Consider the following 112,748-nt stretch of genomic DNA (forward strand, 5'->3'; position numbering starts at 1 on the left):
AAGTTTCAATTAGAAAAATGTGTGAATGTAATAGTTTAGGAAAATGTCAAGGAAGATTTATTTTGAAAGTACTTACAGTCCATGTCAAAAACCTACATGTAACTTTTATCATTATGTTACTCGAGCTTTCTCCTCGATGAACGAAGGGCATTTTGTTAATGTTTTCTTAAAGTGTGTGACACATTTATGTACCGGTACTATTTTTATGAAGAGAGAGATTTTTGGAGACATAGAAGATATAGAAAAAATAGTCCATTTCATTCACAAGGGCTGTAGTCCATTCAAACTATCATGTTCAGGGATTTTATGTGGTGCGACCCGTTGACTGAATTTTTGCAGTTGCTATTTTTATCATTTGTAGGTGCAAACTACCTTCATCTTCATCTGATTTTCAAGATTGGGTGGGAATCTTTGGATTATGAATGTATAGCTTTAATCTCTATCATTTTTGCAGTTGCTATTTTTATCATTTGTAGGTGCAAACTACCTTCATCTTCATCTGATTTTCAAGATTGGGTGGGAATCTTTGGATTATGAATGTACAGCTTTAATCTCTATCGTTTTTTCAAGAAGGAACTCAAACGGATGACTTCAACATTTTCAACCTGGCGTATAGTCAGGAGTAGGCTCAGGATTTAGAGCCATATTGTACCTGAAGTCCATTTTAGCGTCAGGTCAGGTCTAGCAGTATGGTCACGTAACTTGCTGCTTCCCTAGCTGCGCTGTTGGTTCTCACATCGAGTCCTCTGTCTGCGAAGTGGAAATTAAGTATTGGGTTACTGGTACGCACTGATGGCAAGTTAACCATGGCTGGGGCAGGAAGTTCATCATCAGTTCAGTATCGCTTTAAAGCTTAACTGCCGTAGTTTACAGGAGGGATTAGACCGCTCTGCAAGGTCACTGGACAGGTGGTTATCTCATCAACTCAGCTCTCAGTTAACATAAGAAAGAGAGGATCATGGGGGACCAATGGTCACCGATTAGGCATCGTTTGTTATATAGAGGGAGCAAGTAGCTACCAGTAGTGCAGTGGGCCTTTAAGACTTACTCTTGTGAGAAGCATAAAGACATGTGTCAAGAGCTGAGTTACAAACAGTGTACCATGGAGAGTGAGGTGTCAGTCAATCAGCTCATAGCAGTATTCTTCTCATGAGATGCAGAAGGCCGGAGCCCAGTCAAATAATGGGTTCATGGTTCAACACTCCAGGCAGACAGGTGTACATACTCTGGAGCTGATCAATTACGAGGATAACTTGACTGCTACAACTTTATGCCTATTAGTAACACTTTTTGTTCTCTTTTGGTTCAGCCAATTTCATTTGTCACTTTTGTTTTCAAACATTCCAAAAACAGGTACCGTATTTCAGGATTATTTTACATCAGTTTATTGCTTCCTCAGGAAACCTGTAGTTTGAATGCACAGTTACTTTTTCAATTATATTTCTTTTTCTTTTTCTGTCATATCACTCTACATCATTATGATGAAAGGAAGGCCATATATCAGAAATATTCTTCATTTAAAAAAATGTAAGATCTTATTTTTGTAAATTATTTTTCCAAAGGAATAGTTGAGTAAGTTATGATAAAAATGATTCAACAATTCAAACTATCCTGACGATGGACAGTCAACCTGTTTGAGATGTCGAGCGTCTCCTACTCCCCATCCTCTCCGACCAGCGCTATAGTTCTCATTAGAACTATAAGCTCAAGAAAGATACCAACAGTCCTTTTCAGGACTACACAATCCTCCCCTCTCTTACATTGTGCAACCGTAAGCCTACTGTATATCTACATCACCATGCAAGCCGATACTTATAAGCAGCATTAAACCAGACTTTGACGAAATATGTATAAGCATGCAAGGATGAATTGATTAGGTTTTGGGTGGAAGATAGAGATATTGATTATACTATGGAGTTACTATTCTATTTTTTGAAGGATGAATTCTGTTTGTATGAAACTGACTTGTTATGGTCTTCTTAAATGATGATTTTGCTTATTATGTGATATTACTCTATTTTATTTCCATAATGAAATGAAAATGAGGCGGCATGATATGTGCCCATATGCCTATTTTGATGTTTGTCAAGGCAAAGTAGTGTAGCACTTTCTGTACATCTCTTGCATCAAAAAGATAACTCTCTACCAAAAAAACACTCAACAAATATTTATATCCTGCCATATATAAATTGTACTTCATGTCTGCCAGCCATATTTTACGCTACTGAAAAATATTACATTATTCTCTATTTTCATTGCCTATATGTATTATCAAATTGTTGGAGGAAAAAATGTGTGTGATTTTGTAACTGCTGTGTACTTGTATTTCTGGAAGCTTTGACTACTTATTTTTTGGGGGTGGTAAGCTTTCATGTACAATGTTGCAAGTGGAGTTCTGTATCGTAAAATGGTTATGTGTTAGGTGTTATAATGTAAGTGTTTATTATGTGTGTATTGAAGTACTGGAAGTACCAGTATATAAGTCTTCAAAATGTCATTCTGAATAGCATGCGCTGGCTACCTCATATTAAAGGCCTCAGTGAAGGTGGATAACCTCCCTCTTGTTATCAGGAAGTTATCGCAACGTTTCGTATGTGGATGACGGGGAAGCAAAGATAAAGATTTTTTTCAAGAAAAGGGTGATCATTATTACGTACCATGTTGTATTCTCAGCTTTAATACAGAGATCAGTTTTATTCAGGTCCATTACTTTGTCTCTCTTCTCTCTTCACCTCTACCCCTCTTTTTCTCTCTTTCTCTCTTTCTTTCTACTTTCTCTCCTCTCTTCTTTCTCTCTGTCTTTCACCCTTTCTCTCTCTCTTTCCACCTCTCTGTGTCTCTTTCTCTGCTTCTCTGTCTTTCTTTTCTATCCCTTTCTTACCAGCATGACTCAAACAAAGTATATCAAAATGTGATGACCCTTAATTGCTACAGTTGCATATTGCTAAAGTGCATATATTTTTAGAAGAAAAAAAGTACAGAGTGGTACGTATCACTGCATATTAAATCACCTTTAAAATAGACCTTGTTTTACTGCCATATTATATTCAAATGTTCCATCATGAAAAATCAAACCCGTACTGCAAGCAATTAAGAAATGAAAATCATTTCAGAGACTTTTGTTTCCTTTGCTATTTAACTTCACAAAGTGCTTTTCTGTTGTCTTGAAAGGCCAAGTATGCTAAGTAGTGTAATGTTGTACTAAATTGGAAGTGGGTGAAAATTCGCCTTTATTGTTATTATTGTGTGTTGATTATAAACAGAATTCATCAAACACTGACAGATATAACTTATTTTCACTCAAATCTTGCAGGTTTGTTGTTTGTTTGTTTAAAGGATATTGTGCATGTCTTTTTTTATAACATCAGACTCGCATTTCAACAATATGAAATTGTTTCAAAAATTGTAAAAAATGAATAACAAATAAACAGGATCAAACTGTTCAGTCTGTGTCATGCAGTTAAGGTATGTGTGTGTATTTTTGTATGTGATATGTGTACTATATATAAGTCAAGTATTGAAGGAGTTTCTTATAAATAGACTTGGTGCGGACTCCATTTTTCATACTCTTCAGAGATTTTAATGTGCCTGTCTGTCTTTACATCTGTTCTGTGTCAGGAGGTAACACAATGGATTTGTAAATACTTTTTTTCTTTTCTCTCTCATGAACGTCTTGAGGAGTTTTAATGAACATGCAAATGTATGTCACCATTTATGTATATTCAGACTTTGAAGAAACAAAGTTGAATAATTGTTGATTACACATTGGAAAAAAGTGCTTCTTTATATATTTAATGATGGAAAAGTGATCATGTGTTTGTATAAATGCACCAATAAATTTGGAAATCAGATTTATCTATAAAAAATAACATGTATCTTGCAATTTGTGGCCAATATGAATCTTTGTGAACTAAAGACATAATTGTTCGATGTGGGGATGCAGGCTTGTGTGTGGGTGAGTGGGTGGTTATGTGTGTCTGTTTGGGTCGATGCCAAAGAACAGAATGATTTCCTGGAATTCAATAGATTTTCTTTAATTTGTCCAAAATGCCTCTTACATGCTTTTGTTGTTGTTTTTCTTTCATTAAAAGAATATGAACTTTTAGTTCAAATTTTTTGAGCACGCGTGACGAAAAAAAAATGTTTACACTTGATTCAGAGAAGTGGGTAACACAAATGAGACAATTTTCACCTTTTCTTTAAATTCATTTTGATTTTCCTTAATTTCGATTTTCCTTACCGTTAATTTTTCTTTAGTTTCAAATTCCTTAAAAAACTTTTTCCTATTTTTCTTTTGAAAAAAGAAAAGCGGAAGCCCTGGTTTGGGCGTTCAGCGAAAGTATTTGGATGGATGTGTGGGTGTTTCAGCACTGGTTTCATATTTGTGTGAGAAAAGAAAAATCGTCGGAAATATGGAGGAAATTTGAGGGAACAGAATACTTTTACATCAAGTTCAAGTTTTATTTCCACATTGTATTAAAAACATACCCTTAAAAAAAACCTTAACCCCTTTTATTTCACAAAAAGTATACATTTTGATATTGTTTTTAAAAAAAGAGAGAAGGGGACATCTTAAAGTCGACTATCCCTATAAATATAAACTCTACTACAGAAGACGTGTATACAGCATGTATAATTATCTATCATGAATTTGTAAAAGTTCAGTCTCCTTGTTTTCATCATTCTGTCCTATTCAGGCAGGAAAGTATTTTTGAAATTCTTATGAAGTTTCAAAGATGTTGTTTATGATGACGGCTTTGTTAGTTCTCCTATCCAGCCCTTGTCCGGGACATATATAGGTTTATACGGTTTGCCGTGGGAGCCATAACTGTCATATTCTTCCATCGCTTCCAGCTCCAGAAGTGTAGGACTAGGCTCGGATAGATAATACATCCAACATTCCATTGTCGTCCTCTCTTGGTCTAGTCGAGTGTCGGTCTCCGAGTCGGTTTTTGAATTGGTATTCGAATCGGTGGTCGAATCCGTCTCCACGGTTGTCATGATTATTTCAACCTTGCGACGGCCGTACACGTCGGGGTAGCATTCAAATTGGTCCAAATGCGCTAACAGATCGTCGTCCACGTCGTAAACTTCGCCTTTGATGTTCTTTAAAAGAAAAGGCAAAATGACCAAGCGTTATGCTACGCGTCACAAAGGTTCGTACGAACGATAATTTCGTACGAATCTCCCTGTTTTTTCATTGTCTGAAAATCGTTTGTACGGCGTTCGTACGGCGTTCGTAGCAGTTCGTAATGGCATTTGTGACCGGGGCTTAACGGTACTATGTCCCATTTGCAGGCCAAAAAAATGAAAAAGTCAAATTCCAACTGCATTTGAAAGATGATACTTATTTAGAACTTCCCTAAAAAAGGTGGGGCTTGAAAATGTCTTCAAGTGGGAAAATAACGACTATTAGTTGTTAAATCGACTTGAGGGCTATAGAGCCCAAAAGTAATAGTCTTGATTTTCAGACAATTGTACCGAATGGTCATACGTTTTATGCTGCGCAAAGATTCAATCAGTTTAATCTAGGCCATCACAAGAAGTGGGTTATTGATGTATTAATGCTCATGTACCCTTTGCAACTCTTTTCATGTATGTTATTACCAAAGAAGAAAAAAAACCAGTCAGTCACTCAATAGTGTCTGACAGTGAAGTCTAGCAAGTAAACGGGTTTCCTTGCATAATTTGAATATGAGGACACTGCTAACGTTTAAATTTCACAGATAGGACATACATGACAAATTCATAATTCATGCAAAGTTCTACAGAATTTGAGGTTGGCTGCAATAGGGACATAGTACCTTTAAGGAGCACGATCGCAATTATCTTCGGAAAAATCAACTTTCGGCAATTTCAATTTATACCCTATTGTATATCACATGGAAATCATGTTCAGACTTAGTAATACGTCATTGTTATGTTCACACATTTCAATGGATGACGCTCAAGGCTATTCAACTTGGCTTTATGTGTTCAGGTTATCTTTATCGTGGAAATGACCGACTGAGAGTTCTGGAATATTTGTGAAAATGACATGTTTGCTACTAGGATCGGGAAATTTCCCTCACCAAAAACCTTTTCTTACTCTACTCAGCAATTAAATTACTTATTTTCCCTTGCTCTCAGATGTCCTCGGCTCAATTTTGAAAGTCCAGGTGCCACCCACAATTGAAATAAACACCAGTAATATAATCCTTAACTCACAACACCCCTGCACCACTCCCATCCACCCCTCCCCTATCTGTAGTATTTGGTCCTGTATACGCATATGCGTATAGGCAGTGGCTAAATAGTGGGCGTGGCACTTTATTAGTAGGCGTGGCACATTTTCCAGCATGATCAAGTAGGGAGGGGGGCAGGGGATCTATCTGCACAAAAAATGAACATATAGTATAGAATTACGTTATACATATCTGACGTAACGTACCGAGAGACTATCATGTTCTTTCTGACAAACGTAACACGAATTTAAAAATATAAAAAAATAAAAATAAAAAACATCTAAATTATTCCGGCATACCCCCTCCCTAAAATCTAGATCCGCCCCTGTGCCTGAGGGGCACCTCTCCGACTCCCCCAAACTAATCTTCTGGATCTTCGGAGCCCTTATGAACTGCAATACCATGCAAGCATACACAAATCATCAGATTTTGTCTTGAAACTTACGTATCCGTCGCCCTCCTTGTCCAATAGATATGGGATATTGTGCTCTGAAGAAATGACGAGGGGCCACTTGGTGCTTGTGTAGCCCTTTCCGACATATTTATACCGGTCTTGTCCAACTTCGGAAAGCACGTAATGCAAGGGTTGCCCCTGTTTTAGCGTACCGTACATGAAGACACGATTCATTGTAACTAAACAGACCCAAATGAATATGAGGCTTGCACTGAGTCTTCTTTTGTCGTTTGTATAATATAGGAGGTAAACAGAATGAATTATAAACACGCGAATTTCTGATGTCTGAGTGATTAGACCTTGTACTATGCAATAGTCACACAAACGTGGGATTTGGGGAGTTTAGAAAAGGAAGTGATTGTTATTTTACTGTCATAACAAAAGCGCCAAACAAAAATATACCACGCAAACAGTACTAATACCCCACCCACAACAGCGAGACCATCACCAGATCAACAACAGACCGATCAAATATATTATATTACCCCTAAAGACAAACAAATCAGTCGGTTTGGAGTCGTTGAGGAGTAGATTTGTCAGGGTGAATGAGGTGTAATGTACTGAGCAGCTGTACGTTCCACATCAGTATTTTTTTTCTGCTGCAGCAGCCTGGCAATAACACCTAGTGTCAATCCAAAAGCTAGATAAAGTCTGATCTATTCATTGATGCATATTACGTATATGCTACCGTTTCTTATATGCACGGTTCCGAAAAAGTCCCTCCATTTCATAATAATATAATAATAGTCACATTGTATAGCGCTTAATTATCATACGTTTCTAAGCGCTTTGTAATCATTATTGCCCCATTTGCTGGATTCAATTCAATCACACATGATATTGCATGCACACGCTCCGTACATATTCCAGCTATGGGCGCCATTTAACAAGCGCACACATCCTACTGAGCGGAGAGTGGCAGATGCAGGGCATGCAGATGTAGATTAATGTCTTGCTGAATTGATTAAAGTCTTGCCAAAGGACGGTGGGACCGAACCGCTAACTATGTGATCCACAGTCCGGTGACACACGATAGACCACGACACCTCTACCATAATAAGCCACTTCAGAGCTAGCATATGTAAAAATCGACCCGCGATTTTACACAGATCTTTTACACATTAGAGACATCCTACTTAAGTTGTTGTGTATTTTAAAATAATCAATGCCAAAGGGTTGCTTCACGAATACATTTTGTTTTCCCTCTTGAAAAGATTACATGTACTTCCAACGCACCGGTGTAAAATAGAATGTACCACCAGTGCATAAATGAAAAATGATTTTATCCACCATTGATCTCAGACCAGTTGTTTATTGCTGTTCAATAGCCAAACAACTGCCAACCATTCGCAAATATATCCACGAGCGGTCACAAATTAGTTGATGTTCAAAAAAAATTGTACGACATTCGACAGCCGATCGGATATACTGCCCTACAAAATATTGGTTGTCGATGGTCAGCTTTTTTTGGTTGTCAGAAGACGGCAAACTGTCGTACGCCTCGTGTGACTCAGGCTTCATGAAACCATGGAGTTGATGAAACGCACTCAGAAAACGAAGAAAAATATGAGAAGCGATATCTCCCGAATACCGGTTTGACTACATAATTGTGACAAAAAATATGACGATGTATATAGCTAACGTTGGGCAATATTCCATTCCTTAAAACTGGATTAAATAGTATTGCAAGGTGCTCTCTCTCCTCTTTCCTCTCTAGATCTGACCTCTCTCTCTCTCTCTCTCTGTCTCTCTCCTTCTTTTGTTTCGTTTGTTGGAAGTAATTTTGGAATATGCTTCCAACCAGGATTGTTCCGACTGATCTAAGAATGGAGAGATCAAGAAACTCCTTTCGTAAAAAGATCACAAAATTACTCTTGGGTGAAAACCACGAATTATAACTTTGTAATTATATAGTTGTATATAGCAGCCAGTCTGATTGTTTGGATTGTGATATTATACACAAATCTTATTTATAGGATTTGGAAACCCATCATGTATTCTTATTTTACTTTATTTTAGGATTTAGATAACGAGAGTCACTCAGGCCCGAATAGCACAAGTCATGTGCCACTTCTTACTCTATTTTACCATCGATCACAAACTTGTATAAATCGCGGTAGAACATGTATTTTAATGCATGTCATGTTTATATTAATTGTTATGTTATTGACATTGTCATTGTACATTTATATATCTTTCGTTTCGATGGTTTCAACGGTGGTGAATAAATAAATTCAATTTAATTCTCTCTCTCTCTCTCTCTCTCTCTCTCTCTCTCTCTCTCTCTCTCTCTCTCTTTCTTCTCTGTTATAAATGCCTCTCACTCTATGTACCTATATTGTATTTTGCATCAATATAGTGTTAAGCTGGCTTGACCGTCGATCCAAAGTCCAATGTGGTACCATGGTCTGCGTGGTGACCTCCAATTCCAAGGGATAGTCAATACCACTGCTTTATACCCAGTCAAGTCAACAAAACAAGCTAGTCGGGACTTTTAGATTTGCACGTCGACAGCTTTGACTGCAATGTGTGACGTCATTTTAAGGCACTGCGCATGCGTTACGTCATCTCAGTCGGCGATCGAGAATGCGTCAACCTTGATTTTCCTAAATCTAGTACATACAGTACATACATACATGTTGATATTTAAGTAGCGCCTTTACATGCTCAAGGTACTAGTATGCCGCGTGCGCATAAAATATACAGTTCCTCAGGTAGACAAATTTAAGGAACATCCCTTCCCTGCTATTATGTAAAAATGTGTAGAACAGGTGTCACATGCATATTCACCTGTTAAACACATTTTACATAGCAGTGAAGGGATGTTCTTTTGTTGAAGGTAGAATGAGGAACTGTATATTTTGTCCTCTTTCTTTGTCCGTGATGTTCATAGTGTTACTTCCTGCATGCATGTATATTGTCGATTGCAATCTAAAAATTTTTTAATTGTAGTCAACATGGGCAGTTAAGTACGTTGACACGCATGATCAGTCGGCGTTCGTCGTGTTCTCGTCCACTCAATCTAAAAGTCCCTAATAATGGCGTGTCTAGGGGTTGGACCGCATAATGCGTATACGCCCCTCCCCCTCCCCCCTCCGCTATCAGCCACATTCAAAATCAAACTCTTCTTTTAAACCATTAGCGACAAGTGCCTCTTATTCTAGTAAAGTGCCAAGATTTAAAAAAAATATATATATTCTCAGGGAGCATAGCCACCTGACCCACCCCACCCACAACCAAATTGACGTGCATATACGTAAAAGGCTTCGGCTGATTCATGTTAGAGATTGACATTGACATAGACATTGAGCATTTTTTTGGATTTAGGGGGGTCTCCAATTAAGGCAGGAAAAGCCCGCGAAAAGCCCGCGAAAAGGGGGTTCGGAAATGTTGGCAGTCCTCAGATAGGGGGTGCTTTCAAAAAGAGGGAACAAGCATACGCGTTCCTAACACTGAGTGGGGGGGGGGGGGCGGGAGGCATACAGTTCAAGTGTACAAAACTTATTTGCCCCTCGGTTTCCGCTAGTGGGTTACTCTTGAATTTGGTGTTGTGCAGTTACGGATGAACATGGACAGTTGAATAGTTCATCAGGATTAAACTTGTCCTTCTTCAGTGACCAGTACTTGTCAAGATTTGATTTCAAAGAATTGAGTGATGGACTTTCTGCTACATAATGATCGGAGACCATTCGTTTACTACTCTCTCCTTTCTCTCTTTCTCCTTGTCTCCGATCTCATCACGAAATCGTCACAGAGTTCATCTATGTTTACACTGTCCAGGATTGTCTGATGTGCATTGCAGATTGCTATTTTTGCGCTTTGCGCTTAACATTTAGCTCGTTGCTTTTTGACGCAGCGTCTTTGCATTTGGCGCACTGCATTTCTATGATGCTGTTGATTGAACAAATTGAATAAATTCATCAATTCCTGATGAAGCCGTATGAGCGAGAATTCAATTTATTCTTGTCTCATATACGGTTGTCTTATTTACTTCGTATATATGTATGTATTATGAAAATGAGATAGCAAAATGTGTATATTGATGGTCATCTTGCGAGTAATAACCATTAACTACTCTCATCGGGCTCTCATCCTTAATTTTTCTCTTCATTTTTTTTGTTTTTGTTTTTGATGGTGAATTATTGGGGGGGGGGGGATGATTGTACAGCCCATCCCCCACCTGAAATATCCCCCCATCCCCCCCCCCCCGGGATCGACACCCATGACGACGTCACTTTGAGAATGTTTCTTTTATAAGGGTACGTGCCACACGGGAGAGCAGTAATCTAGTGCTGGTCTCACAATTGACTTATATAACTGTGCGAGTCCCTTGTTGTCCGTAGTTGAACAAATACGGTACGCTTATCAACTAGAAGGAGTCGGTTATCAGTCAATATGGTGTCGAAATCACTGAAATTACGCTCTGCCCGAGGTGCTGACGAACCCCCGACAGATTCCCGGCGTCATGTCGTCTTGCTTGCAACATTTTTCTTCCTAGTTCTCGAAGCAGGTGTACTAAAATCTTATGGAGTTCTTCTCTCACCCATGGTTTTCCAGCTAGACAGTAATTTTGCAACCATTGGCGTCATATTTTCTTTGTCATGGACCCTGGAATACACATGTGGTTAAGTAAAAACTTTGAACGATTAAACAAGCGATAAAGTTGGTGTGATCGACATAATATTCCTCAATTAATAATGCGCATAATTATGGAGATCTATTCTACTATTATTATAAAGATATATTTTACTGCTGTTTCAATGCAATGAACCTACCTTTGTAGTTATAAAGACTATCTTTTCAGATTAACAAAAACCTGTAAAAAAACAAGACTTTAAACATATTGTACTTTGGAAGACTGTAGCATACAATATGTAGAACATGAGATACAAGCAGGGGCGGATCCAGCCGGCGGCAAGAGGGGGGGCCCAAATCTTGAGAAAATATTTAGCGGCGAATTAGCCAGCAGGTGAACGGCAAATGAGCGGGGGGGGGGGGGGGGTAAAAGCACATATTTTTTTAAATTTTTTTTTATTTATTTATTTATTTATTTATTTATTTATTTATTTATTTTTTTTTGGGGGGGGGGTCCAGTTTTGGGGGATTTTTTTGCGCCGACTCAGCAGGCTGGTGAATAAGCGGGGGATGCTGGAAGGGAGGAGGTTTAAGGCATTTAATTACGGTCAGAGAACTGAGCACAAATATTTTGATGCCGCATCTGTGTCACTGGCAGGTCACAATATTTTTGTTGAATGACATAAATCATGGTCTGAAGCATGCTTTTAAAAAAAATGGTAAAATTTACGTTACTATCCTTTTTTGTTTTAACAGGTTCGGGAGGCTAGGGGGGGGGGAGGGGGGGGGGGCTGGGCCGGTAGAATCGGCCCGTGGATCCGCGCCTGGATACAAGTAGCATATACAAATATGTTCATGTTCGGATTCAGCCACAAGTAAATAGAGCTAAGAATACGTGCAATGACATTATCTTTTTTTCTTCCTTTCGTTATAGCGGTAGTTGTGAAGCCACTGGTAAATCGTATTGATCCAAACAAGATATCTATGGCTGGGGGACTCATAGCTGGTGTTGCCCTGACAACGTCTTCTTTCACTCGTACTACCTGGGCTTTAGGAACCCTCTTCATTTTCTTCGGTAGGAAATCCAACATTTCATGGCCTTTGGCCAGTTGCAATGAAAAACTCTAAAAATGAAACGTAAGATCGAAAATACGCGATTCCGGTTTGCTGAGCGTCGAGTTGTGTTTGATTTCGTCCTTTTCGAGAAGTATATTTTCATATAATATATATATATATATATATATATATATATATATATATATATAAATAAATGTATATATTACACACACACTCAATCCATATACTACTTTAAACCTAACATGTATATTTGTCTTCTTTCTTCCAATTCCTCTAGGTATTGGTCAAAGCATGGTATTAGTTCCCGCAATCATCTGTCTACACCGTCACTACAAAGAAAGATTCGCATTCGCCTGCTCCTTTGCCTTTGTAGGTTCTCTTGTCGGGGTGCTCATTTTACCTATCGTAACTGAAGTTTTGATTGAATCTTACGGACCACACAACGCTCTCCTAATCTTAGGTGGACTTTGCCTCAACATGTTCCCGATTGGACTTGTCCTCAAATTGCCGAAGGAAAAGCATAAGCAACCATCTGTGTCGACTTGTAAACATCTCTTAGAGTCTGTTGATGCTGGTTCAACCAGGACAAAGGAATTTCCTTCAGAGAAAAACGTTTCCCAAACTCACCAGGTAGAATGCCATATTCTTCAAAATCCAGGATATAACCTAGCTGAATGTGAGTCACCTAACCCTGATAAGATGACTGGAGCAGATTATATTATGGGAAAAGAAACTATCATAGGAGGGGGATATAATGAAATGAAAATGACAGAAAGCACTGAATCTTTCAACGACTCTGGAAAGAGATACAACGATCCAAATGTTGACTTCAAGGATTCTCGCAAGGGTACTCGAAGGCGAATCATTGAAAGGATTTCAAGTCTGAAGACATACACAGAGGAGGCAAAGTTCTTCCTTGCATTCGTTTTACCGTGTGACTTCATCGGTGCTTTTGTACTCATCAGCTGGACCATATTCATCGTACCTTTCGCAATCTCTCTCGGAATCCCGGAATCCCGGGCTGTCTTTGTTGGAACTATGGGCGGAGTGGGAGGTCTGGTCGCCAGGGTCATGGGTACTGTCGTCTTGCACTTTCATCCAACCTGGGTGTCCGGTCAATACGTCGTGCTCTGCTCTCTGACATCGCTGATGTTGTTTGTCCAACCCTTGAGGGCGTCTTACACCTACCTCCTTGCATGTTCCTTCTTCATGGGCTTCGGTCTCTACGGTAGTGTGTGCCTTGTGGAAGCCCTGGTGTCCAATGTCGTCAGTCCCAAGGTGTTCCCCACATCAGTTTCCATCACGTATCTTTTGAAAGGCGTCAGTGGAATTCTGACTGCTTACACCTCTGGTAAGTACATTCGAAGCTGTACCAGTATACATGCAGTGATATAGCCCCGTGTCTTTCAATGTTTATCTATATAAAGATAGACCGGGGCGCCACTAGGCCACTTCACCATTTGGAATGGAGGGGATCGATGCCCCTGCCCAAATTTACCGAAAGCCTAGACAAGGATTTGTTTGTGACATATAAAGCTAACATCTAAAGTATTCAACAAAGGCCCCGGGTCAACCAATCCATCTTTCATTCTTGAGTTACGAAAATTACAAAACATCAAATTTACAAAGGATATGAATCTGTAGATGCGCGCGGCACTTTCATGAATGTCACAAAAATGTAAACATAATTAGACTGTGTGGATGTATGATTGAATATTAGTTGTCCGGGATAGTGGTATAGATGAGGACATGCATGGGTTAATACTATCACATTGAAGACTTTTTGAACGCAGTCAATGAACCCATGCATCAAACTTTCGTAAAATGTATAAATATTTATTGTTACCTATCGTTATTAAAAGTAAAATGATCTTCCATTTTTGTTTCCATTTACAGGATCACTCTATGACGTGACTGGATCCTATCAGATAGTCTTTTATATTCTCGGGATCATGGAAGCGGCTAATGTGGGCATCTATCTCTTACTCCTAGCCATCAAGAAGCGATCGAGTATGAGACAAAACAAAGACCCGGAATAATTCAAGCTGGGAAATTTATCTCAAAGACTTTCCAAAAATCAATCAGTATTGCATACAGGGGATACCGGGGGCACGTGTTCCCCGCGCCGCCCCCCGCCCCCAACCAAACAAAAAAGGCTAACGACTCTTTCCTGGAACGTACTGGTCTGTACACCTGTCCATCACCCCTTGCAATGACGTATTTAATCCGAAAATGATTTCATAAAGATGCATAATTATAATAATAATTGAAATTGCCCCTGCGTTTGTATCTCGAATGTCTATGCGATCGCGTTCTCAATGGGTTGAGATTTGAGGTGCTAAATAAAACATAACAAAACAAAACAACAAGGGGGAAAAACGAAATATAATGCTAGCTGTACATAATTGGCCGGTACGTTTTATGATACTTATGGCTTGTTTTAATTCGACCTTTCACTGGCCTAACTGTGTGTTGCTCTCTGTTCGATGATAAGGCGCAAGGCTTATGAACAAGTCCAAGATATTTTGAACCATACGTTACCCACACAGTGCCCGAATTTCATCATGTTTTGGGCCTTAGCTGTGTGCCCAAATATCTATATTCGGGAAGCGGGATCCTTTATCATTTAATTTCTGTGATTTTCACTGCAAAATTGATAGAGTTGATATTCAGTCAAAGGGTGTGACCCCCCCCCCCCCCCTCTCCTGGCGTGCCGGTACATCTATGCTAGAACTTGCCCATATCAAGGCCTTGTTTGGTATTTAACAAATTACAAGTGCTACGTACATCAACATTTAGAAGGGCCGAAGAGGACCAATAACATATTGCTTCCGCCAGAAACCATTTACTGAGATGTTTATGGGTTTAGGAAAGATATACTAATGTTTTTTTGTATGTGTTAAGAACAATTACGGGCTGTAATGTTATTTACAACTTCCTTCATATGTGACTTCTATTTCCGTTATCATTGTCTCAAAAAAGAGACAACCAGCCCTCGACCTAATCTATACCGAGTTATATTTGTTATAGTTTAAGATTAGAAGATTGTGGTGATTTGAATACAGCTAAACCCTTTTTAGGGAGCACCTGTATTGTAATACCAACTGCTAATATAAATCATTATACATACTTTATTCCCCTTGAAAGGTGTTTCGCATTCGGAGACCGGTTTTTAACCCCGGCCCCCCCCCCCCCCCCCCCCCCCCCCCCACTCAGAGGTCGGAATGACCGCATGCGTGTTGCCAAAATGTCCGGTAAAGGGGTACTTTTCGTGCGACAAAGTCCGGCCCGAGATTTGTAAAAAAAGGGGTGTATTTGACTTTTCACCCGGAGATTTCTTTAAAAAGGGGGTGTTTTTCTTTTTTTCTCTCATCTCTTTGGACTCCTGAGAAATTATTCCGAATTTAGGGGGGTACATTGAGCATTTTTCCTGATTTAGGGGGGTCTCCAAGGCAGGAAAAGCCCGCAAAAAGCCCGCGAAAGGGGGGTTCGGAAATGTTGGCAGTCCTCAGATAGGGGGTGCTTTCAAAAAGAGGGTACGAGCATATGCGTACCCTAAATAACACTGAGTGGGGGGGGGGGGCGGGTTTTTAACACTACAAATCTGCCTCCATTGCCCAGTCTTTTTTTGGTGTGCTCTTTGATCCCTTATCCAGGGGCGAATCTGGGATCCTCGGGAAAAAGAAAGTGTGAGGGCGACTCAACGGAGTTCGAGGGGAGGAGGGTATTTAGAGCTACCACTTTTTAACAAAATAACACGATCGCCGCAGTCACTTTCGATAAATCAACTTGAGGCAATTTCTCAACACCTATTGAAGTGTGCAAACATTACAAATGCCATCCGACCTGATTTTAACGGGATATAAACAAATAAAAAAAAAATTGAAATTGCCCGCGAGTTGATTTTCCGAAAGCATATGTGATCGTGTTGAATTCACACTTGAAAAAGAAAGCTCACATTGATCTCTTGCCTACCAAACATCCAAATAAAGGGATGCCAATGAAGATAAAATAGATGACTTTGGAACCCTCTTTGTATACAATTTCATTGAACTGTTATTGGTTTCAGTTACTGAAAACTGAACTTTTAATGGTGCATGCGAAAAATCAAGTATGATTGATAACTCTCCTGATTGTGTTATTGTCATTGCATAGGGAATAATAACCCCTTACTGGTAATTCTTTTAAGTATACTCCCTTATATACGTCGCGTTTGTCAAACAGGCAAAGTTTTATATCTGCACTTCACATTAGTGTTTGGCAATTACCCTGTATCAATATTTTGATATCTATTCATTATTAAATTCAATTTGATATAGTATATACAACTGTGTATGTATGAACATGTAGTACATCATTAAAAATCAAGTTTACCATTTTTCCAAGAGACTGATTTAGTTACTTATGCCTTCCCCAGTTTATACTGATGCTAACATGTTTTAAACCTATGCAAGTATTCTTCTGTATTTTGCACAATTTTTAAAACAAAATATGAAATGATGTTATTTGTTTATGGCAAAAATATAAATATTTGTTTAATATCATACATATCCATATTACATCTATTTTTTTCTTTGAAATGAATTGAGGCTCTTTGAGCTTTTGCTATGGGCTCCTTTTATCTTTCAAATAGCTTCTTATCAGGTCCGTGGACTCTATTATAGGGGATTATCGATGCTTTTTGTACATACAAAAAAGATAACGTTACCATCAAGAAAACCATTTATGACAGAAATATAGAAAGTGAGCATATGGATAAACAAATGTGATGGTCTGATAAAACGAATGATGATAAAAAAACACATACACATAGCTCAAATATGTTTTTAATTGACTTTTATTTTGTTATATTTAAAAAAAAAATAATAGCGTACACATGTTAAAAAAAAGAGAAGAATAACGTGCTAAGTTAGCACGCTATTTTCTGCTAAGTCATTAGTGGCATTTAAGAGTGATATTTAACAAAAAATACTATAAACTACAACCAACAATGAATCTGAATGAAAAAAAAAAAACAAGAACATTTTGGAACACTGCCAGGCTGGCATATGTATATTTCACACACTTTTGTCAATTGTCATGTCCTGTACAAATATATACATAATGATGATGTAAGTACATAATAGTCTTTTATAATATCAATACCTTAACGACATTAGAGATATTCCTTCACTGCTAGATAACTTATAGTATGCGTACATGGTGTACACATAACTAGTACATCTTCCCGAGTTAACAACATCAAGTCTAGTACCAGTATATGGCTGAGATTTAGTTTGAAATGAAGATTCGTCTGAAGGTATAATGTTGGTCGAGAAGTAGAAAGGTGTTACATTTGTAAAATAAAATGATTTACCGGTAAAGGTATTCTGGCTTTTAGCAAATGATGAGAATTCCAACTTGGTACCTCAAATGTTCCACGTTTTCTAATATACAATAAAATGCATGATTTTCCATGAAAACATTTAATTAAAAAAACAAAAATTGCCCATCTGTTTCCTTCATCAGATTTCAGCCAAAATGAATTATCAACAAACGGAACAAGTTTCCTTTTGTCTTGGAGGGAGGGGGGTATTCTGTTGGAAAATTAGTAATTTGTTTTTCATATATAACCCAATAATACATGTATATACTTCATTAACATGACAAAACATTAAAATGAACCCTGTTTACCTACACTGTCGCTCATAAAGGTGAAATATTTTTTTTAAATCCCAATTCATGGAATTATTTTAAAAATAATTTAAAAATAATAGATCTAGATAATAGTATACATTCTCAGATTTTATTGAATAATAATTTGCCAATGCGTGTTTTTGCGTGACTGCTAAAGCATGTGTATGCTGCTATGCTTATCAACTAGGGGACCTACGCCCTTAAGTCATAAATTACAGTAATGAGCATAAATGCCCCACAAAAGGGCGCTAATAGGGCACATCGACACGGTTTTGACCCCGGGGCCTCACAGTTACGAGGCCATTGCTTTGTCACTGAACCATGACTGTACGCAGTGGGGGCTAGGGTAGGGGGCAGTTCCCATAAATAAAAAAAACAAACACAGAAAATGCAATACAATTTCAATAATTTATTGCATTTTACCCCAGTTCCCAACATAACAAAATCTTCTGTGTGCCCATGCCTTGAGCCATAATGCATGACCGTCTAGAGGATTTTTAGTGTATAAGAAATATGGATGGGTTATACATGCTTACAACAACAACAAGAGAAAGAAAGAAGAAAACTAGATGGAATTTTGACTGCGTGCAGTCGAAAATGATGCCTCCGCCATAGAGCAATTTAAACAAGTTTGGAGTTTAAATCTCCAGTGGTTCTTGAGATATCATGATAACAATCTCAATGTATGGAATTTCATAAGTTGACCTCTGTGACCCTTGACCTTTGACCTACGTGCTCCAAAATCTACTCAGATCGTCTTCCTATGGTGATACATACTATCCTTAAGTTTGAAGTTTTTACATCTCCAGTGGTTCTTGAGATATCATGATAACAATCTCAATGTATGGAATTTCATAAGTTGACCTCTATGACCCTTGACCTTTGACCTACGTGCTCCAAAATGTAATCAGATTGTTTTCCTATAGTGATACACACTATCACTAAGTTTGAAGTTTAAATCTCCAGTGGTTCTTGAGATATCATGATAACGATCTCAATGTATGGAATTTCATAAGTTGACCTCTGTGACCCTTGACCTTTGACATACGTGCTCCAAAATCTAATCAGATCGTCTTCCTATGGTGATACATACTATCCTTAAGTTTGAAGTTTAAATCTCAAATGGTTCTTGAGATATCGCGCTAACAAACTCAATACAAGGAATTTCATAAGTTGACCTCTGTGACCTGTGACCTTTGACCTACGTACTCCAAAATCTAATCAGATCATCTTCCTATGGTGATAAATACTATTCCCGAGTCTTAAGTTTAAATCTTAAATGGTTCTTGAGATATTGTGATAACGGTCAAACGGGACGGACGTACGGACGTACGGACGGACGTACGGACGGACGTACGGACGTACGGACGGACAACCCGAAAACATGATGCCTCCGGCACCACCTTCGGTGGCGGAGGCATAAAAAAGTACTTGTAAATATCATTGTTCTTTTTGAGCCTATTATGAAGATAAGATGTACCAATATTATACAAATGTAACAAGTAACATCTATTGCCAATAGCATTATCTTTTACATGAAAATGTCAACAAAATGCATTTAAAGATAAAGTTGAGTTCAGGGGGGTGTTTCACAAAGATCCTAAGTAGAACTTAACACTAAGTTTGACTTAAAAATTATGGACAGCCATTGGAGCCTTAAAATGAAATATACTCAAAAGCAGAAATTCAAGTATTTTAGACATTTTATAAATTCCACAACAAGAATATGAAATCTCCTTGATGATAGAAAATATGAATGATTTGAATAAACATTTTATGCCTTTCAAAAATATTTTTACCAAATATTTTCAAAGATGCTAATGGCTGTCCATAATTTTTAAGTCCAACTTAGAGTTAAGTTCTACTTAGAATCTTTGTGAAACACCCCCCTGGAATCATTAAAATGATAACAAAAATTGGCCCAGTCTTGGTAAATTTACAAAGATGTATATGGGACTACACAAACATGTGGCATAAAAATCTGTCCTGATTGTTATGCTGTAACATGCCGTATTTAGCATATGAAGGTATTTGAAGAGCCATGCTTTTCAGGGAACATGATGTTCTTCCACACTTGCATAATAACAATGATAACGCTCACAAATTATTGTTCACCTCTTCCAAGAACTCGACCTTCTCTTTAACCTTACCCTTGTCCACATTATGAAGAGAATACAAATAGCTGGAACAAAAAACATTTACATCGATCTCACATTGAAATATCAGTGATAAATATGAACACGCATGTATCTTGTTTGAAAAGTACTTTGGTATTAATCTGAGGTAATATGTGCCGTGCCGTGTATAAAGTTGTAAGGAAGAACTGAACCTTACGTGTATACCTTGTAATGATGCCTGCTTTCATAGTGGAATACATAATGTACTTTCACATATCGGGTACTTAAGCCACTCAGCATGCGTCTATAAACTGAATGAGGGTTGGGTTACAAGATGGGTAGTTATAGTAACGTATAAATGGTGGACTTGCTTACAAGCTACTAATACTTTATAGATTTGAGTGGTAATACTCTTGCGGTAGTTATTAAGTGCATGCCATTAAGAGACAGCACAACTTGTTCGATACTTAAAGATTCCCATTTAGAAATTGAATCTTGCCATGATTACATCAGAACTTTTTTCCTTGAAATGTTGATTTTCATGGACAGCGATCCCTATATATACAACTACATTTTATTCCTTTAACATGTAGAAATACTACACATAAATATTACTCTACAACCTCATGTTCAGCAAACTGAAACAATTAACTCCAATATTATAAAAGAATATTGCAATATTATTATGAGCACCCGGATATAAAATACAATAGACTTAAACATTAAACATTAAACATTGCGAAGTAGCCTACAGAATTCCCAACAACCAATTTTGTGCTTTCCTGTATCTTCCCATAAAATATCGTCCTTGTTTTCACGAAGTGACGGTAGTGAGGAAAATCGTGACGCAAAGTGAATGCAATTTTTTTTTACTACCGTCACTTCGTGAAAACAGCGACGATATAGTGCCCAATTGTGCAGGTGTGTGCAATTGTGTTAGGCGGTGCATTTTTGCCCTTTTCTACTTATAGTAACCAAATGTCAATTCATTTCATTTCAATCTGGTTAAGCTTAAGAAGCCAAACTTTACATTTAAACAAAGGAAGTTCAACTAGATTGTTCTAGGAAATATCTAAAGACTTCTAATACTGTATGCTTCCTATTTTCAATCTGGTTAAGAAACCAACTCACATTTACACAATGGAAATTTTAACAAAAATGTTCGAGGAAATATCTAAAGACTTCTAATACTGTTTGCTTCCTACCAATAATCTCACTTACCTGTCCACAGAAATATAAAGATGTCATTATTATGACCTATGATATCTCTTGAATAGCACCACACAACATGTTATACTTCTATGCGCTGAAGATTTTTCTTTCCATAATATTGAGAAATTGGAAGACATTTTTTTATTTTCTCTGACAATACATGTATAAGATTGAAAGTAATACAAAGTGTTGGTAAGGACAAGACACCTCTTGGGATAAAATTTTCATGTTCTGTTTAATAACTCAAATAAGAATTTGTCCAGCATATTTATCATCAAGCTAGCCAGCTTGAAAACTCATTATTTATCAATGCCTTGATAGATAGTTGTCACTGAACATGCAATATACAAATGATACATCTTTGCGAGTGCATTAGTAAATATGCACCGCACGCAGGAAAAGTTACAATACGCTAATGAAAGAGACTTCATTATCAAGTTCATTGTCCGTCTCATTGTGGCTTAACCAAGTGCAGTGCATATCACTAATGCACGAGCTAAATCATGTATTATTTGTTTTGTAAGCTGGGTCTACAATATGAGTATAAAGTCGATAAATTGCCTAGGAAACCCGATCAAAAAGCCAAGTCCCACATCAAGAAGGCAGCCATTTGCTCTATTGGATGAAGTCACATCATGCAGTGCGCGCGCCCAGCCAAACGTATGTACAATGCATGGCTCGATGTACGCATTATCATGCCATATGAAATGCATTAGATCGCGTCTGAGCTTTGAACGCATCAAGTTGCGTTGACGAAGAGTGGTTGCACAGAGCTCACATAATGCTGCACAAAAAGTGCAAAGCTGAGCGTGATGGAAAAAATAAAGCATATATACATGTGACCTGATACAGGTTTGCTATTGGCTACATTCTTAAACCCATCTTATAATGTCAAATAATTCAAGGTAGATTTATGGCGTTGTGTTCTATCCTTGTAGATGCATCCAAAAACTATTGGAAAATGACTTCATTTCATGTTTTATATACCAACAATTTGTATTGCTTTTAAATATTGTGATAACAAAATATAAATATATATTTACAAATGACCTTGAAAGACAGAGATAATCAATATGACCTTGAGGTGAGGTACTATGAGGTGTTAGAGCTCCTCCTCTTTCTGATTCTCGTCCTTGGGTCTTGCCTCTGGATCCAGCGCATAGAAATCTATGGTGACTGTTTGCTGAGACGGTGTGAATTTACTGCAAACGTCAATGGGTAAAGAAGAAAGGATAGACGATAAGAAAGGAGGATGACCTTGTTCGTATTTGAGGGAATTATGGCAGGTGTTTTGGTAGCAAGATCTCTCAATAGCAATATGGACTTTGTACAACATGAGAGAATCTGAATATCTTGTGTTTGCAGAATAATAAGAACAGCAAGACTGCATTTATTTTCTAATTATATTGAGTTAGCTGTGGAGATATTCAATGCAAAGAGTGTCACAATTTTCTTCATCTCTTTTCTCCTACCTCTGATACTCCCATAAAGTAATAACGAAAACAGAATTATAACTTTCTGCTACATTGATAGGCTACATGATTACAGAGCTTTTTAAGTACATGTAAGATAATGAACTTCCTCAGCTGTTAATCAAATTAACAAAATGATTTATCCCCTGCCAAATTTCTGAATTTCTGTTCGGACTCAAAGGAAAATGTGTCAGTCATCTTTAGTTTTAAAAACGACATTGTTACTATACAGTAGGTTTGCGGGTGCACCATGTGAGAGAGAGAGAGAGGGAGGATTGAGGAGTTTTGAAAAGGACTCTCGGTCTCCTGATGACGGATAGTCAACCTGTTTGAAACGTTGAGCCACTCCCGCCACCCATCCTCTCCAAGCGCTATAGTTCACCTTAGAACTATAAGCTAAGAAAGATAACCAACAGTCTTTTTCAAGACTACACCAACAGTGTAATCATGTAGCCCATCAATGTAGCAGAAAGTAATAATTCTGTTTTCGTTATTACTTTATGAGAATATCAGATTTAGGAGAAAAGAGATGAAGTAACTGACCACTCAAAGCCACACCTCCAGTTAAAATTCCCTAGTGGAATGTTCCGGAGAAATCCAATCTAAGATCCAAGAATAGTCCTTTACAGGACTACACACCCTCAGAAAGATTACCGAGAGTCCTTTTCAGGACCCCTCAATCCTCCCTCTCTCTCACATGGTGCACCCCCAAGCCTACTGTATATCTACATGTACATCACCATGCAAGCCGGTACTTACAAGCTGCATCTGACATTGTTACTATTATTTGTGACAAGTTCGCAAGCACAAATCGGTGCCTTCAATTTTGCTTGCCTTGCAGCAAAATGAAGGTTTTCTAACGTACTGCGGTATCTGCTAAAAACCAGAAAAGCCATCCCCCCAAAAAAATATATTTTTGTTGGTCTTAAAAATAGGGGTGCATCTTATATACGGAGAGATACGGTACATATATCTTCAAGTTGATACAAAATACAAAATAAAAATAATTTTTACCTGTAAGTTACTCCAGCATAATCGAACATTCTTTTGGATGCCTTTATGGTGTCCTTTTCCTGGTACCTGTCCGAGAGAAAAACGATCTTCCTAATCCCTGATTGGATTATGACCTTAGCGCACTCGTTACAGGGAAAGAGAGCTACGTACATAGTACATCCTTTGACGTCGGCGGAGTTCTTGTTCATAATTGCATTCAGCTCAGCGTGGCATACTGGAAAATAGAAGTAGGTTATATAAACATAGCAGTGTTATCTTTTTGTTTCAGTGGCTCTGCATGCTTAGTCAAAGATAACAAAACGCTTAGAAACTGTTTGTATAGGTTATAAATACGAATCCAGATGCATTGTACTTTTTTTATAAAAGTTATGAGCATTTCATTATTCTATTTGCTTTCTCATTGACATAATATGTTTTGGTATTAATATCTATCATCATTATTATAACTATTACTATCCCATGATTGGCAAATGCGTTTCTGTACGACATCCTTTGTTTCCAAGCATTTGTTTCCAGGATAAATTGCATATGTTTAATAGACCTAGCAGTGCCTGGTATTCATGCAACTGTATTTTCTATGAAATACCTTGCTTACAATATCTTTCATCTCTTTAAAAAAAAGTGAAAAAGATGGTAACGCTAACAGACCCTTCTCTATATTTCAAGTTTTCAAGTTTATTTATTTCACTTTATCAAAGATAACATAATTGAACATAATGAACAATGGTAATTATTATAACTAAACATACAATATAGAAAACAAAATGTACATGACAATAGTTATAACAAAGAATACAATCATATAAATCAATCAATAATGTGGGGGATTTACTAAAAAGCAAAGCTTGTATTATGTAGGTCCTGGCTCATAGGTTTATATATAAATTAGGGTATCTGAATTAACATATTTACAATTACAAAAGCATATGATTACACAAGGGTTATCATTAAGTGACACATTTTATTAAACATATCGTAAACAATTGAGAAAACAAAGAAAGAGTTATGTGCTTTCCTCAGCATAAACAAATATATATATATATATAGCCTACATTAAATAAAATGATCAGTGCTTATTTTAGCACTACTTGTGTGGAGAGAAATAATAATTGCAAGGAAAACAATTCAGAAAAGAGGACAGGAAAGATGATTAACTCACCATAAGGATACTTTGTCTCCAGCCAATCTTCACTATCTCGACTCCATGGCAACACATCATCGTTGCATCCATTGGGCATCCCATTGTAGCCAATACCAACAATCTTCTTTTCTTCATTCACGATGCAAGCACCAACCTGTCAAATGAAAATCAACATGATTTATATGAGACTGAGAGTGAGAGATAGAGAGTTGTATTTTCTGCTTAATAAAGTTATACCTTCAAACATTTCTTCATATATGCGAAAAGGAATAGTTTGTCTACTCCTCATTGAGTGAGTATTTAAGTTTTTAGATACCATACTTGCACTTTTTTAATGAGACCTCACAAGGATTAGCACTTGAAATCCCTTCACTTCTCATGGACTAGGAAAATAATGGCAAGATATTTTGAGGTAATCTAATGACAATGTCATCATTTTTTAAAACAATGTCTACAGGTAAGATGAACACACCTGTGAGCTTGGGTCCTTGCTACGCTGTGCAGATAGAAAAGCTACAGACATGAAGTAGTCTTCCCAGGCTAGATAGTCCAATCTCTTGGTGGCTTGTCCACTGGTGGTATTACTGCTTTGATGAAAATAAAAGACGAGCACTTTTCACTATGGACCTACAAAGTACAATCTATACGGTATGTAAATCTACTAGACCCCTTAATAAGGTTATATCAATCATGGCAAGTAAATCAAGACCATCATTTTCTATATATTTAAAGATAAACTTTAGTACTGGTAATGCGATTGCATTGTGAAAGAAAAGGTGTGGAAAGGATCAGAAACAGTTGATCATGTAGCATGTAAGTATCGGTGTGCACTGCAAGGTTCTGGAGTCATCAAAATCATAATAAATTTGACCGAGTCTTGGTAAAGTAACAAGCACATACACAGAAAGCTATGTATGGGACAACACGCATGGTGTCGGGGCTGGTACTACCTTGATTCCTTGTCTTCTATGCTCATTACTCAGCCAGTATACATTTTCTTCCAAAATTGTTTGGCACATGTCATTTACTTGTAATCTTGAACATTCAGTGTAAGTTTCGTTTGATTCTGTGAGAAATAATTTTCTTTTTTTTACCAGTGGCAGTAGACCCTACTCAAGTTTATCTTTAACTCCAAATCCGGGCAGTACCGGTATTCTTCCAAAATTTCTGGTAAAGCCTAGATTTAAGGTAAACAGGGTCTCAACTTGACAACAGTACAGTGTTGGCAATCTGGATAGCATTGCACAAGTTGAGTTGATTTTACTTCAGTTAATTTTGTATTGGAAAAGTTAGTCAATTTTTTAACACATTTTCATGGGGTGTAAAAGTTAGACCTCTACTCAGCAAACATTTTGTGAAATGCTGCCCGGATGTCTAAACTTACCTTGGTTCACTCTTCTCATTTTGATTGACATCTGCACTCTTTGACTTCAGCGTCAGGTTATTTAGCTTAGTTGGAGTAACATTGGCAATCTCTTCTGCAGCTTTGCTTGGGAAATGTTTTGGTTGTCGTGGTGGTGTCTGCATCATGTTGGTTGGTTTGAGGCCTTTCCAGAATAAAACAGCTCTTGAAGATATACAACTTAGATTAGACCTAGATCTAGAAGGCAATCCAACAGTCAACACTCGATTCACTCTCTAGGGGAAGACTTCAGAATTCAGATAAACTCTTGTCAGGTCAGGTCTATGCAGATCACGCAAACTAGTCTATAACAACACAGCACCACTGCCACTGGTGACATCAACTAGCAAGTGGCATGATCATGACCAACTTGCAAAATTGTCATCTTTGCATGTGATTATGGGTGTCAAGTCAGGTCGGGACAGTAGTCTATAGACTTCACATCTCTATACCGTGACGTAAACAAAGCTTAGTTGGCGAAGGCCTTGGGAGGTCAACATCAAACAGACTCTCTTCGTGCTGCTGACACAAGTACACATCTACGTACGTGGGCGTATTAAACATCCACACATGCACACATGTCAATGGTGTTTTCCCTTTTTCCCGCGGCAAACCAGCTGGCGCAGCCGAGCTACATGCACTTCCTGTAGGTCATGGACGGACTCGACGAGGTCAACAATGCACGCAGTCTTCTTACTTTTAATCTTTAGGTTGAGAAGCAACGAGAGTCCATTTTCCGAGCATCTAAAGTTCCTAAAAAAACTCTCTTTCGGCTGTCAGATGAGTTTTTACACGTCCACAAGAACTTCAGAAGAAGGGCGAAATGTATGAAAAAGCAAGTGCTTTTGATCGTATTTTCAGAAGTTTGCTGCTATCCAAATTTTTCACCAGAGGATGGGGGAATCCAGCGACAATCAAACGGTGAGTAGAACGGAGCCGCCCCGCTCCACCGGCCTACGATCTCGCACGCACGCACCTCCTTTTGCCAGACGGCAAATGCAATGGGGCGGGTCAAAATAAGAAAGAAAGACAAAGAAAAGGAAAGAAAAGGGATCTGAACTAAGATTTGAAAGAGAGGAAGAACATGATAAATGATAAACATGAATGATGAATGCAGGCAATGCAGCTTTGGAATGGTGTAAAAGCTAGACTTGAATTTAAAAGTTAAAAAAAACTTTAAAAAAGTTGAATAGATCTATTAATTTATTAATATTAATAATATAATAATTAATAATAAGATACAGATGCTGAGTAAGACTGAAGTAAAACTAAAAGGTACAAGAAAGAAGAACAAAGTTGCTCAACTGAGCCTTTGTTCTCACTGCTTGTCACTGCTTCTCACTGTCACATGCACCAATTGTGTGAGGTCTTGACTGGGTTGGGCAAATTAAAACTTTTCTTCAGACTGAACTAAAAGCAGAAGAAAAGTTCAGAGTCGGCAAAATGAAGAAGGGATAATGAAGAAAACAGAAATTAATCATGAAGAATGATCAATAAAGAAAGTGAGTAAGTCAAGTCCTACCTCATGATTTAGACTTGGGTCTGTCTATGATCAATAGATGAATGGTAAAATTATGTGCAATGATGTGCATGCACTCTTATTTGTTTAATATCTTGTACTGAAATAGTGAAATGAAGTACCTGGATAATCAGGTCAAAAGCTTTCAATTTGTTAATATGAGGTCAATGTCACTGCAATAAAGCTAACCAAACACTATATACAATCCTTCTGCAATCCAATTTTCTAAGAAATGTAAATTAAACATTAGATATTGAACTTGAAAGTTAAACAAATTCATCTTCCAAAATGAGATTCGGAATGATCATCTGTATACTAACAACTTGAATTCTAGTGCATTGCAGCCTTTTAAAGTTTTACTGAGTTAGAATAATCAACTTCAAATTGTAGACAATCAGGCAACTACATTTAGTCTGGACTCTGAAGTCACTTCAATTCTCTGTAAGATTTAGATATTTCTCGAAGCAAGAAAGCCTGAAATGTTATTATTCACATGAATTTTCAGAACATTGATCATTAGATTTTACATGTTTGGATGTCCATATCAAGTGCTTTTGCAAATTCTTCGAAAATGGGTTCGTTCCCAGGCAGGTATTATGGTATGCAACAGACTTAAGATCTTTAAAAAATGACCTCAAATATTAATTTCTTGGAGAGTGGCTTCCCCCCCCCCCCCCCCATTGCAAGAAAAACAAGCTCTTCAAAGTTTGCAGTTTCCTTGTTAGCCATTCTGTCATCATAGTCAGCATGTCAGCATAGTAAATATCAATTGACCTGCATAATGCAGCTGATGGTGTTGCAAAATGACTGGCTATTGTACAGCCAGGGCCATTGGCAATTTGGCATTGATGCAAACATCAGCCATCTTGTTACTCCAGCATCTGAAACATGATTTCTTGGAGCAGTTCTATGTACCGGTATGTCTTTGTATTTTTTTTTTAAACAAGTGGCTGAGCTTTGTCTGAGTAAGCAACAACTTTTGTATGCCAAATGTTGCTTGACAAAAGAAGCTGCTCAACTGTTTGAAACAGCTAAACTTCCTAAGCTGAACCAAATATCTTGTCTAAATATGTTATCAGAGAACATCCATTCATTTGAATGCATAACAAAATAGTTGATTGTTGGGAAATAATCATGCATTTCACAGGCAGATGTTCTAAATACTGTAGCTGGAATACACATCAGTGGGTATCTAAGAAGTTGTCACTATGAATATGACGGACAAAGAAAGCGGACAAAATATACAGTTCCTCACACTATGAAAATGACGCACAAAGAAAGCGGACAAAATATACAGTTCCTCAGGTAGACAAAGGAACATCCCTTCACTGCTATTATGTAAAAAGGTGAATATGCATGTGACACCTGTTCTACACATTTTTACATAATAGCAGTGAAGGGATGTTCCTTTGTCTACCTGAGGAACTGTATATTTTGTCCGCTTTCTTTGTCAGTCATATTCATAGTGTCATTCTACACTCAACACTTTCTGCGGTAGACAAAGGAACATCCCTTCACTGCTATTATGTAAAAATCTGTAGAACAGGTGAATATGCATGTGACACCTGTTCTACAGGTTTTTTTACATAATAGCAGTGAAGGGATGTTCCTTTGTCTACCATAGCAATTGTTGAGGGTAGAATGAGGAACTGTATACTTTGTCCGCTTTCTTTGTCCTTCATAGTGTGTACTCTTACTTCACCATTTCAATCACAATGTCGACTCTACCACAGGAGAATGGCTAGCACAGAAACTGCAAAACTGTGGAGAGATTGTTTCCATTGCTAAGTATTCAAATACACAAATGTAGGAGTAATTTCAAGATATTTTGAAGTGCCATACTATTTTTATTAAGACTATCAGCTATTTCACTGTCAGGTGTTTTATCATTTCTCTGGCAGGGATGTTCTGATTAAATTATTACGCATGTACATTTTATGTGTGGGTCGGTTGCTAGGACTTTGCCTGAAAAATACTTTGCATTGTCATGGTAGAGCACTTCTGCACTCAATGCTAGGTTGGTTGAGTATCAAGCAAGCTAGGGCAAGGTGGTGTATGTTTGTACAAGTGCAGCCATTTTTGTTTGAATGTGTTTGGCATCATGATTGCTGCAAGGTTTTTGCTGCGCAATGCTTACCAGAGGGCAATGTCTAGATGTCAGAGCAGACAGCCTGCTGATCCAGCCATTTTTATTATTTCACAAACAGACTGTTATTTTGTTTATAAGTTATCAAATGAATATCCAGGTAAATTTATGATTTGATATTAATCATTAACATTTTATGAGCTCGTACACGTACATGTAGCTATAATAAAGTAGTATAAATGGAAGTGGCACCTACATGTAGTATAAAAACAGTTTTATTGCATATTGAAACACTTATTATGGCATTCTCATTCACTTTGTACGTAACAGTTCATTGCATGCTTTGCCTATGGTGGATTCCACCTTCCCTTAGACATTACACACAAGTGTTGGTGTACACACTCAATAACTACATGCTAATTTCTGAGAAGGCCCTTACTTTTTTTGTATTGAATACTATGAATAGTTTGTATTTCTCATTTATGAGAAGAAAGTGATTCTGTATAGACATTCATATTTTTTGTAGGTATTGGATTTGACAGTTATTTCCGTTATCACATGTACATTATCTAGAATAAGTCATAATGTTGCAGATTTTTTTGACAGCCCTTTACTTTGTTATTTTAATAATGTAACAAATGCTCTCAGATAAACTTTTTTATTCCAAAAATATAAATATCTATTTTTTAGATGACCATTTTTATTCTTGATTTTGAGGCAGCAACTGTCTTTAACCTTGCATTATAAGTTTACAATTTATGTCTTGACTGCATGTATTCAATATTGTGATATGGTGAGGATCCACAACACCTCTTGAAGGAAGTCTGACAGGAAAGTTATGTAGGAGTACACGGTCAAATTGAATGACCTTTTACATCAGTGGGTCAGGTCTAAGTAATGGTTATCAAAGGGCGCGTTCATGCTTGATTTTGAAGGCAGAATGAGCGATTTGTAACGCTCATCGTAAACGCTCATCGTAATCGCAGTTCCACGGTGCACTGTTCATGCTCACTTCTCCAGGCAATTCTCCTTGGGTGGCCTTCAGCTGGATTCGCAAACCTGTGTGCGCATGTACGTAGACCCACTAGAGGTCAGTGCGTTGACCCCATTTAAACGCGTTTACAAATTGTAAACGCATCTTTTTGTGAGTTTACGATCGGCGATCGTGATCGCCGTTTTTCGGTGATTCTACAAAAGTGAGCATGAAGTTTGAACGCAAGCGTGTTTTAAAATAAACGCGTAACAGATGCCTGATTCTGGCCGTCAAAATCAAGCATGAACGCGCCCAAAGAAAGAAAACCAATTTCCTGTTTTTCACTTGACCTTAGACGGAACTTCAAAAAACCTGTATGGTATATGAAGTTAAGTAGAGTACAGTGAAAAACTGAAAATCGCTTTAATGTTACCTGCATAGAAAAGGCCACCTGTCTATATAGACCACATTTTTGTTTCCCCTGAAAGTCTGAAACCATGTTTCTCTTTGACATATTTGTTAAGATAAACCTGTCTAGAAAGATCACATGCCATAAAGACCTCTATTTATGTCTCCCTTACGCCGTCTCCAATTATACAGGTTGAACTGTACTAGCCTCCCCCCATTTGTTTAAATAGTTTGTTATTGTAATCATTAGGTTACTTTTCATGTTCTTTTTTCATGTTCTTTTTGATCTTGCAGGCAATTTGATTTTCTGAGAGTTCTGGCAGACCGTTCTTCGTGTCAACGCCTTGTCAATGAACATTACCCAGTCAACATAGACAGTGTAAGACATGATTTTTCAATATTTTCAATTGTTTTGTGATGACATTCTATTTGTAAACATCTTAAACGATGGCCTAGCTACTAAAGTGGAAGGTGGACTCTGGAATCGCAAATAAATGCTGAAAAAAGGAAAGAGAAAGAGATAGAGAATGAGAGAACGAGAGATATGGAGATGGGAAAGGTACAATGACAAGAAGATAGGATGATACCATGCCCATTCTCCTCCCGAATTGTTAGCCTTGTTCTATATCATTTTATTCTCCAGATAACCTCCTCCCCTCTCGCCCGTATGGCTGGGTTTATGCTACACCATTGTCATTTAATTGGACAAATAATAAGAATGTTAAGAATGTTTGAAATGTAAAATCACTAAATCTTTGTGAATCTCAAATTGGCAATTTAGCCAGTGGATTGCGACTTATTCATGGTGAACTCTCCAGCTCTTGGTCACTTCTAAAAAATCATAAATTTCTGTTTTTTCTTTAGTAAGCACCATCTCCTGTGGTGCACTGACTATATATTATAGGTAGCAGATTATTATATGCCCTCCAAATAGGGCTCAAATTAAATTAAATTAAATCACGGGGGCTCTTTTAGTGCTGACGGGGGCTCTTATTTTAATACAAATTTCCATTGGATTGATACCCATTAGTTAGTAGATATAAGGTAGATGCAGGCGCGGATCCAGCGGGGGTGAGCGGGCCTTGCCCCTTCCCCCCCCCCCCTTCCGCAAAAGAGAGAGAGAGAGAGAGAGAGAGAGAGAGAGAGAGAGAGAAGGAAAAGAGGGAAAAGAGGGAAAGGGGAAGAGGAGAGAAAGGGAAAGAAAGAAGAGGAAGAAGAAATGAAAAGGGGGAAGGAGACTGAGGGGGGGGGGGGCGAAAGGGCCTTGCCTCCCAGGCTTTTGCCTCCCCCCAATAAAACAAAATACGAGAGAAGGAAGGAAGGAAATGGAAAGAAAAAAGGAAAAGAGGAGATAAAGGGAAGGAAAATTGAGGAAAAGTAAAGAAAAGAAGGGGGATATCATGCAGTTGCAATTTTCCCGCCAACAAGTTGCGGATGGGGATGGGTCAAAAGGCCTTTGCCTCCCCCCGCCCCCGCTAAAAAAAAAGAGAGAGAAGGAAGGAAAAGGAAAAAAGGAGAGCTAAAAGGGACCAAAAAAGAGGAAGAAGAAAAAAAGGGTGAAAAGAATTTCGATGCGGTGTTCGAGTAGAATTCTGTGAGATGATGATATACTTTCTCGTAGCTTGATGTGACGAAGTGTCTCTATCCAGATATCTGTTGATAGTATAATAGAATATAGAAGCCTGATATGACCTTCTGCTCGTAACCGACAAGTCACCGTGTTAAAATTAAATTGCAAAAAGTGTTCAACAACACGATGGTGGATGAAACTTTCTAACATTCAAAGATATATGACCTTCAGACCATATTGTTTCATTATTTTTTATTCAATCAATCAACGTCAAAGAATTGATTTATCATCGCACTTCAATCTATTATTTCACCTTTTAATGTACTTTCATTCTTATGCATCACGAAAGAACACTGAATTGGATTCTTCAATGTTTGTTTTGATTAATTTCCTCCCCTTTCCTTCTCCCTGTTTAATACTGATAAAATTTTCAATTTTTCTTAATCAGGGCAAAATATTATTTTCATATTTTCTTTATGCAAGACAGGGAAAGAGAGAGAGAGAGAGAGAGAGAGAGAGAGAGAGAGAGAGAAAATTAAGTGAGAATTATCGAGTACAACTATGAATTGCATCCTTTTCAATATCATTCAATTCGCTGAAAATATTCAGAATATGAATATGATAAATCCACATAATACACCAACGCTGATCAACGCATCCAATGCTCCAACCATAGCCCATATGTCAATGCACCATATTTATCAAATATGAAAAGATTTTTAATTAAATTTGAAGAAAAATCAAATTTACAATGCACTGACAGGCATCAGTTGAAATCATGATTTCTCTGTGACTGGATTAGCACTAGTTTCTGAGGGACCAGTCACTGAAGAGGAGATAAAGGGAAGGAAAATTGAGGAAGAAGTAAAGAAAAGAAGGGGGATATCATGCAGTTGCAATTTTCCCGCCAAGAAGTTGCGGATGGGGGTGGGTCAAAAGGCCTTTGCCTCCCCCCGCCCCCGCTAAAAAAAAAGAGAGAGAAGGAAGGAAAAGGAAAAAAGGAGAGCTAAAAGGGACCAAAAAAGAGGAAGAAGAAAAAAAAGGGTGAAAAGAATTTCGATGCGGTGTCGAGTAGAATTCTGTGAGATGATGATATACTTTCTCGTAGCTTGATGTGACGAAGTGTCTCTATCCAGATATCTGTTGATAGTATAATAGAATATAGAAGCCTGATATGACCTTCTGCTCGTAACCGACAAGTCACCGCATTAAAATTAAATTGCAAATAGTGTTCAACAACACGATGGTGGATGAAACTTTCTAACATTCAAAGATATATGACCTTCAGACCATATATTGTTTCATTATTTTTTATTCAATCAATCAACGTCAAAGAATTGATTTATCATCGCACTTCAATTTATTATTTCACCTTTTAATGTACTTTCATTCTTATGCATCACGAAAGAACACTGAATTGGATTCTTCAATGTTTGTTTTGATTAATTTCCTCCCCTTTCCTTCTCCCTGTTTAATACTGATAAAATTTTCAATTTTTCTTAATCAAGGCAAAATATTATTTTCATATTTTCTTTATGCAAGACAGGGAAAGAGAGAGAGAGAGAGAATATGTTAAGTGAGAATTATCGAGTACAACTATGAATTGCATCCTTTTCAATATTTTTCAATTCACTGAAGATCTTTATTTTATAATTCCACGGAGGCGATTTTTAATTTTGCAATCGCCCCCGTGGACAACCTGATTGGGGCGATTATGGAGCTCACGGGGGCGAATCGCCCATCGCCCCCGTGTATTTTGAGCGCTGCCTCCAAAAGAAAAGATCATCCATAAGTTGTAATACATTTTGAATATTTTGCATTTTATCCACTCTCTATAATTTTAACAAATGGCAGACTAGCAATTCACAAATTCAGCCATTTTTGAAAGTCCCATAAGTTTTAATGATGATAACTTTGAAAAAAGGCCACTCTTCAAATCCATTTCTCTGTACCCATCACAGGATGTGGAGAAGGGTGATGTCCGGATCGTTGATGGGAACTTCAGGTCCCCATTTGACAGGTACCTTCCTGATATCATGCCAAAGGAGGTCAAAACAGCAAGGTGAGATGCTTTTAAAGGGAGTGTAGCTTGGCAAATACTGGTTAACGCCATCTATGACTTCTTTTGAACAACTGCACATAAACTAATAGACTTGATTATAATGGTCGCCCTAGCGTTCGCGAAACAGACCAAAGTTCTCCTCACGCATCGATTTCTTGTATGTTGCACGCACGTGAATACTGCGGTTGCGTCGTCTGTAGACATATTATACCCGATTGGCCCCAAGTCAGGCCACAGGAAAGACACATTGTCTCGTCATGCTACACCCCCTGTAAATCTTTAAAAAATTGGTTCAGTGTATGCCATGTTTGTACATTCAAATAATGTGAACACAATAAACTTTAGAACTGTCTGAAGCCACGACTTGTAGCAGAGTTGCTTTGGATAATTCTAAAGTTATCAAGAATGCTAATGTCAACTAGCGAATGAACGACAGCTGTATGTTAATTGTTTTTTATAAAAATGTGAATAAATGAATGCTAATCAGCCAATTTGCATGTGATGTAACCTATGAACCTCACTGCCCTTGCCTGTCAATATGCCATTTTTGTAATGTAACCAAATTTAGTACGTAAGTATTTTTGAAGTTCCTCAATACAAATTATTTCATTCACCTGTTTAATAGTAGTATTTCAATAGACAGAATCCGAACTGCATACATTAGTTGTTGCCAGGTAGGACAGATTTTATGGCTTGATCTACCTAGCAACACTTAATATATGCAGTTCAGATTCTGACTATAGGAATACTTTTATTCTTATCAGGTGAATGAAATAATATATATTGAGGCCCTTCACAAAGACTTATGCATTAAATTTGGTTACATTACAAAAATGGCCTATTCAGGTGGAGGCCCTATTCTTGTACTTGAATGCTTTGCAAAAGCTATTGCATTCACCTTTCAAAAAGTGGTTGTATTTGAGAAGTCAGAAAACAGATTGCATGCACTAGGTGCTGGTGTTTTAGAAAGCCTAACACAAGGTATTATAAAATAGTCATGCACTGTTTATGATATATTCCTACACTAGTATTGTGACCTCATAAAAGCTATTGCATGGAGAATACAGATGGCTGTAGAAGAGGCCTTTATTGAGTTCAATTTCATGTGAAGTGGTCTGTCTAACACGGGGGCTTCTTGTTTTACAATATGGAAAACTTCTCCCCAATCTACATTTAGTTGTGAGGATACACTACACTAGTTATAGCTAAAATCATGTGTAAGAATACAGTTATTTCATGACTGTTGATTGATTTTCCAGGTTTCAACTGATAGTACCCACACAATGGCGCACCGAGAAGAAACCAGTGTGCATCCACATGGCAGGAACAGGCGACCATGTAAGTATATGTAGCTATCACACTTACTTAAGGAAGGAACTCTAGATACCATAATAGGAATTCAGTGGGGAAACTGAAATCATGTTTGTTTCTTACTTGTTACTAAGTAAATGTAATGTACTTGACAGATTTTAAGCCTATATTGAAGAAAGACGTGACTCATCTGAGGACCTACACATTGTACTTTTAAAGTTATCCAAAAGACGTATGCCCGCCCCCCCCCCACTCAGTGATATTTAGGGTATGCATAAGCGTGTTCCCAGCACCCCCCCCCCCCCCTTTTCAGCAAAAGTCTGGTGTGTAAATTTGATACGGGTAGACCTTTTTCTTTTGTTATACAAGCCTTTTTAGCAAAAGTCCGGTGTGTAAAGTCAACGCGGGTAGACCTTTTTCTTTTGTTACGAGCCAGAGATTTTGGGAACATGCATGGTATCCCTCCGTTCCCAGAGTGGGGGGGGGGGGGGCCGGGGATGTATGTCAGTTTTTAATTGTGGTCAGTTAGAACACTGGTAGGTTCTAGGTGAAGATGGAGAGCTTACTACTTTATAAAATCACTTTTAAACATTTTTGATGGTTCACAAATCTGCAGTGGCTATATCTAGAGAGAGGGGGAGGATTTTTTTTAAGCAGTTCTACCTAATGCCTCAGTCACACCTTTGCGTATTTGGCTTGCGTATTGCTGCGTATTTATGGCAAGCCGTTTTAACATTTATTCCTATTTCATGATATCAAGAATTACCATCGGTTTACAACAGAAAATAATTTCTTAATATCAAGAAATAGGAATAAATGTTAAAACGGCTTGCCATAAAAACGCAGCAATGCGCAAGCCAACTACGCAATGGTATGACTGAAGCATTAGGCTTTAAAAGGGCTGAGAGACATACACGTACCGATACATTGAAAAAGTTTTAAATTTTTAAAAAGTTAACAAAAGAAGAATTATTAGAGATATTAATGATATTTCTATGTCATAATATGGAACTATTTAACAAAAAAACAAAAAATTAGTAAAAGAATATGAAGGTAGAAAATTAAATTTTGTTTCCCCCTTCCAAATATCTTGTAATGTGTGATGTCTTTATTTTCAGTTTTTCTGGAGGCGGAGAACGTTCCTTGCCAGGCCTCTCATCAAGGAATATGGTATTGGATCATTGCTGATTGAGAATCCTTTCTATGGATACAGGAAGCCCAAAGAACAGCTGTAAGTACTCAAAGAGGCATCATAGACAGGTTTACCAAATTTTCAGATTTATGGATGTTTCTTTCCTGGGGACCTATTGACAAGATTTCCATTAAGCTGCTGATAATGAATGAACTACAATACTTGGAATCCAGTGGGCATACATTACACTTTGCTATATCAGGCAAGCGACAAGATTTCAGATTGTCAAGAGCAACCTTTATTTAAAAAGACTCCATTCATCTTTTCAATTACCGTTTGAGCCAGTAACTACAATCTATGTGTCATCAATAAACTTAGCAATAAAAACGATGCCGGTAATAATTATACTACTCAAAATGGTAATCGATAATAATAATAATAATAATAATAATAATACAAATGACAATAATAATGATTTATGTATTTATTATCATTTTAAGATTTACTATGGAATAATCATTGATATTAAATAATTTAGCTTCATATTTTGTAAAATGGAATCTGATATTACCTCTTTAACCACCATATATACCGTGGCTTACATATATATTACCTCATCTATTGTATGTTTATCATATGTGTATGTTTATCACTGTCCTGTAATATTTCATTTATATATCTGTATCGCAATACTCTGTAACCAGTGGAAAACAAATTTCCTGAAAAGGACAATAAATTACTATACTTATAAAATTTGAATAGGTTAATAGTAAACCAGTAAACACAGTTCATATTTCTGGACATGGAAGATAACGATAGTTTACAGAAATCATACTTCATAATGAAAGAAACAGATTACCTACCAATATCTTCCAGAGTCTTGTAGTTTTCCAAACTGCATTTTTCTATCTTACCCAAATTACTTCTTCTAAATGAATTCTTTGGCTTGAATTCATAAAGATTTTTTTTTACCTTGGTCTTGTAACCTAAAGCTTAGCAATTGATCCTATGATTGCATATAGTGATCAATGCCATCAATCATGAAAATCAATTGTGGGATCCATTGCTATTAAAGCTTTGCGTTATGGTTTAATTAAGTTCTTTTATTTTTAAAGCTTTAAAGCTCCACTACACTACTTATAGCTACTTGCGCCCTGTATATAGCAAACAATGCCTAATTAGTGACCATTGGCCCCCCATGATCCCCTTTTTCTTATGTTGATTGAGAGCTGATTTGTTGAGATAACCACCTTTCAGTGACCATGCAGGGAGGTCTAATCCCTCCTGGTCAAACTAGTGCAGTGGGGCTTTAAGAGGGAGCTCATGCAACCAGACCCCCAAAAATGTCATTCCTGATCCCTTGCAAGAAAAGGTTTTACCATACGATTTTATTTTCAGACGGTCCAGCTTGCGGCATGTGAACGATCTGTTTGTGATGGGAGGAGGTCTAATCCTAGAGGGGTTAGTTATGCTACACTGGTGTGAGAAGCAAGGCTTTGGACCACTGGGCCTTACAGGGATATCAATGGGTGGACATGTGAGTCAGTCTAATTCAAATCATTTCATAATGTTATGGGGCATTGTCAGAGTGGGGGGGGGGAGGGGTGACACCCCCTATTAAAATTGTTTTGGTTGGCAAACATTTTTACAGTCTGTCAACAAATCTCAAAAACTGCTTGTTAGGATGAAAATATTAGCATTTATCACATATGATAAAACAACATCCATTATTTTCCTTGTCAGCAAACGGCATAACTTAAATGTTGTGTTTTAGTATTCAGTTTTCTTTTGGCTTCTTTCATGAGCCTTAAACTAGCAAAAAGTGTTGGGTTTCGTAGTTTCACAGTAGACTGCCTATTCTTGATTTAACTTCAAATCTTGTGTACATGAAATCTGTTTGATATTTTCAGAATTTCCAACATAAAAAATTATGATTTAGTTTTCTCTTAATATTGCAATATCATCTACCATTTGACCCTAGATGGCATCTCTAGCTGCAACCAACTGGCACAAGCCCATCCCTCTGATCCCCTGTCTGTCCTGGAGCAGTGGTACCCCTGCCTTCACCAAGGGGGTGCTGAGTGGGTCCATCCCCTGGCCCGTCCTTGTAACCCAGTACCTGGGCCAACACTTGGAGTATGAGAGGGAGATTATGGGCAAGCTTCACAAGTGCCCAAAGGTAAGAGAAGGTGAATGAGTCAGAGTGTATGGTTTTACCAAGGATTGGGAGGAGGGGCAAAGATGAAATAAAGGGAGTTCTGTCCTGGATCGGTGCTACCCCTGTCTTTACCGAACAGGTGCTGAGTAAAGTAAAAGTAAAGAGGGTTTCATCCTTGAAAAGCTCCTTAAGGAGGGAGTACTTTCAATCAATTATTGGTGTGGTGGGGTGCGACCAACTCTTTACAGTGCCCTAGGTTTGAGGGGGAGTGATGACAAACATCATTTTATATGCATCTACGACATAATGGACATTGGTTGGAATCTGTTCCTGAAGAGGGGGGTGTGTGTGTGTATTGTGTTTTTACAGACGTGTGTCAATCAGATATGATTATTTACGTCTGGGGTCAGACTTCTAAACGTCACCATCTGAAAGACGTGACTCAGTTTCGAACCTGCGTCCTCGGCTGAATCAGTTTGTAACTTCCACTGTTAGCTGGATTACAGGTGCACGCCACAACGCCTAAATGGGGGGGGGGGGGCTCTACCTTTTGGGGGATTTTTACACCCAGAATTTGTTTGTATCTGCTTATTGAAAAATCAGGTAAAACTTTTAATTTTCTTTTCTTTTCTTTTTGATACAGACGGATTCCTTCACACTTGGACAGGAGTTTGTCTGGAACTATCCAGAGAGTCTTGATGATCTCAACGGCATGCAACGATCTACAGACGACCAACGACCAAAAACACCTCAACCTTCGTATCACAATGACTTTAAAGCAACGCCGTGTGAGGATAATAGCAAGAGTTCCGCCCAGGAGTCCATTTTGAGTGCAATAGATAATAGGCCGATGGGTAAGCTGGACTTGCAAGAAGCCGTTGGGATTTCATTAAATGGCCCATCGAACGGACTGCAAGCCAAGCCTGGTATAGATAGATTTTGCAGAGACGATGAAAGAGTACACCCTACACATGACTCAGAGACACATACCCACAGCATGCAAAGCACCACCTGTAATGGATCATCCATACCAGATAGCAAACTGCATGCTCATCTTACAAACGTAGATGCAGATACCAACAAAGAATCAACTTCAGATAGGAAAGACAAAGAAAGCCATTTTCGGTTTTCCACAAATAGTGATCATACAGCGAAGACCACAGTATCGGAGGAGAGCAGTACTGCAGGTACAAAGAAGAAGAAGAAAAGAACGAAAATCACTGGTAAGCACCTCATGAATGCAAATAGTGGGGGTATTAATGTAACCATTGAATTATTGGCTTACTTTGGCAAAGTTGCTGTGACAGAATTATTGCAAGAGTAAAAACATTGGGTCTGAAAATTCTCCTGCTGCAGAATACTGTTTGAAATGTTTACCCACAAATGTTTTGAATTGATGTGATGTTGCAGATTTAACAGCAAGCTTTTTTTCAGCATATTTTGCTGACCTTAGATGAGACAAAATATGAAATAAAGTGACATTCTTATGTCAGTTCATGTTCACAATTCCATACCTTGGACTTTCAAGAAAGCTGTGTTAATTAATCACTCACTCTTTTTGGCAATTGGTAAAGTTCATAGCTGCTTAAAGGGGAGGGAGGTCCACCGGGCACCCTGATATTAAGTTCGTTTTAATAGAAGCAGAAAAATGAGAGGAACATGTCAGTTAAAGTTTGAGCAAAATCTTTTTTTTTAAAAAGTTGTTAATTTTGAAGTTGCGATCAATCAAACACAAATTGGCTACTCTGTGATATATCTTGCTAAGTTCCCTCCCGACCCCCCACTACGTGAACGGAGGGATACCATGCATCTTCCCAAAATGTCCGGTAAAGGGGTACTTTTCACGCACCAAAGTCTGGCTCGTAGTACACAAAAATCCGGCCCGTATTGACTTTACACACCAGACTTAGGGGGGTGTTTTCAAAAGGAGGCAACATGCATATGCGTACCCTAAAGAACACTGAGTTTGGGGGGGGGGCCGGGGTTCCCTCCCCTTTTCCCTGTACTAAATAATTCAAACATTTCTATTTTGCCTAAAGAAAATGTTCAATCATACACACACCCTAACTATAGTTATTGCATATGTGTTTCTGCACGACCCCTGTACGAAACGAAACTATTCCTTCATTAAGAACTAAGAAAATGAAAGGTTATGACATTTTTGTACAGACCAAATTGGAGAGGACTTCGCAATATATGTCAGTGTCTTGCCAATTTATGTTTGATTGATGGCAACTTCAAGAACTTTCACTAATCCGTTTCTCTCATATTTTTGCTTCTATTAAAACCAAATTAATATCAGGGTGGACCTCCCCTTTAAATGGTTTTCTGTAAATGCTATCAGCATAGCTGATAACAAGATATACAGTGCATTTATTAGAACCACTTCAGAGAATTTTTTTGAGGAGAAATCTACACTCTTTGCTTTTCAATATACCGGTATGTGTACGTTCACAGGGTCATGCATCGATGACCATGCACCATTTTCCAGAGGGATACGTCTTTGGAAAGCATAGAGATTTTCAGACTACCAACCTAGAACATTTACCCCCCCCCCCCCCCATTGGACCACTACCCTCCACCCTCAGGGACACTTGATACTTCACAATGAGCCCCCCTCCCCGTTCCCCTTCCCTGCGTGCCATTAATCTTTGTCTTCATTTCAGATATGGAGAACTACCAGGAGCTGAAGAAGGAAGCCTTGGAGTTTATGCGAGGGGTGATGGATGTGACTACCTATGTGGGCAACTTCTCAACCCCTGTAGATTCCAGCTTGGTGATCGTCGTGAGCGCGTTGAAGGACGGCTACATCCCAAGGAAGGGGGTCCCTCCACTAGATGACATCTGGCCAGGAGTCGAGGTGAGTCTGTCATTTTTCTTGTCCCTCTTTCAATGACAAGTGAACTATCTGTGATACACTTCTTTTTTTTTATCTCGATTCGAATTTAAAGCCCCTCTGCACTAGTTTGGCATGGAGGGATTACACCTCCCTGCAAGTTCACTGGCAGGTGGTCTCATCAAACCAGCTCTCAATTAACATAAGAAAAAGGGCATCAACGGGTACCGCTTAGGCATTGTTGGCTGTATAGAGGGTGCAAGTAGCTATAAGTAGTGCAGTGGGGCTTTAAAAGAAAAAAAATCTCCCAACAATGGTTACCAACATGCTGAATGTTGATGAAATTAATTTTCTCATTTGCAATATTCCTTGTTTGCTGATGAATCAGAAATCATGTAGTCATGTATTGTATAGAGCATTATGAACTAATCCTCTTTTAAAATCTTTGTTGCTCTTACAGGTTCGATACATTGAGGGAGGACACATTGCAGCCTTCCTCTTCAAGCAGTCAGAATTCAGGTAATTTTCTGAACAAGTTAAAATGAAGAATGGGATTGAGATGTGTTAAACCCTCCAAAACAAGCTGTAAATTATACAGGGGAAATTGACCAATTGATATTCCTCATATCAGAACGTGCAAAAAAAATGCACATACCGAGTGGTTTCTGCTCTTATCGAGGCTATTTAAGCATCAATGAATGCAATTTTTAATTTGTTAACGAAATGACAAATCTGCATTTGATGTATTTTATTCAAGAAATTATCGGTGAACAGTTGCTTCCTCTCAATCCCGCAATGATCATTCTTCTGGTTGGCAAAATAATAGGCTCAATGAGGTCGTAGAGGTCAGCATAGTAATTGACGAGGGGGTATAGTATGATAAATCGAATGTCCAATCACCTCCTCTTTTTCTCATATAGCGTTTAGGCCCAACATCATTCACTGTGCTTGCACAGTTTGTGTGGAACGATTTCGGGGCAAGAGAAAGTAATGCTCCTATGAACTGTCGTAGGCATGTAGAACAGTGAAACTGCTCGGTTTAACAGGAACGATTAACAATGTTTTACTTTTTGTAGGGCGCGGGATTCAGCTTGTAATAGCTGAATCTCGTTTTAAGAAGCTCATACGGCCATAGAATTACAAGTAAATTAGATTTGGCACATGATGATATCCTTGTTATAAGCGTTACCTCATTATATCGAGTATACCAAGCATGCAGTTTTTACCTGGGCCTATCCTTACATCCTTGTCTAAAAAAGGCTCTAGTATTCTACAAATTATTGCATAATTGATCTTGAATGATTATTTGCTTCATGCGAAACTGTCCTGTTTAGTATTCTGTGTAATTGACAAACTTCCTTTACCCTTTTCTCCTTCCTGCAGGAAAGCTATAAACGATGCCTTCAACAAGTACACAATCAAGTATGAGAGCGTACCCACGTCAGAGAGCAAAACGGACATAAAGTCATGACAGGAAAAGAACTAAATGGGAAGGATTTGGATAAAGTCAATTCCAAGCATTATGGAATGACATTTTCAGAATACGGAATATTCAATATTATGTGAAAGTATATCTTATCATATTAATTTTGTTCATAGAAGTTTTAATTTTAAGAACCGTATGATCTGATTGTTTTTATTTGATATAGAGAATGTATATACATATATCGCGTAACTTGTACCTTGTGTTCGTCTCTTCCGAAAGGTCTGAGAGTATAGAGTATAGATTTGTGTATTTCAGGGGTTATGCTATTTGATTTAGTTTTGGGGTTGCAGGTGGATGTATACACATTAATTGAAACAATAGTGCATGGCCATTTTGTGAACTAAATTCAACTTTTCTTGTGTATGTTTTTTTCTGAAATCATGCATGTTCATTTCCCTGTGCAGCTGTCAAATAAAAATCATGATTTCAGCAAATTTTAGTCTTGTACGTTTTAAATAATTATGTATATTTTTTTAATGTCATTATTCTGCCAATTGGATACGACAGTTCTTTAAAATGTATCTGAATCTACCTACCACCTGCCCTGGACAAGAGGAACGTGAAGGTCCACTCGTTCAAACATTTATTCCTATTTGTGTATATATCATATCAATAAATGTTAAAACGGCTTGCCATGGACACGCATGATTGTATTGTACAAGAAATGAAAAGTACAGCATCAAGTTCTTTCTGAATTTTGTTTTATTTTTCATAGTAATGTATTCAAAATTTCTGACTGCGTTTTAGAAACCTCTGCAGTAGTTTGGCCAGGTGGTTATCACATCACTCTGAATGACAGAAATGGGGGACAGCTTAATCATTGTTGGCTATATAAAGGGGGCAAGTACTGAAGTCCCACTTTAATTATTTCATTCACCTGATAAGAATAATAGTATTTCAATAGACCAAAATGAATACATTCATTGTTGCCAGGTTGGTCAAACATTATGGATGACCTACCTAGCAACACTTAATATATGCAGTTTGCATTCCGACTATCAAAATATTATTATTCTAACCAGGTGACTTAATAATTTGTATTGAGGCACTTCACAAAGACTTATGGCTTATTGGGTTAAATGACTTCTAACTCATTGGCAAAAAGGTTGTCACCCCTATTCGCCCGAACTTCTTCAATAGTCTGAATAGTTTGAAGATCAATAGACATGATTGAGGGTGTGTTTACATAATCCTGCCAATAATTTTTGGCTGCTTGTAACCAACACAATTTGATAAACATAGCTTACTAATGAAATATCAATTGACACCAAATTCTTCTCGTCAAAAGATTTTCTTTATACTACAACCCTTTCTGATGAATCATTTCATCTATTCTTGTTTTGTATAGCCATAGGTTTTCCTAGTTTGGTATGCCAAACCAGACAGATACAATGTAATTTTGAAAGGTTAAATGGGAATTCACTATTCAGAGCAAAATCTTGAAGAGAATAATTATAAGAAATTATTTCAAATGTGTTACTTGGTTACTATTATTTTCAACAAAGGTTGGATCTCGATACAAAATAGGTTTTAGTTTTATTTTAGTTTAAAGGTTGATTCTGAAAAAACAAGATAAAAGCATATATTACTCATCACAATTAGATGTCCCTGACTCGATTAAAAGAGAAGAATGTCATACAATGTAGCAAGAATCGTAAATATATCAAAATTACTACAACAAAATACAAATTTCGGTTTTGTAATATTTAAACCTAAAGGGAGTTCACATTTTGATAAATCAACCTTTTCAAAGTTTGTAGTTTCCTTCTTACCAAGCAAGTTGCCAGTTTAATTAAAACACTGATCTCAGAGGGTATACGTATCAACTGATCTGCATAGAATGGATATGGTGTTGCATAAGGAATGAAACTGTCTAAGCAAAATGGCAGACATCGTGTTACTCCATGTTATTAGAGAATATCCATTCAATTGAATGAATTACTGAAATGATCAGAAACTATTGCTATGCATTTAACTGGTGACTATTATTAAAATGGCAAAGGAGGAAAGTACAAAATTTGGAAAGTTCAAGAAATTTTTTAAACATGATATTCTATAATGATATTACCAGCTTAGGGTTACTTGGATTTAGTTTTCCTTACATAAAGCCCCGAAAAAAATATATGGCAAAAACATTAAATTCTACATCTTCTCCACAGGGTGTAGTCCTAGAATATCAAAGCACTTGGCCATGATGGCCGCGGTAGCTTCACAAAGCAGCAGGCGACCTGTGTCAACACTCTCGATTTCTCCTGCAATTATAATGGGAAAGAATGTACATCGTTAATAATAATAATTTAATCCAGAAGAATTCAAGAGTTATGTCAAATGTCTTTCTGAAAAATGGTGGGAGTTTTGTCCAAAGGCATGGGGCCCTTCTATTTTCATACATAATACAACACATTCATAGTGATTGTGTAGTTGTTCTCCAGAGTACATAAACTGAAGCTGAAAATTATCTTTCTATTCTAGCTACCGTAATGGTTATTATTAGTACTTTTACGCACATGGTAGAAGCAAATTCCATGACCTGTTATTAACTTTTCACATGACCGGGGGGGGGGGTTTCACAAAGAAATTTACTCTAAATTGGACTCATTAAAGGAGAGCCATTTGTTAGCCTTAAAAGACAATATATTCAAAAGCAGAAAATCAATTATTTTTGACTTTTCATAAATTCCACATCAAGAACATATGATTGATTTAAATTAACTTTTACAGAATATTTTCAAAGACGCTAGCGGCTTTCCATAATTGTTAAGTCCAACTTAGAGTTAAGTTCCACTTAGGATCTTTGTGAAACGCCCCCAGATGAGTACCATTTTGGTATGGGTTGCAGCATGTGAGTTGTAAACTACTACCTCATAACACAGTATTCTCACTTGCTTTCGGGACAATTGCTCCGCATTTTGTACACTATACCCAACCCTAAACCCTGGTCACCATTCGTACCTGTCTGTTTATTCTTCACGATGCAATAGCAGACTTCGTAGAACTCTGTGAACGTGTTGGCCACCTCGTACAGATAATCACAGATGCCATGGATGAAGAGGTCGTCCAGCGTGCGGGAGATGACCTCAGGGAACCTTGCAAGGCACTTTGCTAGCTTCCATTCCTTGGGGTGCTCGACGGGGATGGACGTGGTCTTGGCAGCCTCCTTCAGGGTCTCGGCCAGCACCTCGGCTTTCCTAGAGATCGACCTGTAGATTGGAAGCAAAACAATTCTCTTTGAAAAATGCTATACAAGAACCATACACGGGTCTCCAGAAAAACCTTTCATGACAACTTTCATACAACTAGAACATTCATTATTAATATTATTATGTTAAAAATAAACATGGTATAAACAAAAGAATCCTACATTGAATCAGGAGGCCTACACACGTAATAGTAAAGAGATAAGGAGAGATAAATGTACAAAGGAGAGAGAGAGAGGGGGATAGAATGATGTGAATACTAAATACAGTGGTAAAGAAAAAAGAGCCGAGAGAGAAAAAAAACTAGCGGTAGACCAAGACGGTGTCTGCAAAATTGGATGAAAAAGATGGGGCAATTTTTCAACAAATGGCACAGTTTGCCAATGCAGGAGAATGAGGGAAGTAAATGAACGGGTGTGCCAGAAAATTGTTGTGACTTAATTTCACGAACTATATGCAAACTTGGAGCAATGATTTTCATTTCATTGCGTGCCACTTCACTGCATATCACAAAACTAGGACAAAAATTCATCCAAGCATGAGAAAATATATTTTATCTGCTGAGGGCCTGTAATGTCACTTTAATAAAGATGATTTCAACCAACAAACTCACCTGATCCTGGTGTAAGCATAGAGAAGATAGACGGCCGTATTCCCCTTGTCTTCCAACATCTAAGCACAAAATGAACAAAACATAAACATCTCAATAAACTTGTGTTTTCAAATTTATGGATTTTTATAATCATATGGATAGCATTTTTATGGAGGAAATCTACTTTGCACTAGGACTGTTGCTACATGAGACAAGCTTGTTGCTAGATTTTGGTTGAAAAGGGCACTCCTCCTGTTCAAGGAATATGCAGTATATACAGCAGTAAATTAGTACATAATACAAATCCTCAAAGAAATTAGTATTGATAACCTGCACTTATCCAACCCATTTCTAGCATTTGAATAAAGGGAACACGATGTAAACTGAGATTAGGATCGTGTCAAAGGATGTCGGTGCTGTGGCAGGAACTTGAACCCCAAACATCATGATTCAGTCCAGTGACTTAACCACTAGACCACAACATGTATTTGCTTAAAGTTGCCTAGTACAGTCAAACCTGTCTATAGCGACCGCCCAAGGGAAACACAAAAAGTGGTCTTTGGAGACAGGTTCCTTTATTACATGTTTCAAGGGCTTTATAGACAGGTGGTCACTAAAGCAGGTTTAATTTAAAATTGTGCAGTTTCTGAAAGTTTTCATTCTTCAGAAGATGGGGTTTTCCTTCATTTTGAAAATAAAAATCTGAAAGGTTGCCAATTTGCTTTACCTTATCGAATGAGAAGATGTAGTCGTTGGTCCTACGATGGCTAAGGTCAGCGTACTTGATGCATCCATAAGCTACAGACTCCTGGGCTGCTTTGAGTTCTTCAGCCGTCAGTACCTGAAAATATTGGAATATCGTCGGGTTACATCAGTTTATACCATCCAAGGTGCTAAAGCATGGTGAACCCAAAAAAAACATGCCAAGAGCAAATCCCCCCCCCCCCCTCCCCTCAAAAAGGGAAATAAATATATGAATAAATACTTTCAACCTACAAATTTAATTTTTGTCCTCCCAAAACACCGCTAGGGATGACATAAGGCCACATGTGTGTTCCAGTTAAGTTGGACTAATAATGCATGCACTTTTAACCTGCAAAATAAGCCAGTTTGTAAATAGCTTCGGTATGCATGACCTTTAAAAAATCCACATAACTTTTAAACGATAGATATGTCCCACTTGTGAATTTTAGAATAATCACTGCTGAAGTGATGGAGGTGCTTCCAGAATACCTTTTGTTCGACTCTTGAGAAGAATACTTCCACCTGTGTATCAGATAAATGTACTGTCGGTGCATAAATAAATACTGATTGCATAATTTTCATGATTCGTCTCGATGGGTTTTACAATTTGGAAAAAAATGACCTTTATCTGCCCATGCGAATATAGTGTTTATGAACTGGCTTATTGCTTTGAATCCTCCAGAAGATTGGTACATGTTGGAGTACTTTGACCTATTGACCTAAGATTTGACCTTGAAATTGACCTTGTGGATCATTTGACCTTGATTTTTTTTTCAAGAAATGTAATCTCTGACATGTAGGAATTTGAGGAAAGTGGTCTTAATATATGCAGGTTCTACAGACTCATTTCAATGAGAACCTCTGCCTGAGGGCAACAAACATGTGGTCTTTCTATACAGGTGGTCGCTATTAAAAGCAGGTTTGACTGTACCTTATCTCTACCCTTCTCCTTGAGTGTTTCCAATGATCGCCTCAATCCTTCATCCAGGAGCGATACCAGTTTAACTACATCTCCGGAGCGGGTCTTGAACTTCTTCCTGGAATTGAAGAAAAGATTGCATTTTTTTTGTAAACACTTACAAATCTTTTGTATACAAAAATGATGTAGTTTCATGCTTACTTTTTAACAGAATTTAACTTTTCCTGAAACTACACTCTGGGCCCTAGCCCAGCAAAAAGAATCTGAAGAAATGTAAAAGGTTCTTTTGTCTGTGATGATGCGTGATTACATAATCAACATTGTCGCGTCAAATGAATGTCCTCATCAACATACACATTATCAGGTGGCGGTGGTCATGTGATCAAAGAAAGACTCATTATTAGTCCATCGGTAGTAGGGTCCATGAGCATATCATAGTTTGAGCACGTGCATTACGAAAAATTACTGTCTCAAATTTGTCCTGTACTATCAAAATTGTCGTGGGTGTACTATTAATAGTTTGGGGACAAGCCTTTGATAGGCCTTTGTTTGTCCCCCCACATTTTGGTACTTCTATTCTGTTGTGTTATTTGTTGGGATTGACTGCATATTGGAAATGTGTGTTATTGTGATTTTTATCAAATGTCAATGTCAATATCAATGTGAAAATAAAATGAATTTAATTTAATTGAATTGAATTAAAATTGTGGTTGCTGGAAAGTTCAGTGCAAGTAAAAGACAAGGTGACAAAGTCATATCAGGTATGGTTATGGAGGCAGTTACCATATCAGCGGCTGGAGGAGGCCTAGAGAGAGCCGGATCGGCTGCACGTGGCGATGCCGATGGGGCCCATTTTTTCGGCTTAATGTTAATTCCAACGTGACAGATGAAAAGACGAGACAACAGATTATTGAATTGCCAGTGAAGAAACGTGCCATAATAAAAAACGTGTTAAAATATCCGGGAAGTGGTCGCTTAACTCCGAGATCAAAAGTAAGTAGACCCAATGCTAAGCATACTAGTTTATATAATAGATTGATTGATTTACATTCCCCAAGCCTCCAACATACAACAAATACAGATCAAATCAGCTTGAATAGTACTCGTATTTAATATGTTGTTCATGTCGATATAGATTTGTTGCTGAAAGTGTATTTGATTTATTTTTGTATCATTTTTGAAAATGTACATGTAGATTATTATAATTTTCATTTGTTCGTGGTTTTTGTAGCAATTGTTGTGATTATAGGCAGTTTTATTTAGTTTGGCTTTAATAGTATTATATCTTATGAGGATTTTATTTTGTTCTTTTATTTCCAACAAAGAGTCTACAGTTGATTATTGTCAAGAATTGGGACTTATAGGTAGAGAAGCGTCTTGCCCAAATTGTAAAACTAAATTTTTAAAAATCTACAGCATGAAGCGTGCCGGAAGATCTTGCGCAGAGCGCAGGTTTCAGTGCAATAGGAAGACTTGTAAGCAGAAATCCAAAAACCAAATATCAAGTCGCAAAGATACTTGGTTTGGAAACAGTAATTTGTCTCTTCGCAAAAGTTTGTTATTAGTGTACGGTTTTATTCATCAAATGCCATATAAACAAACTGTATGAAACAAGTATTTCATCAGCGGATAGTGACTCTGATAATAGCAACGTTTTGACAACATCTAAGGAGACCATAGCGGATTATTTTTCATACTGTAGTGAAGTCTGTCGGTGGTCGCTGGAGACAAAACTGCACACTAACCAACTAACCAATAGACGAATCTAAATTCGGCAAAACCAAATACAATCGCGGGAGATTTGTCGAAGGACAGTGGGTGTTGGGGGCATATGCCGTGAAACCCGACAAACTTTTCTTGTCGCATTGCCAAATAACAAGCGAGATAGGGCCACACTTGAACCGATTATACTTCAGCACATCAAACCAGGCACAACAGTAATTAGTGATTGTTGGAAAGCTTACGACAATCTCGGAGCAGTAGGTTTCCAGCATCTCACTATTAACCACAGCATCAACTTTGTAGATCCTGTCACCGGAGCTCACACTAATAACATTGAAAATTTGTGGTGGTGGCAGATTAAACGGCAAATGAGTGAGACGCACACACGACACATAAACTTAACAAGCAACCTATTTTATATACTATATTATTAATAGTTATATATTTTTTTTTCAATTTCGTGGTAAGGGGGGGGGGGTGCAAAAGGAACTCTTACCCAAATGGAAAATACAAAAGCATCTTTTTAATAGAGTAATATAGTCTTACTTGTCCTCTCCCAAGACTACACCAAAGCTGACATGCTCTATCCTGACGTTGTTGGGATCATACCATCCAAGCTTGCGACATCCACTGAAGATGGCATCAAAATGAGTTGCCTGTAGTCATACAAAGGAAATTTGGAGTAGGAAATGAGTTATTCATGTAATAACAATAATATAATAACATAATTCATGTGCTAACATTGATATAACAGCATTTGTAAGCATTAATATGAAGTGTTAAATATATGAAGGCATTAATAGTATCTACAAGAAAGCTGCTGCATCCTTCTCAAATTGCAACCAATAAGTAGAAAATGAAGAGCCATGGGTGAGAAATGACCCAGTCATTGATTGACTCTCTGGAAAACGAAGAGGCCCAAGGGAAATGGCCGTTGTAAGCACCTTCAGCACATGGCTATGAATGACATGCAACTGTTGGCTATATGTACTGGTATCGGGTGTGGCTCTGACCAGAGCTGCCCTAGCACTATAACAGTCTACGGTCTCTGTACAAAGCTTGTTGTAGACTGACCCGCGCATTCACTCAACCAGCCCTGCTAGTACATATCTGACAAAAATACCTTAGTGCATGCCTGACAATGCAGTTTGAATAGAACAAAGATGAACACAAATGTAGAGCACCTGGTATCTAATTAACATAACGCCCCCCCCTCTCTCTCTCTATCTCTTTCTCTATTTCTACTCAAGCCAGCTGCAGAATGACAAGTGTATTAACTAAACCAGCCTTGCTAGTACATTCAGAAAAAGAAATACCTTGGTGCGTGCCTAACAATTTGAAAAGAGGACAAATTTAGGGCATGTGGTATCTAATTAGCATAACAAAGTTGCCCTGACATACATGTAGGCTTTAAAATCAGACCCTAAGTTGAGCAAGATTGTGAGAGCCTAATTTCAGGCCAGGTTTGAATCCTGCCTACAGGATGCGGCAAAACAGCGGCTTTTTTTATGGTGACGTAAACTGTTATAGTCGTCACATTTCTGTATCTTATAACACAGAGCTCAGTCAACACATTTCCTGATTAATTGGGCACCAAATGTCATGTACCAATCACTATAATTCTGCAACAAAATGAAAACACACAAAATTTCTCTATTTGAAATCAATTCCTCATTTTCATGAACAGATTCATAGTTACAGCAATTTATGGTCATAGGTCAGACTCATCTGAATTATACTTGCCACCACAACCATGGCCCTGTAACACAAAGCTTAGCAATTGATCGTACGACTCATTGGTCAACGGATTGAACGACTCGTCGGTCACCGGATTGCACGACCCGTCGGTCACCGGATTGCATGACCCGTCGATCACCCGATTGCACGACCTGTCGGTCAATCGATTGCACATCTCATCGGTCAATCAATCGATTGTACGACTCATCGGTCAATCGATTGTACGACTCATCGGTCAATCAATCGATTGTACGCCTCATCGGTCAATCGATTGTACGACTCATCGGTCAATCAATCAGACCATATACAATCAATTTATTGTACATCATGGTCAATTACAAAGTAGCAGTCTATCAGGAAGTCATCTTTGTGTTACGGGGTCCTGAAATCCACAATTCTCTTCACTCACCTGCCCCGCGTCCACCACATATATGAGCCTTTCACCCTTATCCTCATGCACTCTTTGGTAGAGGGTAGCCATGTCCGACGTGTCGTAGGTGTAGCCTCCGTCAGACTTGACAATAGTCAGAGGCACTGCGCTGTCAGGGGTGAACATGATCTTTCTGCCGTCGTCAAACTCCAAGTGTCCTACAGGAAAAAAAGAAAGGTATCAATTAATTGGAGGGCTACGTTTAAGGGTAACTTTGATTTCTGGTAATGACCGAATAATGAATATTATTACCCGTATCAGACATCTGAGCTGGTCATTTACAAAACCGTATTGCCCTAGTTTTCACTAGCAGTGGGAACGGAGGGGTATATTCTTTGTATTTTCCTTGGTCTCCCTGCGCGTATTGACTTTGCGTGTAGAGACGAGTGAAAATATACCTTGGTATTTTCCACGGTCTCGCATTTTCATTGCGCATCTATTAATATTATGCGTACGAGAACCTGCGCACTTTGCGCGCACTCTATTGTGACGTAATAATCACACCAAATACACACTGTAGTGTATCGAAAATTTTGTCAAGCACTGGATGCACAGTGTTGGTTCGACAAAGTTTGTTCAGTTCTTGAGATTGTCATGGTGGATGTCTGTATTTGCTCTAGATGTCTGATTTGGATAACAATAAAAATATTGACTGGCTTTACTTTCGGGGGATATCAGAAATATTGACCGCGCTAAGACCATATTGCCCTCGTCTTTCGACTCGGGGCAATATGATCTGAGCTTGGTCAACATTTCTGATATACCCCTCAAGGCCAGTCAATATTATATAAATGAATGAATAATCCTAAATTACACTGATTGTTTGAAACATTAAAACAACATATACAATCTTTGTAGATGACTATCACCATATATATATAAAGTGTGATTTAATGGGCTTGAACTATCTCATGGGTGTACAAGCCCAATTTTTTCTGAGTGCGGATAGTGTACCTGTCACTACTTCCCTGAATATTAATATTTCTGTTTTTGATAATCTATTATGACATAGTAACTTTTTCTTGAAATAAGGGCTAGCTTGCTGCCTAATATTGGTATTTTCCAAATTCATAGGAGGGAGGCTGACGGCCCATAGCCCTCTCTTCATAGACCTCTGATACTGCAACACTTTTACAAGCAAAATACAGTAAAAAACCTGTCTAAAGCGGGCACCAAAGGGAAAGTGGCCACTATAGACAGTTTTTTTGTTTATACACCCAAGTACATTTAAGTTTATGTGTATCAACTATGCAATAAAATGTCACATTTTGGCGATCTTACCGGCAGTCCCGCTCCTAAAATGTGAAAATTGCAACATGGTTTAAAAAAAGTGAGCTTTATTTCAAGAACTTTTTCAGATCATGATTTTTCAAGAGTCGCAAGCTGTCACCATGGCACCCACCCGCATACAGTCAAATAATGAAGCAAAATAGCATTTTTTTTCTTCTTCTTCAAGATAATCTGCCTCCTTCAATACTGAAGATTCTTGCAGATGCATTATATACTCGGCCTGGTTGGGGTGTGCAGGTGAACCTCTACACCGGGGTTTCCCCCTACTTTTATACGATCAGTGCAGTGGGTTCTTAACGTGCAAGGGTGGTGCCTCTCCTGTACGCGGGGCCTCCATTGAACATCCTATCCAAGGGAAGGATCTTACCTCCTGCCTCCAGCTTCTGCACCACCACATTCATCCTCTCTTGATAGAAGGACTCTCCTCTTGGGATTAGATTCTTCACATCAAGACGGGCGTAGATCTTGTTGAATTCTGAAAGAAAAAGCATGAAAAATCACTTTAAAGGCATCGTTTAACAATGTTAAATCTGAAATGCACGGCCCTACGTGTTATCAGTGTCTGTGATATGGTGTAATATTGAAGCTCTAAAAAAACTGCGCTTCAAAATGACCAAGAATGCCTCAAAAAAGTCTGACCTAATGGTTTATAATTATGATTGCAGCACAAGCTAAATTCAGGATTTGTTTCAGAATCTGAGACAAAGTTACCCAATCACTAGCAATTACCATCCACTAGAAACTTCTCATAGACCTAAACCCTGGATCCAAAGACAATTACTTCATTGAGATGTTTACTACCCCAACAATAGGAGGAGGAGGAGAAGTGGGGGGGGGGGGGGGGGGGGGGGAGGGGGGGAGGGGGGGGGGGAGGGATATTATATGATGATTTCGACTGAACATATGGCATCCCCCCTGAAATATAACTAACGGTATCCTATCTTTATTAACAAAATAATCTGACTGCACAAATCAGTAATTAATGTGCTTTTTATGTGATTCCTTTTTTGTTTTTATTTCACAAGTCATCAATAGTCAAGTGCGCATTGAGCAGTTGATTTCAAGGGGATTTGGAACCTTACAAATCTCTTATATCGTTATCATTATCAACTTTGTCTATGTTGAGGGTTCAGTGACACAAAGACGTAACTCCATATTTTGCCAAAATGAGTATTTGATATCAAAATGTTCAGAAAAATGTGGGCTTTTCAGGAAACAGAAAAACTTCACTCCACCCTAGGCTAGTGAAACATAGACTTAACTCCTTAAGGTCCAAGTGCTCAGTGACACATACACCACTTTTTTTCAAAATGGCCAAAATAGAGTTACGTCTTTGTGTCACTGACCCCTCGATGTGTATTATCCACAAAAAAAACACAAAACACACACACAAGAAGGTGGGATTATCATTATGAGAGAGAGTAGTCTGACCAACCTGTCTTTGAGATATCACAGATGAGTTCCCAAGCCTTGATGATACTTGGCTCACCACCCTGGAGTCTGACCACCATCTTGTAAGCTCTCTTCTTGAATTCTTCATCTCCATCAAACCTCACCTTAGATTCCTGAATCAAACAAAACAAAGAAACGAGATCAAGTCTGTGATACATCAAACAAGCATGAATTACTGAAGAGCTTTATGTCAATACACTTTAAAGGTATAGACCAGTTTTGTCATGCAATTGCATTGTGAAAGAAACGTTGTGGAAACGATCAGAAAATTAGGTTGATCATCTAGCACATAAGTATTGGTGTGTACTGCAAGGTTCTGGAATCGTCAAAATGATAAGAAATTTGGCGCAGTCTTGGTAAAGTTACAAGCACTGTACACAGAAAGATGTATGGGGGACTACGAGATATCTATCCAGGCCGGATCGATATGATAATTTACCAAATATATCAATTAGTAGGCAGTTTCCCGGCAAAATTTGTATCATCACGTATTAGTCAAAACATATTCTTTCACATGATTGGTAATAAAAGGTTCCATTTCATTTTTTTTTGAGAGAGAGGGGGGGGGGGGGGGCGTTTCCAATACTGGTCTATACCTTTAAGGATACTATTGATAAAGCATTTGATACATATGCAATGTCGCTAATCAGTTAACAGTTGCACATTTCGCTTGCTTTTCCCCCAATACATATTGATACTAAAAATTAGGACATATGCACACATAGGCATAGGCACTCAACCATACTCTGTAAAAGTACCATACCTATTGTAGCCATACCCTTCATCACAGATTTGTTTTGAGTAATACTTTAGCCACTCACTATTTCACAGGCATGCTAATCCTAATATAACCACACATACATTTGCATTCATCTAAGTAGCCATTTAACCCCTGGGTTAAGAAAAGCAACATAGATAAAATGCTTTGCTGGAGGACACATTTACCTGAAAACCTGTCTGCACTAGTTTGGCCAGGAGGGATTAGACCTCCCTGCATGGTCACTGACAGGTGGTTATCTCATGAAATCAGCTCTCAATTAACATAAGAAAAAGGGGATCATGTGGGGGGGGGGGGGGAACCAAGGGGTACCGCTTAGGCATTGTTTGCTTTATAGAGGGCCCATCCCCCTTTAATACCCGGGATTGAACCTACAATATTTACATCTCTTTGAATCTCTACAATACCATATCGCTATGCTTTTAGCGGGCACACACACACACAATAAATACCTTGTAAAACTTCTGAAGGTCCTGGATGGGAGGAGACTCGTTGAGATAGTTAGGAAACTGATCGGCAAGATGGGTGATGAGCATGCCAAACTGAGTGCCCCAGTCTCCAAGATGGTTTACCTTCAACACATCATGTCCTTAAACATGGAGAGATCGCAGAGGGAAATGATGTAATCAATAGGGAAATGATGCAATCAATAGGTAACTAATGTAATCAATAGGGAAATGATGTAATCAAAAGGTAATTGATGTAATCAATAGGGAAATGATGTAATCAATAGGTAACTAATGTAATCAATAGGGAAATGATGTAATCAATTTGGAAATGATGTAATCAATAGGGAAATGATGTAATCAATAGGTAATTGATGTAATCAATAGGGAAATGATGTAATCAATAGGGAAATGATGCAATCAATAGGTAACTAATGTAATCAATAGGGAAATGATGTAATCAATAGGTAACTAATGTAATCAATAGGGAAATGATGTAATCAATAGGGAAATGATGTAATCAATAGGGAAATGATGTAATCAATAGGTAATTGATGTAATCAATAGGGAAATGATGTAATCAATAGGTAACTAATGTAATCAATAGGGAAATGATGTAATCAATAGGGAAATGATGTAATCAATAGGGAAATGATGTAATCAATAGGTAACTGATGTAATCAATAGGGAAATGATGAAATCAATAGGGAAATGATGTAATCAATAGGTAATTGATGTAATCAATAGGGAAATGATGTAATCAATAGGGAAATGATGTAATCAATTTGGAAATGATGTAATCAATATGGAAACCATGAAAGAGGTCTTCATTTAAGATGGTTGTATGGCAAATGCAGTCATATTAAAAATGCAAAGTTTGCATTGTGTGTGATGGGCTCAAGATTCCTTCAAGACTGACCTACGAACTCCATGAGCCGGGAGATGCTCTCTCCGATGATAGTTGACCTCAGGTGACCTATGTGCATCTCCTTGGCGATGTTGGGAGAGGACATGTCAATGACGACCTTCCTCTTCTTACTGAGGGGTGGAGGAAGCACCCCTTGGGTCAAGATCCCGGTGACGAGGGGGGTGATGAAGGATTTCTTGAGGTGGATGTTGATGAAACCCGGTCCTGCAATATCCACCTGGTGAAGATGATAAAGATGTTATAAATTGATTTAATTAGTCACTAATGAGGGGTGGAGGGAGTGCCATATGTTCAATTTACATAATTCAATTTGTCAATAATAGTGACTAATGGGATTATGTACAAAATAATTCAAACTAAATTTGGACAGAGATTATTTGTAAGTATTTACCTTTTCAATGACATCATTTGAAGGGATGTTTGCTTGGATCTGCTGGGCAACGACTCTTGGAGAGACTGGAGAGCCCTGGGCCTTCAGTTGCTGTAAGAGGGATGTAAACAAAACAAACGCAAATATTACATTTGTAGAGGCTAATATTTTCAACCTCTTCATAACATTTTTGAAATACACCAAAGGAAAATGCATGTTTATACATTGTCATTTGCAATAAAGAATTCTTAGTTATGGATGAATTATTTTGTTTCTAAACATTTTCTATCATAAGTTGCTAAAATGCACATACTCTGATCAAGACAGACAGAGAGTTGACAAGTATATTTTTCATAATTCTTGTAACTTAATAATGAAAGGTGGAATAGTGTATAAGGGACTTAAACATCGAACGAATCAATTTTTCATATACCGTAATTAACGGAGTATAAACCGCACCTTTTTGCCGCCGAAAAAAATTCAAAGTCGGGGGTGCGGTTTATACACGGTACACAAAAAAAAAAAAAAAAAAAAAAAATATTAAAGTTTCGATTTATGCCCCTCCACCTGGCGCTATGCCTGGCAATGTCTCCCAGCTCAGTAATCGGTGTGTTGACTCACCACTAGGAAACTAGAACAACACTCAAATTTGTCTGTCATCTTGGTTTAAAGGTAATCTTTCTGATAGATCTCAATATGTAGTTTATAATAATAATTCCTACACACGGTGTACCACAAGGTTCTATCCTAGGTCCTTTACTGTTTTTTAATTTACATTAATGATCTTACACATTCAGCTGCACCTCGCAGTTAAATGAAAGGCCTTCCCGCGTGGGTTTTTTTAACACGGACCTGGCTTGCTGCCGACAGACTCGGCCAAAAACAAAAACATTTTTTTTTTTTTAATTTTTTTTAAAGGGCGAAAAAGAGGGGAGCGGTTAATACACGAGGGCGGTTTATACAACGTTAATTACGGTACTTAAAGAATAACGAAACTTGGTACGGGTGTGAATAATTTAATTGTTAACTGTATCTTCATGAGGAAGAAGAGAGAGAGAAAGGAGTGGGGGAGAGAGAGAGAGAGAGAAAGGAAGAGGAGAGAGAGAAAGGAAGAGGGGAGAGAGAGAGAGAGAGAAAAAAGAAAGAAAGAAGGACATACATGTATGATGCCTAAACTTGCAAACCTCATCCTCCCTATTCAAAATGCAGCATCATGGCAATCATGAGTCATGACAGTGAACTATTAACCTTTTAATACCTGAGCAATGATCATTGCACTGTTGCACTGGTAGTCTCCAAACTTCTCCACCTGGCTGGGCTGTACTGCGACAGGGGCATTGGTGAGGGCTGGGTACGCAACACGAAGGGCAGTCCTGAAGATCTCAGTTAGCTTGCCGCATACATTGTTTCCAGCTGCATCGCCACCTTGGGACTCCTCCTCGACAATGCTCTGATAACAATTTAACAGATGATATCCATTAAAAAACTTAATATACTATGAACTTTTATTATTGTTCCCATTTATTTGAAAAGGATTTTTCCCAATGTCATTAGATTTCAAGTCAATCGCTGTTCATACAAGAAAAATGATTTTATTATATTTTACTTTTCTCTTGGGGGGCCCTGCAAGCAAGATTTGACATTACAACTTTGAACCCAAATCATTCAGCAGATAACATACTTATGGCCTTGAACATTCTGGGTAATTTTTTTTATTACCTATAAAGAACAATTAAATATTTTGTATTCAATTTTGAATCGAACAGTAGTCTAGGTGTAAACAAAAAAGATTCTTGTCTTTGATGAAAATGAATTTAACTATATAAGTCTACCCTCTTTAGATGCGAAATGCGGTACTTGAGCTTCTGATTCTCCGTCTGGAGTTTCTCAAGTTCTGGAGGAACCTGCTCCCAATCCTCAACGCCACCATTCTGAAGCTCTTGAATCTGTTGCTTCAGCTCGGCAATTTGAGACTCCTGTAGAGAAAGCATTGTTTGGATGGAAGTTTGAACAGGAAGCATATGCGGTCAACAATCATACAGCAGGTCAAAGGTTAGACAGAAATAACCATCTGATTTGGGTCATTTCTTTAATAAAACTGACATTTGTTGACATTCCCCAATACAGATGGTAACCCAGAGATCTCGTACCGTGGGGGTAGCTAGAGCCAACAATGTACATCTTTTCGTTCAAAACATTTCCTCCCCGATTTTCTTTATTTAGATCTAATTTTCTGATTTCTATATCAGATGTAAATTAGGTCGGTATGTCATTTGTCCTAATTGCAGTTATCAAAATTTGATAACTTAATATTAAATGTATAATTTACGGACTTACTTATATGAATTATCCAATTTGTATCTCAGAACTGTGAAACAGTACGTTCATTTACTCGAACATAGGGCTATATGACCCGGCGGCCAAAATATTTCCGGGTCAACCTACCAAAACATAGCCAAATGGCCAATCAGAGCACTCGTTTCGTGGGAGTTCGTTGGTCAAGCCGGGCTGACTCGTACGTAGCTACGGTAGCTATTGGACGTTCGAAAAGAAAAAATGAATATTCATCAACTAACACCAAGACGGATAATGTTGACGACGAGACTTTCTCGGATTAATCATTAATTTAGGATGTAAATGAGCAAGCTATCGTAAGTCAAATAAGCTATATATATGTTATTTTTAATTTTTATTATAATTGCAGCAGTTATGAGGATGTAAAGAGTGAAAATCTCGTTGCATATCTCATTCATCGCGGTCCGGTCGAACCGAACCATTTGTTCCGCACAGTCCCGTACAGTCCCGATAGGCCATACTTCAGTCTCTATAATCGGAGGTCTAGTGGAGCCAGACGTAGTCTCAGGTGAACAACCGATGACTAGAGAGACTGAAGTTTTCGGTCTAGTCAAAGGTCACATGTCAAGCCGTGCTGCCCTGCCCAACTAGTACTTAGTACTATAGATAGAGCATTGAATTATAAAGTGCACGACTAATCATAATCATTCATATTCCCTATTCACTCTGGACTTTCTCTAGGCGCGCCTGTGTGAAGTTATCTACCGTGATATCTCAGATCCTCATTACGGTAGATAACTTCACACAAGCGCGCGCCCTTCCGCATTCCTCGTTTATGAGGACGATCCTCATTCTTGGACCAGCGCCCCTACTGAAAATACTCCAAAAATAACAAGAAAATTGACACAAAACAGGTAATAAACATAGATCTAACAAGTTAGATCTAGGTCTAACGACTTTTAAGTCATGATCTTTATTTGGACATTTAGATCTAGGATAGAGATCTACTTAATATTTACTTTTATGTTTTGGTAGGGTTGGTATCTAGACCTAGATCTATACGCCGGAGTAACAGGTCAAATTTTGGATAGGCTCCTGAACAAGCACCCAATTTTTTTTTTTTTTTAAAGAAGTGTTTAAAAGTTAGACTAGATTCTAACTTTAAGTTAGATCTAGGTTTAGATCTAGGTCTAACGTTAGGCCTAAAAGTTAGATCTAGACTATAATAAGAGGACTCTTAGTCTTACTTGTTGAGAGGCTCGAGATGTCAACTTTTCAACCAGGCTGTCCATTCTTTATCTGTTCTTCTTAATCTTCCAGGCTGTTCTTCTTAATCTTCAAAATAAAGTAGCAGTGCAAAAACGTTACGGATTTGTATATATTTCGGCACAAATTTACACAAGCCGTCCACCTTCGGCAAAGATCACCCTTGTCTAGATGCTGAACAGGCTTTGACAAGTAGTAGAAGTAGAAGTACGGTGAAATACCCAGTGAATGTGTTGCAACAGCGCGCCTCAGCCCCATAAGCTCAAATATGTGTTGGTTCTGCCGCGCCTACACGTACCTACCTACATGTGCGCTCAAACCGGCAACAAATGATTACACTGGTTATTTATTTATGGAATGACTTTAGCTTAAGTGATACATATCATGAACAGAAATTTAAAAATATAGGCAGCTTTGTTTATTTTAAGAATCAAATATTTTTGTACAATTTTTAAAACGATTATCGTAACCAAAATAATCTGAGATTACTAGTTGTGAAAGAGACTAACATGGCAGCTTCCTATGGACATTATGTACAGGATCAGGACTGAGGTCAGAACTTTATTTCCCACATTCTTCATTCTTTAAATTCATCATAATTTATGTGTTTCGTATTCTATGTTGGTATAATGTGTATTATATTAAAGGCATCGTTTAACAATGTTAAATATGACTTTGAATTGAACTTTAAAACCCTAAAAAATGCGCTTCTTCAAAAATTTATGATGATCATGATGATGAAATGATGAATTGAGCTGAACTGAATTGAGAGCCTCAAAGTAATAAGTAAAAATCTTTGAGTGACCTGTGTTACCATACTCATTTTCCCCAGTAAACCGTAGCGTTATCAAAACCATTTGGAAAACGGATTGATTTTAATTTCCAATCATAAATAGAGTAGAGTCTCCGGTTTGCGGCATCGCCCGGTTTGCGGCCAGGGGTATTTGTTTTAAAAATAAAATGAATATGACTCGATAATAATCATTGAAACCTACCGTGGATTCCACGGTAAGTTCTGCTTTGCCGAAAACGTCCGTAGCAGGTGCTCCTGTCGGTACGGAGTATCCGTCAGCGATGTCGGAAATCTACGGCACCAGTCGCCGATGAAAATTCCAGCAGGTGCTAACTTTTAAGTTAAGAGATCGAGGCATGACTAGATCAATATTGTAGCTCTATTTGTCCGATATTTGTCCGATTGGAGGTGAAATTTGATGTTTTTTTGGAAGTATGATGGCTGTGGTCTGTCTCCTATCGCAGATATTTTGATTGTGCCACCGCATGGCCAGTTGCATGGGGTGGCCGCAAACCGGCACGTAATTACGTGTTTTTTCTGGTTTAATACACACATAACATGCGGGATCGTGTATGATGGTATGTGTGCTGATGTGTGTACCCGCTATGACCCGATAGTTTCTAGTAGTACCTACCCCCGGATGGGATGATCCATTCGAGGAAAAGGTGAAATTGTTTAAAACTTGACAAATTTACCGTAGCAACAGATAAACATGAGAATTTGGGTTACCCGTAGTAATTTGGTACATGCTTTCATCGTGACGTAGCGCATAAAGCTTTGTGACGTACGCGTGCCGCAAACCGGTAATGCGTGCCCGCAAACCGGGGAACTCGAAGCATTTCGAAACGTGGTCAATGCTGACCATGCTGTGGGTCAGTTAGGTTATTTGTGACTTCTATTTAATAAGTAAGTATATGGACTCTTTATTGAGGGTATTGAAGTATTCTGTGAGTATTCCAATAAAAATAGAATCGGCAGTTCCCGCCGATCGGCCGCAGACCAGAGCCACTACTCTAGGGTCTATCTTGATAGCAGGCAATTGGCTTGTAAAACAGGGCTGTCATTTTGGGGAACTGCTTCGAGGGAGATCATAGATCTATAGACCTCTACAGGTCTATGCAAATTTTGTTGATGTGCTCAACAGGTGGGGTGGGGGGTAGCAGGGGCGGATCCAGGGGGGGGGGGGGAGGTGGGCCCGGTGGGAGGCTTGCTTTAGTTTTTTAGTTTAATAACATTATTTTTTTACCATTTTTTTTTTGGTTGGGGGGGGGGGGTGTTTAGTGGCTCGATCGAGCCCCCAAACGTCATCGGTTGACAGTTTTTGAATGAGAGCGACTTTTTTTCTTCTTCTTTGTATTTGATGAATATTAGATTTAAATATGATGCAAGTTTGTGTTCATTAAGCAATATTTTTATAAATCATGATCTCAGAATGAGACATTGGTTTGTAAATACAACAGAACTTCACAAGCAGAGAGGGGTGCGGCGCTGGTCCGGGAAAAGGATCGTCCGCATTTTTGCAGACGTTTCATATTTTCGATACGCGCGATCCTTATTTTTTAGAACGCAATTTGTCCGCATTTACGAGGATATCCTCGTTTATGCGGACGATCCTCATTCTCGGACCAGCACCCCTACTGACAAGTAAAGATAGGCCAATTGATATTGAGTACCAGAGTTTGTTGATTGTTAACGTCAATTGAAGGCAAAATAATGGCATGGAATTAAAGACAAATCATCTTCCAATCTATGTAACAGACATTTTCGACAAACTTTCTACTGAAACAAAGATTTCTGAACTGCCTGTGGAATATTGTGAGACTACCTTGGCCCAGATTGTGGACATTCACAGATCACCATGGCAACCGTTGGTTGTCAGCTCTGTAGCAACTCAACGGAGGCCATCGAGTTATACGAGAACAAGTTCCTGTATCTTAAGCCGATAGCCAAGATCAATATTTCTGTGACTTTACCTCAGATGAAGACTCCAGGTTAGTCAGGCATTTTCTTTTCTCTCTTTCCCCTCTCTCTCTCTCTCTCTCTCTCTCTTTTTCTCTTCCCCTATCTCTCCCTGTTACACCACAAATGTAATAACACCCACAAATGTAATAACACTTTACCCACAAATGTAATAATTTCACCCACAAATGTAATAATTTCACCCACAAATGTAATAACCACTTTACCCACAAATGTAATAATTTTGAATCACCCACAAATGTAATAATTTTGAATCACCCACAAATGTAATAATGACTTCACCCACAAATGTAATAAATTTGAAGGGATATTTTGTCGAATTTGTTCAAAACTAAAACCCTGTAATAAAGCATGGGTATAGCGCCCAGTCTTTACTCCAGACCCGGTAATTTCAAAAATTTAAAAAAATCTACAAAACTCAGACCCCATAATCCTTTTCCTGTGGAATAACATGAGAATCGAGCGTAGTCTTTCCTCCAGACCCGGTTATTCAAAAGTTAAAAAAAAAAAAAAAAACTTTTAAACTAAGACCCACCATCTTCCAAACTAAGACCCGGTAATAAAGCATGGGTTTAGAGCGAACTTTTTAAAAATCTTCAAAACTAAGACCCCATCATCTTATTTCTGTGGAAGAACGTGTGTGTGTGTGTGTATTGGGTTTTTACAGACGTGTATCAATCAGATATGATTATTTACGTCTGGTACCGACCTTTAAACGTCACCATCCGAAAGACGTGACTCAGTTTCGAACCTGCGTCCTCGGCTGAATCAGTTTGTAACTTCCACTTTTTAGCTGGATTACAGGCGCACGCCACAATGCCTAGTTGAACATGAGTATTGAGCGTAGTCTTTCCTCCAGACCCGGTTATTCAAAAGTTTAAAAAAAAAAAAAAAAAAAAAAAAAACAAAACAACAAAAAAACCTTTTAAACTAAGACCCCTCCATCTTCCAAATTAAGACCCGGTAATAAAGCATGGGATTAGAGCTCAGTCTTTACTTCAGACTCGGTTATTTGAAGAAAAAAAAAAAAATCTTCAAACTAAGGCCTCACCATCTCATTACATTTGTGGGTAAAGTCATTATTACATTTGTGGGTGATTCAAAATTATTACATTTGTGGGTGATTCAAAATTATTACATTTGTGGGTAAAGTGTTATTACATTTGTGGGTGTTATTACATTTGTGGATAAAGTGGTTATTACATTTGTGGGTGAAATTATTACATTTGTGGGTGTAACACTCCCCCTCTCCCCTTCTATCTCTCTCTTTTTGACTAGACACCACTCCTCAATTATATAGACCCTCTGGTAAAACAATGGGCCATAGGTCCCCTTGGTACTTGGATCAATACAAGTTCAGCATTCAATACATTGTATTGTATTGTTTTTTTTAGAATTTGATATTCCCTACAATGTTGAAAGACTTCATACAAGGGGTTCCCTTTCATAGCTCAACTATACTTCTAGAGGTATGTATCTGCTAGGACCTAGTGATTCATCCTATTTCAATGATAGTACTAGAACTTGTTGACGTCAGGACTGGAGAGGATTAGGGATGTATCGTAACTGATGGTCATTTCTTAGGAAAACAGCCTTGCCTAAAAAGGAGTTTGCACAAGAGGTAAACAATATCCTCTTAGGTTATTGAACCTTCTGGGGATGCAGGGTTAAATACTATGTAAATGGAATAATGGATGGAACTTATGAGTTATATTGTACCTCTCACCTTAGCATTACTTGTACTTTGTTCTCATTGTGTAATCGTATTGATAGTTTCATTACTGTTGACTTTGCAGGGAAATCAATCAGCAATTGGGAAGTGATGGAGAAGCTGAAGAAGATGGCTAAACCTGACTCTTTTCTTGTCCTGCGAGTCACCAAAAGCTCCTTGGATTTCCTGCGCTTTGAGGCTGAACTCGAGGCCCGCTCCATCATCAAAGTCATGATCACGAGACTCGATACCAAGAATATCAAGCTAAGCGGGTTCACGGAGGTCTTGAAAGTGCGAGCCGCCGAGGCAAAGCTTCCTTTCCCGAATCGCCACGATTGGGATGTCTTCTTTCGTGATACAAAGCACATGAACGAGAACAATCCAGGAGAAAGACCGGATACCATTCATGTGGAGAATCTTCCAGTGCGATGGTTTGCCATTGATGTCGAACCGGACAAACCTAGTGAGATCGTGGTGCGGAATGTGTTCGGTACGATTGGCGTCATCAGGAACATTGACATTCCTATGTTGGATCCATACCGACATGAGAGCCAGGTGACGGGAGGGAACTTTGGCAAGATCTCCAGTCTGGGGAGCAATCTTACATTTGATGTCTATGTGCAATTTATGGAATACATTGGCTTTGTAAAAGCCATGGACACTTTGAAAGGCATGAAGATCATGAGAAATGGGCATGATGGCAATGCCTATACAGCTGAAATCAAGGTAGGCCACTTTGCTGACAACTTTTGTAGGTTTTGGTGCAGAACGTTGATAAAGAACAGTTAACAACTTATTTCATTTATTCCATACTACACTTTTCAAAGCTATCAAAACAAACTAAGAGATACTTACTGGCAAGCACACTCACTGAAAAAAACACATGTATTATAAAGGACCATAGTTTTCGTGATCAGCCAGCTCATTAGACATCTAGCTCAATTTGTTTATCTCTGCTCAATTTGCAACTATTCATTTTCTACCAAATCTTTTTTAGCAGATCATTTGTTTGTAGTCTGAGCTCTCAATGTTCTAGGAGAAGCACATTTGTCATCGGTACTAAAAACAAAAATGTTAAGCCTGCATTTAAATCAATGTTTATGTAATGCTGATCCAAATTTGTCATCTTTTCAGGTTGACTTTGACAAGACGAGACATCTAAGTGCAAAAGTAATAAAGAAGAGAGAGAAGGAGCAGACAAAGTGGATAGAACTGATAAGAAAGAGGGAAGAGCAGAAAAGGTTGGAGAAAGAAGAGGAAGAGAAAAAGAAGGAGGAAGAAAGGTAGGATGATCACCTCTTTCCTAAAAAGACATGGTGTAAATTGGCTAATGGGGACAAAAACTGATAAATGATAATCCATTTATCATCAACAATCCACATGCAGTATGTTCCAAGGCAATTTCTGTGAGCATTTGATCAAATTAGTGTTGATGTTATATTTTTTTTCATTTCTATTTTGTTTATTTCATTGGTCTTGTAGGACACACAAATCATGTCAAATTCTCATTGCTTATTGCAGTAGGAGAAATCTCAAATACACCCCATCACATACGTGATATATTTTGTTGTAACTTATCTTGTAAATTTAGAAAGAAGAAGGAAGAAGCAATAAAACTGAAGCAACTACAAAAGCAGATGAAAACTGCACTGAAGAAGACTCGACAGACAGAACGAGAGGAGAGAAGGAGACAGAGAAGAGAGGAAAGGAGACTCCATAGGAAGATCATGATGGAGGAGAGAAAGCTGATCCTAGCTCAGAGGAAACTGGAATCCATCCGTCTCCTCACGGTGCTCCTACAGAAAGTCCAGGTATGCCTGCTGATCCTTCATGCCTGGAACACTGTATCGGGAGGGAGCGGGGTGATCTGATAATATGCATAACGTCACCCAAGCCATAAAACACCATATTTAGACTTTTTCACTTCACAAGTTTCTACAGATGCATGTGTCGCAGTTCATTCACAGTGTACTTGGTAGAAATCCAAATTAATTTGTATATTTAAGGAAGTAAACAAGACTACTGGGTCATTGTCCAATTCAGAATTACTCTTAGCGTGCCTAACCAGATATCAGAGAGCTTGTAGGTTGCTTCAGGAGATCCATTTATTTTGATTAACTTACTTCCCAGGGCTTATCTTCTGAAGTCTTTAGGGAAGACCAGTCAGTCATAGAAATGAATTATACTTTCAATGGTCTGTAACATCACTCTTCATGTGAATACTTTAGCATCATCAACCCCCCCCCCCCCCCTCCCCCACTTCACCCCCTCCTGAGAACTCAAGACCGTATGTCTCTAATGTGACTGGGCTTAATACAAACAGATGATTTGAGGGGTGTTTCGCAAAAATCTTAAGTCGAACTTAACTCTAAGTGTGACTTAAAAATTATGGATAGCCATTTGTAGCCTTAGAGTAAAATATATTCAAAAGTGAAAATTCAAGTATTTCAGACTTTTTATAAATTCCACATCAAGAACATGAAATATCCTTGATAATAGAAAATATGAATGATTTGAATCAACATTTTATTCCTTTAAAAATAACTGTAACTAAATATTTTCATAGATGCTAACAGCTTTCCGTAATTTTTCAGTCCAGCAAAGAGATAAGTTCAACTTAGGATCTTTGTGAAACACCCCCCTGTTTTGTATTTAGGCTCTCAGGCAGCAGGAGGAGGTAGCACAAAAACTCTATGAACTTGAGAAGGCCCGACAGGAGCAGCTTCAGAAGGAGAAAGAGCAGAAAGAAGCGGAGGAGCGAAGGAGGAAGAGAGCCGAAGCCAGGAAGGAGAGGCAACTCAGACACAAGGAGAAGAAACTTCGATCTAAGCTAATCAACGCTCTTAAGGTGAGAATTATAGTCAGTAAACTTGTGTGCATGTCATCGCTCTCATGATGTAGATATGAAAGATGTGCTCTTGTGTATGGTGATCATGGACTCATGAAAAATAAGTGAGTTACAAGTCTGCCTCGTAGAAGAAGTAACTGACATTTGATATGTATTTTTCTGTAATTGTAGGTAACCGTAACATCAACTAGCAGTTACTGGATGGATGTGAAATGAAATGAATTATGGATAATAAATGTGAAGCTTGGGGACCTTAGAATGTCTGATTTCAGATCACTGATGTAGATAGATACTAGAAGTCACAGAATATGGTTAGGGTATTAATTCTCTCATTTACTTGATTTGTATGAAAACAGACCAAAGAAGAGAAAGTTCAGGAGGAAAAACGTGAAAAACTCAGGAAGCAGCTGACTAAAACACGGCTCAAGTCCAGCATCGTTACAGCATCGTCTTCAACTCACCGTCCTACCGAGCCAGAACAGCCATATACCTTCCAAGCGCAGGTGATATCCCCAGAGGCTCTTCAGAGACTTGAGGATTACCATAGGAGTTTGGCCATCTACCAGAGGCAGCTGGCAGCATATCATAGGAATATGGCTCAGCAACCTTACTATCAGAACAGAAACCAGCAAAAACGGTTTGGGAACTACCGGTCACCGTATGGAACATTCGCAATGAAGAAGAGGCAATATTATCAAGATGGGAAAGATGGAAAACATTCACACAGAGGAAGAGACCGCTATAGGTCCAGGTCTAGATCTAGGAGTAGGAGTAGAACAAGAAGTAGGACTAGAAGTAGGTCTAGATCGAGACACAGGACGAGGTCCAGGTCTAGATCTAGGAGTAGGAGTAGATCAAGAAGTAGGTCTAGATCTAGACACAGGACGAGGTCTAGGTCTAGAACAAGATCTAGGTCAAGAGGAAGGTCTGGGTCAAGGTCTAGGAAATGGAAAAGGGAAAGGTATAGGTCTAGATCTAGTTGCAGATCCAGGTCTAGAGGAAGATCACAGTCTGAAACACGGGAAAGATCAAGGTCAAGATCTGGGGGAAATTCTAAGTCTCGTTCAAGATCTAGGAGTAAGGACCAAGATAAATCTGGGTCGAGAGATACGTCGAGATCAAGAGTTAGAAAAATCCAGAAGTCAAAGAAAAAGTCCAAGTCAAGGGATAGATCTAGAGATAGGTCCAGAGATAGGTCCAAGTCGAAAGAAAAGTCCCGATCAAGTGACAAATCTAGGAACAGATCTAGACATAGGTCAAAATCTGGGGATTCCGGAGCGTCCGAGCCTCACATAAAAGTTGAGGTTGACGATTTACATGTATCTTCTGTGGGATCCAAATCTGGAGAAAGAGTTTCTTTGTCTCCTGAGCGTAATAATAAAGACGAAGATGCTGCCATGTCTCCTAGTAGGGCTAAGTCTGAGGAGAGGGTCACATTAGGAAATGCATCCACCCAGGTTGGAGAAGTAGTTAGATCAGGGAATGTGTCAGAGGCCTCTTCACCACAAGGTGACAAAGCTTCTGTTGGGTCCAAGTCTGAGGACAGAGTCGGATCTATAAATACATCAGGGGCTTCCCCTTCTCAAAATGAAAATGAAGTTAATGCCACCCAGAGTGGAGAAGTAGTTGGATCAGGGAATGTGTCAGAGGCCTTTTCACCACAAGGTGACGAAGCTTCTGTTAGATCTGAGTCTGAGGACACATCAGGGGCTTCCCCTTCTCAAAATGAAGATGAAGTTAATGCGAGCTGGGCATTTTGAGGCATATTTTTACAAGTGGGGGTGGAGGGGGGGGGGGGTGAATTCAACACCCCCTTAAATTTCAAAAAGTTGAACCGTATGAGAACAAAAAGCTTTGCATTTGTGTGCATGTATTTTTTAATAGTAGTTGGCAAATGACACCTGGTACATTTTCACGAGTTGTATAATCATACTGTGATTCTGTATAAGAATACATGTTACATTTAGAAGAGCTTTAAACCAAAATCAACAGTTATTCATGTTCATAAGAAATTTGGAGTAAAACTGCCATTATTTTGAGGCTGTTAGTGTGAAAGAGCATGTAAAGAACGTTTTATCATACCTGTCTCGCTATCCTTACTGTCATCAATTTTACTCTTTTTTTTGCCTCAAAACTTTTTATGTACCATTTCAGTACTAACCCTCACACAAGTGTGTTAAAATGAGCTTTATGATGTCCTACTTGTTATGCTCTAACTTGCCATAGTGATGAATATTTTTTAATCCTTTAATCCCAATGCCAAACCAACTCCACCCTGACTCCAGACTGAGTGATTCCTAGCCATTGGAGGCAATATCATCGTTTGATCGGTCCGTTGTTGGTCAGGTGTCTGTCTCGTAAGTGTGACCGAGGTATCATTATGCAGGGAAATTACTTTGGTCCAAAATAGCCAAAGTAGAGCTAAGATGTGGTCCCTAATCTCCCACTATTTCTTTGTTTTATATGGCCCGCTACTTATCATGACATTTGCTATATTCTTGTGTTGACTATGCATTGCTAAGTGTTTTTGAAGTCAGGTTGTGAGTAAAAGTGGAAATATGTGTTACATGGGCATTATGTAGGTGCTATCAGAACCAAATATGCATTCTTCATAGAGTTGTTGTACTCAACTCAGGCAGCTAAAGAAAAAGGGGCATCATGCTGAAAATAGTATTACTGAAGTCGTTTGGTGTTTTTAAGAAAAATACTGTGGATAATATGTGCATTTTAATATACACAGATATTCGCCATGAGAGAATTCCCCACCCCTTATGTTTTGTTTTGTTACAACAGGCATTATCATTTTGTAAAAGCCGTTTTATCTTGTAAGCTACCATAGCTTCTCTCTCCTCTCTCTCTCTCTCTCTCTCTCACACAACAAATGTTTTATTGCTACTTTCAGTCAACTCTGTCATTCAAAGATATAACGGGGAAAAAAAGAACACCTTGTTATGAAAAACATGAGTATTAAAAATGTAGCACACATGTGCTTTTCATCATTTGTACCTACATTGTGATTCTTTCTTTTTTGTGTGTCCCAGAATTGTAGTAATAATAATTGGAAAAATATATGAAGACCATATCAAGGGGTCAGTGACACAAAGACGTAACTCCATTTTGAGAAAAAGTGGTTTATGTGCCACTGAGCACTTGGGCCTTAAGTCTATGTTTCGCTAGCCATCGACTTCAATGGGGTGTTGGGTGGAGTTAACTCTGTGTTTCCTGGAAAGCCCACATTTTTCTGAACATTTTGATATCAAATACTCATTTTGGCAAAATATGGAGTTATGTCTTTGTGTTACTGAATCCTTGATATACAGTGGATCCAAGCTATAAAGGACACTTATAACAAATTCTGAATTTTGTCAGTCCGATTTCTCTGTATGCCATTGCTTTCTAGCCTTGACATGACATGAATTTGAGGTAATTTCACCTTTTCCAAAGTTTGTTCTATAGAGGTTCCACTGTATCGCAACAGGTCTTTATTCTAGTTATTTTAGAATAAATAAATGTATTAATTTTGATCAGTTACGCCCATGAAAAGAGTTTACATATATCAAGTACAATACCCAGGGTGAATATCTATCTAGTAAAACAGGCAAACTAAATTGATCCCCACTGTGCATTGCCAATTTGAAGAATATAATAGATGTAATTATTTCAATTTGAAGTGTTCTTACCCATTTACATCATATATATTACTTCAGAAATGGATTCTAATTTTAGGAAGTGTTTCATGTATCACAAACTCTAGCACTCGAGTATCAAAGAACAGCGCAAAACATCACTAAAAGTGTGATACCATTAAAGGTAATACAAAGTTTAGGGAAATTTTGAAAATTGGCTGGATAGTGATTCTTTACAATTTTGAATTATTTTGATGCCCATGTGGATGTATTATGAGCACTAGAAAATTTAGCCCCTGTAAATTTCAATAATGTTCAAATAGCGCCTATGACCATACAATGGTAGCTGCGACCATGAAAATCTCAGAATAGACAATCGGTTGATTTTAGTCAAGAAACGTTTTATAGCTAAATTAATATCTCGACCTTTAGAGGTAGCTATACAACGAAAAGAGTTTCATAACTTTAGACTCGATTTCAACCTCGACAACGATCACTGAATATTGTAGGATAGCATACGTTTCCAATGTGTTCATTTGAACTAAGTTCATGACCCCATACCAAAACTTTGTAATCCCTTTAACACACTAATTTTACGATGGGTCAACTGCTTCACTCTTTCTCAACACATAAACAACCTCCGAGTCGAAATGAAGAGGCAAAACAACTTTGTAATTTTTATTATATTTACATATATTCATTTTGTTTACCATCAAACTAAATATGGTAAATAAAAGGCTACAATGAAACATTGATATGAATTACCATCTTCGAGTAAGTAAATGAATTCCGTCTATTTGAATTAGCCAAGAAATCCTCTTAATCAATCCCATATAATTGTAAACTTTACGTATACATGTATTTCCCACCATATACATCATAACAAGATAAAATAGTGCTTAAAAAGGTTTTAGAACTTTTTTTTTGTCAAGTATATATTTTTTTTTTTCTCAAGATAAATGTATGAAGAAATGGGGTGGAAGCAAGTACTAAAAGTGAATTTGCATTCAAATACAACAGCAAACAGAAAAAAAGTGCACTCATATACGAAAATAACTACCTACATGAATTTAGGAAGTTTTAGCAACCGATATAAACAAAAGAATTAAAATCTGGGAGAATGGCAAATTACAGATACAAGATAACATTTTGATGAGTAGTACACAAGGATGAAAATGGATGGTGGAAAAAGAAACATCAGGAGCTTCATCTCTTAGAAACACTTCACCATGACCCTGGTTTAAGATGTAATTTGTAAAATCTATGAGAAAGGCACAAACAGAAAACATTTTTTTAAATTTTTATTGGAATATAAGCCAACCAGAATATCAATCCCCTTAAAACAAGTTCAACTGGAAACTTCCATTGGCTAGCTGCACTCAAAGCCACTACTAGGAAAAAAACATTCTAAAATAACTTTCTTTTTACAGCAATATTCACAATGATGTGAGCATTGCATGTTGAGAAGTCTTTAATAGATGCAATGTGCTTGGTGCGATGTCCGGAGCAGAAATTTTGTCCAGATCATTCAGATCTCAAGACTTACATGTAGCAGCGAGTGACAAAATCACGCATTCACACAGATAGCAAAAACTGAAAATAAAAATTAAAAATCAAAAACATGAAGATGGCACCTAAAACAATGAATATACAAATTAAAATGAAACTCTTCTTTTTTTAAATATAGTTAGTAAAGTTTGATATAAATGAATGTTCTTTTAAAAGAATTTTTTTTCCCTTCAAATTATCCTTGAATTAAAATCCCACATCTCAATAATGATAGGCAATATGTTAAAAAATCTGAATAAAATGTTCCAGAGAAATCAATTTTTTTTTTTGGTGGAGTGTATGAAATGTGATTGCATCAATCAAATCAACAATTGCATAAGAACATCAGTCCTTCAGATGTTTGCATCTAACAAGAGAAAATTTGTTCCAAACTGGAGATTATACATCTAATACGCTGAAGTGATTAGTCCATGAAAATCAAATACTACTGAATAAGTCGCGAATACCATGTAACATGCCTTATCATAGTTGTCATCAAGTTTCTTGCCTTGACAACCTTACACTCGGGTAACATATATGTGTGTATAAGCTGCCACAGATACAATGTACCAGTGTAATATCCAATTTCACCATTGCACAGTATAAAATATGAATATGCATGAAAGCGGAAGGAGAACATGTGACAGAAAATTAAACCATACACAAAGTCCAAACAAGGTATCCAAGTAAATGGTAAATTAACAGACAGATCATGATCTACAGTAGAAATAGAAACAAGGAATTAATTTATATCAATATCACATTACTCATAATTATATCATACGTATATCAATGTCTAGTCTCTTTTTTATTTATAGTCCTACAAACTTATTTTTTTTTTGCTTGCAAATTCATTTTTGTTCTTTTTTTTCTATTGTTTTAACTACACATGCTTTTCAATAGTGCATAAAAGACAACTCACTTTTATTTTTAATGCAATTAAATTCTTTGAACAAACAACATGTGATAAATTTTTTCTTGAAAAATATATTCCCCATACATGATAAAGAATTTAAAATGTTCAACGGATGAGAAAAAAACCCACAACTATACTATAATAGTAATACTCAAGTCAAAAAGATATTGTAATATCATCAAAAGAAATCACAGTAAAATCACCACCAGAAAAAGCATTATTTACAGAAAAAATACAAGTCTTGTTATAGGAAGATGTAAAAAGTTCAAAATACTTCTGTAAGAATTCAATATATAATCATGCAAGGCAAATGTTCATACATCACTCCATTGTGTTTTTTTTTTCATATTTTTTTTCTCTCTCCCTATTTGGATAAAATACTGTCAAATATTTCGCAACTACATGTATACTAACAAGCCAATGCAGGAATTCAAACATCAACATACTTTTCTAAAAGAATAATTACATAATTTAGTCATTCTGCAGTATATACACTATGCACATTACATTTCAAATCATCTTTTTCTCTTTTTTTTCCCTTCTTTTCTTCTTTTTTTCCCTTCTTTTCATTCCCCTCAAACCATTAAAGATCTTGCATCATTTAAAACACTATAACTAAATGGACAAACTGTCCTGCTTTCAAAAAAAGTCTATTCCTTTATATTTGCACCCTTATTTAACAGGAACAAAATAAAACAAAGGGCTTGTTGCACTAGTATCAACTTCATTTTTAACGTCCCCAATAGAAATTTCGATCGTATTTATTTAACAATCTTTAGTATAAGCAGGAACACATATGGATAAATGTTATAAGAAAAAAAATCCAAACAAACCTCCCTTTACATTTTTTTTTTCCCCATATGATTCTTCTCAGAAGCCTTGCCAATAAAAAACACGTTTTAAAACAATTTTTGAAAAGCACATCTGCTTTTAACGGTTATCACTGTTTTCATTAAAAAAAAAGTTATTTCAACATTTTATCTTCCCTTGTTTACCTTGAAGGAAAAAAAGAAGAAAACAAACTCCTGGAGCCAGCATTTTTATTGATATTATAAACATAAAATACATAGCATTCTATATTCCTGACCATAACAAACTCTATATGGCATAATACTTTGTGAAGGTGAATATAGCTTGTAATTTAAAAATAAAAATAAATATGCTTTCTTGCAGTTTCATTAAGAAAAACATATATTTTAGACATTATTGTATGCTGTCCTCAAATAAAACATAGAATCTAGCTCCCAAACCCAATTAAAATTTATAATTATTCATAAATCTATGAATCTAATCAATACCTTAAAAAAAATGTAATTGCTTGATATTTATGATCTATTCATCTTGCACATTTTGCAAAAAAAAAGGACCCTCAAACCAAGTACTTTCCGTGTCAACACATAAGATATGCCTCATGAATACACACCACTAACTAATAAAAGCTTGAGCAAGAAACTGCCATAAAAATTGCAAATACCATGAAAATGAAATGAGTGTTTTATATGAGAACTCAAATAGTTTGTAAAGCTAGAAACTACAAAAAATATTGTAATAAAATTGATCAAGGGAATGTTTATAACTTGATAGAACTTTTCAAGACGGTTATGTGATGGCTAATCTAATTCCACACAGTGGACATAAACAAGTACATCTTGGTGGCATTTTAACTAAAATTGTCCTATTATAATATCTCTTTTTATATGCGTATAAATTCCTAAGTATTTACATTCACACCGAAAGAAGTCTTCAATCTAACCAAGACCTAAAATAAGAGAAAGGGTAAATAAAATGATGCCTCCGACACCACCTTTATTGGCGGTATAAAAGAGAGGGACTTTTTTTTCTTCATTTTACTCCTGTTTTTTCCTTCCAAACATGATATATTTTAAGCATGAGATAAAATCTTATATACTGCTATCAGTATCATGAAAGGGCTCATAAACAAATTTAGAAAATGAGAAACAGTATGATTATTATTGCCTTAGAGAAATAATATTTAAATTTCTGAAATCATATTATTAATGACCTTGATGAATGTTCTGGAGGACTAATCACAGCATCTCTTGGTAGCTCTTTTCAACAACAAAAATTCTTATTGCTGACATATAGCTTTTAAATATATATCAAAATTACTGCTTTCGGATTTCATCCCATTTTAATAATTTTAAGTTCTCATTGTATTCCTAGAATTGCTTAATAACAGGAAAATAACATCTGACAGCAACACATTCTGTGCTGGAAAAAATCTTTTACTTACATACCTTCTCAGTAGTTTCATTAACAAAACAAAAAAACAAAAAAAAAATTCTCTTTAACTAAAGTCTGCTACAGAATTCCTGTGGCTTAACGAGCCATTTCCCATCTTAGTATAATTTGGACTGCAGCCATGCACTATAACAATGAATTACATAACTGCCGAGTAGATATAAACAAGCAAAACTAATGTAAACTTAACAAGAATTGCAGCATAATAAGGGTCCAAGTACATAATATATATTGACAGGACGATGCCCAGGACGAAACGAATATATTTACTTATATTTATGCTTTGTAAGTACTTTTTTGTTCTCTTCTGGTAGGTTGTCACTAAACTAGTGAGGGGGGTTTGGAGTTACCATCTAACATAATCTAGGCTAAGTCAACCTGAGAATTTGATCAAATCACTAAAGAAAGGGAATTGAGTGAATTTCTGGAGTCTGCTTTAATAATGGTTATTCACATTTACCACTGTGCACTGTGGCAGTTTACCGCAGGGGTTTTATTCTTCACATTTTTGTATCTCATAACACTTTAAAGTGAGTACACGCAGGACCAGTGTTACAGTTCCTTTTTTCATCCCCACCTAAAATTCAAGTGTAACACAAAAAACTGCCGGGGTAAACCACCACGGTTCAGCGGAGCATATACGAACAAGCCTGAAGTGGCCATGTCCTATGAGAATTACTGAGCCTTGAATCCATTTTTCTTAAACCCTGGTACGAAATCAAACTCACGCGGATAGATCAGAGATTTATCTGAAAAACCACCGAACACAAACATTTATTGCTGTTGGAAAACTAGATTTATAATACAACTTCAAATATAACATCTTACCATTTTTTTCCTTGTCAAATCAGAAAAGTTTCTGAAGCGAGTACATGATATACTTTGACTCCAATATGGGGCACTATAAGGGTATGATCTACCTTTGGCAAAAGTTCATTTTCAAGCGTTCCAAGGATTCATTAGAATGAGCAGGGTACTCATTCCATCATAATGGTTTTGCTTGTAATAATCAGATAGGATCTAAGCTACCTACACAGCTATGTAAGGAGGGTCAAAGAACTCACAGGGAAATATCTATCCGATTGGCATGTCTAACTAATCTCTCTACGTCTCTGTGATAGCTACACACAGAGACAGAAACATGGACGCTACAAGCTAGTCGCAAGCTAATGAGCAGAAGGGCTAATGCAGAGAATCAGGGCATTGTTCACGAATCCATCATAAATACACCGATATCCCATTGAAACACTATTAAAACACACATTTAAATGGGATATCGGGAAACTTGTACTTTCAACGGTTTCGTCAGACTCTACCCAGGTTTCATCGTGGGTAAGATCTGTGCTGTATTGCTATGCATGGGGAGTCTTCTTTTTAGCACATAACCACACTATGCCCACTAAGATACATTATTGGTGATGTCTACACAAACTGAAGTGAATGACTATGAGCGATTCAGGCAACTTCTGAAATCGAGGTGAGGAGAACATCGGTTGCCTTCAAGCTATGATGATGGTAGCCTTCTGCTTCATGGTGATGCCTTACTACTCGGTGTAGCCATGTATTAATTTCATGGCAGCATAAGACTCTCTGGCCAGCAAACATGCAAGGACCCATCAGCGCCAAATTGTCTTCATATTCGGTGGCGTAGAAACTGAATTTCTCTGATTGACCCCAGAATATCCACTTTTCACTTTGTATCACAATGGAGTTCTTACCACTTAGAAATAACTTGTCTTCATGAGAAGTCCAGAGTTGAAGACGGCAAGTATGTAACCAGTCCTGGTATTGAACCGTGAAGCTCAAACTTCATGCCAACTAGATGACTCCACTTAGTATCTGTTCCTGTTCACAAACATACCATAGATATTGCTAACAAGATCAGTTTTGATGATTTGGAACACTGCATGCTCACTGGCTTATTAAATCACCAACGGCAATACCGACACCAAATCCCTCAATGGCTACATTGCTGTCCAGACGATTGATTCCATGGCGGGTACCACTGCGGTGTGACAGTGTGCTAGTACCAAATGAAGCGAATGAATTGCGTGATATTATTCATTCCTCCGATCCCCCGACAGCACCTGAACCCCCGACGGCACCCTGGGCCTCCAGAGTGCTCTGTTGTTGATCCGATGTGGATTGTTGCCTGCTGCGGCTTGGTCTGGACTTCTTGGCGTCCCCAGACGGCCCACCAGACTTCTTGTTCTCACTGATAGAGGGCTGCCAAAGACAAGACAAGACAAGACGCGTTCACGTATCAATTCAAATATGTCACATCAAACAATTTGAAAAGTTTACTGTTCGTCTGTAACCATCTTTTTTTTCTAGCTACAGAACTCTTGCTCGAACATTTACAGATCCAGCCCAGTTTGACAATATACTAATCTAAAATGACACTCCACATTAACCTAAATTGTCTACCTAAATACTGTTGGCAACCTATACATCCGGCTCACATGGTGCATGGGCCAATTACAAATATCGCACGATATGAACATTTTTCTTCAATTTGAAATGAGAATCTAGAGGGGTGGGGGGGGGGGCTGGCAAAAATGTATTATTTGACAATATGAGCAATTATCCAGGTTGTCCAGCTGAGTCAGACAGAAAATTGAAATAAAAGATCTGAGGGCGTTTCGAAAACTTGGTATTATAAGCTACTGACATCCTTGCTTCTAATTGGTTATCAAAAGATTTGTCACTGATTTTTGTCATTAGTCATTGAAAAAAGGCTTTGTGAAACAGGTGCCAGACGTACCTCCACTCGGAAGTCCTCTAGTCCCCTGTACTTCTTGAGTGCTTCATCCAACTCGGGCAAGGTGGTCAGTTCTCTCAATCGGGAGTACTTCAGATAGGCCCAGAACTTCTCCAGGCCGTACAGTTGTCCTGTAGAGAAAGGGATGCATGACACAATAAAGTAATAACCATGCGAATCATACTTTGTCCATTACAGGTTCCACCTCTTCTCTTTTCAAGAAATTTTCCACAATTTTCTCTCACCATTTACTGGCATTGCTCTCACAATGGACATACAAAAAATAGGTCACAATCTACAGAATTTACATTTTTTGATAATTCATTATTGAGGGAAAAATATTATCTAAAGATCATAATTGAGAGACCAATGGTGAGAGCAACCAGTAACATGAACAGCCTGCCATAGTTAAGTCCAACTTAAAGTCGATCTTAATCTTTGTGAAACACCCACCAGCATGGTAACAGGTTAAAACCTACCTGACTCAAAGTCCCTTAACGTCTCCAGCTGGAAGTCCTGGTAGATGTCTGGTCTAAACTTGACCTCCAGACCGTAGCTGAAGTACCTGAAGAGGCACTCCAGGCCGTAGCGGTAGCCCTGCTTGGCGTCCTCCACGGCAAGGTTCTTGAACTCGTCGTACATCTTCTTGTTGAAGTTGGTACGGAGGAAGAAGGACCAGAAACGGAAGAGGGTGTTCATCTCCTGCGACTTGCCAACGCCAAGCTTCTTGCGGTCTAAAGAGGAGTAGGGAAATAATCAATCAAGACTTTTAGGAACATTTTTTAAATTTTTGATTGTGTACTGCCCTGCAACTGAATCCCAACTTTAAAAACTTCTTGTCTTCTGAAGAGGGACAAAGAAAAGCTTAATCACTATTCAAAGAGATGAAAGTGAGAACCTGTACACATTTTATGAGAAATCATGTATGCACTGAATTAAAATAACAAATAGGAATTTCAAAAGTAGAGCAGTTATATTTCACAGTTTTTCAGGCCTTGTCATCCAATCTATAAAATGTTGGTTATACCAAGACACCCAAGACAAAAATTATTTACAAAATATTTTTACATTAACAATATGACTGAGACTTCTTTATCACAATGACAAGATACAGTCAAACCTGTCTACAAAGACCACTTATCTACAACAATCACTTTTTGTGTTTCCCTTGGGCGGTCGCTATAGACAGGTTTGACCGTCTTATTAAACGATTGTGGTTAGGAAGCACAAGACTAGAGCCAAGAAGATTGAAATGTCTGGGCAAAAGTGAGCATACCTTTGAGACACTTTTGATGGAACTTGTGGTAGGCATGCTGAGTAAAGTTGTTATCCTTGAGAAGCTCGTGGGAAGGATGCTCAAACTTAGGGAAGCTCTGTGGAGTACCGTAGCTGGTGCTGATTGGTGCACCCTCAGATGGTGAACTGAAAAGGCATAAAAATGGAAAATATAAATTCAGCATCGATCAATAATATATATATATATATATAAAACAATGCAGACTGAAGTTGAAACTAGAAACAGGTGTTTGTATAATCCAATGATAATTGAGTTTTACCAAAGCAATCTGATCAAGAATGCTCATAGTAACTGAAGACTCAAGGAAAGATGGTACAAACATGATACTTGAACAGCTCTTGTAGGCATCCAAATTTCTCCTAACATTTTCTTTCTTCGGGGGCATTTTAATTTTTGTAGAGAACCCTTGGTCAGACAGTGAATGAATGACTGACACACCTGGGCCCTGTCTTACAAAGAATTACGATCTATGAAAATCAATCGCAAGTGTGCAGTCTCCTATCTTTTATGTACATGGTTGCGATTGATATTGTAAGACAGGGCCCAGAACTAAATGACATCATCAGTGGTTAAGACTTCGTAAGGTGATTAACATTTGCACTGACAATAGTCACTCCAGGTTTTATTTAATCAAAGAGCAAAGTTTAAGCTTGGGTCATGATTGGGTCTTAGCTACGGTTTTGGGTTAAAGTTTGGTCTAAGTTGAAGTTAGGAGTTGGTCATCTGGTAACTATAGGATCAAGATCAAGATCTTACCTGGTGGATGTATGTCTTGACCTAGCTATATGTTCTCTTGAATCCAGCACCCAACCAACGTGGCTCTCTATAGGTGGGTCCTCACTGTGCTTGGTCTTGCGTTTCCTTGGAGTCTGTTGTTGCAAAGAAAATCAGTACAAAATAGAGTGGATTGCAAAAGAATAGGTGCCCATTAATGTGGAACAGCATCAAAATGTGATCGCTAGACTGGAAATGAAAATAGTTTTATGAGATTCTCATTTATAAAGAAATGTTGACTAGCAATTAAAGCATTTGGTAGTATTATGAAACCATGTTTAGATTCAGGCAGCAAAAATTTAAACAAGGGAAACGCTCTCGGCAGTCTCGCCTGCATAACGCAATTCAATATGATAAACCAGAACGTCAATGACGTAGCGCTCATCCACATCTCGCAACAACAAATATCATAAATTTTAAGTGGTACACTATTGAACTGGTCAAAAAAAAAAAATTTGATGCCCTGGAAGGGACATAATTTCATTTCATTTGCATAAAGTACCATAAATAATCAATGGAGCAAAATCTCACAATTCTGTGTAGAAGTTTAGTGTTCCAAATTTAGCTCTACCAGATAAAGGCAAACCAAATCAAAATCGGTCAAGAAATGAGGGAAAAGAAGCAATTTTTGTTATTTTTGGAATAAATTTGCATAAGTTACCATAATTAATTAATGGAGAACAATTTCAAAATTCTGTGTAGAAGTTTAGTGTACCAAAGTTAGCTCTACGATATAAAGCAAACCAAATCAAAATCAGTCGAGAAATGAAGGAGAAGAAGCCTTTTTTGTGATTTCGAAAAAATTTGCATAAATTAGCATAGATAATGAATGTCACGATTCTGTGTAAGAATTTTAAATCCCCCTCCTAGCCCTATCATATGAAACAATCAGAATCAAAATCGGTTGAAAAATAACGAAGAAGAAGCATTTTGAAAATCTTGATGTTGATGCCACAACAAAGTCTAAGTTTGTTGACCTTAAATGACCTTTGACCTTACCTTAGTGACCTGAAATTCTACTCACATGATTGGGGAGACTTGATGACCCTATAGTCCAAGTTTCATTGACTAAGAACTTATACTTTCAAAATTATATCAAAAATTCAAAAACTTAACCTTAGGTTAAGTTTTCGATGATGATGCTACAACATAGTCCAAGTCTGTTGACCTGAAATGACCTTTGACCTTGACTTTGTGATCTGAAATTCTACTCACATGATTGGGAATACTTGATTACCCTATAGTCAAAGTTTCATTGACTAAGAAATTATACTTTAAAAATTATATCAAAAATTCAAAAACTTAACCTTAGGTTAAGTTTTTGATGTTGACGCCGCCGCCACCGCCGCCGCCGCCGCCGTCACCGGAAAAGCGGCGCCTATGTCTCGCTTTTTGCTACGCAGGCGAGACAAAAATTATATTTGAAGATGACTAAAGATGTGTACTCATCAGTGCCTGAGTATGCACGTTAACACATAATTATTTGATGCCTTATTCATTTTTCTCATTACTTAGCAATGACACATTTTCCCTAAATATCATTTGAAGATGCTTTCATGTATACACACATATATATAGTGTAAATAATTGTGTTGGATTCTGAATTTGTTATCATTACGATAACTAAACATTCTGTTTATACTGGTCAGTAATCTCACCTTGTTATCGATGGGTTTGGTCTCCTTCATGACCGGGTAGAACCTAGGTGACATCTGAGCCTTACCCCTAGGGGTGCGTGGTGTCCTCATGGCCTCACGCAGGTGGGGGCCTTCTGGGACCGCTGTGGGTAGTGACCTCGCTACCATCGATGAATCGGCCTTCACTGAACGCACTGGGGGTTAAGATAAAAACAGACAATTCATTCATAACCATATATCTCATCTGTAGGGAGATGTGAGTTGGTCTAGCGGCATGTTCACTTGGTCAGCTCTCTGTAATCGCCTACAAACTAGCTCAGACGACCCCGGTTCGAAACTGAGTCACTTCTTTTGGATGGTGACGTTAAAGGTCAGTCCCCAGATGTAAAAAATCATATCTGATTGATACACGTCTGTAAAAACCCAATTACACACACAAACATGCATGCACATAAGTAATATAAAAATACATCATGATATACCATTCTGCTCCTTCAATTTGAAATGATACCTTACTAAAACACAAATCTGGTTGAGGCACTTGGGACATACATGGATAAGAACTGAATTATGCAGCGAATGGAAATATCTTCTGCAAACTGAGTCACTTAACACAGTAGTAAAGCGTGACAAGGTTATTAATATGACCACACGTTCTTTAACCCATAGCCTGCCATGAGGCTGCACGCACGCTACCTATTGAGTGCCATGTGCGGGCAAGGGCGCATTCATAGTAGCAGTTATTGTTCATGCTCATTGGGCTGTGCTGTGTGTTTTGCACTCGCCATTCATAGAACCATCGCGTTAATCAGATTATCTCCAAAACAACCTGGCACAGTGGGGATTAGCCCTGTGGCACGATAAGAGTTAACGTCAAAGATGAATTAATTGTTTATACAAAGTACGGTACAGTCAAACCTGTCTATAGCGACCACCCAAGGGAAACACAAAAAGTGGCCTTTGTGGACAGGTGGTCTTTGTAGACAGGTTCCTTTATTACATGATTCAATGAGAATCCATTTTCAAGGGAAACAACAAATGTGGCCTTTGTAGACAGGTGGTCTTTGTAGACAGGTGGTCATTAAAGCAGGTTTGACTGTATAGGAAGATCATTGCCCATGTGCTATTACTGGATAAGGATGAATTTCAAGAAAGTAGCTAACTTGAAACCCACAGGCTAATAAGAAACCAATAATTTTGATGGCACTTCAAAGTTCGACATTTACATCGTACATGTTCCAGGAGAATGACAACCTGAACTCCCATCTAGACAAATCAACTAGGATCAACCACACCCACCTGCGCTCTTCTGGATGGGGATGCCCCCTTCCTCTCCGTCTTGGGCAGAGGTACCTTCCTCCGGGATGCCCTCTGGGGGCGGGGCAGGGGGTATCACCTGCCTGGTGTGGGGCTTCTCTGGTGTCAGGCAGGAGAACTCTTCATTGGTGATGGTCTGGATTTTGCTGAAAGCCGTATGGGGGGCACCGGCCGCTGCCATCAGTGCCAAGTCATACTGTGCACAAGATTAAAGAGAAGGTTGAGTAATGGAAATGGCTTTTTTTTTCTTCTTCTTTTTTTTTCTTCTTCACAGAATCAATTTCCATACAGACATTCAAGACAAAGAAACAATCTCTGCTATTCAAATTTAAGAGAGGAGCTTATTGCCTCTTGAGAACTACAATGGCATTAATGCAAGTGATATAACATACAGCTAATGCTCTTCTGGCCCTCAACAGATGGTATGCAAGGAAAGATGAAAAGATTAAGTTGGCAGGAATGACTAATAGAATACTTAGTCCCATATGTGTGCTTTTGTGTTTGAGATTTGTTTAGTGTATGTGACTAAATACAGAGCCATAACAGACAGGTAGCCAGAAGAAGGGCATTACACAGAAGTTGCCCCTTTCCTGCATGCCTATCAACTCTCCACAGCAATTTTCTATGCTCTTAAATCAAGGTGTTCACCCCAAAAAATTTAACGTTTAAAGTAATGGTTTGAAGGCCTAAAAATAAGATTCATTCTTTCCAAGACATGTATATTAGCATCTAGCTATGCTTCTGAATCTACACAGACAAGAGTAATTTCTCCTACCTTGAGCATTTCTTCGTCGTCATCCCATAGATCCATCTCATAGTAGTAGAGTCCATCGTTGATGACCTTGGCCAGGTTAGCGGTCATCTTGGAGCGGGAGACGTGGTACCCAGTCCTGTCCCCTCCAGGATGCTTCTTCAGACAGGGAGGAGTCTGGGTCACGATGATGATCTTGTTGAGGTCATTGTCGGAGATCTCGTAGTCCTCGTCATCGTCATCAGACCTGCGATGATACAATGTCAATCATTTCATTTCTACAGATCCTGTCTGGGCAATTTCACAAATTTGACATTTGCACCTTGCATTATTTCACTCTAGAATATATGTATACATCGAGGGTTCTAAGTGACACAAAGACTTATCCATATTTTGCCAAAAATGAGAATTAGATATCAAAATGTTCGGAAAATGTGGGCTTTCCAGGAAACACAAAGACTTAACTCCACCAAACACCCAATCTTGTCATCAGTGACAAATGACAAATTTTGTTACAAGCTAGTGTAATCCCTGCTTCTGATTGGTTATCAGCAGATTTGTCACTGAATTTTGTCACTTGTCATTGAAAAAAGGCTTTGTGAAACACCCCCTACAGGAATGAGAGAATGCAGATATCAATGGGTTAAAGGTAAGCTGTAATAAATTGGATCCTCACCATTCCGAGAAAGTGTTTTTCCTGCCAGTGATCTCAGTGAGCTCCTCATCAAACTGGAAGTCTAGCTCCTCCGCGGCTCCTTCAAAACGTTCCTGCTGAGATTCTGTTTGAGGCGATGATGCGACCTTCTGCAATACAAGATGGGAGTTAAGATGTGGCAATTAGATGGGATAATACCTTGCACTCCTAGTGAAACAGTAACAAAATTAATTATTGAATGCGGGAGGCGCGATAGCTCAGTTGGTAGAACAGTGGTCTCGTAATCCGGTGACCCGGGTTTGAAACCAAGTCGATGCGCTAGTGCCCTTTTGTAAGGCATTAATCCTCATTACCAGGTCCCCTGGAGAGGACCTAAAGCCATCAGCCGTCTGGCTGCTAACTAACAAGCATTTATGCTTTCTTAGCAGTCAGGTAAAATAACCAACCACCATTTGAATTTGAAGTCATATGCTCATCAAGAACATAGTTATGATTTATTTTACTTGTCACTGAGTGGAAATACACTTGAACTGAACTGAATTGAATTGAACTAAACTAAACTAAACTAAACTAAACTAAACTGAACTGAACTGAACTGAACTGAACTGAACTGAACTGAACTGAACTGAACTGAACTGAAGCACCAATGATCATACCTTATCCTTTGGAGTTGGGGCTTTATGCCTTCTCTTCACCTCTGTCCAGTTTCCTGGTTCTTTCTCTGGTAGGCTGGTGGACAGTCCTGGAGTCATGGGTACCCTCATGCTGGACATCCCTTGACCGGTGGCCTCCCTCTCGGAGCTCCTCTCACTGGACTGAATGTTCTCCACAGGTGTAGGGGACACGGGTGCAGATTCTGAAATTTACATTCATGGGATAGAGGGAGACTTTGATTAGCAAAGGTGTCAACAAATTTTAAATGGATAATCAGAAACACCTAAGTAACCCAGTTTAATTTAATCTCTCTAGACATGACTAAATATTTACACTATGCAGATCATGAAATTGCAATTGTTGGATTGAACTATGTTTTGCATATAAATGGTGTCAAGAAACATGAAGTGATAATCAGAATTTCATAAAAATCTCAGCAAATGGGATTTGTTCACTCTAGAAGTGAATGCTTTATTGAATAAAATATTAAAGGAACATGATATCGATGAAGTTTTTTTTTAAAAGGCAGAACAATGATTTCTAGTAGTAGGACATGTCTAATTGTGACTTTATCCAACTCTTCACACCATCCTAAGACTGTCTTCGAGAGTAGAATGATGCAACGATATCACACTTTTAAGAATGACAATGGGAAACATGGCATATGAATGCGTAAGTATTAATAATGATAATGATCATTAGAAAACTTAATAATGATAATGATAATTAGAAAACTTAGCAAATTATACCCACCTGTGTCGTTATTGTATGAGGTGTAAGGGTAAGGTTTGCCAGGGATGAATTCGGGGCTGTCGTAGGAGAGCTCAATCTTGGTGGGTGTGCCAGGGTCGTTGATGACCCACTGTGTAGGGGTGAGCTTGCAGCGTACCTTTGACTTGTCCGATGATAGCTCCACCTCGGTGCTGTCATTCAGGGCCTAGGTTGGGAGAGATATCAGTACAAATTTATGTATGTCAAATTTATATAGGAAACATATATATCAATAATAATAATATTCCGCCTTTATAAAGCGCCAAATTCAGCGATCCAACAATGTGTCTAAGCGCTTTACAAATATATTATTACCCCGGTCATCCGATTCAGGCTTCCCCACACACAATGTATGCACATTCTCCACTCCCTGGGGAGCATTCTGGCCAGTCGCTATTTTACAAGCACACACTTGCTCATCTAACCACATTAGCTTTCGCATCCTACCGGGTACCCATTTAACACCTGGGTGGAGAGTGGCAAATGTAGATGAACGTCTTGCAAAAGGACATTAGTGCTGCATATACTTTGCAAACAAATGTTGCCTCTTGTTTAGGAGCACACCACAAAAAAAATGTGTGTGTGGGGGAGGGGGGGAAGCAAGTGATGTACTTGATGTAAAACAGCAAGGTTCTCGCCTAACTTCTCATTTGAAGTTGGGATGCCACGTTCACCTTTTGCTGATTATGTACAGTGAGTGGGTTGCACACTGTATGTATGAACTCATACAAAGATCTAATATTTTCAGAGGATTTTTAGCTGTCAGCCAAAGAGAGATCTGTTTGGTTGCCCTACAGCATGACTGGTGGTCAATGGCACCTGTGTAATCCCTCATTCGCGAAAGTCATGAAAATTACAAATGTATAATTGTCTACAATAAAAGATCAATGAAGATTTCTGCGGCATAAAAAAAGGAAATCCTGTGGACTAATTTTTGCAACAATTCTCATCCTAGTTACATGTACATCTCCTTTTCTAGACACGTAAACGTCATCAGTTGGCAAAAAACATACCGTGGTGATGACGCCAACATCACTAGTCAGAGCCTTGACTCGATGGAAACTGGCGATGAGACTGAGAGGGAGGTAGCCCTCGGTATCCATCTGAACAGTGAGAAAAAGATGGAGATATGGAATTAATAAAGGAGTATGCATGTATGTATGTCTTTAATAGAGCAACAAGTCAGAGCATGAACTTCATACTCATACTTCATACAGTTAACCTGCTTTAGTGACCACCTGTCTACAAAGACCGCATTTTTTTGTTTGAATCATACATTGAATCATCATCATACATTAAATAATGTACTAAAGGAACATGTACATAAAGACCACCTGCCTATAAAGATCACTTTTCTTGTCTCCCTTGTGTGGTCTTTATAGACAGGTTTTATTGTAGCAATACCTTATTCATGTGAATGCTTTTAAATGCATCTCCTGAAGGACAATAACCTACTGGTAGTAACTACCCACCCCAATCTGGTAATATACTAACCACACATAAATGCTCCATACTATTATGGCTTTTTGAAATTTACCACGGTTAACCACCGCTTTACCACCAGTTGTTTTAACCAAACTTTAGTATACTGCACTTCACATTTTTATATCTAAATAATTATGACATTTGCTGGGCACAGCTGCTTTTTTTTACTCCACTTGCCATTCACTTAGTACACATGGTTTATCACAGCATGTGAAAGCCTTTAGGTGTTTTCTTTTAATAATAATAATACAGACATTTATAATGAGCAACATATCCACCCAGAGGGTGCTCAAGGCACTTACAATGAGCTACATAATGTCTGTTTTTTTAGAACAGAAGGATCCCCTGAAGTATTTCCTTATGGATTAGTTATTCAAATTTGGGCATGATGTTTGAATCGAAAATTGAATCTCAGACTGACCTAAAGCAAAGGAGTGCCACAAGGACTAATCAAACCTGCTTAATTTTTTTTAAATATACTAAATTTTCAATCCTCTTTTCTTTTCTCTCTCTCTCTCTCTCTTCAAAATAGCAAGTTCACATTACCTTTTTCCTCAGGAATAAATCCTTCACAAGATTATCTACGCTGAAGTAGTATTCACTGTAAAATAAAACACAGAAAGGAAAAAATGTGATTAAGAACAAGAGACGTTCATTTTTTCTAAATATAATTTTAAACAGGTTAAGATTCACAAATTGAACAGTGCCTTTTATGATGTCGACATGTATTTTGTTTTATTTTGTGTCCAAAAATAAGGAAAAGTGGGAGCATTACAAAAATTGCTTTTCTTTTTGAACGTGTTTTCTGTAATTATGAAGGAACGCAGTTAAGCTAGAAGACACATGAAAATCTATATCTCTTCAATTATTAATTTCATAGCCATGAATACAATTCAACGATCTGATAGATAAATGAACAATTTAGAGTGTTCCTCAATGACATGAATGTACAAGACTCCATAACTTACATTTGCTTTTTGACATAGTCTTTGAGAGTGCCTTCATCCAGGGAGAATGATGGAGATGTCGAGGCGGCGCTAGGGGTAAACACCGGTGTGGAGCCATCGTAGAATACAGGATTGTTGTACTGAGGTGTCACAAACTGTGGAGTTTCAAAGTCTGCGTCCCCTCCCGCACCAGGAGTGCCGGTGCCCGCGGGGACTCCATTGCCGGTGCCGGTGTCAGCTCCTGCGGCTTCAGCGCTGCCCAGGTCATAGTACTGTGGCACAAATTCTTGGAATAATTCAGAATCTGGAGATGCTGGGAATTGAAGGAAAAGAAAAGATGTTGCTTCACGCTGAATACCAGAATTTCTAGTTTACCTGGTAACAATGGCTTAAATAACATAATAATAATTTAAATAATTTATAATAAAGTAAAATTACTAGAATGATTTATATGGATGATCATATACAAGCATTGCATCTCCTTTTATCTCAGTCTTTAAGATAAAGTTGAGTTCTGGTCATGCGAATGCATTGTGAAAGAAACGTTGTGGAATTGATCAGGAAAGGTTGATCATCTAGCATATAAGTATTGGTGTGTACTGCAAAGTTCTGAAATATTCAAAATGATAAGAAACTTGGCCCACTCTTGGTTGAGTAACAAGCACTGTACACAGAAAGATGTATATGGGACTACACAAACATGTGGCATTAAAATCTGACCCGATTTTTTATGTTACTTGCCATATTACGCTCACAAATTATTTTTCACCTCTTTCCAGAACTCAACCTTCTCTCTAAAACAGACATGAATAATTTCAAAAACTTGTGAAAAAACCCTTTCACAACGATAAATTCCTCTCTTCAAATTGTTTTGCCTTCACAGATGCAGTATAGAAGACTTTCAAAGTCTGTTGATTCATCCAATGAGCCTAAAAGTGTCACATGTTTTTCTTCATAATAAGGCCTCAATAAAAAGGCCAACAAATCCTAGAACACAGATAGAGCCTTTACTCGGACAATAACCTTGAAAGTGGCATACTTGAGTATATCAAACAAAACATGTTAATCAATAAGTCCCAGTATAAAAAAGCCAATTGCATGCATGAACTCACTTTGTTCATTGTTATTTGTTACTGGGACATCCACGTTGTTGCCCTGCCAGTAGCCACCGGAGTACCCACCACGCCCTCGTCCTCCTCTTCCGCCCCTACCTCTACCCCTGCCTCTGCCCCGGTAGCTGCGCTGGTTCTGCCAACTCCGGCTGTCGGCGCTGGATGCACTCGGGCTGCGACTCCTCTCGTCCTTGGGAGGTGCAAAGCCAGCGGCTGTCAGGAAAATCAAAGGAAGAGAGAAGTTTTTTTTGAGAAATTGAAATGCTGTACAAGGTAGAATCACAAGGTACTGTAAATCTCTGTGTATAAGACGCACCCCTATTTTGGGGGCAGGGGAAAACAAAAAAAAGGTGCGTCTTATACACGGAGATTTACGGTAGTATACAGAGTTTTGATATTCATAGCTTCTGTGGTCAGTGAATTCATAGTCCTCTTTAACACATCTAGAAATAACATTTTGGTACATTCTCAACACTCTTCATCACAATTCTAAAACTTATTTGATCACCATATACATGGCTCTCAACAACCAAGATGAAAATAAAGATCCACGGAATTCAATCTCAGCTAAAAGTGAGAATGCCATGTGAATAAGAAAACAGGAGAATAAAGCAATACTTGCACTACCGTATATCGACATACATCGTCCTTATCCTATGGAGTAACGTCCAGAGAATCTTTGGGTACATTCTATTCCGTTATCTGCAAATTTGACACTATTGAGAATTGCTTGTAATGGGCTCATAAACAAAACAAAAGATTAGTATTTCGTGATCAATGATAATTTCCATCCTTTTAACGGCTAGATGAAATGGTATTACCCTTACCCTTTGTCAACGTTTCTCTGCTGTTCCTACCATCTCCACGAGGACGCTCCGGCCTCTTAGCTGGCTCAGAACCGGTGCTGCGTGGCACATCACGCCAGTTCATCTCACGTTCGCTGTCTCGCGCCGGCCGGCTATCCCTCACTCTCCCGCCTCCTGAGGCGTTGCGTCCCCGGTCTCGATCCCGGTCTCGGCCTCCCTTGTTTCGAGGCTCTGGGTCCAGCGGAAGGGGGATCCACTTTTGTTTCTTGTCTGCTTTGTATAGAAAAACAATGCAGTTTGTGAGTAGCAATAATCACATTTCCAAACAAAACTACACAGGAACTGGTTTCTAATGCACATAGGCACCCAAATTCTTACTCTACACCTCCAAACTTCTGAAGTTGTAAAAGGAGGCTAATGCAAACTGAATCTTTACGGGCAATTAAGATGTAAAATCCAGATCCCCAAAGATATAAAAAAGCGGGTGTGGATCCCTACATAAACCATCATACAACTTTGAATTTAGAGATATTCCTCAGATGGATAAATAAATCTTATATAAGCGTTACAAACCATTCTATACAAAAATATAGAATGATATATTATTAGAGCTTATAATGGCTTTATAGGCCGATCTTCAAAGGCCTGAGTTCCCAAAATAGCCTATTTTTATTCCCACTGTGGGAAATACACTAAAGCTAAATTGCAGTCAGGACGTAATAGAAGACTATTTCAACCTTTTGCCTAGGATTTTAGCTCAAGTTATCATCCAATAGCAACAGACCAAAGGTTATATGTGGTCACCTTTCAAGGCTGCACATACCGTTTCATTTCAAATAAAATTGAGGGCTCATACTAGACACTGACGCATGATAATAATAATAATACTCAGTTTATACATAGCACCTATTACAATCACTAAGCGCTTCCAAACTTGGAGATTATTACACTGGCTTTAGCTGTGCTGCCATTCCGGCGCTCTAGCATTTCAAAGAATTAATTCCTGCCGAGTGAAAGAAAAAATTCTTGTCTTTTGTCACCAACTACATTCACATCAATCTATACCTTTACCACGATTTTTCTTGTTTCCTTTCTGTCCATCACCCTTTCCATCCTCCGTCTGCTTGTCCTTCTCTGAGGATGACGCTGTCGACCGGTGGGCCTTGACTCTGGGAGATGTTACCTCCTTGGTGACCACCTTGGTGACCTCCGGAGCAGCTGCAGGTGTTGCAGGAACTGCAGGAGCTGCTGGTGGAGGAGCTTGGTCCTCTGTGGCAGGCTTAGGTGACCTAGGCGAGGTAGCAGTAGCAGGTGCTGTAGGGATGGTAGCGGAAGTGTTGGGCGTAGGGGCAGCCTCTACCTGCTCGGCCACCAGTGGGGGCGTGGTTGAGGTGGCAGGAGGGGTCTTGGATCCGGAAGGGATGGTTTCCTTCTTGCGTCTGGGAGATTGGGGGTCCTATCGATACCAGAAAAAGGAGCATAAGATGAGCAGTTATATATCGATGGTATACAAAAGAAAATTACTTTCCAACTGAAATTGAACCCTTTTATGACCTCTATATAGAATATTAAACACATCATAAGTTCTATGACACATTTCCAAGCCAAAGTGAAAATGACAAAATTCTGCACACATCTGCACATATTTTCGAAAGGCTTGAAAGAAATATTTAGATGTCTGTAGACTACTACCATAATTATATGTTTTGTGAATAATTTCGTTTACTCTGTCGATGTGGCAAACACAAACAACAAATTGAATATAGTCTGCTACATTTTCCCCCCTACATGTACATTGTAAGTGAATTTATGTATTGATTACTCTTTACCTTTATTCTCCCCATAGCACTCAAAGTTGATTTTTTTTTTTTTTTTTTTTTTTTTAACAAGTAAAATAATACCTTTCACACGAAAAGATTGAGAATGACATGGACATACAGGAAATAACAGGGCAACTTTAGAATACCCCATCATAAAAACTGATCAAACATGTGTAGGTTAACCAACACTACACCAATGAAGCTTCATAGATGACTGCTCTCAATCAAAGAGAAGACATTGATATCACAAAAGCATCCTTTTTGCTGGTACCCAATACCACTACATCCATCAATCAGAGTCCGCTCAATGGTAGAAAGGTCTTGGTGCGGTTAAAAGTAATTTGCATTTGGTTTAGCATTTCATTTGTAAGATAAATTGCTTCCTTATTATACCAGGACATTATACCAGGAAGAACGGATTGAAGATTTCCTACATAGTATTTTATACAAAAATATTATACTTGCAAGGATACGTTCACTTTCATGGACCGTTATGTCTCATGCAAAAATTATGTTCTTGCTCAGGGGATCCGTTTTTTTTATTGAATGATGTGATAATTTGAATTTCCTTAGGGGGAAAATATTTGTTTGATTTCTTCATCTTCCAAGGATTTTTAAGTGCTTTCCTGAACTAGATCACAACTCGCTCTTATTTTTTTAAAATTTTTTAATTATTTTACCTAGCTGTATCCTTTCTTGCTAATTAATCACTTCTGTAACTTGAAAATGAGTGAAAGTGGAAGAGAAAGATAAGCAAAATGAGTCAACTTACGGATCCATCTTTTTTTGCAGCACCTAGAGAAGGCCAGCTGTTCAAGTCATTGAAGTCACTCGCCTGCAACAAAAGACAAACACAAATAATCACTTGTGCATTTTATGTCACGCATAACATTCCATATCAAGAGTTAAAACTGGACTCCAGAAGCTAATATGCTCTGCAAAGCCTCATATGTGTTCAGAAAGTTCAAAACTCCAGAAGCTAAGATGCTCTGCACATTTTGGATGATGACATCAAAGTGGGCGGTTTTTCATTAAAATTAGTTTTGAATATCACCTTTAGGTCTCTTTAATATTGGAAAGGTTATTGAGGAAGTACTTGTAATAGAGAAATGAAGCAAAAGATGACAATCATAACATATGGTCTTGAATCTGCTGGTTATAACAATCCAGTCTATATTTGCATCATAACCCAGAACAAAGACGGATATCATCTTCAGCTGAAGTGAGGTATTACATTACTTCCTACTATAAATATATCCGTTTTTATGCAAATGAGAAAGAAAAAAAATCTTGAACACATTAAAGGATTAAAGCAAGTACAAGTAAATATTAGATGCAGTCTAAAACAGAAAAGGCGGTTTTTATTTTAAATATTGACAGTCATTTCAGAGTGGGAGAAACGAAATGAAAGCATGTATCTCGTTTCTTTCAAGTGAATATGCGCAGGTTTTGGTTCATACTACCAAATCAGCCATTTTCTGCATTTTTTACATGACCCTCTGTCCAATGATGGTCAATGTCATGAATACGGTGTATTGCCTCTTCACTCTGTCTGCTTATGGTCAATTAATGGAACAAACGATTGACTGGCACGGTCAACTTTTATCAAAAGAACAATGTGTACTGAACGCATACATCCAATGCAATGTGGCAGTAGACCGTTTCAGTTTGACGTAAATAAGAAGTAAAATGTATCCATATGCCACTTACCACACTGTTCTTGCCCTTGGAAGCAGCCTTCACAACGGACGGAGCTGCAGCAGCATTCCCTGGTACAGACGCAGCAACGACGACGACGGGTGCCGGGCTTTCCTTGGGTTCTGTTAAGATAAAACAATGAGATTTTCAGTGAGCATGTAGCTTGGATCTAGGGGGCGTTTCACAAAACTTGTCATCAGTGACAAATGACAGTTTTTGTTATAAGCTACTGAAATCCTTGCCTTTGATTGGTTATCAGCAGATTTGTCACTGATTTTTGTCATTTGTCATTAAAAGGCTTTGTGAAACGGGTCCCTAAGAGAAGAGGCGTAAATATTCACTTCTGAATGACAAACGCCTATAAACTTAAACAACAACAACAACTGGTATCAAACTGATACCTGACTAAAGGTATTGAGCGAAGCAAGACATGAACCAGACAAGACGGAAACATAAATCATGTCTACTCTGCAACAGAGGTATGATAGAAAAGAATTGTGAAAAAGATCATTATTGTGAAGCTTTGACTGGGGAGAAAAAAATCTTCATAAAAAACTTTGACTACATATGAAATGTGTTTGAAATTGAAGACTTTATGGACACAGTTCCTAGTAGGACAATTGAATACACACTCTTTATTTAAAATGAAAGGGGAATTAATTAGTTTTATTCCCTTTCAAAAATATTGAGGAATCATACATGTACATGTAGCTCAATGTAAAACTGATGTTAGAAACCTGTCTAATCCTCTTCTCATTCCACTATCCATAGAGGCAAAATATTGTACTCTGAATTCTCTGATCCATTTAAACCAAAATATTGTACTCTGAATTCTCTGATCCATTTAAACCAAAATATTGTACTCTGAATTCTCTGATCCATTTAAACCAAAATTACCAAATAACAAAAAATGCTATTCATTGATACAGTCATATAAACAATATCAGGAAATCTATTCAAATATTTACTTCTTTGAGGGAAAGTATTCAATCAGAATTTAAAACCACATTTAATGCTTCAGTGAGTTTGATTCATATTTTTGCAAAGCCTTTTTCATCTATAATAAAGCAAAATCCAAGTCATCTCAGGGGTAAAAAAAATATCAAATTCAAAGTGATGGAATCTCACTTGTCAAAATCCCTATTTTTTTTTAAAAACTTGGGACTAATTAAGGTCTGCACAGCATGAGCTGTCCTGATTTTCTCATTTTCTAATTTTTTCCCCACACTCCAACGATCCCTGAGAATAAACTACAAAATGAACATGTTGGGATCTTCAGCTAATCATCGGTCGCTCTGACATCTGTAGCCTTGACACGATTTTGCATGGTTCTTCAGCACAGTTACAATGTACAGCGTGAATCTCTGCAGTTATGACATCATTGTGCATTATATGCATCGGCGAGCAGGATTTCTGCACTTTAATTCACAGCTGTTGACGTATCATGTCACCACAAGCTTCACTATCATGTAATTACATGCACTGTACATGTCGCTCCTTATTTCAAAGTTTACATTTAAAAAAGCATATCAAAGGAGGAGCATCAATCGAACCCAATGTGAAATGTGTTTAAAATTCCAACATCTTGCATTAAAAAAAAGGTTGCTCTCTGATATCAGAATAATATTTGCTTGAAGCTTCCCTTTAAAGCAACAACTGCCACTGCAACATGCTACAGAAATATTAGCAATAGGCGATTGGCTCATGTGACATGAAACACTTCCTAGTTGGACAAGTCTTTACAATTTATTTTTAACCTGTGGAATTCGTTGTCCACAGATGGCAGGAACTTAAACCAGTTATTAAGAACTTCCCTGATCAGCAGTTTGACATAAAAGTGATCTTGATCTTGTTTCATAGTTCACTCAAAGGAGGCAATACTGTAATTGCATAAAATACCGCTCAAACTTTACAATCATTCGATTATCCTACCAAGAAGATTCTGTAGCTAACATGAACTCCAAAAGCATGAAAAAACGTAATCATAAACAGTAATTTAAAGCACAGCCAGATGAATATCTTGATATCTTTAAATTATTCAAATTACAAGTGTAGCTTACAATGACAGTTTCTTTCAATTAAATATTCAATTCTCATTAACCACATTATCAGTATTTACTCTAGAGTCTAGACCAACTTCTCAACAGTTTCCCTAGAAATAACATCCAACCTGCAACCCAGGTACTAAATGTTTACATGCATTCATACTACATTTTGCACTTGTCCAATAAACCATGACAGACCATGACAAACCAGTCAAGCAGAACTCACAACAGAAAATTCCCAATGTATTCTTTGACTTTCAATGACGGGATTACATGTATGGCCGGTCAACTTGATTCTCATAGCCTTATTCTGTAAGGTATATAAAGCTCACATGCTCAAACAAGTATATTCATGGGACCCCATCAGTCAGTTGCCTGCACCACTGAATAGACCAGTTCACGGTTAGCACATTTCCATAATGACCCCGAATATCCACAGATCTTCAAAACATTAAGAAGTCCCACTTTGTACATTTTGAAATAATCACTCCTACAGCGATGGAGGTGCTACATAAATAGCCTTTGTTTCCCCTTTTCAAAGAATACTTCCACGAGTATCATGGAGTGCACTGCTTGTGAATAAATGAATAGTGATTACATAACTTTCATGAGCAAGTATCCAGTATTTTGTCTACTGTGTATTTCACAATTTGGTCTGCAATGACCTTTATCTGCTCATGCTCAGCTCAGACTGCAACTACAGTATGAAGTGGCTTATTGCATCTCTTTTACTTTCATACTGTGTATGTTGACGGCTCCTGACCCTACTGGTTAATAACCATGAATGACAGCATGTGGGTCAAATTCATTGAGCTCTAAAGCTCAGAAATCTCTCCTTATTATTTCTAATATCTTTTGGTTTCAGACACTTCGCAATAATAATTTTATAAGTGCCCACACATTACATCAATCTGTTTCACTGAAAACAAAACTCCCACCTGATATGATTTTTTTTTCTCTCACAGCATAACTATAAATTGCCTTAGCATTTATTAAGTACTATCATTTTCAGTTAAACATAAGCTAAGCTACGTTATCCCTTTAAAAAACCCATTTAAGCCACTTCTTTCCAAAAACGCCATTAAAAGGTAGAAGGAAGTCAAACATTAAATAGCCTTTAACAAAAAAGAAGGTAATTTACACACAAAACCAGTGATAGAAATGAAAAAAAAAAGAAAAAAACAGATGCACATGTCGGCATGGCAAACAGCTAGCAGAAAAGAATACAACTTCCAAAATAACTTGTGAAGTCTCACAAATCCTTACCTTTTTCGAACGATAAAGATAAGCAAAAGACATGAAAGAAAAAAATTAATTATAATTAAGCAACAAGAATCTTTAAAAATGCAAATCTGAAGTATATCTTGGATATAAAGAAACAAACAAAGGACAAATAAAATTCTCCCATGTAGGAATTTTTTGTTGTTTTTGTAATCCAAAATAACAATATATCTAATTAAAATGGAGGTGATGGGACTCCCTCTTCTTTTTTCCCCTTCTTCTTTGAAACGGCATATGATCATATTTGACATGATGTTTGCTAAGTAAAGTGTTCAATTTGGGGCAACAGCCCTGACTCTGAATAGTTACAATGCAAGTGCAAATCCAATTATCCCAATGTCAACCAGTCAAATTCTTTTATTTTATTTGCATTTGGGGTTTCATTCAAGAACGCGGTATTCATGATTCATGCACTAATGTGAGAAACATGCATGTGTGGGAGAAAAAGAAAAATAATGACAGCTCAACTACTGTAGTCACTGGTGCAGAAAGTCGTAAGTTTGAGGCAGAGAAAAAATATATTGGAAAGTAGAGATAAAATCATTCCTGACAATTTTTTCTCACTTTTATTAGAAAATGGAGAGCAATTTTTTACAGATTATTATTTAAAAATGCATCCCCAACCCCCAAACCTACTTTGTTCAGTGCTATGCACATGTGGCACCTGGCTGGAATACTCCTAAGGGAGTGGAGAGGTTGCACACATTGTATGTGGGCAAGCCCGAATCTCAAGACCAAAGCAATATTTCTGTAAAGCATTTTCATACAGCCAACACATAAATTCAGAAGATTATTTTTTCATAATTTTTATCAATCTTCCTATGCGTGTAGCTCCAAACTTTTATTGAAGAAAGAGTATTTCTCTGTACATTTTTTTTGTAGATTATTATTTTTTTTTTTTTAATTATCACTTACAAAAAAAAATCCTCCATACTTACTCATAAGACTTGTACTGGAAAAGTTCCACACATTTCCAGACACAGCCATACTGAAAGTTGATAATTCCTACATATATCCTCAAAATATAGTCTTCTCTTTCCTCCTCTGACAATAGGAATCTGATCAACTAGTCTAACATCTGTCAATGTATCCAATAACCCATTAACACCAAGTGCATCAGCATAGGCATACAATGTAACTTCCAGCTGATATATATCATCAATAAAAATATAATATCCAAGACCGTAATATAGGTTCCATATTCCAAGAGTCTTCAGTACAGCTTGTCAATTCAAATTGAATAGTCCCAACATTACCAATGTCATTGATAATATCCTTGATAATTTGCGTCCAGCTGCAGAAAATGTGACACATCATTTCATCTTCCAGAAAAATGTTGCCACATGTTAGCAGGCCGGTCTAATTACCCCTCTGCCAAAATCCTTTTGCTGCTTCCACGTGTTCTGAAGTAGGCATATGGAATGCAATGGAAGGGAGGTTGTATGGCGTCACCATCCCACCAACGTACAGAATGTCACCATGAGGCTGTACAGTATAAGCCCATTGGGTAGGATGAGAGAGTTGCCACCTGTGCACTAGATTTATCTATATAAAGGGGTAGTCAGTAAATACAGAATTTCTTTTCTTTACCTTGGTGACAGGTGCGCATATCTAGAATAAATTGCTACGCCATCAAACTCCTGAGACCCCCCCCCTCCCCCCCCCCCAAAAAAAAAGAAAGATATATGTACATACAGTCAAACCTGCTTTAGAGACCACCTGTATAGAAAGACCACATTTTTCATTTCCCTAGGAATTGTTTTCTCATTAAACCTGTACATACTAAAGGAACCTGTACATAAAGATCACCTGCCCATAAAGCCCCCCCCCCCAAAAAAAATACATACATTCAATCCTGCTTTAGATACTGCCTGTATAGAAAGACCACCTGTCTATAAAAGATCACATTTTTCATTTCCCTAGAAAATGTTTTCTCAATGAAACCTATACTAAAGGAACCTGTACATAAAGACCACCTGCCTATAAAGACCATTTTTCTTGTCTCCCTTGAGAGGTCTTTACTGGTTTTATTGTATTTTATCCCTTTATTCTTCATGTACCATAATTAACGGTGTATAAACCGCCCTCATGTATTAACCGCACCCCTCTTTTTCGCCCTTAAAAAAAATTAAAAAAATAAAAAAATAAATAAATAAATAAATATGCCGACTCTGTCGACTCTGTCGGCAGGCAGCAAGCCAGGTACCATGTTAAAAAACCCACGCGGAAAGGCCTTTCATTTAACTGCGAGGTGCAGCTGAATGTGTAAGATCATTAATGTAAATTAAAAAAACATTAGAGGACCTAGGATAGAACCTTGTGGTAAGCCGTGTAATAGAAGAAAAATTGGAGGAATTATTATTATAAACTACATATTGAGATCTATCAGAAAGATTACTTTCAAACTAAGATGACAAGACAAATTTGAGTGTTGTTTCTGAGTGGTGATTCAACACACCGATTACTGAGATGGGAGACATTGCCAGGCATAGCGCCAGGTGGAGGGGAATAAATCAAAACCCTAAAAAAAAAAAGAATTTTTTTGGCGGCAAAAAGCTGCGGTTCATACACCGTTAATTACGGTATGCACATTAATATATATTTCATGCTGTCATTCTTTCTACATGTAACAAAAAAAAACCATTAACTGATGCATGACGTGTCGTTAGAACGATGGTTATAGTGATAGCCTCTTCAAAATTCACTTCTAATAAATCAGGTTGATTGAATGTGCATGTAGTTTTGTCGATGGTATGGCTGTTAAATTTATTGTCTAGACAAACATCAGGTTGATTGAATGTGCATGTAGTTTTGTTGATGGTATGGCTGTTGAATTTATTGTCTAGGGCAAATGACCTCATATGCATTACTATCTTTACTGGGCAAATGCAACATCCAAAAAAATTGTAATCTGAAGAAGAACAAGCAAAGAAAAAAACCTCACAAAAATGAATACACCTGGGACTACATTTAAGGAACCGACCTAGCTCTTCATAATGCTTGGTTAATTATAAATAGAGTGTACAATTTCTGTCGAATTCACTCAACAGATAAAACAGTATGACTTTTAAACAAATCTAGCAAATGATTTTTGGCTTGAAAGGGCATTCAAAGCTATAAAAATGGGAATAATTGCTTGAACTATGTTTGCAATGAAATTAAGGGTACAATTGAGATACTTGTCAACCTACACATGTGTACATATCATTTTGTTTGCTGATCTCTTCACAGATCTATACAAGTCTAGGCCTAAAATGGAATGTTGCATAAAAATGAATACACTATACATTGCCAGGGCATGTACAGTTGGCTTTCATCATTTCATTTAAATGCAGAGAATTGAACCAGGGTTAGTTAATGTATAGATCTAGTATAGTATTACACTGCTTTCTGTAGCAGTGTAGCAGTGTACTTGGAGTGTGAGAAGCTTACTACAATATACTGTAAACAGGTAGAGTATACTCAGTACCTGGGTGTGATTCATGATGCATGCATGCACTGGATAGACTGGACTTGGTATCTATTCTACAACAACACAACACACTGATATCTGTGTGTCGTACGTGCATGTAGTAAGAGTACTTGGTGTGTAGGTTCTACCATTGTCGTCACAGAGAGTGCACATCTCATCTACTTGTGTTGTTTTTTTTGCTACTGATATGATGTATTATGATCACACATGTGCCAAAATATTTTGTACAGGTTTGCTGATTTCTAATTATAATAATCATCTCATTGAAAATAGATTGGGTTAAAAATTCAGAGAAAGTATTGGATTTACTTTATATGAATATAAATTATAATATTCAATTTAGTGCATCAAGAGAATTTTAAAAGGACTTTTTATTGCTAGCATTAAAACCATCATGTCACAGTTGACAACCTTTCTAGGCAAAATAGTGTCAAATTAATACATTTACAATTAAATGTGATATTGATGTTCAAAACAGCTAAATAATACCAGCATGCATGAAGTAGACAATATCATGAATTTGGTGAACATATGTTACATGTACTGTACCTGACAGTCTGCCACACAACACATAACCTTGCATTACATGCTTGAATTCCTCTTTGAAACAGAAAACACATAGGTCTTGTTGTTTTCTTTACTCCATATGGTATACCAGGTATAGTGTCAGAAAACAAAATTAATTTTCTTTTTATCATTGCGGTATACATTAAAAACTTAATTCATGTATAAATTTATATCATTTGGACAGCAATCATAATAAAAAGTGGCCACAAATTTCAGAGGAAACATTTATTTGCGTTTTTTAATTTTTCAATTGAGACTACTTGAATTTGAAAAAGGTGCGTCAATAACAAGCCTACATTACATGTATGTGGAGCTACACTGTAAACTGTTACATTGCGGCCGGCAATATTTTTTTTTGCCACAAGTGTAAAGTGTTCCTGGTGTTAAGTGTTTGTTCCTGGTGTTAAGTTAGTAATTCATCATTTAACAAATGTTGAAGTTTGTCATGGTACCTCATGATAAATGAAGAGATTCACTTTCACTTTACCTAGCATAAATAAATGTATGTGAACTTGCCATGCATGCACAAGATTTCCTGTTATCACAAGTTTCATAAATAAAGACATTGTATTTAAATTAGAAAGTAAACCATAATATTTTAATAACTCTTGTTTTTCAAACGACTTTCTTGCAAGATATCACTGGTCCACTCATGTTGCATGAGACCATAGTACTGAATGAACAATGCTTGCTTATTTCTGGAAAATTGCCAACTGTGATTTTTTTTCTCCCTCCTTCCTGCACTACTTGAGACTTAAATTCAGACCCCTTTTAGACCAGATCTTGATGTTGCTTTAAAATTTAATACAATACCTTGTAAAAGTCAATTTTTGTCATGAAGTGGCATTGACAGTGATTCTAAATAAACACAAAACAATCCTTATACCAGTATATTAAAATTCCCATTTGATAGGGAGGGGATGGGGGTTAGAAGAAACATGAAAGTATTGCACAATTCTAAATCATGAATCTTTCTTGTTAATTAAAAAAAATTGAACATTAAGATTGATCAGGAAACAAAACTGATATTAACTTGTCGTTGTCAGGCATGGATGACACTCAACTGAAACAAAAAACTCCCCATTGAAAGGGATGAATTCTTTTAACAACTTTTTAATAATAAACTTCATTCATAGTTTTACTGTGTACATGTACGTCAATTTTTTAAAAAATCATAAAAAAAGAATAAAATCAATCAGGAACCAACACAGAACTAGAGGAAAGTGATTGTTCTGCTGGACCGCACAAAACAGAATCAATGGAAAAGGAGACAAACGTCTCTCAAAGCCAAGACTAGGTACGGCCCATATCGGCCAAAGATAAAGTAATCAAACAATTAGCAGCCAATGGCGGCTACCATATTTGGATTGGTGACAATTGCAATATCCATGATTCCACTCTGGGAATTACCAAAGGCTTCTTGAATGACCTTTGTGCTCTTTAATCAGATACATGCAATGATGTACAAGCAGTAACCTTAGACCATGAGATATGTCTATGCAGTCTGTGTACATGATGTAGGTGTGTGCAAGGTTGTGTGTCCGTGTGTGTGTATTCTTGTGTAACTGTGTACGCACTTGTCCCTGTTGTTATCAATAGATTGTAAGACCATGCATCCATGAGTACATTCATCTCAACAAATTTCAGCTCAGTCAAGTTAGTGCATGTGTACATGAAGCTATAGGCCTATACTGTAAAGTACATGTATTTCCATTTTTTTTTATGTGAGCTATTCAAGATTTGTTTCAAGCTAATATAACATTTTGATAATGGACTGCATTTTTAAAAAAATTATCTTTTAAAAATGTAAATTAAGAACTTTTTTTTTCATGGAGTAGGTCTAGATCGATTTGTATTTAAAAAGGTGCTGAAAATCATTTTCTTTTGAACCATGTGTTTTCCTGCTTGACATGCAGTCATGCCACGAGGTTAGATTTTCTTATCTTTTTTGTTTGCTTGTTAGTCAGCTATTTTTCTCTTCCACCACAATCGTTAAGCAGGTATTGTCCTTTTGGATAGAGAGTATAAACTTGAACCTGTGAAAGTTTTAATTTTAGTCATTACTAGACCTAAAGATTAAGTTAACTTTAAAATACTATCATTGTTTACATGTACATGTACATTGCACAGGTTAATGGCGCACATAATGTATCATCATCATGATATCCAGACCATACATATGGCTCTACTGATGAACGTAAACATCAACAACAAATTCCACATAGCTACCGACTTGCGAATACAACTGCGTTGGCCTACATGTACAACATGACCATGATCATGAACACAGCTGTTACTGAGCATGAGTATCATTACACACTGGTTCCTTGCCAGTGTACAACATCATTCATGCTAAGTAAGAGTGTGTGTGTGTGCGTGTGTGTGTGTGTGCGTGTTGGGGGAGGGAGGGGGTCAGATAAAATAAGATGCATGTGCAAAGGGCAATTTTTGCTGACAAGGGCCAAGGAGACAGACAAAAAGATATTTCAAACCCTGATCCTACATTAACCATAACCCTACACTAACCCTAAACATAACCCCCGGAGTCCCTGACCCTACACTAACCCTAACCCTTGGTACTGATACATGGCAGGGTATTCTATAGCTAGCAATGTGTTCTTACTATCAGTCTATCCAAGGTGGTATCCGCAAGTATATTTATTAAACCTGCTTGATCAAGCAAATCAGCCAATCATTGAATATATTGTGTTTTAAAAGAATTAAAAACACCATCAATTCTTCACTGTATGCTCACGTTTCAAATTCCCTATTAGAATGGGGAAGAGAAAAAAAGAGGAATTATGAATTCTAAAAACTGCACAAATTGATATCATCAATTATCCAAAAACATTTAAATTCTTGCACAACTATGAATTTTATTACTAACCATACAAGCTGAATTTCATATCCAATGACTTGCAAGATCAACACTGGGGCAAAACTCTACAAACCCACAATTATCAGGTGCCAACTCATTTCAGACTATTTTGCTGTCTTACTATTTATTGGCTACCTCCACGATAATACAGTGTGCATTTCTATTACCATTCTGCTTTGGTTCGATTTATATTTGTTTGTATTTTATTTATTTGAGCCCGAGCCATTCAGCTTATAAACTGGGCACCGACCATGCCCATTGGAGCCCAGATTTGATTTCTCCCATCCGGTCCACCAATCCCCCCATGCGAGACTTGGCTCAATTTGTCTGAGTATTTTTCTTCTCAAACATGTACATGCAGGGTCATGTTTTGATCGCAATCACATACATGTACAATTGTACATGTATAATTGCCATTGCAGTTGCGATTGTGAACCTGTAACCTACACGATTGATGAGGAAAACACTCTCACTATTTAAAAATAGGCATCCAACATTAATCTTCCATGAAATCATTAAATATCTATTATTTGTAGAATAAAATTTCACCTCAGACCTGGTGTAAAAATTGAAAATTCTAGCCATCTTTCCGACTTGCTCAAGCCAATTTTTAGGTACATGTATCTGTATTGTTGTCTCACATGTAGAAATTTATCGAACATCAGGGCCCGACCAGTTTTCAATCACCAGGACCCCAGCTTAAAGGAAAATTGTGATAATTCGGTACTCATTATACTTTTAAATTTTATCTTCTTTTTTTTCTTCATACATTATACTTGTATTGTCTTGCCCTAGATTCATTGCACACCATTTGTACATTTCTTGTTGAGGAAATTTAAATAAATCTAATTTATATAACCATGTATTTTTTTTACAGTAACCACCACACTTTTTCCTAAAAAATATCACAACATAACCACCCTTTCTTCATCTTGTATACATTACCCATGAATTCTTGTTTTCTCTATTACAGAAAGAGTCACTCTACATCACACATATGTGTTTAATTATTATAAATCTGCATGTTGTTTCAAATTGCTTTCACTTTCTGGCAATAATTTTCTCAGACATAAGACAAAAATGAAATAGGATAGTATCCTATTGGGATGATTTTACCGAGACTTTCTGCTCCATGTAGGTATTTATTTGTTGCTTCTTGTGTTTGTTCATTCTTTCTCTATTTCTTTATGCTGCTGCAATCGTGTTTCATTTAATTGACAGCACCCATGATTAACTTAGAGAGCTGATAATATTGGCTAGTGAAAGCCAGTGACAATTTAATTTGATGTAGGCAGGCAAACAAAATTACTGGCTACTTATTATTTTTACTATGTAAAACAAATTATTGATGCTCTTTGGACAAGTCATCAATAATGATTACTTATTTACTCCTCTCCTGCATCTAATCTGTTTAGAAAATAAAATGGGATTCGAGAAGTAAAGAACTTGCTAGAGTTCTACAAATTACCTAGAAAACAAAATCAGATTGTTTTAGATTTGCAGACCTTAATTTTGACTACATCTGAATTTGTAAAAATATGTCAAACTTACCTGGAGTAATGACAGCAACGGGTGTTGGATCAGGAGTGTCGTCCGTCCCATCACCGTTCCCCACTGGAGGCCCCACTGGGGGCACAACTGAGTTTATTGGTGCTTTGGTCCATGCATTTACTTTAGGGGGTGGAGCAGGAGTGGCTTCAACCGTGCGTTTCTTAGCCGCATCCTTCTTGCTCTCTTCCGACTCCTTGGAGTCTTTCGTGGAAGTCTTCTCTATCTTCTCTGCCTTTGGACTCTTTGCACTTTTCTCACGCGGACCATTAAACTGTCTTGAGTTAGTCCTACCTCCCCCGGACTTATTAACCTGGTGGGATTTATTATTGTGGGATAATTGTCTTTGAGTGGAGCTTTGGGGCTGCTGCTTTGAAGCGGCCAATGTTGCTGCAGCAGCTGCTGGTGTAGGCGATTGTACATTGTTTGGCACTACAGCAGGAGCGGTTGGTGTTTGCTTGTTCCTATGCCATGCATTCACCTTGGGAGGAGGCGCTGGCACAAATTTCTTTTTATCTTCAGTTTTCTCTGAATTCTTCTCCTCGTCCTTCTCCTCGTCTTTTCCGTCTTGTGAACCTGGGGGAGGAGCAGATGGGTTCACATTCTCTTTAGATTCCGAGGAATCCGGCTCGGAGACCTGCTCAGAGACGTGCTCGGAGACCTGGTGGTTCTCGTTCTGGAGTAGGTCTTGCGGTACTTTCTCTGGTGGTCCCAACACAGCGCTGCTGTAGCTCGCCTGTTTAGCCACTTCAGTAGCCATGCCTGACACTGTGTTGTACCACTCCAAAATCCTCTCAAATCCTTATAGTTTACAGGTGCTCTTGTTCGACTTTGAAGCAACTGTGTCTACACAGTCGAAGTAGGGTTCTTCATGCTTGCTGTACAGCCATCATGAGATGTTATACATGTACTCTCTTCTGAAATGCCAGAAAGTTGTAATATCTTAATTTGAACAGACAGGAGAATCTGAAGGTGAAGAAAAAAAGTGAAATGGTGAACAAAATTATTTTACAACTTTACATTAATCACTATAACAAATACAATGACCCTTTAAAGACTTGCAAAAAATAGCAGTCTCTTTCTTTAGTATACAGTGAAAAACAGACATTTTGCTGAATGAAATTAATTGAAATTTCAACATGATTCTATTTCTTAACATGGACCCTACTCATTTCACAGTACTATAAGAATGATCAGGGGACAACGGTTTGCCTAGCCATGGTTCCGATCGCAATGAATTCATGCTTTGTTCAGCAATGCTTCAACAATAATTTATTTTCTTTTGGAAAGGGGAAGGGGGGTATATAAATCATTCCTAGATATTCCCATCAGGACCACAGAAAAATATAAGGCTCGGCCCTGGAGGCATGGCCATGGGAATTACTCAATATTGTTAAAGAGATATTACATTTACTGTTAAATCATATTCATCAGTAGGGGCGATGGTCAGAGAATGAGGATCGTCTGCATATACGAGGATTTCCTCGTAAACGCGGACAAATTGGGTCTTAAAAAATGAGGATTGTCCACGAAAATTTTCCCCAGTTCATCGGAAATATGAAACGTCTGCGAAAATGCAGACGAGTCTGTCAGCGTTAACATAGACGATCCTTATTTTCGGACCAGCGCCCCTACCGACTCATAACTTTGAATATAATCTAACACTGTTTATTGCAGATCAAGAGGAAGATAATCATAAGAAGGATGAGAAGAGGGTCAAGAAGAACAGGAGAACGAAGAGGAAGGGGAGAAAGAGACAAAATAGAATAATCAACTAGGCCTAGACTAAACAGTTTAACAAAATGCAAAGACTAAATTAGACTCTAACTTAAGTTGTACATTATTTTTAGTTCTCCCTTTAAAAAAGAAATCACTTTTTACAAAATATAGAGAAGTAGAGAAGCAATGAAAGGGTCAACATGTGCACAAATTGCAATCCATACATTGCCATATGATTCATGTTCCGATCGCGCACATGTACAGTATCATGCCCGTGATCCCGCACAAAATGTCCATTCATATTTCACACATAGCAAATGCGTACACAAATGCTACACACACGCGGCCTGTACACCACAGGCGATGGCAATGTGAAATGCATGAAAAACAAGAGCAGATTTCAAGCATTTTTTAATAGATCTGCTCATAAACAGTGAATTATTATGTATACTAAGATAATAAATTACTAAATATTGCTATCAGAATGACATAGAACTGAAACATTAACAAGAAAAATACATAAATTTCAACATGGACCATTTTTTTTTGGCATTGCAAGCCACGGCATTGGGCCATATGTACGGGCGGTCAGGTAGGGATTTGTACGTGTCCTTACCGTTCTCCTTTTTACTATATGGCGCGTTTCGGCTCCAAATTTCTGCTCACAGAGATTCCAATATATGCTCAGCTAATATGGACCCTTTTTGTCTAAATGATTTCCATAGAAATATGCGGCAGTACTATCTAGTCCTCAATCTTTATCACAGTATTTTCATAAATTCCGTTCGTTTCGCACTCTGGTCTGTGCACATGTCGCCATTCCACGGAAAGAGGGTACCTTGATTTACGCGCATGCGCGGCGCGATCGACAGCTCGAGCCCCTAATAAGTGACGTCAAATTGGTATCTTTTTGCATGGTCTTGGATTCTGCTATGTCATTAATTCTAAATTATCATTATTCTCTTCTTGTTTTCATTTCTGATTTGTTTTAAATTTTCCTACCTGTTTCTTTTTTTTTTGTGCGAGAGTATTATCAGAAGAGATGCAAGGTAAATCCATCTTCTCCCTTTTTTCGGACACCTATCAGCATCTGATTTACCCTCAACTTTCATAATTAAAAAAATGGCATTTTCAGCTCTTACCTTCCAGCCTTTCCAACATAATTAGCATGATTAGCACTTTATCTGTCGGGCCATTAGTAAATGGTATAGCGAAGACGAATGCAGGATCATGTTAAAAAAAAAAGGGGGGGGATACCCACGCACTTCGAAACATTGTTTTTGTCCATAACGTTTGATGAGGCTATATATTTTGTCTGTGACATGAAATCTGTTATTATTATCTTCATCAAATGAAAAAATTAAGGTTATCATATTCTAAAAGATTGAGTTAAAATCGACGACATAAAAGACATAACTACTTTGACTAATACATTTTCCATTGTATCAATCTAGGACAGGCGCGGATCCAGGATTTCTTAGGGGGGGGGGGGCCAAATTTGAAATTATGCGAGCCAAATATTGGTACGTAATGGTGACCAGCAGTGACGTAATGCAGGGGGATGTAGGGAGGGGCGAGTTTTCCCCTCCCTCCTCTGCAAAGCGCGGAAGCTCGACTCTTAATCCTTGTCTAAATTCAGCCCCCCCCCCCCCTCCTCCGCGAAGCGCGGAAACTTTTACGTTTCATTAAATCATTGACGAAAGAAAACGATTCGTTGTACCGTTCTCGACTCTTAATCCTTGTCTTAATTCAGCCCCCCTCCCCCTCTCGCGCGAAGCGCGGAAGCTTTTACGTTTCATTAAATCATTAAATCATTGGAGAAACAAATTTTGATACCTTGTCCGACCCGGGAAGCTCATGGGTTTTAGGCATTTGATTACGGTCAGATGAACATATTTTTTATACCTTATTTGTGACACTGGCAGGACACTAATTGGCGTGAGGTCCAGCGGGCGAAGCCCCCAGAAAACAGGGGTTTTAGGCATTACATTTCCGTCAGATTAGCATCCAGGGCCCTAGGCGGGGTGCAAGGGACGGAACCCCTGAAGCTCAGGGGGTTTTAGGCGTTTAATTTCAGTCAGATGAGCAGCTAGTACTATTCTTTCTTTCTTGCTCTCTTTATTTCTATTTCTCTTTACTATACCTTTTCAAAAAAAGTGGGGGGGGGGGGGGGGCTCGAGGCTTGCGACTCCAACCGATCCCCAGGCCCTAACTTTTCTCAAGAATCATATTTCTTGCCTGGCTGTAAATTTAGGAATTTGTCATTTTCCAACAAACGCATACAAAAGTATAATTTACTCAAAACTGAGGAAAAATCTCGGAAAGAATTCAGCATTATTTGTAAGCCGTTATGGAATTAGAAATAAACCACGTTTGAATTTGAATTCCCCCAAGCCCCCCCCCCTATCAGTACGCCAGTGCCCCTTTTTTTTTCTTCTCAGTTCTCTTTTTTTCTTCTTTCGCTTTCTCTCCTCCTTAAGGTTTGCCGAGGGGGGGGGGGCAAGGGCCTTTCGGCCCCCACCCCGATCCACACGTTGTTGGCGGGATTAACCGGAACTGATCTCCCGTTCTTTTCACCCTTTTCTTTTCTTCTTCCTCTTTTTTGTTCCCTTTTAGCTCTCCTCTTTCCCTTTTCCTTCTTTCTCTCTTTGTTATAGCGGGGGCGGGGGGAGGTAAGGGCCTTTTGCCCCTCCTCGATCCACCGGCGGGAAAATTGCAAATGATATCCCCTTCTTTTTCTTTTCTTCTTCCTCTTTTTCCTTCCCTTTATCTCCTCTTACCCTTTCCCTTTTCTTCCTTCTCTCTTATTTTTTGATTGGAGGGGGGGGGGGGGTGCAACAGCCTGGGAGGCAAGGCCTTTCGCCCCCCCCCCCCGATCCCCTTCTTCACCTGTTTCTTTTCTTCTTCCTCTTCTTTCTTCTGGCGCTACACCTCTTACAAAAACAAAATGCAAAAATATCCAAAAAGAGAGGACTGCAATGGGGAACTTTGATTTAAG

At 37.9% G+C, this 112,748-nt stretch overlaps 8 protein-coding genes across 14 annotated transcripts; 3 read left to right on the forward strand and 5 right to left on the reverse strand.

Moving 5' to 3' along the window:
• Nucleotides 1-3,758: 3,758 nt before the first annotated feature.
• Nucleotides 3,759-6,963, reverse strand: LOC762872 (putative gamma-glutamylcyclotransferase CG2811). The gene is made up of 2 exons (XM_001198667.4): nucleotides 6,670-6,963; nucleotides 3,759-5,106 (listed from the first exon to the last, which is right to left on the reverse strand). The coding sequence occupies exons 1-2, from the start codon at nucleotides 6,850-6,852 to the stop codon at nucleotides 4,744-4,746; spliced, it is 546 nt and encodes a 181-aa protein (XP_001198667.1). The 5' UTR covers nucleotides 6,853-6,963; the 3' UTR covers nucleotides 3,759-4,743.
• A 4,025-nt stretch (nucleotides 6,964-10,988) lies between these two features.
• Nucleotides 10,989-14,369, forward strand: LOC105442294. The gene is made up of 4 exons (XM_011674240.2): nucleotides 10,989-11,302; nucleotides 12,188-12,328; nucleotides 12,608-13,681; nucleotides 14,227-14,369. Exons 1-4 carry the CDS (start codon nucleotides 11,074-11,076, stop codon nucleotides 14,367-14,369), a joined length of 1,587 nt encoding a protein of 528 aa, XP_011672542.2. The 5' UTR covers nucleotides 10,989-11,073.
• Nucleotides 14,370-20,063: 5,694 nt separating this feature from the next.
• Nucleotides 20,064-26,894, reverse strand: LOC575919 (deoxycytidylate deaminase). Of its 2 annotated transcripts, none has more exons than XM_011674241.2 (5): nucleotides 26,347-26,894; nucleotides 25,435-25,549; nucleotides 24,981-25,116; nucleotides 23,822-24,035; nucleotides 20,064-22,537 (listed from the first exon to the last, which is right to left on the reverse strand). In XM_011674241.2, the coding sequence occupies exons 1-5, from the start codon at nucleotides 26,490-26,492 to the stop codon at nucleotides 22,438-22,440; spliced, it is 711 nt and encodes a 236-aa protein (XP_011672543.1). In that variant the 5' UTR covers nucleotides 26,493-26,894; the 3' UTR covers nucleotides 20,064-22,437. The 2 variants fall into 2 exon arrangements, with proteins under 2 accessions (XP_011672543.1, XP_781375.3); XM_776282.5 differs by having other exon boundaries at nucleotides 25,435-25,546; nucleotides 26,347-26,892.
• Nucleotides 26,895-27,049: 155 nt separating this feature from the next.
• On the forward strand, nucleotides 27,050-44,339 carry LOC575850 (protein ABHD18). Its single transcript, XM_776224.5, has 11 exons — nucleotides 27,050-27,285; nucleotides 31,645-31,729; nucleotides 34,882-34,982; nucleotides 36,242-36,320; nucleotides 37,412-37,524; nucleotides 38,824-38,962; nucleotides 39,407-39,604; nucleotides 40,227-40,806; nucleotides 42,250-42,443; nucleotides 42,880-42,938; nucleotides 43,803-44,339. The coding sequence occupies exons 1-11, from the start codon at nucleotides 27,188-27,190 to the stop codon at nucleotides 43,888-43,890; spliced, it is 1,734 nt and encodes a 577-aa protein (XP_781317.4). The 5' UTR covers nucleotides 27,050-27,187; the 3' UTR covers nucleotides 43,891-44,339.
• A 257-nt stretch (nucleotides 44,340-44,596) lies between these two features.
• LOC575790 (arginine--tRNA ligase, cytoplasmic) lies at nucleotides 44,597-62,386 on the reverse strand. The gene is made up of 15 exons (XM_030980424.1): nucleotides 62,053-62,386; nucleotides 60,343-60,486; nucleotides 59,769-59,960; nucleotides 58,532-58,621; nucleotides 58,132-58,357; nucleotides 57,219-57,355; nucleotides 55,972-56,101; nucleotides 54,904-55,011; nucleotides 53,226-53,404; nucleotides 51,626-51,735; nucleotides 49,370-49,475; nucleotides 48,422-48,535; nucleotides 47,716-47,774; nucleotides 46,858-47,105; nucleotides 44,597-46,157 (listed from the first exon to the last, which is right to left on the reverse strand). The coding sequence occupies exons 1-15, from the start codon at nucleotides 62,095-62,097 to the stop codon at nucleotides 46,048-46,050; spliced, it is 1,998 nt and encodes a 665-aa protein (XP_030836284.1). The 5' UTR covers nucleotides 62,098-62,386; the 3' UTR covers nucleotides 44,597-46,047.
• A 94-nt stretch (nucleotides 62,387-62,480) lies between these two features.
• On the forward strand, nucleotides 62,481-72,338 carry LOC115918483 (A-kinase anchor protein 17A-like). Of its 3 annotated transcripts, none has more exons than XM_030980421.1 (7): nucleotides 62,481-62,623; nucleotides 64,623-64,855; nucleotides 66,641-67,281; nucleotides 67,690-67,838; nucleotides 68,147-68,366; nucleotides 69,212-69,403; nucleotides 69,760-72,338. In XM_030980421.1, exons 2-7 carry the CDS (start codon nucleotides 64,723-64,725, stop codon nucleotides 71,161-71,163), a joined length of 2,739 nt encoding a protein of 912 aa, XP_030836281.1. In that variant the 5' UTR covers nucleotides 62,481-62,623; nucleotides 64,623-64,722; the 3' UTR covers nucleotides 71,164-72,338. The 3 variants fall into 3 exon arrangements, with proteins under 3 accessions (XP_030836281.1, XP_030836283.1, XP_030836282.1); XM_030980423.1 differs by having other exon boundaries at nucleotides 64,655-64,855; XM_030980422.1 differs by lacking the exon at nucleotides 62,481-62,623 and having other exon boundaries at nucleotides 64,295-64,855.
• A 1,363-nt stretch (nucleotides 72,339-73,701) lies between these two features.
• Nucleotides 73,702-93,912, reverse strand: LOC575659 (la-related protein 1B). Of its 4 annotated transcripts, none has more exons than XM_030980430.1 (17): nucleotides 93,794-93,912; nucleotides 92,744-92,992; nucleotides 91,917-92,129; nucleotides 90,826-91,117; nucleotides 90,404-90,458; nucleotides 89,386-89,475; nucleotides 88,355-88,538; nucleotides 87,604-87,803; nucleotides 86,969-87,096; nucleotides 86,317-86,539; nucleotides 85,524-85,737; nucleotides 84,246-84,418; nucleotides 82,570-82,682; nucleotides 81,793-81,938; nucleotides 80,996-81,250; nucleotides 80,520-80,647; nucleotides 73,702-79,981 (listed from the first exon to the last, which is right to left on the reverse strand). In XM_030980430.1, the coding sequence occupies exons 2-17, from the start codon at nucleotides 92,844-92,846 to the stop codon at nucleotides 79,817-79,819; spliced, it is 2,682 nt and encodes an 893-aa protein (XP_030836290.1). In that variant the 5' UTR covers nucleotides 92,847-92,992; nucleotides 93,794-93,912; the 3' UTR covers nucleotides 73,702-79,816. The 4 variants fall into 4 exon arrangements, with proteins under 4 accessions (XP_030836290.1, XP_030836287.1, XP_030836288.1 ...); XM_030980427.1 differs by having other exon boundaries at nucleotides 92,744-92,995; XM_030980428.1 differs by having other exon boundaries at nucleotides 93,788-93,912.
• LOC105442302 (proteoglycan 4-like) lies at nucleotides 93,777-110,604 on the reverse strand. The gene is made up of 5 exons (XM_030981244.1): nucleotides 110,367-110,604; nucleotides 108,035-108,997; nucleotides 96,253-96,362; nucleotides 95,315-95,377; nucleotides 93,777-94,178 (listed from the first exon to the last, which is right to left on the reverse strand). The coding sequence occupies exons 2-5, from the start codon at nucleotides 108,789-108,791 to the stop codon at nucleotides 93,777-93,779; spliced, it is 1,332 nt and encodes a 443-aa protein (XP_030837104.1). The 5' UTR covers nucleotides 108,792-108,997; nucleotides 110,367-110,604.
• Between the last annotated feature and the right edge of the window lie 2,144 nt (nucleotides 110,605-112,748).

The sequence above is a fragment of the Strongylocentrotus purpuratus genome, unplaced genomic scaffold (assembly GCF_000002235.5).
Source record: "Strongylocentrotus purpuratus isolate Spur 01 unplaced genomic scaffold, Spur_5.0 spur5_scaffold_11, whole genome shotgun sequence".
NCBI classification, from domain to species: Eukaryota; Metazoa; Echinodermata; class Echinoidea; order Camarodonta; family Strongylocentrotidae; genus Strongylocentrotus; species Strongylocentrotus purpuratus.

Bases quoted from the DNA above. Each gene is read 5' to 3' on its own strand.
- LOC762872 (XM_001198667.4), bottom strand. From the start codon at position 6,852: ATGAATCGTGTCTTCATGTACGGTACGCTAAAACAGGGGCAACCCTTG. The intron at 5,107-6,669 runs GTAAGTTTCAAG...TTTCTTTTAAAG, and splicing joins ACAAGGAGGGCGACGGATAC to AACATCAAAGGCGAAGTTTA.
- LOC105442294 (XM_011674240.2), top strand. From the start codon at position 11,074: ATGGTGTCGAAATCACTGAAATTACGCTCTGCCCGAGGTGCTGACGAA. The intron at 12,329-12,607 runs GTAGGAAATCCA...CAATTCCTCTAG, and splicing joins AACCCTCTTCATTTTCTTCG to GTATTGGTCAAAGCATGGTA. The intron at 13,682-14,226 runs GTAAGTACATTC...TTCCATTTACAG, and splicing joins TCTGACTGCTTACACCTCTG to GATCACTCTATGACGTGACT.
- LOC575919 (XM_011674241.2), bottom strand. From the start codon at position 26,492: ATGATGCAGACACCACCACGACAACCAAAACATTTCCCAAGCAAAGCT. The intron at 25,550-26,346 runs GTAAGTTTAGAC...TTTTCATCAAAG, and splicing joins AATGAGAAGAGTGAACCAAG to CAGTAATACCACCAGTGGAC. The intron at 25,117-25,434 runs GTGTGTTCATCT...TTCATTTGACAG, and splicing joins GCAAGGACCCAAGCTCACAG to GTTGGTGCTTGCATCGTGAA.
- LOC575850 (XM_776224.5), top strand. From the start codon at position 27,188: ATGTATGAAAAAGCAAGTGCTTTTGATCGTATTTTCAGAAGTTTGCTG. The intron at 27,286-31,644 runs GTGAGTAGAACG...TTGATCTTGCAG, and splicing joins AATCCAGCGACAATCAAACG to GCAATTTGATTTTCTGAGAG. The intron at 37,525-38,823 runs GTAAGTACTCAA...TTTTATTTTCAG, and splicing joins AGGAAGCCCAAAGAACAGCT to ACGGTCCAGCTTGCGGCATG.
- LOC575790 (XM_030980424.1), bottom strand. From the start codon at position 62,097: ATGGACAGCCTGGTTGAAAAGTTGACATCTCGAGCCTCTCAACAA. The intron at 48,536-49,369 runs GTACAGTCAAAC...CAATATTTTCAG, and splicing joins AGGAGAAGGGTAGAGATAAG to GTACTGACGGCTGAAGAACT. The intron at 47,775-48,421 runs GTAAAGCAAATT...TTTTGTGCTTAG, and splicing joins ACATCTTCTCATTCGATAAG to ATGTTGGAAGACAAGGGGAA.
- LOC115918483 (XM_030980421.1), top strand. From the start codon at position 64,723: ATGGCAACCGTTGGTTGTCAGCTCTGTAGCAACTCAACGGAGGCCATC. The intron at 67,282-67,689 runs GTAGGCCACTTT...TCATCTTTTCAG, and splicing joins CCTATACAGCTGAAATCAAG to GTTGACTTTGACAAGACGAG. The intron at 67,839-68,146 runs GTAGGATGATCA...TTGTAAATTTAG, and splicing joins AAAAAGAAGGAGGAAGAAAG to AAAGAAGAAGGAAGAAGCAA.
- LOC575659 (XM_030980430.1), bottom strand. From the start codon at position 92,846: ATGAACTGGCGTGATGTGCCACGCAGCACCGGTTCTGAGCCAGCTAAG. The intron at 87,804-88,354 runs GTGGGTATAATT...TGTAAATTTCAG, and splicing joins CTCATACAATAACGACACAG to AATCTGCACCCGTGTCCCCT. The intron at 79,982-80,519 runs GTACGTCTGGCA...TGTCTTTGGCAG, and splicing joins TAGAGGACTTCCGAGTGGAG to CCCTCTATCAGTGAGAACAA.
- LOC105442302 (XM_030981244.1), bottom strand. From the start codon at position 108,791: ATGGCTACTGAAGTGGCTAAACAGGCGAGCTACAGCAGCGCTGTGTTG. The intron at 95,378-96,252 runs GTAAGTGGCATA...CTTTTGTTGCAG, and splicing joins CCAAGGGCAAGAACAGTGTG to GCGAGTGACTTCAATGACTT. The intron at 94,179-95,314 runs GTAAGTTGACTC...TGGTATCGATAG, and splicing joins CTGCAAAAAAAGATGGATCC to GACCCCCAATCTCCCAGACG.